Source organism: Vigna umbellata, chromosome 8 (assembly GCF_029865625.1).
Source record: "Vigna umbellata cultivar VRB3 chromosome 8, Vumbellata_1.0, whole genome shotgun sequence".
NCBI classification, from domain to species: Eukaryota; Viridiplantae; Streptophyta; class Magnoliopsida; order Fabales; family Fabaceae; genus Vigna; species Vigna umbellata.
In genome coordinates this window covers 25,205,444-25,349,622 of record NC_142172.1, presented here as the reverse complement: position 1 = coordinate 25,349,622, position 144,179 = coordinate 25,205,444, and the positions used below count along the sequence as shown (strand labels likewise).

At 33.9% G+C, this 144,179-nt stretch overlaps 5 protein-coding genes, 3 non-coding genes and 1 pseudogene across 9 annotated transcripts; 2 read left to right on the top strand and 7 right to left on the bottom strand.

Moving 5' to 3' along the window:
• Positions 1-57,222: 57,222 nt before the first annotated feature.
• On the bottom strand, positions 57,223-61,264 carry LOC148194342 (zinc finger CCCH domain-containing protein 32-like). The gene is made up of 7 exons (XM_047314848.2): positions 60,843-61,264; positions 60,589-60,731; positions 60,120-60,182; positions 59,880-59,999; positions 59,507-59,797; positions 59,110-59,421; positions 57,223-57,878 (listed from the first exon to the last, which is right to left on the bottom strand). The coding sequence occupies exons 1-7, from the start codon at positions 60,934-60,936 to the stop codon at positions 57,498-57,500; spliced, it is 1,404 nt and encodes a 467-aa protein (XP_047170804.1). The 5' UTR covers positions 60,937-61,264; the 3' UTR covers positions 57,223-57,497.
• A 1,922-nt stretch (positions 61,265-63,186) lies between these two features.
• Positions 63,187-68,036, bottom strand: LOC124839113 (Zinc finger C-x8-C-x5-C-x3-H type family protein). The gene is made up of 7 exons (XM_047314847.2): positions 67,631-68,036; positions 67,375-67,517; positions 66,980-67,042; positions 66,749-66,868; positions 66,371-66,661; positions 65,964-66,275; positions 63,187-63,821 (listed from the first exon to the last, which is right to left on the bottom strand). Exons 1-7 carry the CDS (start codon positions 67,722-67,724, stop codon positions 63,432-63,434), a joined length of 1,413 nt encoding a protein of 470 aa, XP_047170803.1. The 5' UTR covers positions 67,725-68,036; the 3' UTR covers positions 63,187-63,431.
• Positions 68,037-70,868: 2,832 nt separating this feature from the next.
• On the bottom strand, positions 70,869-71,738 carry LOC124839108 (rhomboid-like protein 14, mitochondrial pseudogene; annotated as a pseudogene).
• Positions 71,739-77,533: 5,795 nt separating this feature from the next.
• On the top strand, positions 77,534-85,262 carry LOC124839107 (Cation efflux family protein). 2 transcript variants are annotated; one of them, XM_088097284.1, is made up of 13 exons: positions 77,536-78,050; positions 78,139-78,208; positions 78,481-78,578; positions 78,737-78,891; positions 79,350-79,465; positions 80,622-80,718; positions 81,983-82,067; positions 82,315-82,377; positions 82,486-82,591; positions 83,936-84,081; positions 84,420-84,508; positions 84,593-84,750; positions 84,859-85,262. In XM_088097284.1, exons 1-12 carry the CDS (start codon positions 77,718-77,720, stop codon positions 84,711-84,713), a joined length of 1,479 nt encoding a protein of 492 aa, XP_087953410.1. In that variant the 5' UTR covers positions 77,536-77,717; the 3' UTR covers positions 84,714-84,750; positions 84,859-85,262. The 2 variants fall into 2 exon arrangements, with proteins under 2 accessions (XP_047170799.1, XP_087953410.1); XM_047314843.2 differs by having other exon boundaries at positions 77,534-78,050; positions 84,593-85,262.
• Positions 85,263-88,444: 3,182 nt separating this feature from the next.
• LOC124839117 (small nucleolar RNA Z155) lies at positions 88,445-88,520 on the bottom strand. The gene has a single exon (XR_007028906.1). It is a non-coding gene; the product is annotated as a small nucleolar RNA Z155 (small nucleolar RNA).
• Positions 88,521-88,642: 122 nt separating this feature from the next.
• LOC124839116 (small nucleolar RNA R41) lies at positions 88,643-88,739 on the bottom strand. The gene has a single exon (XR_007028905.1). It is a non-coding gene; the product is annotated as a small nucleolar RNA R41 (small nucleolar RNA).
• A 7,416-nt stretch (positions 88,740-96,155) lies between these two features.
• Positions 96,156-97,088, top strand: LOC124839109 (uncharacterized). The gene has a single exon (XM_047314844.2). It carries the CDS (start codon positions 96,171-96,173, stop codon positions 97,086-97,088), a length of 918 nt encoding a protein of 305 aa, XP_047170800.2. The 5' UTR covers positions 96,156-96,170.
• Positions 97,089-107,659: 10,571 nt separating this feature from the next.
• Positions 107,660-107,766, bottom strand: LOC148194341 (small nucleolar RNA R71). The gene has a single exon (XR_015781816.1). It is a non-coding gene; the product is annotated as a small nucleolar RNA R71 (small nucleolar RNA).
• Positions 107,767-113,017: 5,251 nt separating this feature from the next.
• Positions 113,018-116,376, bottom strand: LOC124839112 (zinc finger protein JACKDAW-like). Its single transcript, XM_088097527.1, has 3 exons — positions 116,035-116,376; positions 115,020-115,416; positions 113,018-114,212 (listed from the first exon to the last, which is right to left on the bottom strand). Exons 1-3 carry the CDS (start codon positions 116,237-116,239, stop codon positions 113,162-113,164), a joined length of 1,653 nt encoding a protein of 550 aa, XP_087953653.1. The 5' UTR covers positions 116,240-116,376; the 3' UTR covers positions 113,018-113,161.
• Positions 116,377-144,179: the final 27,803 nt, after the last annotated feature.

Below are 144,179 nucleotides of genomic sequence, written 5' to 3'. Positions count from 1 at the left end.
AACTTTTTATTCTTTTCTCCTTCATGGCATGCCATTTTCTGCTCCCTTGTTATGAGCACTCTGACTTCAATGTGGACCAGTGTGTCAAAACTAAAAGAGTCAGATCCCATAGCCAACCATGATTTAATTAGGCCAAACCTTTATTTTAGGCTGTTCTACTAAAGTGTTTCTTTGTTTCATGGCATATTTGTTACTCTAAATTTTTTTGCAGGTTAAGGCACAGCAGATTCTTGTATCTAGTATGGAGACATGGGAATCAATTTGCATTAATTAATCTTAATTGGTTTAGACTGAAACCAAAAATGATATTCAAGATACAGCATTTCCTTTCACTTTGCCTTCCATTAATGATAACTTTCCATGGCAACACATAATGACCAAGCTTACATTTTTACTTTATTTTTAAAAGTAGCTTTTGTTGCAAAAGCTAAAGTAGATGAAACTAATAGGCTAGTAGCTTGTTGCAAGCTCTGTTGATAAAGAAATATAATAAAGCTTTGGGTGTGAATTATGAAACGGTTGTGTGAAGAATCAATTATGGAGCTTCTTTGATATAAAAATGCATAATAAATGGTTAGCTAAATTACTATACTAAAGAGCAGTGTTTCACTATGGCTGCCATATAATGGGAAGAGGACAAATGGGACAGCCACAGGAAAAGAGGTTTCTATCTTTTTCACAGAGAGAGAGAGAGATGTGATAGAGACTTAATATGATTAGTGCAGGTGGGACGGATGGTGGCCACAATCATGAATGCAGAAAACATGTCACCCCACCTGTTCAAGCCTTGTGGGGGCAATGGATGGATACCTGTATAAAATAGTTTGTGTAAAATGATTTTTTTATACGTTTAAATTTTTTACATTCATTTTGATATTATTTTTACTTTTCTTTTTAAACTACAAACATTTATATTTTTATTACTATTTTACATTTTTATTATATTATATATCAAATAAATATAAAAATGTATCATCATACCATTATTCAATAATTTTAAAATAATTATATATATATATATATATATATTCTGATTTTGTCACACTGGCAACTTGATTTTTTATCACATCATATCATCTATAAATTTATCATTTATATCTTCCCTTTTATATATAAATAAAGTGTTAATATAATTTTGTGCCCACGAATATTTTTCATAATTTAATACCACTTTCGTATCTTCTCCGAATATTGCAAATATTTAACCAATACACATATATTACAATATTTTAGCTAGTATGTTGTGTAAGTTAAAATATTTATTTTATACAACTAAAATTTAAACTGAAAAGGTATTTGTTTTTCTTATTTAACTGTGATATAGTTAGATTTAAACTAATATTTTTCAACATATACTTTAAATCTATCTACTTGTATGAAAAATTAATTTGTAATACTAGGTTACTTTTCTTGAGTCATTTTTAAAAATAATAATAATTAAAATTCAATTTAAAGATAAAGGTAAAGGCATATTGAAATGTACAGATAGTCATCATGAAATAAAAAAATATACAAATAATAATAAATGGGTTAGTCTAGTTGGGATAATATCTCAAATAATATGTGAAATGCAGGAGAAACGATTGAAGAGAAAAAAAAAGTCCAGAATATTCAGATAATGAAAGTTTTCTCAAGCTTTATATTTTAATTTATTATATAAAATGTATTGTATCATTTTACAGTCACACACATGGATCGTATCATCATACTTGATCAATCAATTAGTTTAATCTGAGATTAACACAAATAATTATTAGCTTATGAAAAAACAGAATTATCAACAATTAAATCGAGATTAGGTTTTCACTGATTGGAAGCTTATTTCAAAAATAAATATATATTTGAGATATAGAGATAGATGATTTATATTTATTGTGTATTAATTAATGTAACCATCAAATACCGATTTTGATACAGGAATATCTTCTTCCTGTAACCTTTCAAATTGACCAAAGAGAACAAGGAAGAGAAAAACAAATACTTGAACTCACAAGGTTTAGAAGGCTGATAACTTCGATTCTACACACCGAAACATAAAGTAATATAAATAAATAAAAAAATATGTCTGAAAATTATAAAGAATTTAAAATTAATGAAACTTTAGAAGAAAAATTAATGAAACTTTTGGAAGAAATTTTTTACTTTAAATGAATTGAAAGTGTAAAGTTTGAGGCGACAACTTGAAATGAAACCTTTTATTGAAAATTATAAGAAATTTCTGTCTTCATTTCAAGAAATATAATTTGAAATCTTTTAATATTTTATTTGATCATTTTTAAATTTATGTAAATTTGTATCTCTGAACAAATTATTTTGATATTAAATATTTTAAGTTTATTTAAAAATTAGAGTTTAATATTATATATATATATATATATATATATATATATATATATATATATATATAAGATAAAACTAATAACGTGTTTCTATACGAGGATTTATGCATGAGTGTGGATGATGATTTCTGGGATGACTGAGATATTTTATTCTTGCTATGGAGAGAATATCTACGAGTGAAGACGGTAGATAATAGATGGTTTTACGAAATTAGTCCATACAATTATGTATAATTTCATATTATATAGGGTGCATTTTGGACTGCATGGGAGAATCAATTCCTGTGTTTTGTTCTTTACATATTCGTGGTTAGCAAGAAAGGGGAAGGAGAAAGGTTTTCCGTGAGAGGGAAAGGTTGTGGTAGGTTGGAATCGATTCTATAACTTGTAGAATCGATTTTGGGTTGGTTCATTATATAGGGGAATCAGTTCTCCTTTTGAAGTTCGCGTGTTTTACATTTGATCACTTATTTTGACATTCCAATGATAAGTTTTGCTTTGAAATTCAATAATATATATATATATACATATATATATATATATATATATATATATATATATATATATATATATATATATATATATATATATATATATATATATATATATACCTATTGAAAGATGTCCGAAATGAACCCAGTCACTTCCTTGTCTCCCCAGTGTTTCTTTCTACGAAAACATCTTTGACATTACTTTATTTATTTTGTATTAAGTTAAATCTGCAAAATACATTTATATTAATATATTAAAAAAATACCAGAAGTGGAAGAAGATAAAGCAACATTTGATTTTAATCTTTAATTTATAATAGAGTCTTCTATTACTCAAAATGACACCACTTTGGAATGCTCAGAGTCAGCTTATGCTAATAAATAATGTTAATTAATGTAGCATGATTTAACAACATTGACAAGAAAGAAAATACTGAATTTAGAAATTAAGTTTGACGTGGAGATATAAAGAATAAAAGTAAAATTTTGCCAACTAAATCCACAACTGTATCAAATTATTATAGAAATGATGTATAATATTTAGATAATATAACATCCAGTTTATAGTTTAAAATACTATTTTAAATCTAATATAATAAAACAGTTAACAAAAAATAATATAAAATATAAATATAACTATAAATTTAATTTTATATATAAAATTATAATCTCAAAACTATGTATAAACAAAATCTTCAAATACAACTAAAAAAAGAACACAAGTATTATACTATCTAAACATTAATACTATTTTCACCAAAAACTTGTTTCACTGGGACATCTTCACCCAAGGTTTACTTCAATGACACATTTCATTCTCTATTCACATCCACCAGATGATTATCACCACATAAAATCAACGCATCCAATTAAACAACAAACAATATAAAAAAAGGGTGAGCTAATAGAAAAAACAATTATGGCACATTAAAATTCAAATTATATATTCCATTTCATTCAAAACTGTTAAAAAAGAAAGGCTTAGTTAAATGGTATGTAATGCACAAAATGGTAGTTAAATGGTGAAGCGTAAAAATATAAGCTTTCAAAATCTTTTTCACAAAATAGGATGTTTTTACGCTTTTCTTGAATCGCAAGTTAAATGGTATGTAATGCAGCAATTCACTTAATCGAATACAGAAACAAATTAATCAACTGTAATGAAAAGTGTAGGGATCAAAAAATTCAAACATTGGTTTTTATACTGGTTCGACTAAGCCTACATTCAGTGTTCTTCCAACCACAGGAAGCAAATGCACTATAGAGATCAAGGTTTTTACACCAAGGTTTTTACAGCGACCTCACCTAAAAAATGTAAAACACCTCTCTAACCCTCTAATCTAATATAGGCAATACAGCAAACAAGACACGCAACAAGAACACCCTCTTTTGCTGTCAAATCCTTTGACCCACCCTCAAAGTCAAGAACACAGTTCTTCTTCCTGCAAACACCACAGGGAAACCAACCAATCTTCACGATTGCAGAAGTTCCTGATCGAGCAATATACACCTTGTCGTGCAGAGTGATCAGACGTTCAAATCCAATAAACCTTGCAACTCAAGAATCCATCAAGATTGCGATGACCATGGTCGTTCCTGGTCTTGGAGCTTTTTCCTCTTCTGTAAGATATTTCACAATATACTGAAAGATATGAAAGTGTTAGAATCAATTGTTCTTCTTCTTACAGAAATCAATTCATGTGTTAATATATAGTTTTTCACCAAACAGATGCGTTTTAATCGATTTAGCTATTAATGTAATCGAATACATTTCTCAGTTATATCAGAATAATAGCAGTCAAATGCATTAATTGAAAGCACATTTAATGTAATCGATTTATAATAAATGTTTGGTCAACATATTAAAAAATATTATCGTTGTGACAAATATGTCAAGCATTTAACCAGTTTTCAAAACAACAACTAACTTAGTCGAATACAAGTTGTATGCATTTGATTAAGTAAAAACACTTAACACATTTTTGAAAACTTTTCTTCATAAATTCATCACAGCACACTGATGAGTCAATATTTTATCGATTTCACTTAGCTTATTGTGCTAGATTTAATCAGGGAATTATGCTTAAATGTCCAGTATTTTCCCATTTTTGCTAATTGTGCTTAATTTGATCAGAAATTCTTATTTTAATTAATTTGAATTATCTGAGGCTAATTATTTGCATTATTAATTATAGGGAAATTGTTGGATAATATTTTCGGACTTAAAGAAAAATGCCACATAAATTATATTTTAAACTAAAATGAAAAAGGAGGTGCAGATTTCATTTTTGGGGGTGCACATGGAGATGGACTTTCTAAAAAGAAAACACACGTGGACAGCAGGATTCATTTGGGCTTGGAGAGGGTGTGCTGGATGGAATGAAGGGGTTGACGTCCAGCAAAGAAGAGTGCTCACGTCCAAGTGGTGCTGCCACGGCTGCAGCGTCTAGGAGGTGTGCTTGGAGAATGCGCTGGCATCAAGAACCCATGGGAATCAACTTTGCACGTCCAGAAGCAACACGTTGGCAGCGGCGGAGAGTCCAACACGGCCCATGATTAAGCTGACGCAACCAGCAGCTTGGAGAAAAAAAACGCATCCAGTAAGCAGCAGGCCCAGCAAAATGGAAGCATCAGCGTCCAGCAATTTGAAATGGGAAGCAGTCCAGAAGGTGGACACGACCACGCGGGAGGCTCAACTTTCCTTTTGGCTTGAGACGGACCAGAGGTGGCATGTCCAGCAACAAGGGGTGTCCGAGAGAAGAAGCAGCGTCCAGCTTGCACACAGGAGGCAGCAACACTCACGCTTCCAGCAGCCTCCACGGCCCAACAGCAGAAGAAGGGGATTCACTTCTTCATTCATTAGGGCAGTAACACGTGGGATTTGGGGGGGTGGTTTTTATCTTTGATTTTAATGGAAGCACATAGCTGAGAGGTCTAGGTGGAGGGGGGACACACGTCCAGCCGCCAACTTGGAGGGAGCAGCCACCCACGTGGGGTTCTCTCTCGGTTTTCCTATTCCAGCAGCTTGGGAAGCACGGTCACGTCCAGCATTGAATGAGGCTCTGATTTCATTTGAAAAGAAAGAATCCAAGCCGCTAAGGTTATGTCCAAGGGGCTGGAGAAGCACACGGTTTTTTTTTTATTTTGCTGGAATGAGTTGAGATGATATGACGACTTGCTTGGGAGAGTGGTAGCTGGAAGCACAAGCCGTGTGATGCCCACGTGAAGATGTGACATTGATTTTGCATTAGAATAGAATGTTTATTTTGGTTTCATGCGGAGAATGAATTGAAGGTAAGTGGTTGAATGTAGTAGGTGAAGTGGTGTGCACGGTTACGGCTGAAAGCAGAGAGGAGAAAAGGTTGATTTGTTTTGGAGGTGCAGCGGGTTACATCCAGCAGCGTGACACAGTGTGCTACAGGGTTTCCTTTTTCTTTTCACTTTATTCACGTTGGAACCAAATGCCATTTTCTCATATTTTACATTTGGAATACATTCAGCTTTAAATACATCTAATGTTTTAAGTCATTTTAACTGATTTTTTTTCATTGCGTTCCTTTTTATTATTTTAATGTTCATTATCACTTGTATGTAAATCCGGTGCTTCCTATGTCATGCTACCACTTATGCTTATATTCACCATGTTGTTTCTATACCTCAATTGCCTTAGTTGGAATGCGGGTATATTTAAATGCTGTTAGTTTCTTTTCTTTAGTGACTTATTTTTTTGTTTGTATTTAATTTTAATCTTCACTTTAATTTTGTCTATTTTGGTCGGTTGTGATATTTTAGTTGAAATGTTAATTTAAGTTAGTTGGGTGATTCGTCTTAGATTTGGATCAGAGTAGTGTGTAATTGTCATTAATTTGTGATTGGAAGTATGTAATTGAATTAGTGACCAACCATTTTAATTCTTCGGTTCCTTCCATGTTTACATTCGCATTTTAATTTAGTTCAATTGCATTCACAAACTTTTCAAACCCCCCCCCCCCCACTACGTGTTTGACCCGAGACTCGAACCACATTTGGTCCTTGAGAGACGACCTAGGAGTCACTTCCTAGTTTATACTGCATTAATTTTGCAATCAATTTTTGTGTGAGGTGCGACCCTCTCAACACACACTTGAAAAATATTTATTCAAACACACGAGTTTTAATCGATTTCACAAATAATGTGATCGACTTAAAACTGTTGTTTTGCCATACTTTAAAGTTCAACTTAAGTGCTTGTGGTTTTTCATTTCCGAAACCTTATGTTATACATACACAAATAAAATCACATACCAATCATAGTGTTATGCATTGATCAACATAATATGTTCACATACACGCTTTAACAAATACAACACAGTAAGCATATAAGCATGTAACATGTAACATAGTACAACCACATGAGTTTTTATTAACTATGTGTTGTCATCATCAAGAACACAGATATCACTAAGATTGTGGGTTCAGCTAAACCTTTGCTCCCCTATCAACAATCTCAATGAAAACAAACCAAACATCATAATCATGTTATTGACCTAGGTAAACTCATTCGGATAGATGGAAAATCTAGTACTTGTAATGGTGGAACCACTGCCCCCTCCTCTCCTCTCAACCTACCATACAAGGTTAATCCGTCTACCATATATGGACAAAGAACACCAAATCATAGACTATTGCTACTCCTCACCATATAATCCCCTTCACTATTGGAGATGACGTGATTATTTGAGCGTTAGGATTCCAAGACTGAGTCCCTACATCAATACATCACTTATTTGAAACCACCACTAAAAATTTCACCCTATAAATTCTTTCCAAACCAAATGAAGTTCAATCACACTATTCATACCATCCTATCATTTAAAAATCACGTTACTGAACAATTGACATAACATTCCATCATTTAAAAACCAAGCATGAAAGAAAATAGAAATCAAAACATCTATAACAACTCGAACTCACTAGCCCAACGAACACAAACTCTTCGTCGGGCGAAAGCCCAAACAGAGGGCTTCCCAAGCCCAAGGAGAGAACTCGGCAAGCCCCTGAAACTCATTGTCCAAGACCCCCAAAACTCGTCCAACGAGCTGAACTACTCACCCAGCGATAGCAAAAATAGTGAGCTCCCTAGGCCTATCGACCTGGCTCACCTAGCCTATGAAACCCACTGTTAAAACTCCTTACAACTCGCCTAGCTCGCCCTACCGACTCTGCAAAATTCTGCAGAATATTAATTATGTAGAATTTGCACCCTTACTACCTACCATTTCCTATTTCAAGCCATTCTACCAATTTCTATCAATTCCATTTGAGGTTCTACTTCTTTATTGACCTGTCCAAGTGTTTGTATCTCAACAATAACTAATTTCAAACCAAAATATCAAGAATTTCCAACTCAAAAAAACAAAAGTTCTACTCTATAGACAATTATTCAATTTTTACAAGTTTTGGCTCATAACTAAACCACTTAGGGGTTTGAACAAGTCACATGACTCAAAAATAGACCTCAAACACTTGAACCTGCCTAAAGCCTTACAAGTCAAAATGTCACCATCCAAAACCTCTACAATGCACCAAAAATCCATTTGAAAACACCCTTTATTGCTTACTTAACATTTCTAAACAAACTCTTTGCACATTTATCACCCAACAAAGTTTCAACTAACAACAAAATAACTCCTAAATCACCTCATCTTCATTTAGACCATTATTTCAAATTGACAACGAGTAAAACCCCATTTTTAGACCAAAATTTGACTTACCATCTAACTTAACCTTCTCTTCCTCAACTTCTTAATCCAATACCATAACTAACTTCAAAAAGCACATTCAAATCAAAATTAAAATTCATTCCAACCATATTCATCGCAAAAATCAAATAATCAATTAGCCAATTTAAACCATTCCAATCACAATATACATATTAGCATGAAGAAAATATAGTTTAACCAAATTCAACAAAATCTAACCAAACTCATGAATTGAAATAACAATAAGTAAGGTTACTAGCTCTAAGAGATCCCAGAAGTCGCTTCAAACGCAAGGAACTTCTAGAATAACCTATAACCCGTAGAATTTAAATCAAAGTGAGTTCTTAGGACCACAAACCAATAAGGAACAAGAAAAGGAAGGTATATGAGACATGCGTACATCTATTAAGATCTCGGCAAGCCCGAATATCGTATCTCAAGAGACTCGTTTAACACTAAACGATCATATAATTTCTAACTAACTTAGACTAAAAATTGATTCCATAATTCTGGTTTTAATTAAATTAAGGTAAATATAAGACAAGAATAGTAAAAGTGAACTTCGGTAACTTAAACACTTAGGAATGGAAAGATTAGAAATGATATGAAATGGTATTGTTGGGGGTATGATTTCACCTACTACACTCTCATGCCAATGCACATTACATCTTCTTCATTAAAATGCTAATGTTAACCTACTAAGTTACTCAAACCCAATTCCTTGGTAGAGAGAGCCTAGACTTACTCATTAAACTCCAATCTCTTGGAAAACCTAACAACTTCATCCGCTTTAAGAAATGAGATTTAAGACAACCAAAGGTCCAAGTTCTATTCCTAGATATAATTTTCTTTAGGTGTTTAGTCGAGTTCAAGGTTCACAAAATATTTTCCAACATTAAGCAAACCAAAGAATCATGTTATGGTTGATCAAATCATAACAAGCTTTAAGAGAAGGAAATAAACACTAACAATCAATGAAAGAAGCGTATATTCATTGAAAACAAGTGCATTTACATAAGAGTTTCGTAGTTACATCATTCCCCAACAATAAATGAAACTAGCTCTCCATGAATGGAGAGCTTAAGCTTACAACAATGGTGGAAATTGAAGAAGGGAGAGAACCCAAGGGAGAAGAAGGATTGTTCCCACAGCTCCTAGCTCGCCACCAAGTGCTCCAGCGGAGAGAAGTCGTGTATAGGTGCCCAAAGATACCAAGCCCTACGCGTTTTAGACCTAAATAGAGCTATTTTTGCCACAACAGATTCATTGCCGCTCAGCGGTAGCCTAGTGGCAGCATTCCAGAGAGCAAACTGCTCAATTGCCACCCAGCGGCATCCAACGCCAGAAATTCTTGTAACATAGGGCCCAAAGGTAGCCTAGCGGTAGCTAAGTGGCAACATTCTAGAATTCTCCCTTTTGTTGTTTTACTTGCTTTCTTTAGGTTCTAGTGCCTTCATTTGATGCATAGACTTCTTCCAACTACATTAAGCACATAAAAGCAGAGATTAGTGATCAAAATATCTCATTAAAGCTTAAGATGCAACCAATTAACAAACTAAGAGGAAACTAGGATTTACAAGGCAAAAAGCTAAGAGTTGACATTTCTCTTAATTCAATAATGAAATCTTGGTAAAATATGTCCTTATCAACTCCCCCAAACTTAGAAACTTGCTTGTCCTCAAACAAAAGGTATTTGGCTCTAACACAAAAACAATATTTTCACAAACACAACAGAATCCACAACACTTGCTTAACTTCAAACGAGTTGAAATGTATAACGGATTATTAGCCTTCCATTGTGGTGCTCACAACACAACTAATCAATTAAATGCCACAGTTTATAAGAGATCAACAGTCATGACAAAATGCTTTACTGAATTATGTATAACCAATCCTTACCCAAGATAGGGGTTCACTCTAATGCACTAGTGTATAAGGATGTGTATTTATCACTCTACTATCACAATGTCACACAAATCAACTTTGCCATTTGTTTCAACCAAATTAAACACATTCAAAAGCAAGTCAGCATCACAAGGACTTTCATTGGTTTGTGTTGTGGCTGGCTAAGAAAGAAACATGGTTTTTCTGGATAACAAAACTTCTTAAGCTAAGAGATTAAACAATTCACATCATGACAAATAAGTTTCTCTTTTTCTTCACTTAAATTACTACCAATTTTGAACTTATATCCCAACTTTCTTTCATTCAATTCTTTTTCTTTATCTTCTTCTTTCTTCTTTTTCCTCATTTTTCTATCTTTCCACTTTTCATCAATACCCGCTTACGGAATGAACTCCCCCAAACTTTAAAACATTCTCTTGCAGCAAACATGATTGTTCTATTAAGCTCAAGGTAGGGAAATCAGGGAATTTTCATTAGTCTTGAGGTTTAAAGAGGGAAGACATCTTTCATTAAGGTTCAAGAGGTTTGTATTGGCTTATTTGGCTTAAGCATATGTAGAAGAGGTAGAAGAACTATATGGCCTTGATCATATGTAACAAGCAAGTAAACGATTCAATTCAAAGAAACTCAGGCAACGTCAACTGTGATCTAACATGATAGCATTCACAAGAAAAATCTAAGGGACAACATCTCACAAGGTTAACTCAAGGTTCCACAAACATCATCAAGCAACTGCCATAAATATTGATCGCAATTAAACAAAAAGCATTCTCAGACTTTTCATGAAGAAAGCAACCACAATTTGAACTAAATTGACCCATCTCAAGCATCATTTCATATTCAAGCATAAGCATCATGAATCATCATAGTCTACTAAGCCAAATGACTCAAATAACTTAAAAAAAAAACTAAAAATTAAAACTCTCACTCAAATTTAAAAACAATCAAACAAAACATAAAGGCAAAATAAAAGGTCCTGTATATGAGTAGAGAAGCCTCTAGCTCTAACTCATGAAATGATATCATCGCTCTCCTTGGGATCGTCATCATCATCCTCTGCACCAGCTGTTGCTCCACCTCCCTAGTAGAATGGGCCTGGTCTCTAGGCCAAATGACAAATTCATCAAACTTAGCAGCAAGATTCAGAAACTAAAGCAAAGGAACATTCTTATTAAAAACTAGAGAAAGCTTTTAACCAACCACTGTACAGGCACATTTACATGAGTACAAAACCTAGAAAGACTCAAAACAAGGATTAGAAACATATAAGTGCACAAGGACACACCATAAAAAGGTAATTGAGGTAAAATGCTCCTGGCCGCTGGCGCTGAGCGACACAGTTTGTGCCGCTGACCGGTGTATCAGAAAAATGCAGAAATTGGTCTCTGTTGGTATGCCGCCTAGGTACCGCCCAGTGGTAGTCTGCCAGTTTGCATTTTTGCAGCATTTTGGCTTTTAAATCTTGGACTTTTGACAATTGTCATTCATTCAAACTCATTCAAACTAAATGCTCATGTTTCTAATCATTAAAAACACCAATAATTCACCATGAAATAAGTCAAATGCATGAATCTAAAACATGAATGCAATAGGCAATGCACTTACTATAAATGTCAAGACCAAATTTTTACAAACAAAACACACTTAAACATATCATAACATACCAAAGCATACTCAATCACACCATAACACATCAAAACAAGCTAAAGCACTCCAATACACACCAATTCACAACAAAACTTAACAACTACATCAATGTAACTGGTCACACCCTAATAACTACCAACCAAACTCAAACACTCCAAAATCACCAAATCAAACTAAAACATATTAAAACATATCCAATCAATCAAAACATACTCAAACAACAAAATCACACATAAGAAAAGGTTAGAAAGCTGGGTTGCCTCCCAGTAAGCGCTTTTTTAACGTCTCTAGCTTGACACCATTGAGCTCAAGTTTGATTTTTGATGTTGGTGTGCTTTTTCCTTTCATGCACCAACAACCTTTCAGCAGCTTTCTAGACCAATTTAACTCTTCTAGAATAAGGAGCATCAATTTCAAGTACTCTGTTTGCCTTGATAGCCTTTATGACCCATAACCTGTTCCTCATTCTTACTAGTTTGCCAAGTTTGGGTTCATAGCTTTCCATCACAGGGTTTTGGTGAACTAGTTTCTCTTCCTTATCTTCACCCTGTTCCTTCACTTTTGGAGAGAAATAATTAATCCTCTTCTTGACCGACTTGGCAGCTTGCCCTGTTAGACTAATCACTGATAAAACTTCATCCTTAGCTTTAGGACTAGTCTGTTTTCCTTGGTTTTGCTGCCCAGCTTCGAAGACATTGAAAGTTACCTCTCTATCTTGGTCTTTTAATTTCAATATTCCCTCTTCCATATGAATGGCAACCTTAGTTGTTTTCATTAAAGGTCTTCCAAGAATGAGAGGTATCTCTACATCTTCCCCCATTTCCATCACTATAAAATCAACCGAGAATTTGAGTTTATCAATTTGGAGCACAACATCTTCCACTACACCATAGGGATGCTTGATGGATCTATCTGCCATTTGCAAAATCATTCTTGTGGGTTTGACCTCAAGACCACCAATCTTCTTGAGCATAGATAGGGGCATCAGATTAATGCTAGCCCTTAAGTCGACGAGAGCCTTCCCTATATCATGGTTCCCAATGGAGCAAGGGATGATGAAACTTCCCGGATATTTGAATTTAGGAGGGAGAGTCTTCTACATAATGGCACTAAAGTTCCCATGTACTTCAATTGTTCCCTCATCTAAATACTTCTTCTTTTTATTGAGAAACTACTTTAAGCATTTTGCATAAGGAGGAATTTGTTGCAGTGCTTCGGTCAAGGGCAAAGTAATCTCCAATTTCTTGAAGATATCCATGAAGCGCCGAAATTGCTTCTCTTTTCCCTTCCTTGAGTAAACTTTAGGGTAAGGAAGGGGCTTCTCATGAGCCTCAATCTTTCTGTTCCCTTTTTCCTCTTTCTTCTTATCTTCTCCCTCATCATTTTCATTTTCTTTTCTCTCAGCCTCTTCTTTTCTCTCTTCATTCTCATTCGTCTCATTTTTCTCTCCACTTGTTTGTTCCTTCTCACCAGCTCTTTTTTCTTTAATCTTCCTCTCTCTCTCTCAACTAACATCTTGCCACTTCTAGTAGTAATGGCCTTGCACTACTCCTTAAGGTTCGCTTCAGTATTGGCTCCAAAGTTTTTCTCAGATTTCTCCTCCAACTTCTTAGCCAGTTGACCAACTTGTATCTCCAAATTCCTAATGGAAGCTTCAATGCTTTTATGGTTGGAGATAGACACTTGCATGAATTGTTGGAGTGTGTCCTCCAACTTTGAGGTTCTCTTTGACAAGGAGGGATTTGGTTGATATTGCTGCTGTGGTGGTATATTTAATGGCCCAACTTGTCCTTGGCCCATGCTTGGGTGAGGTCTCCACCCTTGGTTGTAGTTACCTTGTCGACCTTGATTACCCATATAATTCACATCTTCTTGGGAATTGGTTTGCATGGCACACTGACCATTTACATGTTCTCCACCACATAACTCACACCCTTGATGCTGAGCTTGCGAAACATTTTGGAGCTCCTTAGGCAGTTGAGAGAGTTTCCTCATTAAGGCCTCAAGTTGTGGAGTCATTATTTTGTTCTAAGCTAATAAGGCATCTTGAGACTGCAGTTAAAGAACACCTTTTTGTTGGAATTGGGCTCTTTCATTTTGTAATTCATTATCATTAGCAACCATGTTCTCTATCAACTCATGTGCTTCTTTTGGTGTCTTTCATCTGATGTTGCCTCCAACTGAGACATCTAACATCAATTTAGTCTGATATTTATGTCCTCCAAGAAAGAGAATGATCACCGTAGGTTCATCAAATCCATGAGTGGGAGTTTTCCGCAGTAGGCCTTTGAATCTATCCCATGCTTGGCCTAAAGTTTCATCCATGCCCTATTGAAAAGAAGAAACTTCCTGCTTCCCTTTGTTTATCCTGGAATGAGGGAAGTACTTGTTCAAAAACTTGGCCATCACATTTTACCACACCGTGAAGCTATTTTCAGGAAATGAATTTAGTCACATCTTAGCATTCCCTCCCAATGAGAAAGGAAACAAGCTAAGTCTGATAGCCTCATCTGGAACATCATGAATCTTCACGGTATTACAAATCTCCAGGAAGGTAGCCAGATGATCGTACGAATTCTCATGAGCTAGGTCATTAAATTGATTGTTCTGCACCAAATGGATGAGAGCAGGTTTCGTCTTCATTTTGGTGGCATTAACCCTCGACCTACCAATACTGTTGAAGTGGAGAGGTCCGGAGACTGTAGAGTAATCCTCCAAGGTGCGTCTAGCTTGACCATCACCTCTATCATTCAAATTATTAGCCATGTCCTCCACTTCTTGATCACAAACAAGGATGAAAGGTTGCTCAGGAATCTCAGGAATGGGAGAAGTTTCTCTAGAAGCCCTGTTTTGCCTTCTTCTACTGTTATTTCTTCAAGCAGTCTTCTCAACTTCAAGGTCTGCAAGGAGAGGTTCAGATGATAGTGTGCTTCTTGTACGGATTTTGCAATGCATACACTAGAGAACAACAATACTAGAGCACCAAGTTAGCCTAAAAGAATTAACACAAACTTATACACAGTAAAAAGAATATAAGAATAAACCCTAAATTAGTTAAAAATCACACGAAAGTAGTGTTAACACCGAGCCCTGACAATGGCGCCAAAAACATGTTAAGACATCGGCAAGTGTACCGAATCGTATCAAGTAATAAATCGGTAAGATCGGATATCGTATCCCAAGAGACTCGTTTAACACTAAACGATCATATAATTTCTAACTAACATAAACTAAAAATTGATTCCACAATTCTGGTTTTAATGCAATTAAGGTAAATATAAGACAAGAATAGTAAAAGTGAACTTTGGTAACTCAAACACTTAGGAATATAAAGATTAGAAATGATATGAAATTGTGTTGTTGGGGGTATGATTTCACCTACTACACTCTCATGCAAATACACATTACATCTTCTTCATTAAAATGCTATACTCAAACCCGATTCCTTGGTAGAGAGAGCCTAGACTTACTCATTAGACTCTAATCTCTTGGAAAACCTAACAAGTTCATCCGCTTTAAGAAATGAGATTTATGACAACCACAGGTCCAAGTTTTATTCCTAGATACAATTTCCTTTAGGTGTTTAGTCCAGTTCAAGGTTCACAAAATATTTTCCAACATTAAGCAAACCAAAGAATCATGTTATGGTTGATCAAATCATAACAAGCTTTAAGAGAAGGAAATAAACACTAACAATCAATGAAAGAAGCGTATATTCAATGAAAACAAGTGCATTTACATAAGAGTTTCGTAGTTACATCATTCCCCAACAATAAATGAAACTAGCTCTCCATGAACGAAGAGCTTAAGCTTACAACAATGGTGGAAATGGAAGAAGGGAGAGAACCCAAGGGAGAAGAAGGATTGTTCCCACAACTCCTAGCTCGCCTCCAAGTGCTTCAGCGGAGAGAAGTCGCATTTGGGTGCCCAAAGATACCAAGCCCTATGCGTTTTAGATCTAAATAGACCTATTTTTGCCACATCAGCGTCGTCACCGCTCAGCGGTAGCCCAACGGCAGCATTTCAAAGAGCAAACCGCTCAGCTGCCGCCAAGCGCCAGAAATTCCAGTGACAGACGGCCCAGCAGTAGCCTAGTAGTAGCTCAGCGGCAGCATTCTAGAATTCTCCCTTTTTGTTGTTTTACTTGCTTTCTTTAGTTCTAGTGCCTTCATTTGATGCATAGACTTCTTCCAACTACTTTAAGCACATAAAAGTAGGGATTAGTGATCAAAATATCTCATTAAAGCTTAAGATGAAACCAGTTAACAAACTAAAAGAAATTTAGGATTTACAAGGCAAAAAGCTAAGAAAGAGTTGACATTTTCTCTTAATTCAATACTGAAATGATGGTAAAATATGTCCTTATCAATGTCACCCCTAACCTAGAGACTTTTAGGAATGGAACATCAAAAGGAAAAACGAGTAGAAACTTATTTGCTCTATAGAAGAAATTGGCCGGGTAAAAACGTAGACCTTGTTGTTTGTGTCGCTTAGGCATCTCCTGATCGTCAAAGAGATAACTCAGAAGTTAGAAAAGGTAGAGAGAAGCTAGAGAACTCAAGAGAAGAGGTTTTGGAAACATTGTTTCTGTTTTAAGTAATAAGATGTGTTTAAGAATTCTATTTATATTATTGAATTATTTCAAAACTAAAATATTCGGTCGCATTATTTTAAACCACCTACTAATTCTAATACTCAAATGTTCAGGTTCTTTTAGGTAACTTTGTCAATACTATTTAAATCAACAGATAGTGCAAATGTACTTTGAAAAAGTCACATAAAATGTGTTCCCTTGTGAGGGAGTGTGGTTCAGTATTTAGAACACTTTCCTATCTCCTCCTACCTAATAAAGTCTTTAATTAAAAATGTAATCAAATAAATTTAAGGATACATAATAATGTAATACTTTTAGGTAAAATCTTATTTTTATTTTTTAATTTTATTTTTGAGAAATTCAATTAGATTTCTAATTTTTATTTAGTTTAATTTAATTTTTTAAAATTTAAAAATGATCCAATTAAGTGTTGTTTTTCGTTAGATTGACATTAGATTTATATTAGTACTAGTATGTTGACTAATTTTTTAATTCTTCTTTTGCAATATTGAGTAATGATGGCAAAAAGGACAAAGTTTGGTGGGTCAGCGTGACGATGCTGGTCATCCTGTCCATCCTAGTCAACCCGTTTAGTCAGGTTATCGTGCTAGATTGGCCAGTCTGTTCATCTCGACCAACCTGTTAACACGTCCAATGCAGCAAACTAGGTCGTCCTATTCATCCCAGCCAACTTAGCAAGATTGAATGGCTCGTCCATCCCAACAATCCCGTCAAGAAGTCAACACAGTCGTCACATCAGCCCAACAACCCCACAAACCTGTCAACCCGACCATTCAATCCATCTCCGCTAAAAAAAGCAGATAACCCAACTTGTCAATGTTGGGCATCTCGTCAACCCGTACATCCCAACCATTCAGTCAACCTAGTATATCTCATCCAGCTCGTCCATCACGCTAGATTGTCCAACCCGTTCATCCCGACCAACCCGTCAGCACATCTAACATAGTAAACTAGGTCATCTACTCCATCCTAGCTAACCTGGCAAGATTGGATAGCCTGCCCATCCCATCAAAAAGTCAATATGCCCATCACGCCAGCCCATTGGCCCATCCATCCCATCAGCCCGACCATCTAGTTCATCCCGACTAGCAAAAGTAGATAGCCCTACTTGTCAATGTCGGGCATTATGTCAACCCATACATCCCGACCATCCAGTCAACTTGGTCCATTCCGTTCACCCTGGTCATCTCATCCATCTCATTAGTTAGTCCCTCCGATCCAGCCTGATCATCCCATCAGTTAGTCCATCCAGTCAACCTCAGTCATCTCGTCAAGATCGGCCAGTGCGTCCATCCTAGGGATGGCAACAGGTCGGGTCGGGCACAGATAGTGCCTACCCGCAACCCGACCCGCATTTAAAAAACCTTACCTGTACCCGCCTCGTTACCCGTCGGATACTCGCATAAAAAAAACCCGCGGATTTTTTGTAACCCGCGGATACCCGTTGGATGTTCGTTTTCCACCAAACCCAAATTCTGGCCCAAGAGTCCATTCTCCTTTCTTATCCAGAATCATGACTAACAAACCCTAGTTTTTCATTTCAAAACAGTAGTAGTCTCCTCCTCCATCAGTTTTCTCCTTCATTCCTGTTCGTACGGCTGCTCTAGACAACTTCTTCCACCATGATTCGGGATCTATGTCTAATGTTTCATTGAAGCACTTCCCTAGAACGAAAGAAAGAAAAATTAGATTTTGATCAGTGGGTCGTAAGTCATCATCATAACCATGTCAATGGCAACTTCTCCTCACAGCGCACTACCCCTTTTTGCCTCTACTCCCCTTGCCCCACCTCTTTCAGACCAACATCGGTCAAATGCGCCACCCAGCTCCACACCCAATCGCCACCCCTCACGGACGTCCAAGATCCCGTCTTCACCTTTGCCGCCGGCCTTGCCACCCTCCCGGAAAAGGTCCTCCTCCGTGCCCAATCTAAGCTCTACAACTGGGGCGAAAACTAGTGAGGAAGGTGTCGCGGAAGCGGAACCTGGTGAGGAAGGTGTCACGGAACTCTCGAAGCGGCAGAAGCGGCAGAAGCGGCAAACTTTGTGAGGAATGGGGGCAACTTCCTATTCCTTGTTCAAATTTGAAAAAGAAACCCTAAAAAAATTTGGGCTTTGGCCCAATTTTATTGCAGATCGTCAAAAGAAAATCTAATTGAAAAGTTAAAAAAAAACTAATGATTAAAATTATAATTTTATTTTTCAAAAGGGTAACGGGTATTCGCGGGTACAGATAGGATGATACCCGAACCCGACCCGTTAACAAGCGAATACCCGCTTCCCGCGGGTACCTCTTACCCGCAGGTATTAAATACCCGAAGCAGATTTTACTCGCGCATACCCATGGGTACGGGTTTTTTTGCCAATCCTAGTCCATCCCAACCATCCGATTAACCTAATCCATCTACTTCCTTTCTTCCATCTCGCTCATCCCCATCAATTAGGCCATCACATCATCTAAGCCATCAAGGCATGGCTTGTCAAATCGAACATCTCACCCATCATAGTCATCTCGTTAACTGGTCCATCTCTTAAATTCTAGCCATTGTGCCAGCCCTTCCATCCCGGCCATCTGCATAAACCCAACCAGTTTGTCCATCTCGGTCACTCTAGTCATCCCGTCAACCCATTCATCCTGTACATCTCGGTCATTTAATCAGCCTGTACATCTTGGCCAGGTTGTCCATATCGTTCATCCTATTAGGTCCTCCATATCGTTCATCCTGTTAGCTTGTCTATCCTATCCAAGTTGGCTATACCGTTCATCTCGTCCATCCCCTCAATCCCAACCAGCATGTCCATCACTACTTTACTTCTTTTTCCTACGCTAAAATCTAGGAGGGTATGAGCTCTACTTACTAACATACCTTTTACCATAAATTCCAAGCTCGTATCAATGACAAGAATATTATCACACCTTTTAAGCAAGCATTATGGAGATAACGAGTAGTGTTAGCCCAACCATCCATATTGCAAGAGCTTTGGGTCGATGTTCTTTCCATTGAAGTTTACTAGCCACCTCCCTGGTTCGGTCACTAAAGAAGAGGAAGTGAGAAATTTATGTGGAAGGGAGTAAGAAATTTAAGTGAGAAAATGACAAAGAACTAAAATACCAAAAGAGTGTACTAGTATCATGATATTAGGTTGTACAATTTTGTCCAACCGACCAACTTGCCCAGTTCGCCCAAACCAGCTAGCCTGCCCAGACCGACTCGCCGTACAGTCGGACTTATGCATTCAATGTAATGTTGGGTTGTAGGGAGAGGATTGATGTTGAGGTTAAATGAGAAGTGAAGTTGTGCGTTCCAGGTTTTTAACGCTTTGTTCTTTTGGGTGTATTTGGGGGAGATGATTTGGGGGAGATGATTTGAATGTATTTGAGGGTAATTTTTTAGTTGTTTTTTTGAGTGGATTTGTGGGTAATTGAGAGTGGATTTGGAAGTAAAGTTTGTGAGAATTAGTGTATGATTTGATTGATGTGATAGATTTTAAAAATTAGTTTAATTGGTAGAAATTAAAGATTACCAAAATGCCCCTAGTCATGCAGTTGTAACCGGTTACACCACTCTTGTAACCGATTACTCCTCTACTTTATATTTGTTCATGCAGTTGTAACCGGTTACACCACTCTTGTAACCGATTACTCCTCTACTTTATATTTGTTCATGCAGCTGTAACCGGTTACAGCACTCTTGTAACCGATTACGGCTTCTCCAGATCAATTGTAGGTGTATTCAATTGTAATAAAATTATTAGAACAGGGGCAATTCAGACTATTTCATCATCATCCCTCCAAATCTCTTCAGATGTGCGGGTGAATGAACAGTGGATGAATCCCACAAATCACTTCATTTCCATCCGAGCTAATCAACTGAAGCGAACACAAAAATTTTTTGATTCATCGCTCGCAAATTGGCGCAAACAATGCCATCCGCGGAAGCGAACACAGCCTAAAAAGAAGTGAACTCGTCAAATCACAATACAAATGCAAATGACTAAAAAAACTATTGTTTGGAACATGTATGAATAAAGTATAATAAGTATTTATGATAATTCCCGAGGATATTGATTTATACATTAAATCACTTTACCTAACAAGTAAAATAAATTTGAATATTTAGGTCTTTTTGATAAACTGACGTTGATGTATAAATGTTGACAAAATTTAAAGTCAATCTATCGACCTAATAAGATATTTTTAAAAATTAAATCAAATAAAATTTGAGATCTATTAAATTTTTATAAAAATTAGATGACCAAAATAAAATTATGAACTATTTTTTAATACAATTATTACTAATTAGTATAGACTAATTATAATTTTATTGTTTTATTTATTTTCACCTATACTTAATTTGGATTAGTGTATTTTAATTTTTATGTATAAAAAGTAAATAAAAACGATATTTCTATCAATTTAAAATCAACTTTACTAACAATCTAAATATATTAATAGTTTAAAATTATCATAAATAAAGCATATTTTTAAAATAACTCTCTTTATGTGATAATTGTATAATATATATATATATATATATATATATATATATATATATATATATATATTATAACGTATTTTTTAGTTTTTATCTACAACTCCAAATTTCATAAGTTATATATTAAATCATAAAACATTAAGTTGGTTATGCTGAATGTTTAGTGCTCTTACTTTATTGCATACAATCATTTTTCGTATCTGTCCAAATATCATTAAGGTTTATAATTTTCACAGAACATTGGGCTCGTGTCGGAATAAAATTATTTAATTTCCTTTTTTAATAAGATGTTTACAATTTAAACATAATTATGCAAGGGGTTCGAATAGACAAACGAAAAAAAATGTACAACAATTTTAAGATAATTGAACTTTTTTTATATATTTCACAATTTGGATATAAAATAATTTTGTACACAACTTGAAATAAAAAATTTAAATAAGAAAACTGATAATATAAAAGAATTTATTGCATCGTTAAATTATAAATTTTTATTTAAATTTTTTTTATAATAAATATAGTTTATATATATATATATATATATATATATATATATATATATATATATTGCAAAGTATAATTTTTATCGTGAATTTAATATGATTTCGTATTTTTTATTTTTTATTTTATTTTATTTTATAAATTTTTATAATAATGACTTTATTTTGAAAAATTACAGATACATAATTAGTGAGATTTAAGAAGGTCTAATAGATTAAAAAAAGCAAATCTAATCAATTATGTTGTTTTTGTGTATTCCAAACCATGATGATAGTTGATTTTATTAATTAAATGGACTAAAAAATTTACTTGAGTTAAACTTTTCTTTCAAAATATTACACGTGTTTTGATTGATTCATTAAAAGCTGTTAATTATTTTTTTTCAGACCAGCACCCTTTTATAAAGCTATAGTTCTAACATTATTATGATACATTGATTCAAAAGCTGTGGAAGATATAAATAGTTATTTTGTCTTCAACCAAATATTTGTGTTGTCTTGTAATTGCTTTTATATTATTTGAATTTGAGTGAGTCCCAAAATTCTGAACCACAAGTTTCCTGAAATCATGCATGCATTGGCTTCACTGTCTCCACCACAGCAAGAACAATCATGGTATTCAGGAACCTGTCTTGTCTTCACCCACCACCCTCTCCATTAAACTAATTCTAACATTTTTTTCTTATATTATTAAACCCATCAATTAATTATACAATTATTATCCAATTTCATAACAAATCATGCTAACCAAATGACCCTTATTTACGAAAATGGTGAAAATTTCATTCCATTTCATTACAATGTGTAGATTTTAAAAATATTATGAGAATGGATACATTGTACAGGAGAAAATTTTAATATAAATAATCATGTTCATTAACTTTAGTTTCATAAATATTTTTTTTATATATTAAGTCGTGTTAGTAAAGACAAATTTATCATAAATGATTTTTTTTGTGCGAAATTGTATTAGGGAATATTTTTTTTAATGAAGTCATATTTATAAATACATTTTCAGTTTTTTAAATATTTTTTAAGTCATTCTTAGTTGTACGATTAGAATTCTTTTAAAGTTTTTTTTGTTAAAATCTTACCTCGTGGTACTTTTTTGTTTTTTTGTTTGTTATAAAATTTATTGTTTTTAATTTTTAATGGAAAACTGGTTTTAAGAGTTGTGGTAATTTATATTTAATGTTTTAAAAATGAAATTTAATTTGTAGTAGTATTTTCTTCGTTTAAACCCTTTAGTTGTTCCTATTTATATGAGATTTTTCCATTTTGATCCCCTTCTTATTAGAATCCCAATTGAGTCCTTATAAGTGGTAATTTGAATCAATTGAGCCCCTACCGTTAAATTTAGTTAACGGGGTTAAGTTTTTGCACATCTAGTATGAGTTGTCTATAGTAGAAATACTCATTACCTCAACCAGGATTGCGACGGGGAAGACGGTGAGACTCTTAAAAAATAAAAAGAGTTTGAAAATCAGAGTTTGGTATTTTGATATAGGGTTAAATATGTTTTTCGTCGCTTAAGTATCACTGATTTTTTGTTTTAGTCCCTACTCAAAACTTTGATGACTTTTAGTCCTTGTAGTATTGAAACATGTAATATTAGTCCTTAAAAATGGACGGCGTCAACTTTTTGTTGATCTGGCAAACGGCAAGGCCACGTCTTCTGCCAGCTTCCGTCTTAAGTATCTGCCACGTTGCTTGTTTAATTTGTAGAATGAGATTAAGTGATTGGCACGTGTGTGGGTGATTGAAATCAGATTACGAATTAGGGCTCGAAACCTTCCAATTGGGGAAAACTAGTTTCTGGAAGCATTGTACTCGAAACCTTCCACTTGAAGCATTGTATCAAGGTGGTCGTTGCGGTGGTCGTTGTGGTGGTCCTCGCGTTGGTTCTTGCGATGCTCCTTGCGGTGCTCCTTGTAGTGTTCGTGAAAGAAATTGTGGGTGTGAAAGACAAGCGCATTGTATCAAGGTAAGTTTTTGTTTTTCAGTTATCATTGGTTGGTCAAAATTTGTGAGTAAAGTGTTAATGTTTGAATGTAGGTCTAGAAATGGTTTTCGAAGTTTGTTTGCATCACATGGGGAAGTTTATTAGTAATAAGGGGCTACAATATGTTGGAGGAGAGGTACACGTGATGAAAGGACTTGATCCAGATCGTTGGTCTTATTTTGAAGCAGTTGGAATTGTTAAAGAATTTAAGTATGATGCAGACTTCAAACTATGGTGGAAGGGTTCCAAGGAAAGGCTGATGAATAATCTGAGATTACTGAGTGATGACAGGGAAGCACTGAACTTGGCTAACTATGCAGAGGAGAATAAGGAAGAGGTGAAAATCTATGTTCAACATGTTCCCAGTGAGGCAATGGAAGTTCACTTTCTTAGTTGTGGTGAAGAGGCAGATGAAGGAAACATAGAGGACATGGAGGAAGTGGTTGAGATTGTAGAAGACGGTGGAATGGGTCTGGAAGAGGGTGATGGTGCTGAGGAACATGAAGAGGTTGAAATGGGTGAGGAAGACAAACAAGAAGGTTATAGTGGTGAGGAACATGAAGAGGTTGAAATTGGTGAGGAAGACGTTGACTGTGATGGTGGTGAGGAACAGGAAGATGTTAATTTCAAAGAGGGTGATGGTGGTGATGAACATGATTATCTTCATGAAGAAGAGGAAGGGGGGAATGTGGTTGAGGGGGAAGTAGAAGCTTCAACTAAAGATTGTCTGGATGAGAGTGAAGAAGAAAGAATGGCTAATGATGATGATGATGGGTTTAGTGTTGAGAATGATAGGGTGGACCATGTTCGTAGAAACATTAATCCAGTTTTGGATAGGTGGAATGCAATGAAAAAAAAGAAGAAACGTGTGACTAGAAGAGGCAATGTTGGGGAAGGTTCATTTATAATGAATGAAGAAGTTGGAGACCAATACATCAATGAGGAATACAATAGTGATGAATTGGATTCAGATGTACAAAGTGATGAGGATGTGAGCTTGAAAAGGGCCAACTTTAAAAAGTTTAGAGAAGATGATATGAACAAGAACTTTAGATTCGAATTGGGGATGGAGTTTTGTTCATTAAAGGAGTTTTAAAATACACTAATAGAGCATAGTGTATTAAATGGAAAAGAGGTTAAGTTTGTGAAGAATGATCTGAACAGAGTAAGGGCAGTTTGTAAAAACAAATGTGGCTTTCTTATTATGGCTAGCAAGGTAGGAGGCAAGCAACATTTAGGGTCAAAACCTTGGTTGGATGACACAGATGTGGAAGAGTTTTTGGAAACAAAAGTGCAAGTGTAAATTAGATTGCACTAGTATTAGTAGACAAGTTTCTAAATGTGGCTAACATGACAGTCAATCAAATCATTGATGACATTAAGAAGTCATTCAGTGTTGGTATAACTGCTTGGAAAGCTGGAAAGGCCAAGCAAATTGCTTTGGATTCTTTGGTTGGTGATGGAGAACGACAATATGGTCGTCTATATGATTATGTGGGGGAATTGCTAAGGGTAAAGTCTGGAACCTTTAAAATTAAAGTCAATCAACCCCAACCAAGTTTGCCACCAAGATTTGGCTCTTTTTATATGTGTTTAGAGGGCTGTAAGCAAGGTTTTTTAGGAAGTTGTTGGCCCTTCATAGGGGTAGATGGTTGTCATCTGAAGACAACATATGGTGGTCAATTATTGGTGGCAGTTGCTAGAGACCCCAATGACAAATATTTCCTACTAGCTTTTGCAGTGGTTGAAAATGAATGCAAAGAAAGTTGGAGATGGTTTTTTACACTACTTTTGGATGATATTGGTGGCACTAATTGTCAACGTTGGGTGTTCATTTTTGATCAACAAAAGGTATTTTAATTTTGGTTTAATACCTATTTTGGTCCCTACTTTTATGGGTTTGGTTCAAAATGATTCTACCTTTCAAAAAAGTTCAGTAAGACCCCGTAATTTGTTAAAAAATGTTCAGTCTAGTCCTTTTCGCTCACACCGTTAAAACTCTAACGATGCAAATGCCACCATAGCGCAACCTTATTGAGTTGTCAAGTTTGATGAATACGTGGATGTTACACTGTGTAAATATAAAAAAAAATTTAAAACTTCATCTTCCACCTTTACTATGAATTTAGGTTTTTTCCCACGTGATATTAGAGGTCATCGTCTCCTTCTTCCTCCCCCTCTCCCTCTCCTCCCCACAATAAAAAGCAAGGGTTACATAATTGTTGCTTACAAGTCCTACTAACATGGAATTAGCATGCAAGTCCTACTAACATGGAATTAAACCGTCGCTTGCTCTTTCTACCTTTTTCTTGGTTTTAAGCTGTTACAGCTTTTTTGTTAAAGCTTGAATTTGTGAACAGGTAGCTTTGGCAATTTTGAGTTCACCTGCACATTGTTATTTTTGCAATTTTGAGTTCACTTGTACATTTGGGTTTATTAAAGTACATTCCATGAATGAGTCCACACATCAAAAGAAACTGCACTAATTACTGAGACATTAAAAGCACGATGAAAAATGTTAAGAAATCGAAACCCTAGAAATCGAATCAGCGACGCATCTTCTTCGGTGAGGTTTCGGTTCAAATAAAGCTTATTCTCCAGCGAAGACTGAGTTTCTGGGATTTGGGGTTCACAAAGTTTCTGAGTTTTTAGGATTTGGGGTTTCCAGAGAATCTATGCACAAAGAGATTAGGACGTGTGAGAGTGAAAAATAAGACGGTTTTGCTCTGATATTTGTATCCCTCTTCATCGGAGTCGGAGTGGAACTGGAGGTGGGAGCCGGCGGAATCAGAGTGGGAGGGAGAGGCGTGCTTGGGAAGCTGGTGGAGGTGGAAGCTGATGTGTCATTTTAATTTTTTTTTAATATTTACACAGTGTAACATCCACGTATTCATCAAACTTGACAACTCAATAAGGTTGCGCCACGGTGGCATTTGCACCGTTAGATTTTTAACGGTGTGAGCGAAAAGGACCAAACTGAACATTTTTTAACAAATTACGGGGTCTTACTGAACTTTTTTGAAAGGTAGGATCATTTTGAATCAACCCCATAAAAGTAGGGACCAACATAGGTATTAAACCTTTAATTTTACTGTTATCCTATTTTTATTTTGTAACAGTCACATTATTTACTATTGACCAACACATTTTTGTGTTTTGCAGGGACTAATGACAGTTTTTGATGACATCTTGGATGGAGTGTGTAAGACCCTAGAACCTCATGAACTTACCTAGTTGTAAAAAGTTTAAGTTATAATGTAAAAATAAAGTGCTGTCAGACTTGACATGGTTTACTATTTTAATTATAACTTTTTGTAGAAAATATCAATTTAGCTGATTCTTCTTTTATTGGATAGTAGACTCAAAGAGCTTCAATTTGAGTACTCATACGCGTATTTTCGACTTCGGTAAGGGGGTCAACCGGACTGTCAAAGTTGCGGTAAATTTTGCTGCTGGGGATTTGCGTGAGCAGTAAATTTTTTTGGATTGTAGGCAATGTGAGCTGGCTTGGCTGCGGTTCCTTTTGTGAGAATATTTTGGGGACCCTTTCAGACATTCCCTCCATGTTTTGGGGCTGGAAAGGAGTATGGGGCATTGTTTTATTGAATTATCTTTGCTAAATAACAATTCCATGGGTCCTTGTGTGTCTAGGAATCATTTCCTTTAATTCCAAAGCTGAATGAGTGTTTTGGACAGCAGAGAAAGGCCCTTAGTTAGAGTATTTCGAAATTTCTAAGTGTGCTAAGTGTGGAGATTGTCTTGGCCTGTGAAAGAAGAGAGGGATTCCAAGAAACTAGAGTTCTACCAAGGTTGTGGAAGAGATCAAGTTAAAGTGTTCAAGGCAAAAAGGTAAGGGGGTTTAACTTGGGATATAACATAGTGTATGATGGGTAGAAGGTAACCATACAAATTGTTTCATGCTTTCTTCCTTGTGTGTTGAGATTAAATTTAACATGTTGAAGCATGTGCTTTTCTTCTTGGTTGTGAGTTTTATGAGTTTGAGTATAACATGAGTTTTGGATATAAAACGCAGAATCTAAAACTGAACTGTTGCGATTGTTCCCAGATTTATTTGAGACCCTTTCCGATATCCAAATCAGTCTTGTGAGTAGTCAAATTAAAGATAATTGAGTCTAGTTTCCATAAAAGCAAGAATCAACTCAATTGGAGTTTGGTAGAGAGAGTAATGAGCAAAAGAGTCATCAAAGGTCAAAGCTGAAAATACCTGAGCGTGATTAACGTTTCCGAGTTTTAATGACTTTACTGCAGCTAGCCCTGTAGTCCAAAAATTTAGATTTATATGTGCAAGGAAAGATATTTGAGTCTAGTTTCCAACAAAGCAAGAATCAACTTAATTGGAGTTTGGTAGAGAGATTTATGAGTAAAACAGTCAGCAAAGGTTAAAACTGAGAAGACCAGAGCGTGGTGAAAGTTTCAGCTTTTTAATAATTTTACTGCAGCTAGATCTGTAGTCCAAAAATTTAGATTTATATGTCCAAAGAAAGATATTTGAGTCTAGTTTCCATAAAAGCAAGAATCAACTCAATTGGAGTTTGGTAGAGAGAGTAATGAGCAAAAGAGTCATCAAAAGTCAAAGCTGAAAATACCTGAGCGTGATTAATGTTTCCGAGTTTTAATGATTTTACTGCAGTTAGCCCTGTAGTCCAAAAATTTAGATTTATATGTCCAAAGAAAGATATTTGAGTCTAGTTTCCAACAAAGCAAGAATCAACTTAATTGGAGTTTGGTAGAGAGATTTATGAGTAAAACAGTCAGCAAAGGTTAAAACTGAGAAGACCAGAGCGTGGTGAAAGTTTCAGCTTTTTAATAATTTTACTGCAGCTAGATCTGTAGTCCAAAAATTTAGATTTATATGTCCAAAGAAAGATATTTGAGTCTAGTTTCCAATAAAAAAGAAATGAACTCATTTGAAGTTATGTACAGAGAATTATGAGTAAAATAACAAGAAAAGGTCAGTGTAGACATCACTCAATTTTAATCGTTGGGAATACTTATCTACACTCTTTGGCCAAGAGTGTGGGTAAGAGGGTATTGAGAATTCTCTTCCATTGTTGGAAGAGGAAAGAACGAATTATGAGAATGAGAGGACTGAAAGAGATTGATATTTGAGTGTGATGGTGAAACTGTGAGAGCAAGCGTTCTGTCATTTCCTTAGAATTCTTGTCGAATCGATGGTGTTCGTATTGCGATACGATAGTGTGTTGAGTCTCTGCGGAGACTGAGATTCGAGTGTCACCCTTTCCTCGTGCGCGGGGACTAGAGGGGGTTGAATGTCTCGCCCAATGACTTCGGCTCGTGTGAGTATAGTGCTCGGTGGGTGCGCCTAACCGAAGTTTTTACTCGTAATTCCTTGAGAGGTCGGGGAGATAGGTCTGAAGTTGCGATGGAGGACGGCTCGAATCGCCCTGTTTTGCGAAACAGGTTTGATACGACAAAATTCAAGGAAACAACAGAAGCTTGAGTAAATGATTGAGTTGTGAACTTAATATTGTGATGTATTGTAATATTATGATCTTGATAGTCTGAGTGGTGATGGTCTGAGTTACGAGTTGGATATTGTGTTGTATTGTAAGGTTGTAACTAGGATAATCTAAGTTATGATATTTTGATATTTAAATTATATGCTATGTTAGGTTCCTCGTTACTCACCCTGAAATGTTGTGGTTGTGGTTTCCACCTACGATGATCGTACTTGTACGGGAGTAGATGGCGTTACAGATGAGGCAGAGATGAAGTAGCATGACGAGAGTTATGGGAATGACTATGGGGGACTTATCATGTTTTAAGTAATTTTATGTTTTTGAATATTGAATTTGATATTTGTAAGGTTTTAACTTTATGTTGTAAAACGCTTAAACTTTATGTTGTAAGACGCTTAAACTTTTGATGGTTTATTTCCGCGATGTTAATTGAAGAAAAAAAAAAAAATTGGCGTAAAAGTTTTGATTTCGTTATTTTCTAGTGGCATCCTGATAAGGGGTGTTACATTTGGTATCAGAGCCAGGTTTGAAAAAAAAAAAAAAAAAAAAAAAAATCTTTGGGGCTTTTGGGGAGTGAGCTCGACTAGTACGTTGATGTAATCTTGATATTGCTCGTGTGGTTATTTTTCCCTGCTTATCTTTTGCATTATAAATAAAAAGGATGTCGGGACGACCAAGAAATCCTACTCCAATAGATGTTACTACGGAGCTGGCGCAAGCAATGCGGCAAATTGCTCAGGTTTTGCAAGCACAACAGGCACAACAAGCTGAGCAGGCACCAAGGCCGAGAGTGGGTATGAACGACTTTTTACGTCACAGTCCTACAAAGTTCAATGGCAAGGCAACTCCAGATGAAGCAGATGACTGGATTTGTAACCTTGAGAAGATATTTGAAGCAATCGAGTGCACTGAGGGGCAGAAGTTAGTGTTTGCTACATATATGTTGGCAGGAGAAGCTGAGTACTGGTGGCGTGGGATGCGGAGGAGCATGGATACCCGAGGGGAAGTTGCTACTTGGGAAGACTTCAGAGCTAGATTCTTGGAGCGTTACTTTCCGGCTAGCGCTAAGCAGCAACGAGAGTCGCAGTTTCTGGCTCTTCAGCAGGGAAGTATGTCTGTTCAAGACTACAAGGAGAGATTTGAGTATTTGGCTCGTTTCTATACTCAGAATATGAGCGAGGATTGGAAGTGCAGAAGGTTTGAGCAAGGATTGCGCCACCATCTTTTGAAGGCACTTGTTCACTTGAAGATCAATGAATTTCCAGAGTTAGTGGAGCAGGCCACGATAGCTGAGAGGTTGGATGAGTCTGGGCGTGTGATGAGGAACCAGAAGGGAAGCTTTTCTTTGGGCAGGCCACAGAGGAAACCGTACGAGAGGCCACAACAATTTAGGCCGGGGTTGTTGAAGTGCTTTGAGTGTGGTGGAGATCACCTCCGAAGAAATTGTCCAAAGTTGAGTGACGTCAAGAAGGAGGCGCGAACGTGTTTCACATGTAATAAGCCTGGGCATATCTCTCTTTATTGCCCTCAGAAGAGGTCAACTGGTGGAACGCCTCAGAAGTCAGCTAATGGTGAAAAGCCGCAGGTTGCTGGCAGAGTGTTTGCCATGTCTGGAGTAGAAGCCGAGAAGTCAGGTGACCTCATACTTGATACTTGTTCCTTGTTTGGTAGAAATGTGCATGTTCTGTTCGATTCGGGTGCGACGCACTCGTTTATATCATTGTCGTGTGTTGAGAATCTTGGACTCTCCATGTTTGACTTGGGGTGCGAGCTTGTTGTCTCCACTCCAACATCCGGACAAGTTTCAACCAGTTCAATCTGCGTTGGGTGTCCGATTGAGGTGACGGGTCACAAGTCCAGAGTCAATTTAGTGTGCTTACCGCTTGAAGGTCTGGATGTGATCTTGGGGATGGATTGGTTAGCTGATAACCATGTTATGATTGACTGTGGACGTCAGAGAGTAGTCTTCCAAGAACCAGAGGGCATTAAAATGTCAACGTCAAAGGAAGTTGTTCAAGATCTCAAGAGTGGAGCTGTTTGCTTTATGTTGATAGTGAAAGAACAGAAGAAGAGCATAGACGAGCAGATCAGTGGAATACCAGTAGTCGAGGAATATGCTGATGTTTTCCCTGAGGAGGTACCGGGTTTGCCACCGAGTCGTGAAGTGGACTTTGCAATAGATCTAATGCCGGGTACAGGGCCAATATCTGTAGCTCCATATCGCATGGCTCCAGCAGAGTTAGCAGAGTTGAAAAAGCAGATTGAAGATCTGTTAGAGAAGAAGTTCATCAGACCAAGTGTGTCTCCATGGGGTGCGCCGGTGTTGCTAGTGAAAAAGAAAGACGGAAGCTCAAGGTTATGTGTGGATTACCGGCAACTTAATAAAGTCACTATCAAGAACAAGTACCCGTTGCCAAGAATTGATGATTTGTTAGACCAGTTGAAAGGAGCTGGAGTGTTTTCAAAGATTGATCTACGGTCAGGATATCATCAAATTCTTGTCAAGCCTGATGATGTGCAGAAGACAACGTTTCGTTCACGTTATGGGCACTATGAGTATGTTGTAATGCCTTTCGGTGTAACGAATGCTCCAGCTATATTCATGGATTACATGAATCGTATCTTTCGTTCTTGTTTGGATAAGTTTGTCATTGTATTCATTGACGATATTCTTATATACTCAAAGAACCGAGAGGAACATGCTGAACATCTACGGGTAGCGTTGGAGATTTTGAGGGAGCACCAGTTGTATGGAAAGCTGTCGAAATGTGAGTTTTGGTTGGATGAAGTTCAATTCCTTGGTCATGTGATATCTGCTCAAGGAATATCAATCGATCCAGCCAAGGTTGAAGCTGTGTTGAACTGGGAGCGGCCTACATCGGTGACGGAGGTAAGGAGTTTTGTTGGACTAGCAGGTTACTATCGGAAATTTGTAGAGGGTTTCTCCAAGATAGTAGGTCCTCTGACTCAGTTGACGAGGAAGGACCAACCGTTTGTCTGGACTGATGAATGTGAAGCAAGCTTTGAAGATATGAAGAAAAGATTGACAACCGCACCAGTGCTAATTATTCCAGATATAGACAAGGCATTTGAGTTATATTGTGATGCATCATATCAAGGACTGGGATGCGTATTAATGCAAAATAGAAGACCAGTGGCATATGCTTCTCGCCAGTTGAGGATACACGAGCGGAATTATCCGACACATGACATTGAGTTAGCAGCTGTAGTGTTTGCATTGAAGACTTGGCGTCATTATTTGTTTGGAGCGAAGTTTCAGGTTTTTAGTGACCACAAAAGTTTGAAATACCTGTTTGATCAAAAAGAGTTGAACATGAGGCAGCGGAGGTGGATGGAATATCTGAAGGACTACGACTTTGAGTTGCTTTATCATCCGGGAAAGGCAAATGTCGTGGCGGATGCTCTAAGTAGAAAACGGATTCAGATGTCAGCTCTGATGATCAAAGAGTTAGAGCTGATAGAGAAGTTAAGGGACATGAATCTCGGTGTTATTTTGGGTCGGGATCACATGTGGTGTAGTCATCTCACAATTACGAGTAGTTTCTTGGAACAAGTGAAGTCAGAACAAGAAACTGATCCGGAGCTGCAACAAATTGTGGGGTTGTTAGGAACTGATCAAGCCAAAGATTTTGCTTTATGCCAGAATGGTATTCTTCGATTTCGAGGAAGAGTGTGTGTGCCGGCAACAGCAGAGTTGCGAAAGTTGATATTGGAGGAAGGGCATAAGAGTAGTCTCAGTATACATCCAGGAATGACTAAGATGTATAAAGACCTAAAAGAATCTTTTTGGTGGAGCGGAATGAAGAAGGATGTTGCAGAGTTTGTAGCTTCCTGTTTGGTATGTCAGAAGGCAAAGATCGAACATCAAAGACCAGGTGGAATGTTAAAGCAGCTGAATATTCCCCAGTGGAAATGGGACAGTATCTCGATGGACTTCGTAACTCACTTACCGAGGTCATCGAAGGGTCACGACTCCATATGGGTAATAGTTGATCGATTGACGAAGAGCGCCCACTTTATATCCATCAATCAGAAGATGTCAATGGAGAAGTTAGTAGAGTTGTACATAAGAGAAATTGTAAGATTGCATGGTGTGCCAGATAACATTGTATCTGACCGGGATCCAAGGTTTACCTCGAGGTTCTGGCAACAGTTACAGGATGCTTTGGGTTCTCGGTTGAGGATGAGTTCAGCATATCACCCTCAAACAGATGGACAGACTGAAAGAACTATTCAGACATTAGAGGACTTGTTGAGGACTTGTGTTTTGGACCATCTTGGAGGTTGGAGTGAGATCTTACCGTTAGTGGAGTTCACATATAACAACAGCTATCATTCTAGCATTGGGATGGCGCCTTTCGAAGCTTTGTATGGGCGAAGATGTCGAACTCCTCTTTGTTGGTTTCAAGATGGGGAAGCAATATCAGTAGGACCTGAGTTGTTGCAACAAACTACTGAAAATGTGAAATTGATTCAAGAAAGAATGAGAGCAACACAAAGTAGGCAAAAGTCGTACGCTGATCGGAGAAGGAGGCCGCTTGAGTTCAATGAAGGTGATCATGTGTTTTTACGCGTCACGCCGATGGCTGGTGTGGGTAGGGCTATCAAGGCGAGGAAGTTGTCTCCTAAGTTTCTTGGTCCTTATGATATTCTTAGGCGGATTGGACCCGTAGCGTATGAGATAGCGTTACCACCGCAGTTGGCAAACCTGCATAACGTGTTTCACGTGTCTCAATTGAGGAAATACATTCCAGATCCTACTCATGTACTAGAAGTTGATGATATACAAGTTAATGAAGATCTTACAATCAAAGCTGGACCAATCAGAGTGTTGGAGGTGCAGACGAAAAATCTGAGGGGAAAGGAAATTCACACAGTAAAGGTGTTGTGGAACGAGGAAACCCAAGAGATGACATGGGAGCTTGAAGAGTTTATGAGGAATGAGTACCCATTTCTGTTTGCGTAGTAGCCTTAATTTTCGAGGACGAAAATTTTTGGAGTAGGGGAGAATGTAAGACCCTAGAACCTCATGAACTTACCTAGTTGTAAAAAGTTTAAGTTATAATGTAAAAATAAAGTGCTGTCAGACTTGACATGGTTTACTATTTTAATTATAACTTTTTGTAGAAAATATCAATTTAGCTGATTCTTCTTTTATTGGATAGTAGACTCAAAGAGCTTCAATTTGAGTACTCATACGCGTATTTTCGACTTCGGTAAGGGGGTCAACCGGACTGTCAAAGTTGCGGTAAATTTTGCTGCTGGGGATTTGCGTGAGCAGTAAATTTTTTTGGATTGTAGGCAATGTGAGCTGGCTTGGCTGCGGTTCCTTTTGTGAGAATATTTTGGGGACCCTTTCAGACATTCCCTCCATGTTTTGGGGCTGGAAAGGAGTATGGGGCATTGTTTTATTGAATTATCTTTGCTAAATAACAATTCCATGGGTCCTTGTGTGTCTAGGAATCATTTCCTTTAATTCCAAAGCTGAATGAGTGTTTTGGACAGCAGAGAAAGGCCCTTAGTTAGAGTATTTCGAAATTTCTAAGTGTGCTAAGTGTGGAGATTGTCTTGGCCTGTGAAAGAAGAGAGGGATTCCAAGAAACTAGAGTTCTACCAAGGTTGTGGAAGAGATCAAGTTAAAGTGTTCAAGGCAAAAAGGTAAGGGGGTTTAACTTGGGATATAACATAGTGTATGATGGGTAGAAGGTAACCATACAAATTGTTTCATGCTTTCTTCCTTGTGTGTTGAGATTAAATTTAACATGTTGAAGCATGTGCTTTTCTTCTTGGTTGTGAGTTTTATGAGTTTGAGTATAACATGAGTTTTGGATATAAAACGCAGAATCTAAAACTGAACTGTTGCGATTGTTCCCAGATTTATTTGAGACCCTTTCCGATATCCAAATCAGTCTTGTGAGTAGTCAAATTAAAGATAATTGAGTCTAGTTTCCATAAAAGCAAGAATCAACTCAATTGGAGTTTGGTAGAGAGAGTAATGAGCAAAAGAGTCATCAAAGGTCAAAGCTGAAAATACCTGAGCGTGATTAACGTTTCCGAGTTTTAATGACTTTACTGCAGCTAGCCCTGTAGTCCAAAAATTTAGATTTATATGTGCAAGGAAAGATATTTGAGTCTAGTTTCCAACAAAGCAAGAATCAACTTAATTGGAGTTTGGTAGAGAGATTTATGAGTAAAACAGTCAGCAAAGGTTAAAACTGAGAAGACCAGAGCGTGGTGAAAGTTTCAGCTTTTTAATAATTTTACTGCAGCTAGATCTGTAGTCCAAAAATTTAGATTTATATGTCCAAAGAAAGATATTTGAGTCTAGTTTCCATAAAAGCAAGAATCAACTCAATTGGAGTTTGGTAGAGAGAGTAATGAGCAAAAGAGTCATCAAAAGTCAAAGCTGAAAATACCTGAGCGTGATTAATGTTTCCGAGTTTTAATGATTTTACTGCAGTTAGCCCTGTAGTCCAAAAATTTAGATTTATATGTCCAAAGAAAGATATTTGAGTCTAGTTTCCAACAAAGCAAGAATCAACTTAATTGGAGTTTGGTAGAGAGATTTATGAGTAAAACAGTCAGCAAAGGTTAAAACTGAGAAGACCAGAGCGTGGTGAAAGTTTCAGCTTTTTAATAATTTTACTGCAGCTAGATCTGTAGTCCAAAAATTTAGATTTATATGTCCAAAGAAAGATATTTGAGTCTAGTTTCCAATAAAAAAGAAATGAACTCATTTGAAGTTATGTACAGAGAATTATGAGTAAAATAACAAGAAAAGGTCAGTGTAGACATCACTCAATTTTAATCGTTGGGAATACTTATCTACACTCTTTGGCCAAGAGTGTGGGTAAGAGGGTATTGAGAATTCTCTTCCATTGTTGGAAGAGGAAAGAACGAATTATGAGAATGAGAGGACTGAAAGAGATTGATATTTGAGTGTGATGGTGAAACTGTGAGAGCAAGCGTTCTGTCATTTCCTTAGAATTCTTGTCGAATCGATGGTGTTCGTATTGCGATACGATAGTGTGTTGAGTCTCTGCGGAGACTGAGATTCGAGTGTCACCCTTTCCTCGTGCGCGGGGACTAGAGGGGGTTGAATGTCTCGCCCAATGACTTCGGCTCGTGTGAGTATAGTGCTCGGTGGGTGCGCCTAACCGAAGTTTTTACTCGTAATTCCTTGAGAGGTCGGGGAGATAGGTCTGAAGTTGCGATGGAGGACGGCTCGAATCGCCCTGTTTTGCGAAACAGGTTTGATACGACAAAATTCAAGGAAACAACAGAAGCTTGAGTAAATGATTGAGTTGTGAACTTAATATTGTGATGTATTGTAATATTATGATCTTGATAGTCTGAGTGGTGATGGTCTGAGTTACGAGTTGGATATTGTGTTGTATTGTAAGGTTGTAACTAGGATAATCTAAGTTATGATATTTTGATATTTAAATTATATGCTATGTTAGGTTCCTCGTTACTCACCCTGAAATGTTGTGGTTGTGGTTTCCACCTACGATGATCGTACTTGTACGGGAGTAGATGGCGTTACAGATGAGGCAGAGATGAAGTAGCATGACGAGAGTTATGGGAATGACTATGGGGGACTTATCATGTTTTAAGTAATTTTATGTTTTTGAATATTGAATTTGATATTTGTAAGGTTTTAACTTTATGTTGTAAAACGCTTAAACTTTATGTTGTAAGACGCTTAAACTTTTGATGGTTTATTTCCGCGATGTTAATTGAAGAAAAAAAAAAAAATTGGCGTAAAAGTTTTGATTTCGTTATTTTCTAGTGGCATCCTGATAAGGGGTGTTACAGAGTGGAACATATATTGTGCTTAAGGCACTTGTATAACAATTACAAGAAGAGATTTGGTGGAGGAGTGCTGATTAGAGATCTTATGATGGGGGCTGCCAAGACCACATTTCAACAGGACTGGGAAAAGAAAATGGGTGAGTTGAAAACTGTTAACATTGATGCTTACAATTGGTTGCTAGGTATTCCAACTATGTATTGGTGTAAACATGCATTCAGTACTTATCCCAGATGCGATGTCTTGATAAATAATTTGTCTGAGTCATTTAATAGTACAATTTTACTAGCTATAGACAAACCTATCATAACTATGATGGAATGGATTAGAACTTACATTATGAGTAGGTTTCCAACACTTAGAGAAAAAAGCAATGACATATCCAGGAGTTGTAATGCCTAAACCACGAAAATGGCTTAATAGGGAAGTACAGAAGAGTGGAAATTGGATTCCAACTTGGGCAAGGGCTGCAAAATTTGAAGTCACTCACGGGTTTACAATGGACAAGTTTGTAGTTGACCTAAGTAACCACACATGTAGTTGTTACTTTTGGGATTTAATAGGAATACCTTATAGGCATGCTATTGCTGCCATAAATTACAAAATAGAAAACCCTGAAGACTATGTACATCCTTATTACAAGAAAGAAGCTTATGTCACTTGTTATGGCCCTAAAATTGTTTTAATAAATGGCCAACAAATGTGGTCTACTTCTGGTCTGGTGCACTACTGTCTCCAATTTATAAAACACCCCCTGGGAGGCCTAAAAAACTAAGAAGAAGGGAGGCAGATGAATATGTGAGTCATACAAAATTGTCAAAGAATCTTATTATGTAAAAGGAGAAAGAACAACAATAAGGTACAAAATCACTCTTTTACAACTTCACTTAATTACACATTGATAATTATTTTCACAACATGGATTCTAATGTCACTTAATCTATTTACAGAAGAAAAGGGGCACTTCAAGTGCAGCAGGATCTGGTAGCAGGACGACAACTTCCACTGCAAGAGGTTCTCAAGCAGAAGCACCTCCATCAACATCACAACGCGGGGGACTTCTCAACTAGGAGGACCTCCAACAACATTACAACCTGGAACATCATTCAGTGGATCAGAACATGCGTCATGTCACCAAGCTGGAAGAAGAACATCTAAAGTCCCAAGCTAGTACCAGTTGAATACTTACTGTAGCCACACATTTATTTTATTGTATTTTGTTTTTGACACTCACCCACTTAGGGAACAATAATAGTGGTACAGTGGCTGCTTTAGTTGCTAGAGACCACTTTAATTACTTTAGTACTGCTTGCAATATATTTTTTGTCAGTGGTAAGGGACCACTTCAATTACTTAATAGTATGGGACCACTTCAATTGCTTTTAATGACTTTGAATTATTTTAAAACAATACTAATATCACTGTTAGCACTGTCTCTCGAATTTGAGTTGTAACTGGCCCATATTCTATGGGGATAAGTCACTCTCAAATGGGCAGTACTATAATAGTTATTTGCCAAGTCCTGCAACAGATGCATGTTCTGGATATCAGTATTGGCTTAGTCAATTAGTATTTGGTACGTCACAAGCAGCTTCAATGACTATGAAAATCAGCAGGCTGCTTAGTCAATTTTAGCAGGCAAATTACAGACCTTAATTTGGAGAATTTACTCAAGCAGAATTTGGAGACAAACTAAAGTCCCTCATTATATTCAACCATAATTCTTAATTACAATTCATCTTCAACAAAAACATAATACAAAAGAAAATTGTTAACGCCCATGACAAAACAAACAACAACAACATCACTTTTCGAACTTTCTTCTCTGGTTCTAATTTCCTTTTTAGCTTCTCATTCTTCTTCTTTAGATCTAGTACAAGTTTTTCATTTTCCAAACACATTTCAAGTTCTTCACGTTTTCTTTCAAAGCTTCCTTCAATTTCAGAAACTCCTTCATCATGTCATTCAAAGTAATTACAACTTGAATTACTCTGCAATCAAAATAACACACCATTAATAGAAAATTCAACACATGAACTGAAAGATTTAGTCACTTACTGTCCAATTTCTACATCTATAAAATAGTCTTCCTTTGTTCTTTAGAGTAGTTGCCTTCAAAAGCAACAATGTCTCACCACAACCACACATTTTAGATGGTAACCGTGAAGATGATCCACAGCTTTGTGACTTTCCCGAACCAATGGTCCTTCGTGTCCAACCATTTCCTCCACTGTCACCTTTCATTTCACTACAACAAAGAAATCCCTTCATCACCTTTCGTGCCCACCCAAACCCTAAATCCCCAATACTTATATTCACACGTAGAAGAGCAAAACAATACGTATCATCTTACCTCCTCAACAAACGAACTCCAACCTTCAACTGAGATGACGAAGAAGAACCCAGCTTTGCCCCCAACTGAGATGACGAAGAAGAACCCAGCTTTGCAACATACTGAGATGACGAAGAAGAACCCAACTTTCGTAATTTGATTGCAATCACCCACACACGTGCCAATCACTTAATCCTGTTCCACAAATTAAACAAGCAACGTGGCAGATACTTAAGACGGAAGCTGGCACAAGACATGGCCTCGCCGTTTGCCAAATCAACAAAAAGATGACGTCGTCCATTTTTAAGGACTAATATTACATGTTTCAATACTATGAGGACTAAAAGCCATCAAAGTTTTGAGTAGGGACTAAAACCAAAAATCAGGGATACTTAAGGGACGAAAAGCATATTTAGCCCTTTTGATATAATATTTAGATTTTGCGTAATGAGCATTACGCTGATGTGTACGATCACACGAGTACTCACACGGTTTTTTGTTTATTTTTTATTGTTTTGCGTAATAAGCACTAGGCTGATGCGTACGATCGCACGAGTACTCATACGGCTTTTTTTATTTAATTTATTGTTTTGGGTAGTGAGCACTAAGCTTATACGTACGATCGCACGAGTACTCATACGGCTTTTTTTGTGGCTTAATTTATTGTTTTGCATAGTGAGCACTAGGCTGACGCGTACGATCGCACGAGTACTCATACTGTTATTTATATTATTATATATTTTTTAAAGTTTTATATATTTTTTTTATTTGTTATTATTTTTTTAAAAAAAGATGAGTTGAAAGATTTATGACACACAAATGTAAGAAAAGCATAAAATAAAATAAATATGGTAGAAAACAAGATAAATTTATAAAGTAAAAAAATTGATCAAAATGTATAGATAAATATAATATGAAGAATATGTGTACCTTGTTGAAGATTTGAATTATGGAGGAAAATCTTGCTTGTAATAAGATGTGAGAAGAGGTAGATGGAAGGTGAAGAACCTTGGAGTAGAAATGTGGTGTGAGAGAAGAATGGAGTAGAGTTTTGGGATGAAACGAAGAAGTTTGGTGTGAGAGAGAAGAGATGAATATTGAGTAATTGTGTGTAAAAATAAAGTGAAGAGAATGTAGGTATTTATAGAATTAAGGATAAAGAAAGTTGATGAATAAAAATAATATAATAATTAGTTGGAAAATTTAGATTAAATAAAATATAATAAAAAAAGTAAAAAGTAAAAGTTAATGTGGAAAATAAGTGAAAGAAATAATATTAAAAGTTGGTGGAGAAAGTAGGTGAAATAAAATATAGTAAATAGTAAAATTTAATGTGGAAATTAAGTGAAAGAAATAATATAAAAAGTGAGTGGAGAAAGTAGGTGAAATATAATAAAAAAAGGTAAGTGAAAAAATTAGAAAAGTTAAAAAAAATTAAAAATTAAGTAAAAAATAAATATATAAAAATTGTAATAGTAAATGAAAAAGTTAGGTGATGTGGAAGGATGCGGAGGGTGATGTGGAGAATGAGGTGTGATAAGAAAAATAGGTGGTGAATAAGTAAAAAAGTGTTGAATTATTTTTGGCCATTGGGTTAAGGGTTAAAAATTTAATTTGGGGTGCCAATAGTAAAATAAATAGAACTTTTTGTATTTATTATTTTTTTATTTTTTGTGATAAATTTTATTTATCTGGACAAAATTGGATGTTGACAGCTACCCCTCTTTACTTAGATTTTACTAGATGATATGAAAATTTACTGTTTACATATTATTGTAGTAAAAGATAAGTAAAGATGGAAACACTAATTTTGTTCGGGTTTCAAAATGAACAAGAAGAAGAGAAACAACAATAAATTTTCAACAAAGTATATACAAGATGAGATAATTGAGGTGTGCAAACGTTGGGGAGGGTGTCCTAATCCTATGGATGAATTTTTTGAGGTGTTGCAACCTTGTGGAGGGTGTACCAACCCTATAGATGAATTTGTTGAGGTGTCGCAACCTCGTTGAGGGCATACCAACCCTATGGATGAAGTGAAATGAGGTGTCACAACCTTGTGGAGGGTGTCCTAACCCTATGGATAAATTTGTTAAGGTGTCGCAACCTCGTAGAGGGTGAACCAACCCTATGGATGAAGGGAAGTGAGGTGTCGCAACCTCGTGGAAAGGGTGTACCAACCCTGTGAGGTGTACCAACCTCGTGAAAATGGTGTACCAACCCAATGGATGAATGATGTGAGGTGTACCAACCTCGTGAAAAGGGTGTACCAACCCTATAAATGAATGATGTGAATTTTGAATTTGAAGGAAAAAACTTTGATCTACATTGATCTTTTTTTGAAGGAAAGATATTTGATAGCCAAAAGTTCATCATTTTTTTTACATTTATGAAAATATATACATATTGTTGTTTTTGTTTTAATTTTGTACCTGATGGAAGATTGTGAAGGAAACCTTTGTGCACAGATCAAGACGTTGGAACCACAATTTGCAAGAAAAACAAAATTGATGTAAATTTTGTGTTTGAATGAGAAAACTTCAATGCTTATTGATTTTTGATTTCTTTTTTTTTCTTTTTGAAGGAAGGAGATTTGTTAACAATTCATGAAAAACAAATTCAAAGTTTATGAAGATATATACATGATACTGACTTGTGATTTTTTATACATGATGAAAGATTATGAAACTATGACACATTTTTTTTTTACTGAGTCAATTTGTTTTCTTTAAAATCATTAAATTTAGGGTTAAATATGTTTTTCATCCCTTAAGTATACTGATTTTTGGTTTTAGTCCCTACTCAAAACTTTGATGGCTTTTAGTCCTCATAGTATTGAAACATGTAATATTAATCCTTAAAAATGGACGGCGTCAACTTTTTATTGATCTAGCAAACGGCGAGGTCACGTCTTCTTCTTAAGTATCTGCAACGTTGCTTCTTCTTCATCATCTCAGTTGGGGGCAAAGCTGGGTTCTTCTTCTGGCTAGCAGGGTGCAACCTTGTAGGCCTCATTCCTCCTTCTCTAGGAAACTTGACGAAGCTCACAAACCTCGACTTGTCCATGAACGAACCTCGACATTACTTTGCTTGATGAGTCTCCGACATTTTCTGCGGAGTTTCTCATACTGCTTTCTGTGTATAAAGATATGGAATAAAATTAAAATGATGTTAACACCCCTCCCAGGAAGGAAAAAAATCCAAACAATATACATTTTAAGTCTAACAGTACATGATGGATTGAGCACAAGCAATAAAATGAATCAAACATTTGGAGATAAAACTTGCATTCCCACTTATTTTGAGTTCTTATAACATCTCTTTCACCCTTGGTGCTGCCTAAGTCATACCTGCATGTTTAAAGTATAATCAGTAGTTGTATAAATTTTATCTGAATAAATTTAAAATATATACATGATGAAAAAGTATAATCAAGGAACTTATTTCCACCATCACAGAATTTACCATCTTCTGTAAACAAGGATTTCCATTGATGAGATGACAGAGCATGTTTTCTTCTCCTTTGTGACCATGGTGATTTAAGCTGGCCCCTAAAACATGGGGTAATTAATTACTACTTGCAGGTTAGAGAATAAAGGATAAGGAGCCAATTAATCATGAAAATAACGAAAGTTGCAGAAAAATGCACATACAACTGTATCCCAAAAAATAAAAAGCACAGAGAGACATTCTTCCACAAGTAAACAACAGTACACTAGCATGAAAGACAACTTCTACAAGTAGTTGTGTCGGTGCATGGGCGCTTGCGAGGTGAAGGCGCGGCGGAGAGGCTTAGGCGATTTAGGGTTCGTCGCAGCACTCGCGATTTGGGATTTCGCTTGGCCGTGGTTCTCGATTGGTCGGAGCGAACTCAGTGTTCCCGCATGGTGCTATTTGGGATTGGGGTTGCTCGCGTTTTCTGGATTTGTTTGAGTTTCAGGTGATTCTAGGAATGCCATGGATGACTCGCGACGAAGAAAAATGGGCTCGGCTGTTTGATTCTTTGCAGGTGAAGAATGGAGATGCTTGCTTGATCTACGGCTTGGGCTGTTGCGCGATTGGGGTGATGGTGCAGGAGAAGCAAAACTGTGATTGCTCTGCCGGAGAAGATGAATGAAGTTCAAGCACAAGCAACGTGGCAGAGAGTGAAGAGGCAAGCTCGCATAAGACGTGGCCTTGTCGTTTGCCAGATCAATAAAAAGTTGACGTCGTCCATTTTTAAGGATTAATATTACATGTTTCAATACTATGAGGACTAAAAGCCATCAAAGTTTTGATTAGGGACTAAAACCAAAAATCAGTGATACTTAAGGGACGAAAAACATATTTAACCCTTAAATTTATGAAGATTTAGAATTCTTACTTCATTTTTTTTTGCAATTTATTTTATTATTGTTTTTTCTTTACAATGGACGTCATAAATTCTTAAAGTCAAATGTTCCAAATAAAGCTTATGTACTTGAAATTTTCTATTGCAATACTAGTGTGTGCATGCTTGATATCAAAGGCTGGTTAAAATGGTGAGAAAGATGTTTAGAAAGGTTTGAAGGAGACTGGGATGGCGACTTTGGCACATCATTCCTCATAATATCATCAATGGATATGTAATATATGAATGTCAATGCGAAATATGAGATACCCAAAATTGCCTCAATTTGGTGTTTGGGAAAATAAATATGACAGTCTGAGTCATGAATGTGAGAGTGAAAAATTCGTTTAAGCCTCACAAAATTGCCCCAATTTTTGTGGTATGGGTTTATGAAAGCTAGGGCAAACCAAGATCTTGCAAGGCCCAACAGGGTGCCCCAGTTTTGTTGAATGAGCGAAAGTTGCCCCAATTTTGTTGAATGTGCGAAAGCCTATGAAACTCACAAAGTTGCCCCAGTTTTGGAGTATGGACGAAATGGTCATGTAAAACCCACAAGGTTGTCCCTAGTTTGGGGATGGGGGAAGAGTTTGAATGAGTTTCAAAAATTGCAGAAGGATATGGAAATGATTGGCTAAAAGGATTGCCCTTGTTTGCTTGGTTTTCTTTTCCATGATCTCAATTAGTAGGAAGTTCCATTCTTCCGAGGACATTTTTTTTTTCATTTTTTTTAAAACAACCACATTGTTAGTCATTTTGTCTTGTCTCGAAATTAAGTTTTACGAAAATTTGAGCAACCACTATTCAATCTATGTGGACTTTTATGGGGCTTGTAATGTGGTTTAGGCTGAAGGGTATTGAAAGAAAGGATATAAAGGCTCAAATGAATTTTTTTGGTTTATTTAAAACAAAAGTTACCATATACACCTTGTATCAATTATTCATCAGATCCTTTCACTATTTTGCTCTTTCTTTCATTCTTTGCTTTTTTATCACTTTGTGATTCTTCTTCCTTCTTTCTTGGCACATTCTTTTCTTTCATCACTCAGTGCCTTTGTGGGCTGATGATCTGACTTATAGTGTGATGATAACTCTTGTTTGGGTAGATTTGAAAAGATTTTTTTAGGGCTCAATGTGGGTACCAATGGATATATATTTTTTCTTTTACCTTCTTTTTTGGATGAAGAAAAAATGGCCATACATTATGTCAATTTCTGATTGCTTTATTTTCGCAAGATTAATTATGAGACAAAACTAGATGACGTCAACATGAGTCATTTTCACTTTTTTTTTACAGATTCAAGGATCTCTCAAATAATACTCGTGAAGGTAATCATGACAATCAAAATTTGCCCCAATGTAAAACTTATGTTCATTATTTGGGCTCACATAACATGATTAGGGACAATCCTTTGTTTAGTAAAGGCTTAAGGATATATGTTTTCAAGCAATGCATACATAGATGATTCATGAGAAAATATGATTTTATTATTCATCAGAAAATATGATTTTATTCATTTAACCATAAAACATTATGACATCCATTATATTTTCTTTTGCTTCTTGTTTTTCTTAATTTTTTTTAAATGTCATAAAATTGATGATTTGCAATGAAAGCATGTGATACATTATGTCCCTTCCTTTTTTTTCACAAAAACAACTTTATTATCACACTAAGCATAAAAGAAAAGGTGTTACCCTATAAATCATGAATCCTAACGTTCCAGGTAAAGCAATAGGGTTAAGTATTACATTTTATTCAAATCAAGCATCACGGGTAAATTCATTGTCTCCCAATTGTTGAGTTGTGCACTTGGGAAACAAACCTATACAAAATCAAAGCTTTCAGGTCTATCTTCATCTCCAATAACTATTATCTAGCCAATGTTCATTCATCCAGCACTATGAAAATTCTCCTTGATGTCGCAGTTGTGAATCTGTCCTACTTTTCGTTCTCTCCTTTCCATGCGAGCCAAGTTGTGCTCCTTCCTTTCTTCTATTGACTTCTTTTTTTCGTCATGACATACTTGCATGAAGTTTATGTCAATCAGGTCTTGTAACACATTTTCAAACACGGTGCACTCATCGATGGAATGTCTTTCACCTGGATGGAACCCACATTCTTCAATCGGGTCATATTCATTTCTTATCAAACCTTGCTTCAGTAAAGCCTCAAAAATGAATCTTCTTGAGCTTTTGAATTTCCCTCACATTTCTTACCATCTTGTGTTCATCAGCCTCAATAGCATTTGTTGAAGTATTCCCATGCCTAGAAGGGGAATTTACCTCAACACTCGGTTTATCCTCTTGAAAAGCAGCCACCCAGAATCAATTAAATCTTGTCTTTGTATTTAAGAGCCATACACCTTTCGGTTGAATGACCAACGCCTACCCCATGATAACTAGATTTGGCATTTGCATCGTAATTTTTGGGATACGGGGGTTCAATGGGCTTCCTCGGACAAATAGCGACAAGATTCTTCATGATGAGATGAGGCAATAACTCCGTATAAGTCATAGGGATCGGAGTAAAATGAACAAAGCTTTTTTCTTGATTTCTCTTGAAAATGTTAGGACTTGAATCCTTATTAGGACTCATGTTAGCACCAGTCTTCCAAGCCTCATTGGATGTATGTTGTGGTTGATAAAACCCTTGTTGTTGTGACCTTGTTTGGTGAACAGGTATTGTATTAGTCACATAAGGAGATTGGCTAGGGTATGATTGATAAGAAGGGGCTCGACTTCTCCACATGGGCAATACCGATGTTGCATTTACTTCCATTTCTTTATTCATTCCCAAATTAAAACTAGACTTCTTGGAAATTGTTTCTACAGACAAGCCTTGTGCAATTTTTCCATTTTTGATCCCGATTTCTATTCTTTCTCCTATAATGATGATATCAGCGAAATTGGAAGACACGTTACCCAACATATGTTCATAAAATGGTGGCTGCAATGTGTTTACAAACATAGCCACCATCTCTTTGACATATAGAGGTGGATCAACCTGAGCAGCTAACTCTCTCTCTACCGTTGTGCATATTCCTTAAAAGATTCAACATCATTCTTTGCATTTTCTACAATTGCAACCTATCTGGAGCTATATGCATGTTATATTGATATTGCTTTACAAATGCATCTGCGAAGTTCATAAAAGAACGAATGCGAGATGACTCCAAGTGTGTATACCAATTCAATGCTACTCCAGCCAGACTATCTTGAAAACAATGGATAAACAGTTTGTCATCATAAGCATAAGCAGCCATTTTTCTGCAATACATGGTCAGATGGCTTTTAGTACATGTACTGCCCTTGTACTTTTTGAATTCTGACACTTTAAATTTGTGCGGTATTGTCACACCAGGAGCTAGGCTTAATCTCGCAACATCTCCAAACCCATAACTCTTCACCCCTTCTATGGCTCGCAATCTTTCTTCTAGGCTTTCAAGCTTATTTTTGGCCTCATCAATACCCGCGATTACAATATGTGTGGTAGCATGCGGTATAGCCTTTGTTGAAGAATCTTCTACAATAATTGTGTGTAGAGGCTTGGACGTTACAGCTGCATGTGATCCTGCGAATATGTTGCACTTGCCATGGGTGTTGAAACTAATACAGGCCCTTGAGTATCGATTGATAGTGCATTACTGGTTTCGGGAAATAAAAACGAAGCATTTCCTCTCTAGATATTCTCCAATGGGCGGAGTGTAACCCAGAGGCAAACCATACATTGGGAAAGTAGTTGGTGTGCCTCAAGTGTTTTGCATTAGAGGATAAGGATGAACATTTTCTTCGATCCTTACAAATGATGTTTCTCCTGTAGCCTTTATAGACTTCAAGGCTTCTAGAACTTGATTGATTTGTTCCTTTCATTGGTTGATGTCAGATTTTACCGCTTCATGGGTTTCTTCCCAGTTTTTCATATTTTTGCAATTTGCTCGAGTCCTATAAGGATGTCGTGGAAATCTTGCCGTTATTTTTTATCTGGATGAGACTTTAATCACTACTAATTAAAAAAAAATGAATTACGCAGAAAATATATGACACATTTTTTTTTAAATCTCACAAAATTAATGATTTGCATTGAAAACAATTGACTCAAAATGTTATGTATTATTTTTTGTGAGGAAATGATAAAAACTTGTTGAAATAAAATTTTTAACCAAAGAAAATTGGGTTTAATGAATGAGACAAAATTGGGCTTAGAAATCATGCAAAATTGAGTTTTTTGGACCAATGTGAAAATTGGATTTGGAAACAGTGCAGAAACTTATCTAAGCAAGCCTAACTTAGAAAAACTAAAAGAACAAATGTTTTTTTTATTAACAATGTGATATGATGTGAAAATTATGAAACATATAAATGTTTTTTGTTTCCTTTTTTTATAAAAAAACGTGACACATTTATTGTGAAATAGAAAGAAAAAGTGAAAGAAAAATAATCTCCCTTTTGTGCCTTATCAAAGGTTGAGTGACTAAAGTTCTAAGGTAAAATATATGCACTCACGAGGATAGCGCCCTAATACCTAAAGATCAAGGCCACCAGAACTATGCCTCTATTCACCGCATCTCTACAATAGTCAGAGTAATCAACTAGGTGTGAAGACACAAATGTAAAGAACAAACTCTAGCTGAAGTTCTCACGACAGCCAAACAAGAAGTACATCCCAGAGTGACACCGCTACACAACCCCTCTAATTCTAAGTAGCACTCAAACCCAGGTATAGGGCCCTACTCATTATATGCATAATATATGTGTGGAGGGAGAATGTAAAACATACCTAAAGCAACACCAGCAAAATAAACAGAATGTCCCAGGCAGAGATATATATAATGTGTCATCTACCCTAGGGCTCAAAATCCAGTCATACAATTCTTAACAAATAAGCAAAAATATTCACATGCAAGCATTTCAAATATCAAAATAAAATAAAGACACACATGCAATTATTTCAAACATAATATACATACCCAAAAAGAAAGGGGAAAAAACATAATGAAAAACCTCATCAATTTTGCACATATAATTAAATGACTTGACTCTCTTAAAAATGGGTCTCTAGTGGAGTCGTCATTTGTTGCAACCGGGATCGCGACGGGGAAGACGGCGAGACTCTTAAAAAGTAAAAAGAGTTTGAAAATCATAGTTTGGAGTTGCCACCATAGTTTATTCTAGAAAACTACGGAAAAACCATAAATAAGACTTGGTCTATGAAAATAAGATTTTTTGAGTTCGGGAGTCGGTTACGTATAGATAGGGGAGGTATTAGCACTCTACAACGCCTGCCTGAAGGCAGTACCTTTAATTAAATGTGCAAAAATGATGTGGTTTTAAAAATGACTATTTTCCCCAAAAATAACAATGCAAGACAAAACAAATAAAAGAAAAATATTTTTTTTATTTTTAGGAAGCCCGACAAGGATTGACCTTGCTCCTACGTATTCTCATGTGAGAAATCAGGGGTACGTAATTCTTTTGAAAATAAGTTTGGAAAGATGTTTGAGAAATTGATTTGGGAAATTGTTTGGAAAATATGTTTGAGAGTGTTTATTGAAAATTTTGGACTTTTAGGGAAGTGAACCTGACAAGGCTTACCTTGCTCCTCCGTATCTCCACTTTTGATGGAGAATCAAGGATCACGTAGTTCTGACTCAGATTAAATACATGAGAATTTGATATTTTTAGCTTTTTGGAGATTTTACATTTTTTTTGGTATTTTGATATAATATTTAGATTTTGTGTAATGAGCACTAGGCTGATGCGTACGATCGCACGAGTACTCACACGATTTTTTGTTTATTTTTTATTGTTTTGCGTAATGAGCACTAGGCTGATGCATACGATCGCACAAGTACTCATACGACTTTTTTTGTGGTTTAATTTATTGTTTTGCGTAGTGAGCACTAGGCTGATGCGTACGATCGCACGAGTACTCTTACTGCTTTTTTTGTTTATTTTTATATTTTGGGTAACGTACGATCGCACGAGTACTCATACCGTTATTTATATTATTATATATTTTTTAAAGTTTTATATATATTGTTTTATTTGTTATTATTTTTTAAGAAAGATGAGTTGAAGGATTTATGACACATAAATGTAAGAAAAGCATAAAATAAAATAAATATGGTAGAAAACAAGATAAATTTATAAACTAAAAAAATTGATCAAAATGTATAGATAAATATAATAAGAATATGTGCACCTTGTTGAAGATTTGAATGATGGAGGAAAATCTTACTTGTACTAAGATGTGAGAAGAGGTAGATGGAAGGTGAAGAACCTTGGAGTAGAAATGTGGTGTGAGAGAAGAATGGAGTAGAGTTTTGTATTTATGATTTTTTTTATTTTTTGTGATGAATTTTATTTACCCGGACAAAATTGGATGTTGACACTCATTATTTTGGCTAATGAAAATGTAACATCTGCCCAATGAAACCAAATAGGACAAACCTACAAAAGTTGAAGTGATATTGTGGGAAACATTAAGCGTAGATTAAGGGAGAGTGGTCTCTTTGTGGTAGGAACCATCCAACACTAAGGTTGCTAGTTTTTAAGGATAAATACATTGGTTCTTTCCTTAATAAAACTTAAGAAAACAAATTAAAACTTAAGAGAGAAGTGAGGTTGGTCTGAGAAAGGAAGAAAAGGGTACCTAGAGTAGAGAAGTTGGACAAACTCAGTCTAGATATAGACGTTTGGAGTTACTAAACTTGAGGTAGGAGAACTAATCCTTTCTTATATATGATATTTATAAATGTTATGATCATGAATATGAGCTATGAACATGTTAAAATTTTGGTAAAGGTAGCTATCTATTCACTTGTGTAACTTTAGTTTTCATGATTATAATTTTATTATTTTCGAGTTACTGTGGTAAAACCTTCCTTTTAATTTTTTTTACCGTTGAATTTAGCTAAATAATATATGAATCCTAAGACCTATTTATTCACTTTGACCATTTGGATCATTAATTAGAAGTTTGTACTTGGAGAAATAAATCCTACATGTTTGAGTAAATTAATTACCCCTATAATTCGGTTACCGAGTCCTCTCGGTAAAATATAGATTCTGACCTATTTGATCGTTAGATCAACCTGAAAATGTGATATATGCTTCCTAACATATATTACTACACTTTGACCGATCAGATTTGTAATTGAAAGTCTATGTTTTGAGAAATTAATTTCGAAATTGTGAAAAATCTTATGAACATTGTATTTTTGTTCTTAAGTTATCATGGTAAAAACTTCAAATTTGTAATTAGATATCTGTGCTTAGAGGAATTCATTCCACATTTTGAGTATAATCGAAAACCACTTAAATTCATGTTCTTATGTTACCTCCGTAAAACCTCAATATATACCTGGTTAACCGTTAGATTAATCTGAAATTTTAATATGTAGTTCCTAACACATAGTGAATTACTTTGACCGTTCAGATTTTAAATCGGAGGCACAAATTTAGAGATATTAGTTTTTGTATCTTCTCAGGGATCTCAATATTGCTTAATTTCTGTTTTTGGATCATCTATACAAAAATTAAGATTTCCGCCTTATTAACCGTTGGATCGGACTGAAAATTTTACCATATGATCTAAACATGATTTTAATTAGTTTGATTGGTTCAGATCTTTAATTAATGATATGTGTAAAGAGTAATCTTTCCACGAAATAGTAAATTTATTTGTATTGGGTAAAATCTCGAGTAATTATATTCTTAAATTGTATGTGTAGTTGTATTTTGAGGATTGGAAGATGAGTAATATGATATATTCTATATTAGAAATTAAATTATATTGAACATTACTGAGTTTGTAATCATTATTTGAGTTAAATCATGGACTGTAAATCATTTGATGGTAAATTTGGATGGGTTGTATAGGTATTCTTGCCATAATTGTAAATCCGAATTTTATTTATTTTCTACGACTTTGGTAAGTCGAGAGGAGAGAGGTTCGAAGCCGGACACACTTTGGTAAGTAGGTGGGAGGATGAGAGGTCAGTTTGACATAAACCGTAATGCTTTGGTAAGAAGGCGGAATATCCCATGCTATGCTACTTTGGTAAGTAGATAATATCACTTGTTTGTGCTACTTTGGTAAGTAGACAATATTACCTTGTTGTCCTACTTTGGTAAGTAGACAATATCACCTTGTTGTACTACTTTGGTAAGTAGATAAAAAAAATCACCTTGTTAGATAACTTTGGTAAATAGTCAGTATCACATGGTTATGCTACTTTGGTAAGTAGACAGAAAGATTGTTAACTGTTTTGCTTTGGTAAGTAGGTAAGTTGATAATATGTTGTATTGACTCTAGTAAATGGACTAATGATTTTGACTTGAAAAATATTATATAGTATTAATGTAATAGTTTGTTGTTGAGTATGTTTGAGATGCATGAATTGGACCGATTGCCACACTTATGATATTAGTAAGATTGCGGATGATGTATATTTCTTGATTCGGTTAGCTCACCCTACTGTTTGTGTTTGTGTTTGTGTATGTGAATGCAATGATCGTATAATGTGTGATATTATACAGGAGCAGAAACTATTTCAGATGAATTAGCAAATGGTTCTAGACTTGCTTAAAAGATGAGAGATCTGCGGGGGAAAGAGACATAGGGAATTTCTAAATAATTATAGTTTGAATTTCTGAACTGTGTGGAATTTTAAATTTCATAATTTTCTGAATTGTGTGGAATTTTATTTTCAAAAGACTTGTGTTGTCAGAACTTAATATTTTGTTGGTGTTGAAATTTGTCAAAAAAAATTTATATATATATATATATATATATATATATATATATATATATATATATATATATATATTGTGGAACATAAATCGTAACGCCTAATTCGGGGTGTTACAATTTGTGTAATCGATTAAAGTACGTCAATATTTAAAAATCCTATACATAATTGTCTTGCGTGTAACACCCAAATAATTTAAAGGGTATTACTGGTAGTAGAGACTAAATTAACTTTATTTCAATTCCTCCAAAGTATAATTCCAAACTTACAAACTTTAAACAATATAGTCTTCACCACTTAACATAAATTCGAAATTAAACTTATAAGTCTTACACAACATATTTTTCCAATACAAATTTATTCTTTTTACAAAAACCCCTTAAAGTTTTTCCCCACATCTCTCTCATCATATCTAACCTTTTTCAACCGCATTTGCAACATTATCTGTTCACATATAACATGAGTTATATGATCACAGCACAAACAAATAAGGGTAAGTCAACCATATCATACAATCATTAAACTTACTTATAATATAAATGTTTCAATCATGTATTTCTGACATTTATAAATACCATTATCCCGATATCATTAATTCATCATCTTTCTCATTTTCATAAACCTTCCAAGTATACCATGCTTACTCACGAAGCCTTATGGTCAGACTGCTCTCTGCCTGCTTCCTTAAGCCTTACCTGTATACTATGTCTTACTTTCTGAAGCCTTATATTCACACCTCTCTCTGCTTGCTTCCTTAAGCCTTACCTGTATACTATGTCTTACTTTCTGAAGCCTTATAGTCAGACCTCTCTCTGCCTGCTTCTATAAAACTTACGAATCATATGTTTATGTCAAAGCCTTATGGTCAGACCACTTTCTGCCTGCTTTCATAAAACTTACGAATCATATGTTTATGTCAAAGCCTTATGGTCAGACCACTTTCTGCCTGCTTTCATAAAACTTGGGTGTTACTTTGCTCATATCAAGCTCTCATGGTATAAACCGAACATACTACTCCCAGTAGCAAACATCATTTCATAAGTAATGATTTCTTATATCCACTCCAACATTTCATAAAAATCAACAAATCATACCCTCTTATCCACCTAACTCAATCATGTTCATTCTTTAATCATAAATTGACAATAACCCGTTTTGGTGTCAATACCCAAAATAAAGTAAACATATTGCCAGATATCATACTTCATATTATAAACTCATTTTTTTTTCATAACGAGTATAACTCAACATATTTTCACCAATCAAAGGTCATAGATCAGCCAAAATACATCAACATGTCTTAGGAACTACATATTAAAAGTTTGGGCTCAATGTAACGGTAAATGAAATATATATGAAGTTTTTACCATGATAACTTAAGAACAAAAATATAGTGTTCATCATACTTTTCAAAATTTCGAAATTTATTTCTCAACACATAGACTTCTAATTACAAATCCGAACGGTCAAATTATAGTAATATATCTTAGGAATCATATATCAAATTTTCAGGTTGATCTAACGGTCAAATAGAACATAATCTATATTTTACCGAGAGGACTTAGTAACACAATAACAGGGGCAATTAATTTACTCAAACATGCAGAACTTATTTCTCCAAGTATAGACTCTTAATTAATCATCTGAACGGTCAAAGTGAAGAAATAGGTCTTAGGATTCATATATTAAAATTTTAGATAAATTCAACGGTAAAAATAATTAAAAGGAATGTTTTACTACAGTAACTCGAAAATAAGAAAAAATATAATCATGAAAACTAAATTTACACAAGTGAATAGATAATTACCATTACCAAAATTTTAACATGTTCATAACTCATATTCATGATCATAACATGTATAAATATCATATGTAAGAAAGGATTAGCTCCCCTACTATCAAAATAATCTTAATATGAAAATTCAGGGGAAACAAGAAGTTGAATCTGGCAGAGCCGGTTAGACAACTTTCCATCCTTCCAGAAAGATGCAATAAAAAAATAGATAAAACAATAAAATTTCTAGGGAAACAAGAAGTTGAATCTGGCAGAGCCGGTTAGACAACTTCTCATCCTTCCAAAAATACAATATAAATAAATAAGAAATAAAAGGTTTGGGGAAATAAGAAGTTGAATCTGGCAGAGCCGGTTAAACAACTTCTCGTCCTTCCAAAAATACAATATAAAGAGATAAGAAACAATAAAAGGTCTGGGAAACAAGAAGTTGAATCTGGCAGAGCCGATTAGACAACTTCTCGTCCTTCCAAAAATACAAAAGAAACAAATAAATGTTCTAAGTAACAATAACGTACAATTAGCAAAACATAATCAATATCACGTTTTACAACTATCAAACTTGGGTCTCATCACAGAAACATGTTCTCATTCAAAATTCAAGATCATCCAGAAATAAAACACTCCATATTCAAGATTTAGGATTAGACAAAAGCAAAGTATTGTATACTCAAGATTCAAGAGTAGCTTCCCTTACCTCTATTACAGACTTAATCTCCTCGTTCCCTGAAAACTTCCAGAATGTCTCCTTTGCAACTAGAAATTCTTCCAACTCTCTTCTCTCAAAAAAATTTCTAAGTTTTTTTGGTGTAAATTTTGAGCCTTCCCCCCTTGGCTATTTATAGCAAAAAAATTTACTATTCATTTTTACTATTCATTTTAACTATTCATTTTGACTATTCATTTTTCTATTCATTTTACTACTACAAAAATAATTTTTTATTCACAATTTGATGAATTCTGATCTCTTATGACTCAAGACAATGTGGAATACTTATCCCTTCCACAGATTAAATTTTTTTTTTTTTACTATTCACTTTTTATTATTTTTTTTTTAAATCTAGTATCTGAATTACAATATTTTCAAGGATCTTACATTGCGCACTATTTCAATACAATTGTATGATTTTTCAATTTCATAACCAACTTGTTGATTAAGTATTGATTGCAAGAGTCTCTAAGAACATATTGGAGAATTATGATTACAATTTGGGTTAAATCGTCAAGATTCTTACAAGAAAGCTGAGCAGAAAGATTTCTGATCATATCTGCACTGCTAGTGTATTCCTTGATATCAGTTTATATATTTGCAATCAAGAGGATTGTGATCCTGTGCAAGTTAGCCAGGAGGAAAGAACCATGGTACTCTTCATTTAGAGTTGGGATTGCTCTCAAGGTGTTTAGGGAGTTAGGATTTCTCTCAAGGTGTTTAAGGAATTAGGATTTCTCTCAAGGTGTTTAAGGAGTTAGGATTGCTCTTTGTTTTGTTAAGATTGTGAGGTGTTCACATCTTGGGTAAGAGTGCATTGAAAGGGGATATATTTGTATTCTTGCTTGTATACTCTATCATTATAGTGGAATCCCTTCAACTAAGTTTGTTGAAGGAAGATTGGATGTAGACTTAGCCGAACTGGTATAAATCACTGTGTTGATCTTTCTCTCCTTTCTCTTTTATTGTTGATTCATAGACTTGTGTCAATGATTTCAAGAAAACTCAAAGATTTTACAAAGCTTTTTGAAAGAATAATTTTTAAAGCAAAATCTAATTCACCCCGCTCCTTCTTGGTTGAGATATAAGACTTCATTTTTCTGACAATTGGTATCAAAGAAAGAAATTCGTAAATTACTCGAATTTTAATCAGTTAGATTTTAAGTATAATCGAATAAAGAAGTTCCTAATGGCCAATATATCTCACACTAAGAGCAAAGGTGTAATTGATAATGAGAATAATGGTTTCTTGAATTCAATAGGCAAATATGTATGGGATTTTATGATTAACAGTTCTCATGAGCCTATCAAGACAGAAATATCAAGGAGATCAAATCAAATAGAGAAAATATTCATCAACATCCTGAAACCTGCAAAAAGTTTTAGAGAATGAAGAAACAAATTTAATGGCAAAAAGGTTCTCAAAGTTCTTGACAAAAACATAGTAGTAATGACAATAGAATTCCTAATCCTCTAACATAAACTAATCAATCATAGTGAATTACTTGATCCTCGATCCTTGAACTTCGATCACAATCCTTGATCTCTAACCTTTAATGTCATCACTAACATCTCACACATAAACTCTTGATCTATCTACTCATTATCAATTTCTCTTAATTTTGATGTTCAAAAATTAATTTTCACTCCTTAAAATTCTGACAATACTCAAATTCTTTCAATAAAATAAACTTCAATTTCAAACATTTCTGATTTATGTTATATTAAACTGCTAAAAGCTCTCTTTATTAATAATATAATCTAGATTTACAAATATTCATCGAATGCATACAATATTAGCATTAAATATTTAACATGGATAAAACAATCACAATATTTTTCTGTCCATCATTAGAACATAAATTATGTTCTAAAGAGAATTACGGTAAAAATACTCTAATGCAAAATGTTTAGCAAAATGTATTACATAATGTGCATTATAAAGGCATGACAACTTTTTAACATAGTAATCGCGTTGTCCGAGAAAATTTCCATAGCAGATTTCAAAGAGTATATACATCTCCGGGAACGAGAATGCATGCGGCAAATACTAAAAAGGTAAACAAAAAAAAAAAAAAAAACAGTAGCTTAAATGGAACTTCAGTCATCTCTTCAACTTCATCTTTGTACGGGGCAGGAACTAGGCTTTGTCTCACATGCATGCAGAAATGTAACAAAACAATCATCACACAAACGCTTTAAGTAAAGGATGAATAATAACAATCAGAAGAGATGAATGATAGACAATATTGAGTTTTCAATTGATGCTTATTGGAGATAATAATATAATCAGATGAGAATCACCTAGTATATGCTCTAAACAGGATTGGATAATGAATTCTCAACAAAGACAGTGAAAATTTGAACAGTTGCCATCAAAATACTGAGGACTATAAACAGAAGCAATGGAGGCTTGTGTAGTCACTTCCAATAGCTAATGAGGAGTCATTTTCAGGTTTTCCACTAGCCTGATCAACGTATCTCACCGCTTTGTCTGTTGCTTCTGCTACTGCCAAGAGGGGCAGAACTCTGACTCGAGAGTTGCACATCAGATAACGAGATAGAACCACCTTGTGAGAAAATTAGACCGACAGAAGTACCAGAAGAAGGTATTCTGGCTGAAAGGGATTCCTTTTTGGACCCAGACATCAGTTCAGGCCGAAGCTCTGAAGATGTTGTAGAAGGAGCCAGTTGAGACAGCAAAGACCCCACCGGGTATGGAGTAACTGGCACATCAATGAAAGAAGATACCGATGGACTGTAGCTCAAAGATCCCAAAGGATGGTCAAATTTGCATGTGGAGCCAAACTTGCAATGCCCGTTTTGCAAATAAAAAACGCAAGGTTGTACGCCCTGTTTTCTAGAAAACAAATTAATTAAGAAAAATCCCAAAAAAAAATATAAAAAGCAAATTGTAATGCTGCAATGAAACATGAGAATGTGCTTAAGAACAATTAAATCTTCCACATAAAATTAATGCATTCAAACCACTAACAACTCTAAACACTAGTGTAAATGAGATGAAAAACAAATATACGAATGGATGACCCTATAAACACTAATTCTACAAGTGCGTAACTCCATTGTAAATAATTTTATTTGCACATGCATTTCGGTCACAAATGAAGATTATTTTGCATGAGATCTATGCAAGGGGCATCCTGAATCCAAAACGAGTAACTTGTTCTATTGTGATGTCCAATAGCTCAGTAAATAGCATGTTTCCTCAATAAGGAAGAAACATAGTTTACCACAACCAAAATTTACTTCCAACGGAACTATAAATCCAAATCCTTTCTGCCATAACCCCCAGTTCAGATCCTATGTTTCCATCACATATCCCTCCAAACATAATGAAACTTTAATCACGCAACTAAAGATAGAACAGCAACTAACCGTGTCACAATTTGGCATCATGGACATCACTACATTGGCCATTTCAGTGGAAGCAGGAAAGGCAGAATTTTTATATTTTTATATTTCAGACATATGAGCAAGTCACTTTTATGCCATATGAATTTAAAAAGGAAACTAGAGTGAATAGAAGCTTTTAAAATATATGATCAAGAGTACAATCTTAGCTATCCCCATTCTTGTAAATAAGAAGTTACATTCCACATCTCGGGCCTAAAAGGCTCGTGCAGACAGCTTTATACATACATATTTATATTATGTTCTGTCAAGGACCAACTCTAATCGTGCAAAGCAAAAGTTTAATATTGTCTCTTACTCCAGGTCAATTGCTGTCCATGTTGTTCCTAGTGCAACTGAAGCCACACTATGAGTTAATTGCTATGCAGGGATACTTTAATACTATAAGGGCCAAGGTACAAAAAGAGCAGCTTGTCTAGACTACCTACAAATTTTTTATTTCTAATGAGTAGGAAATAATAGTGATCCCTGAGCAGAATAGATGTGTTATTCATACATTTGTCATGTGTAGATATGTACATTTTATATGGATAACATCATAAATTATAACTGTAACTCTGTAAAGTACCATACCACTTAAATTTAAATAAATCTAAGAATGTTAACCAGACAATAAGACAAATAATCAAATCAAGTGAGTAACCATACATACCGGTCGTAAAGGAAGTCCAATTGAGCTAAGAAATGGCCGTGCAACAATATGGTCCCGAGGATGATGATATCGACAAGCTAATCCAAATTTACAGTCCCCCGTTCTCAGAAAGTATTGGCATTCGGGTTCACCGGGTCTTTCAGGAAATAATTGATCCTTAAGTATGTTTCCTGAAGGTCCAGTAGTAGAGGACAGCGGAGTATATGGTCTAGCAAAAGCTGATGTTGGTGATGACAATTGGGTCACTCCATATAAAGAAGTGGCCCCAACAGCAGGTTGAGCACCAGGAGATAGCACAGGACTTACAGGTGCCTACACAAATTAAAATTTGTCAGAAGAAAGCAACTTCCAAATGAAGAAAAATTGACTTTTCACTTTGCACACATGTCCCTCTCACCGAATAAGGACTCCATCCAGGAAATTGCACAACCCCTGGAGAAAGAAGTACAGGACCATAAGCCCCTTGTACATAGGAACCAGACAATACAGGGGGCCTGGCCACTCTCAAGTTTGCCGAAGCTCCTGCATACTGTTCAGGCACAGGAACGGTAGGAGACTGCACCTGTTGATAAAATTGAGGTGCAGATGCTGGCAATGGTGTGCCAGCAGGTTGAGGATGATGGAATTTACAGGTAACACCAAATTTGCACTGCCCCGTTTTTAAATAATAGGAGCACTCTTTCTCACCCTGTTCAAACAAAAGACAGTTAACAATTGCATTGTTTGCTGCGAGCTACAGGTGGGGAGAAGAACAAAAAGAAGAGTCATACCGGTCTTAATGGGTATCCGTAAGTATTTAGTGGAGCTTGACTTAAATATCCACCTCCATTTTTTGGATGGTGGAATTTACAGGATGCTCCAAATTTACAGGTTCCAGTCTTTAAATAGTACTGTTAACCAGAATGACCAAGAAGAATAAGTATAACCATTTTAAATTGGAAAGATACGAGTTAAAAATTTGCAGATTTAACATAAAAAATCATTTATGGAAATAAAACAAAAACCAAGACCTGACATGGAGGTTCCCCCACCCGTTCAGGGTACTCCCCTGTAGCTCTTACCGCCGCAACAACCTAAGCAGCATTTGACTCAACTGAGTCAATTCATATTCATACACTTTAGCAATAAGATGAAATAAAATACTCGCTATCTACATAAACATTCTTCTAACTCTCTTTTTTTTCTAACTAAAATAGACTTATGCAACACAACAAGACTATCCTTCAAACCGGATTCCCACTTTCAAGTGGCATTTCACATTAAGAAAGTAAAAATTAAATACAACTCTCCTCGCTAAAAAGGAAAAGAATTAACTAAACAGTAAATGAACATTCCTACACAACATCGACCTTCAGAAATAAGCAATAAAACCGACACAGAGCCAAAAAAGGCACGAAAACAATGCCTACTACAAAAACAAAAAACACTTGCATGAAACTCTAACCTAATGCAGAATCTCAAAGTGATGGAAAGGGTTACCGCAGCACGATCACGAGGGTGATTGTAACGACACCTGCTACCGTATCCGCACACACCGGTTCGCATATAATACACACAATTGGGCACGCCGGGCCGCTCCGGGTAAGATTCGCCACCACCGAGGGTTAAATGCCACATGGATTCTACAGAAAAACCAAAACCCTAATTAGAAGCCACTGAAAACCCCCCAAAATAACACAGCACAGGTTGGAGATTAATAAAAGCTAACAGACGAGAAGAGAAGAGAGAAAGACCTTCGAGAGCAGCGTCGATGCCCGGTGAAGGCCATTCGGGTTGGTTGACCGGGTTGGATCCGTTCCTGACGGGGGCCCGACCGTACAAGTCCATGGAAACGGGTTTGTGTTGGAGTGTCTGAAGTGAAGAAGGTGGTTGGTAGTAGAGAGGCGTTAAAGGATGTGGAAGATCGGAGAGCTGGTGTTGTTGGGTGGCTTGGAAGCGGAGAGACAGAAAAGGGATTTTCACAGCTTCACTGTACAGGGCGTGCGTTGGAGCGTGCGTGTGTGCGTGTGAGTGTGAGAGTGAAAGAGTGTGTGTTTTGTTTTGCTTCTTCTCTCTGACTAGGACTGTACGGTCTCTTGTTGTGATGGGCTTTTCAGCTCCATTTTCTTTCGCTGTTTTTCTTGTATTAATTCCGGTTTTTTGTTCTCTTCATCTCTGTCTACCCGCCACAGTTTAAAATCAGAAAACGGGGTTCACACTTAACCAGTAACCGACACTCATCCTTTTGTAAAGTGACGTAACTCTCCTTCCACTTTTCACACACTTATATTATTCCATTCCAATATAATATAATATTACATTCTTAACATAAAGTTCTATTTTAATTCATTAAAATAATAATAGATAAAATTCAAGTTAGCTAAATGAATATAACAAGTTTAGCTCAAATTAAATTCAAATTCCAAGGTGATTTGATTTCACTCATTTTCACCCGTTAGAAGTATAGTTTTGTGGACAGATTTCTGATTGAACTGTTTAAATTCTAAGCTGTTTTTCTTTGTGTGGGGACAAGAGAAGGGTTCCCAAATGCCGTCTGAGAGCGTGCCTCTTTATTTTTTCATAACTAAGTTTTGTTTATTACTATAATAATTCAGAAAGCTGGACTCATCTTCTTGTATTTATGCTGAATCACATCTACATCTTACTAGTTTTAGAATAATATACAATTCTTGTGCATTTTTAATAAAGGTTTTTAATCAATTGCATCACAGCTCTCTTTTTGTATTTTATTTAAAAGTAACATCTACTAAAAATTACATAACTTTTACAATTAAAATTTTTAAATATAAATATACAGATTACTATATAAAAGAAAATTTAATAGTTTAATGATAAGAAAGTTACTCTAATCTTGTATAAATTCTCCTTAAATAAATTTTTATTTTAATAAATAAACAGTTCCACCTTTTGTCTTGGTTACATATATATTTTTATAAAAAAAAACACACATAAATTCTAAAATGAGTTAATAATAGATTTAATCATATTGTGAATGGGTATTTACTTATTTTAATACTAGAATATATTTTCTAAAAATGTAACTTTTATGATATTTTCTAAGTAAATCATTCATTTTTTTTGTTGATAATACTTGTTATTTTTATATTTAAAATTTTCATTTTTATTTTTGCATAATTTTTATTTACGTTTTACATAATATGGTATTTTTAAATAAAACTAAGAAAGTGAGTGTTATTTAAAAAACAATCTAAGAATTAAAAAGACACTAATGTCATGTGTTAACAACATAAAATGTTTGTCATGGGTTAACAGAAAATATGTAGGTTGCTATTCTGATTAAAACTAGAAGATTCTTAAGTTATTTAGTAACGAACGAAAGATTAGTTTTCCTTCCAAACTATTTTAACATATGAACTTAACAAGGTTCAACTTTCAACCACTAGAAGTGTTTGAAAACTAATTTAATACCTCCCAATGATAAAACATTCATTGAATTTGAAAAGATATTAAGAGTTTAAACACAGCTACTCCTCTTCACACATCTTCATTTCATAACAAGCATTTTTCTTTTTTTTCACAGAAAATCAGACTTTATTTATTAAATCTTTATTATTTAAAAAGAAATATTTTCTTAAATTCTGACACTGATTAAATATTTCAGTAAAATTACCACATATATTATTAATACTTAAATTTTTATTTTTATTTCATTAACTAACGTTTTAAAATACTGACTTAGAATATTTCTCAGATTCAAAAATAGTTATAGAATGCATAATATATCTGCCAATACGCAAGACATGCATGAATGCAATAGTGCAAAGCAGAAAAAAAAATGCAAAAGAGATGTATTGAATAAAAGTAGTACCAAAACACTACCAACCTCCACCTCCAAGAGCAAGGTCAAATTGCCATTAGATATAGAAAAGTAAATATAACTCGGTTAAATTTTGCAAAAGAAATATTCTTTAAACCTGTTATGTGTGGAGATTGAGGGTAATAGCAGTAGCAAAACTGCAAGCAAACCATATTTACCTTCGTAAAATGTAACCACAATAATCACACAAGAGCAATAAATTAGGTAAAATAATAAACATTCCGAAGGGGCGAAGAATAGACAGTGTTAAGTTTTCTATTAAAGCTTATTTGAGATAATAATAATATAATCAGATGAGAGCATAAATGTGAATGACCTAGTATAGGCTCTTAAAACCGAATTGGATGATGGATTTCTAAACAGCGAAAGTGAATCTTTGAACAGTTTTAATTAAAGCACAGAGGAGTATAGACAGAGCAATGGAGGCCTGTGAAATCAATCCAATGGATAATGAGGACACATTTTCAAGTTTGCACTAGCCATGTCAACGTATCTCACCACTTTGTCTGGTGCTTCTGCTACTGCTAGCAGAGGCAGAACTCTGACTTGAGAGTTGCACATCAGATAGGGAAACAGACCCACCTTGTGAAAATATTAAACCCACAGTGGTACCGGAACTGTTTCCAGAAGGTATTCTGGCCGAAAAGGATTCCTTTTTGGACCCTGACATCAGTTCAGGCCGAAGCTCTGAAGAGGTTGTTGAAGGGGCCAGCTGAGACAGCAAAGAACCAACTGGATATGGAGTAACTGGCACATCAATGAGAGAAGATGCCGATGGACTGTATCTCATGGATCCCAAAGGATGGTCAAATTTGCACGTCGAGCCAAACTTGCAATGTCCATTTTGCAAATAAAATGCGCAAGGTTGTACACCCTGTTTTCTAGAAAACAAATCAATTAAGAAAAAAAATCTCAAAATAAAAAAACAAACAATAGCAATGTCACAACACATGAGGTTGTGCTTGAGAACAATCAATTATTTCAATAAAACTCATGCTTCAATCAAATAATATAAATACTTATCCGGTCACTAAACTCTATACACCACTGACACAGTTATAAATAAGAGGAAAAACAAATATATGAATTCATAAGTTATAACCACTACTGCATAATGCAGCCAAATTCATCAACGATAATTTTCTTTGCAGATGCATAGTAATCACAATCACAAGTGCACACAACTGCGTAGATTATTGCATCTGAAATATATGCACCTATGCATATTTAAAAGGAGTAACTTGACCTGTCATGTATCAAATTGGTGTATAAGTAACATTTTTCCCCAACAAGGTAAAAAGTAGCTAACTACAAGCCCACAACCAAAATGAACATACAATGTAATGATGAAATCATATCCTGTCCACTGTAGTCCCCAATACAGATCCTATGTTTCCATATGACATCCCCCCAAAGATGATGCAACAGCAAACATGCAAATCTCAATTCAAGATAGAAATCAACCACATCATCACTATATTGGAAGTTGTAGTTGGAAACTGAAATGCGTTAACCATCACATCCAAATTAGATTTCACCAACAGCAGGGTTTTCCTAAGCTGGAGAATCCTTCAAAAATGATAACCAAATTTAACAGTCCAAGATAGTAGCTTTTGTTGTCAAAACCTTGAACTGTTAAATTTTAGATGTGTCCATACAGAAAGCCACATTAATATCATAATCAACTTAAAAGAAAAATAGAATGAGTGTGTAACACAGACTTCTGTTGAACGGCTTAATCTTTTAGGAAGGTTGATTCTTGACCTAACCTGAAATGAGGATTTCAAAGTCCAAATACTTTTTGAGTGGAGGGCCCTGTGTGTGCATAAAATCATCCATGGTTATCAAACTCACGGATCAACTCACAAACTCAAAAGGTTCATGCATTGGCCACAAGTAAACTTCTCTCCAAATTAATTTCTTGGTGGACAAGCATACTCGACCAAACTGAGTTCACACATGATAGACTTACAAGTTCACCGAATCCATTGTTTGGCAAAAAAACTGACATAAAATCATGTCATTTGACTATTTCAAACACATTTTGAGAACCCATATCACAATGAAGGATATGGGTTTGGCTTGCAACTTCTCCAAACAAAAAGAGTGTGCCCCTCATCAGCTAGTACTCATGATCTGATTCTGCCCTCTATCTCCAACCGCCTCAGCATCACATCACGTTGCAAAAATTGAAAAATGTAGGGAAGCGGGAATGGTTCAAACAATATAGAAGTTTCCTCACCCTCTAGACATAGGAGGAGCAAGTTCAGCTGACCCAACTCTAGATGCACTCTGTTGATAATTTAGTTTTTATGCCAATATTGATGATGCCCACTTTTCTATCAGGGAAAGAGCTTGATGGCAATGAAGATAATGATCTTGGAGATGATGTTGTTAGAGGATTGGAGACACAAACTTAAACAATTTTCCATTCTTAGTTATTTAATTGTTTTCACCTTAAGAACTTATGTTTTGTAATTGTATGAACGTATCTATTTATTGTAGTTTAAACTTATAATAGTCATACACCACTAAACTTAGTTATTATAGAATTTATGGGATTGAAAAGTTGAATTGGAATGGTATTATATTTACTTTTTCATATGACGTAGACTCTCCAGTTTGATAATCTTGTGCCACCAACGACCAACACTATCATTGTGCAAAGCAAAAGTCTAATATTATCTGTTACTCCAAAGAAAAAGTTTAATATTATCTGTTACTCCAGATCAACCGTTGCCCATGTTGACCCTAGTGCAACAGAAGTCGGGTTATTGAGTACCTAATGCTATTAGGGCCCAAGTCAAATAAAAGGACAGGTTGTCTAGACCACATGCAGATTTTAATGTCTAATACGTAGGAAATGCAAGTACTGTGCCCTAAGCAAAATAAACATCATTTTCACACTCTTGTATATGTACATCTATAACTATAAAGTGACATATAAAAACATTTAATTAAATCCTAGAAATTAAACAGACAATTGAATAATCAAATCAAGTGAATAACCACATACCGGACGTAAAGGAAGTCCAACAGGGTTAAGAAGTGGCCGTGCCACAATATGATCTCGAGGATGATGATATCGACAAGCTAATCCAAATTTACAGTCCCCTGTTCTCAGATAGTATTGGCATTCAGGTTCACCAGGTCTTTCAGGAAATAATTGTTCCTTCAGGCTGCTTCCTAAAGGGCCAGAAGTAGAGGGAAGGGGAGTATATGGTCTTGCAAAAGCTGATGTTGGTGATGATAACTGGGTCATTCCATATAAAGATGTACCCCCAACGGCAGGTTGAGCACCAGGAGATGGCACAGGACTTACAGGTGCCTACACCAATTTAAAAATTTCAGAATAATGCAACTCCTAAAAGTTAACACAAAAAAGATGACTTTCCACAAGACGCGCACACATGTCCCTCTCACCGAATAAGGACTCCATCCGGGAAATGGGACAACCCCTGGAGAAAGAAGTACAGGACCATAGGCCCCTTGAACATATGAACCAGGCAACATAGGAGGCCTAGCCACTCTCAAGCTTGAAGAAGCTCCTCCATACTGTTCAGGCAGAGGAACTGTAGGAGACTGCACCTGTTGATAAAATTGAGGTGCAGATGCTGGCAATGACGTACCAGCAGGTTGAGGATGATGGAATTTACAAGATATACCAAATTTGCACTGCCCCGTTTTCAAATAGTAGGAGCATTCTTTCTCACCCTGTTAAACAAAAGGCATGGTTCAACATGGCATTATTTATACTACTGTCAATTACATGACGGACAAGAGGAACAAGAAGTGTCATACAGGCCTTAATGGGTATCCGTAGACATTTAGTGGAGCTTGGCTTAAATATCCACCTCCATTTTTAGGATGGTGGAATTTACAGGATGCACCAAATTTACAGGTTCCCGTTTTTAAATAATACTGCTCATCAGAAACACCAAGTATTAATAACCACATTAAATTAGAAATATAAGAAGAAATTGGTAGATTTTATTTGAGAAAAAACATTTAAAGAGGCCAAAAATAGCATACCTGACACGGAGGTTCCCCCACCCTTTCTGGGTACTCCCCTGTAGCTCTTACTGCCGCAGCAACCTAACGCATTGATATTTATACACTTTAGCAATAAGATGTAATAAAGAAAAAACTTCGTCATCCACATTCTCCAATTCTCACTTTGGAAGTACATTTCATATTGAGAAAGTCAAAATGCAATCCCCCCTTCCTCGCTAAAAAGGAAAGAAAAAAAAACAAACTACACAGTAAACGAACATTCATACACAACATCGACCTTCGGAAATAAGTAATAACACCAACACAGAGCCAAAAGAGACACGAAAACAATGCCTACCAAAAAGCAACAGCAACTAGACACTTGCATGAAACTCTAACCTAATGCAGAATCTCAAAGTGATGGAAAGTGTTACCGCAGCACGGTCACGAGGATGATTGTAACGACACCTGCCTCCATATCCACACACACCAGTTCGCATGTAATACACACAATTGGGCACACCGAGCCGCTCCGGGTAAGATTCCCCACCACCCAACGTTAAATGCCACATGGATTCTGCAGAAACCGAAAAACCCTAATCAGAAGCCACAGAGAAACCCCTAAACTAACACAAGTCAGCTTCCACATCAAGCAAACCCTAAGATAGGGAGCAGAGAAGAGAGAAAGACCTTCGAGAGCAGTGTCGGTGCCCGGTGAGCGCCATTCGGGTTGGTTAACCGGGTTGGATCCATTCCTGGCGGGGGTCCGACCGTACAAGTCCATGGAAAAGGTGTGAGAGTCTGGGTGTTTGAAGTGAAGAAGCAGTTTCCAGCTAGAACGGTCTAGAATGTTCTGGAAGATGAGAGAGGTGTGGTGTTGTTTGGAACCCACTAGATAGAGACTGGTTTGAGCGGTGTTAGTGAGTGAATATGTATGTGTTTTTGTTTCCCTTTTTCTCTATGACTGTACGATGTCTGATGTGGTGTGTTCACTGTGTTGCGCTTTTCAGCCCGATTTTCTTTCTCTGTTTTTCCTATTAATTTTCGTTTTTCTTTTTTTGTGATTTGGGTGTCTGCGTACCCGCCAAATAGCGCAAAATGTTATGTTCCTTCCAACATCATCTTATCCTGTCATGTTTTAATTAAACTGAAAAAGCAAGACCTAAGCTAACTTAACAGGTAACCGACACTCTTCCTTCTGTGAAATTACCTGGATGACCTTCTCTCTATGTTTTTTCATTCTTTTTTTCTTATTTGGGATTAGAGTTACCGATCAATTCTAGAATTGTTTGATATTCAATGTGATACTTTTCATTTTAAACTTTTTAAGTGAGTTTTTTTTTTTATGTATAGCCTAAGGAAGAGATTAAATGTAACGAGGAATTATTTAATGTCAGTTTAAAAAATTGGGATTATTAAATTTTGCTGCTTAAATTTAATTTTTAAAATAGATACTCTGGTTTGAAAATATGGTGATTCCTCTTTTTAGTTAGAGCATTTAATGTTTATGTCTTGTTTTTCTTTGGCCTTCATGTCTTCATTTATAATGGTATATAATGAAGCTTTTTAAAAAAAATTATTTTTTATTTTATTTTATCAATTAAATTGTTAATTTTATTAATTATGACCAGGATCCAACTCTATATCCGGTCTAATTTTTACCGTCACATAATTTGACATAACATTTACTTACATATAGTTTTTATAAAATGATCAAGATTGATAAAAAAAATGAAAATGGGATACATCCCTCTCAACTCTTAAGAATAAGATTATTTAGAAAAATTGAAATAGCATACATCTTAAATTTAAACCTGCATTATTATATCAGTTTTATTTTCATAATTATCACTATTATTTGTAATGCCAACCATCAATCACAATCATCTCTCCTCTTTTTAGTTTATAATGATTAAAGGAGGGTGATAATACAATTACATTTTAAAAAATAAGGGTATGATAATGATTGCATTGCTTTTTAACTGTGAAATGTAGAAGAAAAGCATAAGTAACTTCATTAAGAATTCATCAATAACCAACTTTTTTATATTATTCATTCGTGTATTTTGATAGTATTTTTTAAGTAACAAAAGAAAATCATTTGACACCTACACACCAATTTTATATCTCAAAAATAAAACAAAGACAAACATTTATATAGATTAAAATAAAATTGGTTCTTTTTAGATATATTAAAATTATGTTAACCCATATTAAAGAAAAATTTTAAAAAACATTGAATGCATTTCATTTCATGTGACACTTTACTTATGGAATTTCTATATAGTACTCCTCTGCACAAGTATAGGGTCCCATTAATATGATACCAAACCACTAATTTATACCAATCAATCTATTATTATTTTAAAAGAAGTAAATAATATTTATTATTGCATGTTTTTCTCATTGTTTTTCCTAATATTATATCTCTTGTTTATAGTCTCTCTCCAACTTTTTATAATAAATGATAAACAACAGAAATAACACCACCTACCATGAATCATGAACATTAATCATACTTGTGTTTCTCTCATCCTAAACTCTAAAAAAAATTAATCGACATGCGAAAGAAGAAATGTTCTGGACAATGACTTGAGTTTCATTCTTTCCATAAGACAATTCAAATGAAAAAAACAAAACATTCATAATATAAAGTCCAAATCCAATATAAGATTTTTAGATAAAATATTGAATTTAAATTTTGTTCTGTGTTGAATTCCTTTTTCTTCTTCCTTTCCTTATGTGGACGAAATATGATTCATTTTGTTTTTACACAGAAAGATGAAACAGGATTACACGTATTGAAAGTACTAAATTTTTGAATTAGAATATTTAGGTATTTGTTTGATCACTTGTTTATGTTCAATTTTAGCAATCAAAAGACAATATTGTTTGAATACCAACCTATTATCTTAAACTAATATATTTAATTTTATAATTCATCCCTATAAAAATATGTTATAGATTTAAGTATTGTGGAGTGAGTATATCCGGCTATTATTTCAACTAGTCATAATATTATAGTTTTTTTTAGAGAAATGCAACATTTTATTTATTTTTTAATTTCTTTTTATGTTTATTTGTTTTTGAGATTTCATCTTATTCTTGAAGTTAAAAAATTCAATAAAATAAAGATCATACATTCACCATTATTATTGAAAAGATTCATAACAATAAATTCTATCCTTAAAACAATAAGTGGTTTATGATATTAATTGTGGTGTAATAAAATGTTTGATACCTAACTAGAGTATACAACCGATATTCATGGAAAGAATACAGTTAATAAAGGTCAACAAAGAAAAACTTAAAAGCCCAAACTTTTACCGTTACAAAGTGTTTAATTCGTATGAAAATAAAACATGTAGAAATCAAATTACACGTGTGCTTTTTCAAATTCTTTGTCAATATTTTTCAAATTACAAATTATAGAAAAAAATTAAAATATCAAATGAATTCTAAATTTAAAATAAACTATATCTTTTTGGAAATTCTATTGAATCGAATTTTAAAATGCTTAATTAGATTATAATAAATGTCTGATAAAAAAAATTAACAAATTAAAATTATGTTGTCTAAAAGTTTTAGAATAGGAATTTCAACTCAGTATGTATAACTTCTTTCTTCTAAAAGCTTATTAAATGATTCCAATTTCTAACTAGAACATTTGTGTATTTTCTTTCAAATTTGAGTAATTAAAACCTAAAAATATAATCAAAATGAAGTAAAGGTCGAAATTATTTCTATTTTCTCTTACAAATTTTAAAAGATATTAAAAGAAAAAGATATTGAAATTATTTTATGTGAAATTCACTAATGCAACAAAGGTTGGTTTTTTATTTTTATGTTGGTTAAAAAAAAGTTTTCTATACTGATTTTAGAACTTACATAAATACAGTTGGTATAGAGAGTCTACATTCTATGTCGATTATGACGACGACTGACATAGAAAGTTGCATATGCCTATGCTTAAACTCCACTTAATAGAAGAAAGCCCATCATAATAGGAAATTCGTTGAAAAGAAGATAGCACATTGACACCCGTACTTGTCCAAAATATCTCATGTGCACTGTGTAACTTTGAATCAGTTATTGCTTTGTCGAGCAATGTTATGGGATTAGATCTCAAATAAGCGTTCATCAACTTCACATAAAGAAGCCCTATGAGAATGCCATCGAGATATGCCTAATAAACGAGACCTAACATAAGAAGCTGAACAAGAATCAACTTGGCTCAAAAGGCATAACAAAATGAAACAATAACTCCATGGACATAAGAGTAATCACTAGAGAAATCAATGGCATATTCATTGTAGTAAGATTTGTCATAGTTGGATATGAGAAGTAAGGATTTATCTAAAAGTATGGTAATGCCCTAGGAGAGGAGAAGCAATGAAGCAACCATGGAAGCGAAATTAACGCTTTGTATTGATGTTTCCAACTGAAACCCTTTCAAGAGAAGCAATAACATGTTGTACACAAGGTGTGGCTCGTCAATGCGGTAAAACAACAACAATAGGAAGCATTTCAAGTCCTTGTGTTTCTAATAGAATCATAATTAGAATGAAGAAGCTTTGAATGAAATGTTTATAGTTATAAGAAGATGAATTGAGAAAGTTACCTTAAGAATGAGAGAAGGGTTGAATTGGACTTGTTGGATGTGAGGAATGAGTGGATAGAAAAGGAAGGAGAGGAGATAAATGAGAGTGTTGGTGGCAATGAGGGCAACGATCACTTACAACTTATGCTTTGACCAGTAATACTTGTTGAAGGTGTGGAGTGTAAGGAAAGGAAGCATTCCATGAGGAGTGATGAGGGCAAGAACGACAGAAATGAATGTAGCAATGCAAAGAACAAAAGTTGCAACAATGAGGAATGACGATGAGCGAGGACCACGAGAGGGAGGTGCAAATGCAAGAGCGAATAGACTTCAATAGTGTAACAAGGAGACTTTGATGGGAGAGAAATAGTGCGACCGACATAAAGGGAGAAGAAGTGTTGAGGAGGAGCAAATGGAAGAAACTGAAATGAAGCGCTTCACTTTCTATGTCGGTTATAGGCATAACCGGCTTAAAAAGTCTTATATTTTTTATTAAATTGTCACTATTTCCAATTTCTATGCTAGTTATAAGTATAACCAACATAGAAAATCTTTTACTTTATTACGAAATTTTCATCGTACCAACTTTTTATGCTAGTTATAGTGAGAATTGACATTAAAAGTCTTATTATATTTACAATTATGTCACCATGTCACTTATTACTGTATGTGAATTATAACCAACATAATAAGTTGTCATAAACAATATTTTTGCACTAATGATTATCATGACTCCTTCAAATTTTTGGATAAAGAGTTGTTTGAGTCTATATTTCAAATTTTTGTATAAAAATTAAATCTATTCATATACTTTTTACAGAATATCCCTTTAATTTGGAGTAATTTCTATATCTCATTAAAAAGATAATTCTAGTGTCAAGGTCTCTTAACACCAATTAAATGATTCATCTTTGTATCATGACATATTAGTAATCTTTATTTACGTACTATTCTTAACAATTGTTATGCAAGTAGAGTCATAATCGTCATTATAAAACATTTATAGAAAAATTATTATATATTATTCTCATGTAGATTAATGAAAATTCAAAATAATGAATTTAAATAAGAAATTTATTAGTATTTAAATCATTTGGATGTTCAAAACTTACATTTCATAAAATTTTGAAGAAAAAGGAAGAAATTTTAAAAACCAAAAATATAATTTATTTCTTTTTAATTTATTTGGAAATAATATTTCGTTAAAGTCAATCTAGATTATTAAAACCACAAATAATATGGTGATATACTATTTAAATTTTCCTATATAAACTATATCAATGTAAAAAATTTAAGTTTATTTTTTTATATAAACTATATTGTTACTATGGGCTCACAGACTACCTATCGGTCTTAGGGCTCACAGGCTACCGATCGGTCTTAGGCTATCGATCAGTCTCGACAAGCTTCTCAGCGGTTTAATCCCGACAACCATTTAGCGGAGTTAAGGCGCAATAAATGTAGTAACGGCTACCGTTAGACAGTTAATGTTTGCATTAATGACCATTAAGAGGTAAATTAATTGGTCAGATTCCTTTAAACTCTATAAATAAGGGTTTAGGCTTGAGGTAAAAGAAGGATCAACTCATACTCCACTACGCCTTACTTACGTCCGATCAGGACACAAATATACAGTTGTGATATATCGTTCATTAAACCGCTTCTAACTTGAGCGTCAGAGTGCCTTTTGTAGGTACCACCCCCTCCTGTCCAAAGCGACAACCGAGAGGTCAGGAGCATTGCCGATCGGAACAAGTGACAATCGAACGGTAGACTGGGAGTATACGAGCGGAGCACACAAGTTAAAGGTTAGTGTCTCGGTCTCACAAAATCCCTACCGAAACATATATCAATGCAAAGATATGTTAGAAATCCAAGTATAAGTCTAACTAAGTGGATAAAGATGAAAATAATTGAACACTCATAAAAAAGAAGACTCACTACTTTAAGATCTTAGGTTATAGGTGGTTGTCATTCTTAGGGATTTAATTCAGGTATCATCAATGTTATATCTTATATGTGAATCTCTTTGAAAGACCCATCAGTGGTATAGAACAAAAAGGTTCATCTAGGTGACTGACTCAGATGAGTACAATTTGACCCCTATATGTATGTAAGTTCAAACAAATATGTCTTATTAACAATACAAGTAAAGGGGTATTAGCTCGAGGGGATGTACCAATGTGTAAGGACAAACACTTGAATAGAAGATTGTTGTACATTCAAGAATAAATCTAAGTCCCACATTGAGTAGAAAAGAAAAAGTTGAGTACATTATTTAATTCTTATAACCATGAAATATAAAATTAAAATTTAACTTGTCCAGTGTGCAAAATGTCAATTTTTTTTGTTATTTGATTCTAAAAATGATGTGTGGTTTGAAAATATTGCTAAATATAAGACAATTAATAATAAAAAATCTTATTATATTATAATAAATTATAAAAAATTCTATTAATATGATTTAATGATATCTAGCAAAATGTTAGTATATCCTTTGTTACTAATGTAAAGACCTATGAAATGACATTTTAGAAGTGGTAGTTGTTTAAAAATATAAGACTAAATTATTTCATTAGTACAAAAAATCGTATAACATCGGTGTTTTTTGGCATTTCACGTCGAATTCAAGGCCGATGTCATACCGGAAGACCTTAAATTCACGTCGAATTTAAAAAATTCAACGTTACGTTAATTAACATCGAATTTTGTTAATGTAAGAAGTTAATCAGTTTTTTTAATTAATTGTGATCCTTTATGATCTTTTTTACAACTTTACGAAGACCTGAAAAACAGAAAAATAACAAATTTTAATTTTTGATATTTAATAAAGTACGAACTATGAACGTGCAATGTAGTATCAACAACAAACAACAACAAACAACAACAAACAAATTAAACCAAACAACATCAAACAAGTTCAACCAAACAACAACAACAAACAAGTTCAATCAAACAACAATAACAAACAAGTTCAACCAAACAACAACAACAAACAAATTCAATCAAACAACAATAACAAACAAGTTCAATCAAACAACAACAACAAACAAGTTTAACAAAGAAGTTCTTCAAAACGAAAACGAAAACTAACCATCGAAAGGTGAGTTCGTCGGAATAAAGTGTTGTCACCCGTGAGAGAAAAAGCAGAATGCGCCTATGAAGGACAAAAACACGGAAATAATTAGTCAAAATAAACGAAAATATACCTAAAGTAGTTAATTAACATGCATTTGTATCAAATGAAAGAAAGATTACATGTGATGGCCGTCAAACTTCGTTCGAGAAAAGTTGAGCAGAGAAAAGGGTCTCGCGCACTAAGATAAAGTGAATGAATTTTCAATCTCCCGCTCAAAATTTTATTAAACTCACTAACTTTTTGACGTCTAACGCTAGGGCATTCGACGTGTTATAACCTTTTGACTTCTAATTCTAGGGCATTTGACGTCATACACAAGTATATTTTCACCTTCGGGCCAAACACTTTACAAAATTTATCCAATAGGACGTCGGACTTCTAAGTATTCAACATCTTATAACAAATTGACGTCGAATTATAGTTCTATATAACATCTAATAATTGCATTTATTTACAAAAATGTCATCGGTCATTTTTAATGTTGGCTATTCAATGTTTGGACGTTGAACGCATGACGTTATACGTTGTTTTTGTACTAGTGTTTTAATATTAAAGTTTTAATATAAATAGTTTTGTTATGAACGATTTCATAATTTTAAAACACATAATCTTTATAAAAATCACTTTTCTACAAATCTTTGACTTCTCTCTAGGATTTCTCGTCATATGTTCATCTATTAAAACATCAAGATCGTAAGATTGATCCTTGCGGCGAGTTTTGTAATTTGGACCAATCAATTTCTTAGATAGAGTAAGTTTGTTTTCTCCTAATCTATTTAGTCTGTTTTGTCTTTTTTTTTGCATGCGAACCAGATGTGGATGCATGTGACATTTGAGAATTCTATAGGACTCTCTACTGACCAGTGATTCTAACGGTGTACCTTAATTGTGTTTTTGTTGTTCGTAAAAAAAGATAGAGCTTTTTATGCATTTGGTACTGTTTTAGGCCTTTTAGATCAATTTGGTCATTTAAAAGGTAAGGGAAGCTAAATACCATTGTACTCAATTTCTCATATAACTTGATGTTTGTGTGCAATGGTCGTGATTGATTGTAATGACTATTTTAAATTGATTAAGTTACTCTTGAAATATTGTTATAACTACTTGATGAATGTTATTGGTTTTGGATGAAGAAGTATAAGGGTTAGGAATTGTTGTTTAGTTAACTGGAATTGTTGCTGAAATGTTGTGTGTTGGTAATTTTTTTTGGTGTTTGGATTTAGAATCTTATAGTTTGGTAGTTTAATCTATTATTCCAGAGGCAGTTCAAGTTTTTAGCTTTTACTGTGTTTAATCGATTAATACTAGATATAATCAATTAATTCAGCGTATTTTTGACTCTGAACATAAATATTATAATTCTAAGATACATGGAATCAAAACCACTAAGAACCTAAGTCCTAAACACTAAATTACACTTATTACAAAAATTTTTCATTTCAATACAAATCTTTAAAAGATCTTCTTGAATCTTGATTTCTTGATTTGGGCATCATCAAAACTTCGTCTTTATCAATTCGCTAACACTCTTATTTAACAAAATTCTTTTTTTGGGCAATATGTTAAACCAAAACCAGCTTAAAAAGACTTTCATTGTACCTTTTTTTTATTCGTGGCAAACAATTTTACGTAGACTAAATTAATACATTTATCTCAGACATAGTTCAACATAAATTTACATTGTATTTTTCATGCAATATAAATTTAAGTGTCTTATAATAACATCGAACCCAAAAGTAATATAAAAAAATCCAAAATAACTTATTAGTTGAGTTAATCCTTTAATAAAATTAAGAAATAAAAATTCTATGAAGTTAAGAATAACAAAACAACTAGCATAAACTTTTCACAGTATTATGTGTTAATCTAAATTTTGAGCCCATTTTGGTGTGCTGCAAAGTCAAAATTGCAGTGTGTCTTTGGTTGATGTTCTTGCACAACAATGACTACTATACTTGCACAATGGTGGTGGCTATTGAATTTGCATAATCCGAATATAAGGGTTTGAAGTTGAAGTACATCACAAAAAATAAAAGATATATCCAAGTATATTGTAAGTGATGTAATTATTTAAAGATTTATAAAAATGATAAAGACCTTAATAAATCATTATCACTATGATAAGATTACAAAAAATTTTTCTCATCAAGAAGTTATTTCATTCTTTAGATTAATCCAACTAATTGGTTATTTAATATTTAATAGACTTAATAGCAACAACTCTCGTAAATTAACTTTTAATTGCTTTCTTTACTAAAATGTTTAATCATACTAATCCTCACAAATAAAATTAAGCACTTCATTAATAACTTTTTTATCAGTACCAATTAATTTAAAAGATTTAAAAGGAGCAAATGAGATTTGCATATTCATCCTTCAACCTGAATTTTATATTAAGTTTAATTAAATTTGTTATTAACAAGAAGACATGATTATTTTTTTTTCTTTTTATCTTTAACTGGTTTATTATTTTGCATCTTCCCTCTTCAATTTTCTGTATACCTGTTCTTGAATGGAGAAAACCCATATTCCCTGATGTATATGAGATCATTAAAAGAAAAAAAGTCGATCAACGAATTAAAAATAAAAAACATAAATAACAGTCACGACATTATAAGCTTTCTAATGAATATTCAATTACATTTTTTTAAACTCCTTAAAACTTAATTAAGTTTATGATTAAACTTAATCCCATACTCGAGCAACTTAATTTTTGCCATTCAAATTTAAGGCGGGCAGATCCGTAGGGAGGGGGTGTAGAATTGATTTTTATCCTTGTCCATGAGTCATGTTAAATGTTATATAGCGTTAAGATTCGTTGGGCACGTGGCAGAGCGGTTACGACTTCTTTTCCTTTCGACACGTGTCACACCTCGCATATTGCGTCAGATCGACGTGATTGTGAAGATGAAGTTGAACCACTTGACGCTGAAAGGATTCGGCGGTCGCTTCAGCAACTATCATCTAATTGAAAGGGGAAAAAAACATTACAAGTTAAGAAAACCCTAGTTTAGATCTTAGAATCGGAAGAAAAAAGCATGGGGTTTAGATTGAGAAATCTGAATCCCTTATACCGAACATGCATTACACGCCTTTCCTCTTCGAATTTCCCCCCTCCGGTCTTGGAATCGCTTAATTGCCATCCATTACAGCCCTTTTTGACTGAAAATCCCGCATTCAAAATCCCAAAGAGATGGCATTTGGGTCATTCCCACCACGATGAACACGATCGCCGCCACAAGGAGGGAGAGAATATTTTCCGCTTGGGTCTCGCCGCCGACATCTGTTTAGCCACTGGAAAAGCCTTCACCGGGTATCTTTCCGGGAGCACCGCCATTATCGCCGATGCTGCTCATTCCATATCCGATGTGGTAAGTGCTAACTCTCACACTCACATACACTCGGTTTGTGCAACTTGTCTCCGGACAACGTTCATCCTCGTCATTGTTGGTTTCGCAGGTTCTTAGTGGCATAGCTTTGGTTTCTTTCAAGGTTGCCAAGGCGCCTAGAGATAAAGAACATCCATATGGTCGCTTGATTTGTACCTACACGCTACTCCATTTATCTCTCATGCATCGTGTTAAACATATTAGATATTCTGAATGAGTTGTTTGAATATAATTGGTTTGCTTATCTGACAGTTACATATAATTATAGAAATACTAATAACAATTGCATAATGTTCTTTTACTCTGTTATTTGTTGCGATTACTCATTAGGCTAATGATCGCCATTCATCTGTTCTTTACTGAAAGTTTTCTGTGTCATTAATGGTTATATTTCTCTGGTTTCTTATCTCAGGACATGGCAAATTTGAGACTATAGGAGCTCTTGGAATCTCTTGCATGCTTTTGGCTACTGGAGGTGGCATTGCTTGGCATGCTGCAGACCTTTTAATGGTATTGAAATTCAAACTTTGATCTATTTGTTGCTTCATTTATTCCCATGAAATACACGATATAAAGAAATTTTGATTTAGCATTTTGTTAGGCTAATTATTGAAAGTGGATATTTTGTCATCTATTCAATACTTGAAGCCATTGATATACACATGCAGGGATTGTTCTCACCTGGTCCTGAAATGGTTAGCCAGGCATTAGCACATGGACATGGGCATAGCCACGAGCATGGTGGACATCGTCATGGAATTGACATGGATCATCCCATACTTGCTTTGAATATGACTATAGTGTCAATATGCGTTAAAGAAGGGTATTACTATTACTTAATATTAACTTTGACTAATCCTTCATTGGATGGTATCTGATACTTTTGAACCATGAGTGTAAGTTGAAAATCAACAAAGTTTGATGCAATCTCAAGTCAATGGGGGTGATACCAAAGTATAATGACCGAGTAGGAAACCTTTAGACAAAAACGTTTGGTTGAATGAATCACTGGAAAAATTAATTAAGCTATTGCTGTGTTATGTTAGCTCAGCATTGTACTTCCCAGGGAATGTGTCCATGGTCACAGCTCCTTTACTTTTCCTCTCCTAGAAAAGGTCTAAATTGAGTTTCTTAACTTTTGGTTGGGATTCTGACATCATAACCTTGTAACTTAAATTCCCCTCATAGTTTCTTTTTCTTTTCATTGATGCCCTCATATGGTTTAATTAAAAAATGCATTACCAAGACTTGAGTGTCTATATCTGCTTTGCGAATTTGTAGGCTTTACTGGGTAACAAAACAAGCTGGTGAGAAGCAAGGTAGTGGACTAATGAAAGCAAATGCATGGCACCATCGTGCAGATGCAATTTCATCAGTTGTTGCTCTCATTGGAGTTGGTATATAACTTAAAACTTGTTTCTTTGAAAGGTTACTGTTATTCAGGAGAAAGTCCTATAATACTGGCTCCTAGTTCAATATATGTTGTCAGTCAGGTTTTCTTGCTTACAAGCCAGTGACAGTTGTGTTTATTTGATGGGTTATTATTATTAATCATATGGTATGATATTAATCATATAAGCACATATAAGTCAACAGTTTTTTATGGACATCTCTTAAAAATAAAAAGTGATTATATTCATTGAACTCCAGTTATATACTTTATCCTGTTTTGACATGTGAATTCATGAGCTGCTTTTGTCCATCTAGTTTTACTGGTACACTTGTAATGGATTTTCTGTTTTTTCTGCTACCAAAATTGACATAACTACATGTGGTCACTCACATTTTAGAGTCTCTGAAGTCTGAATAGGAGCTTAAGTTGTTATATGTGGACAACTCGTTTGAATTAATTGAATTGATCAGATGCTGTGGTTTTGTTTAACATTATAACATCAAAAAGTGAACTAGTGCTTTGTTTACTGTCTACAGAGTAGAATTTTCATTGATTTTTGGTTATTTAATTTACTGAATGAGTCTTTGTTTATGTAAATTGTCAAAGTATCATAATTGTTGAACTAGAAAAACCCTCTGATATTTCATTATATTTTATCATCCAAGACCTTGTATTTATATTTTTGGTAGAGTCCAAATTTAGTCCAAAAAGACTTATAGTTCAATTAGTTCTTCAAGGTTACTTTCGTAATTTGATCTCTCAAGTAAATTCAAACGTCTAACACCTAATAATTGATTTCCTCCGCCCATTTTGAGCTTAATATGGTTTACATGAAATGCTAGCCTGTGACAGCATCGTAGTACTTGATTATTATAGACTACTAATCAAACCATGAAATGCAAACTCGAAGATTTTTGTCAGAAGTATTAGACTAAAATGAAAGGATAGACAAAATTATTAAGGGTTTAAGTGATTAAATTAAATCAATGTCTATGGGGGTAAAGGATGATTGAATGTTTCATTCAGGACTAAAGTTGACCCTAAACCTCTAAATAAGTATTTCCTTTTCCATTCCTAGGCGTTGATTTTGGACACTTGATCCATTTATGCCTTAGGTCTTGCTTACATTTACTTATTATCGATTTTCTTTTCTATATTAGGAGGATCTATTCTTGGAATGAAGTTTCTAGATCCCCTTGCTGGACTTCTCGTCTCAGGCATGATTTTGAAAGCTGGAGCTGAAAGTGGTTACCAAAGGTACCTTTATCCGCTCTTCTGCAATTTATCTTTCACTTTGCCTACGTACGATGTCAGGCACATTTTTGAACCTGAGTTAAACAACTTAAGGGAACTAAGTGTATCCAGTACAAGGATACAACAAAATATTGAACAAACCTATGCTAGACATAGACATGTTCTGGATACCTGTAAATTATATTACATTTATGTTGTTGGATATGACATCTAATTAAATTTAACATGTATATTTGAATTTCTCAGAGGGATTTTATGTGTTAAACATACTTGTTTGATGGATGGTTGTCATGTTGAGCTGATCTTTTAATGATGCAAGTGTTACGATCTAAGGTAGGGGTAATAATAAGGGTTGGAAAGTATATGAGCAGAGAGAATATTTAGTATAAGTTAATTAGAGTAAATAAATATAGTATAAGTTAATTAGAGTAAATAAATATATATTTAGGGAAATATTCAATATAAGATATTTATAATTAAGGATATATGCTAGGATAATATACGGAGAGATATTTATATTAAATATAGGGATATTTATATTAAATATTAAATATAGGGATATTTATATTAAATATTAAATATAGGAATATTTATATTAAATATTAAATATAGGGATATTTATATTAAATATATTCTAGAGAAATATTTAATAAAAGATGGGCGGGAAATAATTAGTATAAATAAAGTTAGAGTCTAGGGTTAAAGACAGGCTTTTGATTATTGAGTTTTGTAACAGACATTATTGTCTTGTGAGGGAGGTTATGCTCTCAAAGTAATTGAAGGAGGTTATGCTCCCAATTATTGTTTACCCTTGTTTATTCAGATATTACCATCAATAAAAGAGATCCATTCATCCATTGTTATTCGTTTATTGTTCTATTACGTGTGAGAGAGAGGGAAAGGTTGTATTTGGCTAGTTTACGTATCAGCAAGTTTGACATATAAATTGATATGCTGTTTCTCTTCTATGTACTAATCGGTCCAGTTTATTGGCTAATGCAATTCATTTATTTAATAATTTCAGGCATATAGTTTACTACCTCTTTGTCCGTGTTTAATGGAAATTTGAATTGGGAAACTACTAGTATAACATAGAATACAAATGGGTGTAAAGTGACTCAAGATGTGTAACGACTTGGGAACTGGTTCTTCCTAAACTAAGGGGGATAGAAAAAAGTTTATAGACTACTAGAATTATCTGCAGGCAATTTTGGTTATGTCCAAACTTCTAGCTCTAATTTAATTTCTGCATTTGATCAATTATCAGTGTCTTGGAATTGGTTGATGCTGCAATCCCGGCACAGCAGTTGGATCCTATTAAACAAACAATATTGCAAGTTGATGGTGTCAAGGTTTACTTTTTTTCTTCAAATATTCTTTTTAAACTGTTATTTTTGCAACCTTGAGAAACTTGCATATGATTTATTTTCCGGTGTCATCTTTTACTTGAAGAAATGTGTAAAATTCTAGTTTAATTTTTGTATGCACTTTAAGCAGGTGTACATTAATACAGTGTTGGTGTTCTGTATAAAAATTTATCAGTTTAGATTACATTTTTTTGTTCATTTCTTTGAATTTTCTTTTTTAATTTGTATGCAGGGGTGCCATCGTTTAAGAGGTAGAAGAGCTGGTTCATATCTGTATCTTGATGTACATATTGAGGTCAGTTCTCCTGTATTTTATATTCATGTCACATGCAGTGTGTTATGTACTCATGATTGAACTGCATGTGTCAGTTTTTAGGGTTTAGTTTGTAGTTTTACCTTGCAGGTTGATCCTTTTTCTAGTGTCACTGCTGCACATGATATTGGGGAAAACGTTCGTCACCAAATTCACAAGTCTCACCCTACTGTGGTTGAAATTTTTATACACATAGGTGTGTCTTTTAGCTTTATAAATTTCTTGTTATTTGTTTTCACAATTCTTTTTAATAATTGACATAGTTGTTACCCAAAGTTACTGTGAACCCCTATAATCGAATTTTAAATTGCAAATTGAATTGAATTAAATTTAGATGTACGATGAAAAATAACTTGAAATATATATAAATTATGTATAGTTCTATAAGGTTGGCTAGTTGGTACAAGTAGAAGAGGAGTCATAAGTCGTGGGTTCGAGTCCTTCTACAATTAACAACCAACATTTACCAATAAAAACAAACTAGGAATTGACCAAAGGGCCAGATCAGAAGTAAGTTTTATATCAAGTCTGAACAAAAGTGTAAGCAATGAAATGTCAGGATAGGATGCAGTTTAACGGGGGACATAAGTCCCTGCTTTAGAAGAATGGAAGCTAAGCCATGGAATAATCTGACTGGTACTGAATTAAGATTTGAATGAGATTATTATTGTTGAAAATTATAAAATGGTAATTGTTCCATTTAATAAAAGTATAATTAATTATTTTTGTCTTTCAAAGTGTGTTATGTATTAGCATGTGTATTTAAATCTCGAGTTGAGCGAATTTCTCACTCATTAACTGTCACTAAAGTATTATCTCCTTCGATTTTAAGTTGACCCATCTCTGCTATGCACCCTTATTTTAGCCGTTGTCCAAAGCTGAAAAACAGTATCTTGGGTTCTTATGAACCACAACACAGTTGTCTCTCTTTCAGCACTTTCATGCATTTAATAAAAGTATAATTAATTATTTTTGTCTTTCAAAGTGTGTTATGTATTAGCAAGTGTATTTAAATCTCGAGTTGAGTGAATTTCTCACTCATTAACTGGCACTAAATTATTATCTCCTTCGATTTTAAGTTGACCCATCTCTGCTATGCACCCTTATTTTAGCCGTTGTTCAAAGCTGAAAAACAGTATCTTGGGTTCTTATGAACCAACACAGTTGTCTCTCTTTCAGCACTTTCATGCAAACTGTTTGGCACTGGTACTGGACCATTGTATGGATAGAAAATGCTTCAGCCTGTTATGAATGTCATAATGAAGATTAAGTCTGTCACCGTTGGTCCATTTCATTCTATATTATTTCACCCACCATAGTTCGGTGCATGACAAAATATGCCTAATTTTCTATTCATGCGGGCTATATTTTAAAATTGCAGCCTTAGAGCAACTTAAATTCAGTTATTTCCAGTGACGTATTGTAACGGGGTTTCTTAAATTTAAAAATCTAAACGACTTTTCTTTTTCGGTAGTGAAGGTGTTCTGCTATTTTGCATCTTTTAACTCTAAATTTGTCTATTCTTATTTGTCTTTTGTAGATCCTGCAATGTCATATGCTTCTCCCTGCACAATAGATCAGCAAGATAGTTGGAGCGCAGACATGGACCAGCAGAGTATTGTTCCTGCTGAGGATGATAACATTAAAGAAATTGTTTCTGACATCATCTCATCCAAATTCCCTCAGGTAACATTTTGTATGCGAAAAGCAGAAGACAATCAAAGTAGGTTTTAGTTGTAATTTTATGTGAGTCTTTCCTCTATTTTGGGATTCTTTGATTTTATTGGTTCAATGTAAACGGATTATTCTGCAATTATTCATGTTCTCTTAGCCATAAAATTTAGGGAATTAGGTGGTTGCGGTTCTCTTAGTAGTATGAGTGTCTTGTCAAGTTTTTCTGTTTCAATATTTATTGAAGGTGGCTGAAAGACGCTTTCGTTTTTAATGGAAGTACTGTTGAATTTTAAAGACAGGTTTAAAATTACTTGTGTATTCAATATTTAATTGTCTCTCGCGGGTTTCAGATGCTAGTTGAGCGCATAACTCGCCACACGTTTCAAAGCAAGTTAGTTCTTCAAATTGAGGTTTCCATGCCACATGATATCCTAATTCGGTAATTTCTCTCGTCTCACTTTTAGTCAGTTTGGTTGTGAATTTGTTCAGTCTCTTGTGGGGACTTATGTTTATTTATCCACAGGCATGCAATGGAAATGGCACAGCAAGCAGAGAAAGAGATTTTGAAGGCCGTCTCGAATACAATTCATGTTTGCATTCAGCTGCGTTTGGGGCAACCATTCCCACAGATCAGTCATACTTAGGACCATCTCCATTGGTTATGGAAAGCCAATTTTTTTGGTACTCCACGCCTCTTTTTACTATGACTTAAGTTAAATAGATTATTGCAATATAGCTCTGGTATCTAGTCTGATAACATACCAGCCAATGACTTCGAGAATTTCTCAGGAGGTGGAAAGGTGAAGAGACCTCATAGCCCTGCAAAATTACTGAATGTGGCTAAATAACGAACCTCTTGGAGTACAGTTGTTTAATGGCAGATTTGTTCCTTTATTAGCACCGTGTAAGTCCAAAGTTTCATCAAAACCTAAAACTTTTCCGTCTGCAGTGTTGATCAGCATTAGATATTTTTTGCAATACCTCCTGCTTTTTAGCTTTGGATTTATTGGGTTCCTAACATCTATTGACCAATTTCATCCATTTTATGATGCCTATGCAGTGGTTTAGGCAAAGACGAAAATGATATATCGCATTTTGTGTAATTTCTTTTGGACATTTTATTATATATACACAAAAGAAGTATAGACATTTTATGAAATGTGGGAATAATGAGAAAAAGACAATGTTATGAATTGCGTTGTTCACGTTATACAAGCCACTAATGGCATGGTCTGCCCTTAATCCAAACCCAGTCTTTTAATCAAGTTGATTGTAAATTAATGTTTGAATATGTTAAGTCACTATTATATTATCTATTTTTTTTCTATAGTTTTCTCAATTAAATACTGTCAGTTTGGCCTGAATAATTTTAGATTTTCTCTAGTTTTATAAAATCGTAATTTTGTTATATAGGTTCTTTCTAAAATTGGAAGCATTATTTTACTTTTATTACTGCTATTATTTTACTTTTATTACCGCTATTATTTTAGACTATATTACCTCAAGAAACATGAAATCTGTTATTCAATTACTAAAATTGACATTTTTTCGTAGGATCTAAATCTATAACGTCGTAAAAGAGTATTATTATTTTATGTTATAATACCTATTTTGGTTGGGAATGTTCGAAATGGTCTCAATTTTTTTTTCTGTTTAATGTTGTCCTAAAGAATGTAATTTGTGTTCAATTTGGTTCTTTTTGTAAATGTCGTTTAAATCGTTAACGGCCAGATGTCCAGATGTGCAATTACAGAGTGAAATCGTTGACACATCATCTTCTCCACAGAAACCCTAGTTCCCTAACCTAGCCAATGCCACCGTCAGTCACGTTGTGTCGTCACCATGAAACTGTGTCGTCACTAGACGACCACCAAACCCCAACATCGGACCACCACCCATCATCCTCACCAACATCGTCGTCGGTAGCCACCACTGTCACCAATACAAAACGTGAACGCCAAAGTCGCGAGTCCTCCATCATCATCTTCAGCGTCTTCCTCGACTTCCATCTCCACCATGAAACCCTTAGCAGGCTGCCATTCTCCACCACCATCAAACTCACCGTCAGTCGCGAGGTCCTCCACCAAATAGCGATTTCATTAGAGCTGTTAAAACGGGTAACTCGGCTCGACCCAACTTGACCCACCAGGGATTGGTGGGTTAAACGAGTTGGCTCCTTGGCTCACTTAATTAACTTCTTTTTCACTCTCTTCTTCTGAGATTCTTATAACATGTTACTTTGATCGATCAAATTGAAACAATTATAATTGGATCAATTGATATAAAAGAAAATAAAACAAAAGAAAAATATTGTTATATATATTTTAAACTATGAAGCATAAAATTTTACCAATTTAGTTTAATGAGACATACATAACCGTTTGACCAATAAACTACATATAGTCGTTAACAAAAATATATAGCACAAGATAAAACTGTCATGCTTGTAGATAGGTCTAAAAACAAGATAAAACAAATGATATATTCCTGAATTATACAATCTATAATATTATCCATCTATTAAATTGGAGTCCTGAATGAATAAATCCATAGTATTATGCTCTCTTGAAGCATCTTCTTCTTTATTTTTATCTACAATACAATAAAAAATAGTGTTAACTAATAATATTGAAACACAAAGTAATAAATAATTAAAGACATATGAGAATAACAATAATGTTACCTGTTAGTTCAAAACCATGCAACCAGTTTTGAGTTAAAATAAGTGCCTCAACATTCTTTGGAAGAATGGATGAACGATATTTGGTTAACACATGAGAACTAAGAGTAAAGGCAGACTCACTAGCAACTATAGTGATTGGAATGCTAAGAACATCACAAGCCATCTTAGACAAGTTTGGATAACGATCTTGACGATCCCTCCAATAACTTAATACATCCAACTTATAAAAACACTTTGTATCAAGATTCCCTTCATCTAAATAAAGATTTAAGTAAAACTTTTGGAAAGACTTTGTTGCTAAGTAAAGGTTGTGCGTTTTGAATAATTAATTTAATTAATTTGATTTCAATAAAAAAAATAGAATTTGAATAATTAATTTAATTAATTTGATTTAATTAAAAAAAATAGGTGGGTTGGTAAGCCAACCCGACCCACCACAGGTTTAACCCATGTGAGCCGGGTCAAAATTGACTCGCATAAAAAATTTTACATTTTTTTCCAACCCAACCTGGCTCAAACCCGTGGTGAGCCAGGTTGGCTCACGGGTTTCAACCCATTTTGACGGCACTAGATTTCATCTTCTCCATCCACAATCACTGAACCTGTAATCAGAAAAACAACAAACCTAACAACCACCGCGAATCCTCCATTGACTCACAAACCCAGAACGCAAAAACGTGAAACAGAATCGCGTGTTCTCCATCAGTCTCCTCCACTCGCGCGCACTGTCTCCATTCACCCCCTGCAAATCATTCCCAGAAATCAGATTGAAGTGGTCATTCTTGCAAGCACCATCGCGCCGCCACGAGCCGCCGCGAATAAAAGGGGCAAGATCCTATCTTCGTTTCTTCTCGCTGCGCATAAGCAAGCTTTCCCTTACACCTCATTTGCATCAGAAATCCTGCAATCACAAGCACAGATCTACAACATTCATAACCAACAGTGGAATCTCCATGGCCGCCGCTACTACTACCACTCTCCCTTCTTCAACACGCCGTCGCGGCATACACCTCCATCATCCTCGCAAACCCCAAATCTGCAAACCACAAGAATTAACTATTTAAACGACGTCTGCAAAAAGAACTAAATTAAACAAAAATTACATTCTTTAGAACAACATTAAATAACAAAAAAAAAATTGGGACCATTTCGAACATTCCCAACCAAAATTGGGACCAATGATTATACCTTATTTGATCTATGGATGAGATGTACTTAATGGTCTTGTGGTTTTAAAAGTTTATATTTTGGCAGTGACTTATTAAATAAGTGGGCTTTCTTTTGGATTGCAACATTGAAAACCATAATTATGATAGACATAGAATTTTGTAATTTTATGTTAATTCTAACCAAAAAGAGTTTTCGGTGACTTGAGCGTCTCTTCACACCACTTAAATCCTCTTAACTAAGAGATAAAAGATTCAGCTCATACTTTGTATGAATGTTGTTAGATAGATTATCAGATTTGACTTATCCAAAATGCGAACTCAATTCATTATTCTATATTGAATAGATTAAACAAGGAGTATGAAATACGAACTTAGAAATATTATATCTAATAAATTGGTCAATTAAAACTTCCTTTGTTTTTAAAGAAACATAAAAGAAAAATTTCCTTCCTTATTCGAGAATCATGATTCACGAAAAACAATGTATTTTTTCTCCATTCCTATAGAGTAACGGAAAAAGAGCCATTGATCAGATAATTGTAGTCTGATTGAATAAATCCACATTCATTAAATTCAGAAAAAGTATCATCACTTCAATGGCGCTCTAATCAGTCACCTCACACCATCACACTCAATCCTCTCATCTGTAATACCAGTTAACTATCCCAAATAAATCTTGAAAAAAAAAAGAAAAACATCAAAAGAAAAACATCAAAAGTGCTGAAGGCTCAGAAGGATCCATTGGTAGATTTATAATCACAAGGGAAAATTCTCAATTCCCTCATAAAATAGGTAGTTCTTACCATCATCGCCTTCCAAAAACCATTAAATCATAATTTAGATCAAGAAAATGAAAAAAGATTGAAGAAGATAGAAAGAAAAGAGGCAAAAGAAGTAAGCAATAATTGAAAATCAAATAGAGAACAGATATTTCGACAAAGAACAGAGGAAGATCACTGGATATGCTGTTTATATTTGGTTTAATAGCCAATTTAATCCTCACTTTGGTTGAAAAATCTCAATTTAGTCCTCGTTATAAAAGTGTTTTGAATTAGTCCTAACTTTTAAAATAGTGGGTCAGATTGGTCCTTTCTATTAAATATAAGTTAACAAAATTAATGGATGATGATGTGACACAACTTAAAGCTAATGAGGGACCAATCTAACACATCAGCTTTAAGCTGTGTCACATCATCATCCATTAATTTCATTAACTTATATTTAACGAAAGGGACCAATCTGACCCACTATTTTAAAAGTTAGGACTAATGTAAAACACTTTTATAACGAGGGACTAAATTGAGATTTTTCAACCAAAGTGGGGACTAAATTGGCTATTAAACCTTTATATTTATATATAAAATACGTGATGTAACTAGGGTTACCTTTTTGCGCCTATTTCAACTTATGGCCTTCCAATGTGGCCCGTTTTGTTACTTTAGGAGTTTTACTATTACACTTCCCATATTTCTAATTTCACCACCTTTTCCCTTATTCTGTATTGAAATTATTTTGGCTTCAATTTTTTTCTCTCTCTAAAATATCCAATTAACTCATCCTTTAAAACATTTTTTTCCCTTTTACTGAAAAAGAAAACGAAATTATTAATTGAAACAATTCTCACCTTTTGGAACTATCTAAAATTTACTTACTTTTCCGAAAATACTTTTTAGAATGAAAAACAGAAATAAAATATAACTAGCACACGAAAATAAATTTTGATAAAAGTATTTTATATGAACAATTGAACTAAAATTTAATTGGAATGCAATAAAATTCAGGTAAAATTTACATATCTCAAATAGAAAAATTATAAAAGTATGGGGAAAAAGGATTAAGAGGGAAATCGAAGTGGAGTGTGAAATATATATATATATATATATATATATATATATATATATATATATATATATATATATATATATATATATATATATATATATATATATATATATATATATATGGGGTTTGCTAACGCGCGTACGCCTGTTTTTCAGTTTGTACATTTTAGGAATGTGTACCGCATTTTAGTAGACAAAAATACCCTTATATATCATGGATTCTAAGTTTTAAGGTTAAGGATATTTTAATAATTTTCATTCTCAAAACTTAAAAAAAAAAAGAAACCCCCAAAACCCTTACTCACCTCTCTCATTCCTCTCAATCCTTTGTCTTTCATCTCTCTCACTCCAATTTTTTCTCTGTCATCTTTACTGTAGCCCCAATTGAAAAAATCAGAAACACTTGCCGTTAAACAATCTTACAAAAAAATGATTTTATAATGAGTTTTCATCTTATAATTTTTGTCTTATCTAATTTTATCTCATTTTCACAAGCATAAAGGAATTGGTAATTGACCTGGAAAAAATCAGAAATACTCGTTGTTAAACAATTTCTTACAAAAAATGATTTTATAATGAGTTTTTATTTTATAATTTTTGTCTTATCTAATTTTATCTAATTTTCACAAGCATAATGACATCAAAGGAATTGGTAATTGGCCTGGAAAAAAAATCAGAAACACTCGTTGTTAAACAATTTCTTACAAAAAAAATGATTTTATAATGAGTTAATTTTTGTCGTATATAATTTTATCTAATTTTCACAAGATAATGACATCCGAAAGAATTGGTAATTGGCCTGAAGGGTTTTTTTAGAGATGATGATTCAACACATGCAGATGATGAAATTAGAGAGGTTAGTGAAGATGGTGAAATTGAAGAGATCTTGAATGAACCTTTGCCTGAAGGTGAATATGTCAATGACTCAACTCTTTACAAAGGCAAGTGTTTCTGATTTTTTCAATTGGGGCTACAGTAGGGATGACAGAGAAAAGGTTGGAGTGAGAGAGATGAAAGACAAAAATGATTGAGAGGAATGAGAGAGGTGAGTAAGGGTTTGGGGGGTTTCTTTTTTTTTTTTAAGTTTTGAGAATGAAAATTATTAAAATACCCTTAATCTTAAAACTTAGAATCCATGATATATAAGGGTATTTTTGTCTACTAAAATCCGGTACACATTGCTAAAATGTACCAATTGAAAAACAGGCGTACGCGCGTTAGCAAACCCCTATATATATATATATATATATATATATATATATATATATATATATATTATTTCTATATATTAATATAAATATATTAACTAATTCATATACACATCAATTATTTTTATTTAGAAGTTTAAATAATATTGTTTAATTTATTTTTAATATAATATTTTAAAGTTTTATTGTAAAAATAATTGTACATTCTGTTGTTTTAAATAAATATTAGAATATTATTTATTTTTTACTAATTTTTCTTTTATAATGTCACTCTTATTATTTAAAAATTGTGAGAATCCTAAATGGCTTTTTTTTTTTTCTAAAACTCTTTTTCTTCTTTCTAAAACTTAAGGTTATTCTTTTCATTCCCTTTTTTTTTTCTCAAAATTTGATCTCATTCTATTTTTTCTTGAAGATCTAAGATCATTGATCAATTTCATATATAAGTAATTTCATCTAATAAGTAAGTTCACATTTCTTTAAGGTAATGGAAGTTAAATATTTAAAGTTTTAACTCTTGAGTAAATTTATTTGATATGATAATTTTCTTGAACTGTCCAGAGATAGTTTTTGACTTTTAGGGTTAATTTTGATGGGATATGTGGAGATTGATAGCCGAAAGATATGATTTGAAAATTGCTAGGTTATTTAATGTGTGAATTTGTGAAAGAAATATTATAATGTTGATATCTCTAGTGCATAATTAGTCTTTAACGTCATCCCGTAATGTCGGTCCACCAAACAACTAACGTAATTATTGACTAGTGGCATTTTCGTAAATAAGTGGGCATATAGACGTTCGTTAGGAGGGACCCCGACGTCTATAATATTATAGACATTGGGCCCCTCCTAACGGACGTCTATATGGTTGACAGGGTAGGTGAGAAGTTATTTTTTCAGCCATCTAGACGCCCGTTAGGAGGGCCCCGACGTCTATAATATTGTAGACGTCGGGGCCCCTCCTAATGGACGTCTATATGGCTGACAGAGGGTAGGTGAGAAGTTATTTTTTCAGCCATATAGACGTCCATTAGGAGGGGCCCCGACGTCTACAATATTATAGACGTCAGGGCCCCTCCTAACGAACGTCTAGATGGCTGATAGGGTAGGTGAAACGTTCACCTAGACGTCGGGGCCCCTCTAAACCGACGCCCATAATCCCCGTGAATATGAATTTTTAAATCAGAAAGACGTCATATTAGTTAGGGTCCCGACGTCTATACTATTATAGACGTCAGACCCCCCAAGCACCCAACGTCTAGAGCCTAATATACTGCAACGCGAACCCGTGAGGAGTTACGCTCACTGTTCATCGTCTTCCTCGCGTTTTCTCTCTAAGACATTGCATTTCCAGGTGCGTTTCCTCTCTTTTGGACCATTTAAATTTATTTTTACTCTGATTAAATTACTCTTTGATGAAATATCTTCCATTTGAACCGATTAAAATTCGTTTTTGTTACGTTTTGATGCAGTTTCTGGCTTGTCCTTGGGCGACGCTTTTGACTCTTTTTGGCTTACATTTTTGGGCCTGCATTACTCCATTTCCCTGCATTGCTTTTTTAATCTGCTAAAAAGGTTAGTTTCTTTGTTGATAACTTTTTTGTATGCATGTTATTGGTTTTTGTGTATGCATGTTATTGGCTTTTGCGTATGCATGTTTTTTACTTTTAGGTATGCATGTGTTATTGGTTTATGCATGTGATAATTGTGTTATTATAATTGGCATGTTAGATTATAGGTATCAAATCATGGAGTGAAACTTAGTTCCCGTTTGAAATTTAACACAAACGATTAATCTTTTAATCGTTTGTATTAAATTTTGAATTGTCCGATTGGACAGTTTGGGAAAATTATTTTTCATCATTTGCTATAACATGTACGTTGGAGTTTATGGATAAGATTGATAAAATTTCGGTTCAATATTTGTGTTGTTCTCCGGATGCATATTTGATTGTGGTCATCATTGACTACTCTCATTTCGTGTATTTTGGAGACCAATGCGAAATGCTGCCGAAATCTTATCAAATTTATGATGTAGACTTCTTTGCATGTGTCTTATCAAATTTTGAAAAATAATTTTTTTAAATGGGTAGGGCCTAACCTTATGATAGTTAAAAAACTGAAACTGATGAATGATTTTACAAGCATAGTATGGATCGAAGCTGGATGAATGAACGTCTTAGTGAAGAATATGAGAAGGGTGTTTCAGAGTTCTTGCAATAAAAATACAAACCACAAATCAACTAAAACTAACTATACAAAATCTATATTATTATTTAAATTGAACAAAACAGAATAACTACAAAAATAATTTCATAACAACATACAAATACATATATTATTTATCTTTAATAAATAAGTAGACACGTAAATAAAAGAAACAACAACCGTATTTGCTAAAATAACTTTAGCTTTGTCCCATCCCAACATGAATATAAAAGAATATCACCTAGAAAATAATAAACATTATCCAACAAAACACAAATATATAATTTAATCTAAATAAAACTACTAAAAAAATGGGCATAAGATAAAAACTAAAATAGTCCCTCTCACATTTCTGCCTCCCTCTCAACTCCACGTGGTTAGTCAAATTAGGCTTCCAAAATGTTTTAAAAATAATTTCTCGTAAAATACCTGACATAAATATTCTCTTTTTGAATCTATGACTTTCCTATAATGACAAGTTCCTACAATCAGAGCTAATACATCTCTTTGTCTAACCATTTTATAAGATTTAGTATTGTAGGTAAGACTTCAGCCGAAGATCTCATCATCAAACACAATTCTTCTAACCAAGGAGGCTATCATAGCTAGGCATGACAATGGATCGGGTCGGATATGAATAATGTCTTTCCGTTACTCAACTTACAACAAAAAATCCATCTGCTACCCGGCCGCTACCCGTGCGGACACCCGTCTAAAAAATATATGTGACTATTTTAAAACATGCGTATACCCATGGATACCCGCGAATATTTAATAATATATATATTTTATAAATTTTTAAAATAAAATTTTAATAAAATTACAAAAAATATATAAAATATAATATAAATTAAATTAAATATAAATTAAAATTTAATTTAATAAAATTTAACTTGATAAAATATAAATTAATTTTAATTTTAATTAAATATAACTTAATAAAATATAAATTAAATTTTTATTTTTTGTGGGTAGTAGATACCCACAGACACAAATAGTATAATATCCACATCTGACCCGTTTATAAGTGGGTACTAAAATATCTGTTACTCGCTATCCGTGAGTAATAAATACCTATCGGTACTAATTATCCGTCATGAATTTTATCTGCGAATACCCGTGGACACGAGTGTTTTGCCATCCATAATCAAAATATTTTAATATAATACTAATAATTTAAATACATATAACTATCTATTATTTATTTTATTTCCTTTAAATATTTTCTTGTGTCTTACATTATGAAGGGTGGATTTTTGTGTTCTCTGTGCATTTGCAACTGCATATATTTGAATGCACTTTGTCCAAACTTAACCAAAACCTCAATGTTTATGTTTGCAACCAAAGTTGGACATAATGGTGTGCCAAATTCCTGTCACTGATAGTGTATGACATGTATCAATTATGAGTCCAATGTGAAGAAAACGTTATTATGAAATTGTGATAATAGAGCAAAATTATGTTTACTATAGAGCAAATTAACATATAACATGTTCATTAAGCTTAATAAAACTCCTCTGCAGTATCAGAAGGGTTCAACTTGACAAAAAACTGAACTACTTATAAAAATCACATTTGTGTTGCTATAAGATTGGTAACATTGTATAACCTAAGAGCATGACTAATGTTAGCCTTGCTTGCATTAGTAGGACTCGTTAAAGCACACCAATCAACAATAGCATTACCCTTCTCCAAGATCATAACCAACATTGGTCCACTAATAATTGTTTTAAAGAAGCAAAACAGAAGATTAAAAGATGAACTTGTAGGTATGGTCATTGTCATGGGTGTTGTTGTCGATGAGGAAAATTGTTGGAGTTGCATCTAAGGGAGACATCGTTGAGGAGAGTCGCTTGTGGGTTTCGTTCTTTTCTGTCTTGCGTTTTGTTCTCTCTATGTCAAGTCGCATGTGGTGTAGGTTTGTGTTGTGTGGTTGAATGAAGAAAGAAAGGGAACAAACTTGTGAAAGTGAAAAATCAAAAGGTTACGGGTTATGATGCATTGGCTGATCTTGTGGCCCGATAGGCTGGTGGGCAAGGTAGGGCGAGTTGATAGGGGTTAATGGATTAAAAAATGTAATATGATTATCTTATTTTTGTGGGTCAGTCTGTAAGGCTTGACCTGTTTTAACACTTCTAATTTCATAAGTCTATTCACTACATTAGTTGGATAATTGTTCTTTTTTTTATGAATATGATTATCTTATTTTGTGTTTTTAGGCTGATTTTTTTTATTAAGAATGTTTATTGAATGAAATAGCTTGAGATTTTGTTTAAGCTTTAAGGGCTATAGTGAGATGGTTTGAATTGGAATAAGAACATAATAATGTTGATTTTGATAGAGATTGTACGCTTTTCACGTAGTGTATTGATAATAAAGAAAAACTAAGAAAGACTAAACTAATAATTGATTTTATATCAGAAATATATTTTGATAGTCTTTATAATAAGTTATTATTGTTTTTACATTGAGTTTCTTCTTTTGAATGCATTAGTTTATTTTTGCCATTTTTTTCTTTGAGTTTGTTTAATGTCTTTTCTACAATGATGCAATGATAGGAACAAACAACAATGTTAGTACAAGAGAATAACCAATAAAGACTTATAGTAGTAGTAGAATAAATAATGAAGTCTATTATATTTTTGTAAAACTTTAGGTTTAAACCCTCCCTTGATCCTCAAGTTTGTATGAAAATCTCATTTGGGTCCTCAAGTTTTTTTCTGTCTCAATTGGGTCATATTTTTTGTAAAAGTGAGCACATTGTACCATAACCGTTAAGTGGTGTGAGACGGCGTTAAATTCATGTGAGCTGGATTTTTTCATTTACGGACGTGGCATTGTGCATTAAAATTGACTGTTTGTTGTGTTTTATCCAAATGAAACTTGCGCATTCCCGTTTTACCCTTCAAACCAGGCTCAAATTTCAAATCCTACCCCTTTCTCTCATAGTATTCTTTTCTTCTTCTTCCTTGAGGTTACACCGAACCAGTCCATGGAGCCACCCGCAGCGAAACACGGCTCCTTGCGGAACATTCTGGTTCGTCTATTCTCCTTCGCCGTTCTCATCCTCGCCACGCGATTCGCCATCATCGTCACCGTCCGCGGCGGGTCCTGCGAATCCGCCGATTTCTGCTTCTTCTCCGAAAACCTCACTCTGTCCTCCCCCTCCCCCTCCTCTGACGCCGGAGATCCGTTTACCGGCAAGAACTGGCGCCGTTCCGTCGAGTACTACGCCGCCATTTTCCAGGACCTCATTGCAGACGGCTTCCTGTCCCCTAACTCCCGCGCCCTCTACATCGACACGCCCGTGGGCGAGGACGTCCTCGCTCTAAAAGAGGTCGGCATCGTTGACTCCGTCGGAATCTTTAAGAAACCGTCGCCGCCGCTGATCCTCCACGGTGACGGCCGTTGGCATCCGTTCTCCGGTGACTCATTCGACTTCGAGTTCTCCGGCAATGGCGGCTTGGAACGTTCGCGCCCGACGGAGTTCGCCGCGGAGATCTGCCGCACGCTCCGTCCCGGCGGTTTCACGGCAGTGCACGCGGCAGTGAGAGACGCTTACAGCTTCGATTCTTTGCTTGAATTGTTTAAATGCTGTGAATTGATCAGAACTCGAGAAATCAACGGTGTTGAATCCTCTCTGGTTCTTGAAATCTTGTTGAAGAAGAAAAAGGAAAACCTTAATTTCGAAATGGAAAGTGTAGATAGTAGCAATTTCGGGAATAAGTGCTCTATTCCTGGGTATAAACGTGAAATGGTTAAAAATGCAGAGGCATTGATTGAGGAAGAGCCATTGAAACCTTGGACTTTATTAAAGAAAAATGTGAAGAACGTAAAGTACTTAACTTCTTTGTTGAAGGCATGCAACGATCCTCTCCAACACGAAGGGCTTCGTAGCCTACGTGGATAAAACACAACAAACAGTCAATTTTAATGCACAATGCCACGTCCGTAAATGGAAAAATCCAGCTCACATGAATTTAACGCCGTCTCACACCACTTAACGGTTATGGTACAATGTGCTCACTTTTACAAAAAATATGACCCAATTGAGACATAAAAAAACTTGAGGACCCAAATGAGATTTTCATACAAACTTGAGGACTAAGGGAGGGTTTAAACCAAAACTTTATTAACCCGTCCTTATTTTTTTGAAGTATTTTTGTTCTTTTCATGATTGTGTTTTTTAAAATAAAATATTAAGAAAATGTAATGCTATATATATATATATATATATATATATATATATATATATATATATTAAGATTTTACTATAAAAAAACAAGATTTATCGACAAACAAAATTCGTCGAAAACAACCAAATTCTATCAGTAATATACAATTTTTGATGGATTACCAACGATCAATATTCCGTCTGTAATTTAACTATCGATAACTATATTTTGACAAATATCCAACGCACAATGAGACAATCAAATCTGTAATAATAAAAAATATCCAAATATAAAATATAAGTTCAATGTTCTTGTTCAATATTAAGAACAATAACAAACAATCCAACCAAACATGTTCAAACAAATTATATATTTATAAAACATAAGAATCATGTAGGGTAGCCTGGGATGGAATGTGATGGGGAGGGTCATAGTTGGACCGGAGAGACAATGAAGTGAGGTTGTGAAGACTCAGACAACAATCTCAAGACCAGTTGTTTGAAATTGGCAAACTTTTGCCTCAAATCATTGTATTTTTGGTCACGTCTTTCTAGTCATTACATGAGTTGGAAAACATTGTCGTCAACACTGGTGGAAGAAGATGGTTGGTGCTTGAGACTACTTCTTCCCACCGTATAATTTGTAGCAAGTTGTCTTGTCCAGTAGATTCGTTCTTTTTTCTTCCTACCAACGAAATTGACCCAACACTGTGTCCTAAACTTATCATTGCTATCATTATTCTCTTCTTATGCATTAGGACATGACCTATGCTTGGATCTGACTTGTGAAAGTCTACTTGAAAATTCTTTGTGTTTAACATTATGCATAAAGTTAGTAAATGTTATAATAACTTTAAAGTTTAAAGCAATTAATATTAAAAGTGTTTGCTTACATGGATCCTTAGAGACCTTTTATCAATGAACTGACCAAATCCCTTCTAAAGATTTTGTTTAAAAACCTCATCAACATGGACAACCCATCCAAGTTATTGTTCTTGTAACAAAATATGCAGTTATATATGTACATAAAATTAAAAATACATAACTTATATGTAATGGATACTAAAGGATAAAAGGTTTACCATACGAATGACATGTTTATGAACAATCATTGATCCACTTGTATGTAGGGTCCCATCCTTTTCTGAAGCTCTATTTCTCTGGGCAGTAGCATATTTATTGCGATAAATTGGAGAATTCCAATGTTTCATCAATGAGTTCTAGATGTGCTTTCCAATCTAGTAAAGGTGTTCTCTATCATTGCGTGCATCTCTAAGCATATCTGATAGCCTATAAGATGCTTTAGTGTGGAAATTTCTATGAATCTGACTTTCATGTTTACGGATCCACTGAACCTTCATATGTGACAATAAATCATACATAAATGATGTTGATGTACTATATTTTGCATTTGAATTAACATACATTAATAGGAAATGAAAATTAGTTTGGACTTTCACCTTATATCACTACCAAAATGGGTCTTTGTCTTTTGGAGGTATTGCTGCCCATGTTGGCCAAGGCTTCAAAAATTGTTGCTTAATTGAACTTGTGATCGCTTGAGAAGCAACTCTAGATGAAAAAAAAATATAAAGAAATCAAAGTCATTTGGATTAAGGCAAACTTAAACAAGTCATGTCATAGAAATTAGTTAGAAAAGTTATTGGTTATTACCCTCATGGAGAGGGGGGTTAACACCATCACCAACTGAATCAGGATCAGCAGATGGTGTCGGAATATCAGTAGACGGTATGGACGATGCATCTATAAAGTTAGGAATTTCTTATTTACTGCACATTCTATCCAATTTTTAATTTTAGCATCCAATTACAATCATATTAAACATTTAAAAATCATAAAATCTTCCAAAGATAACCTCTATTGCATCAAAATTTAAATTTAGGAGAAAACTCATTTGATGTTAACACTATTTTTGACTAGTTTATTCTCAACTTTGGTATCACCAATGATTTTGAGTTTCTCTCATTCGAATACTGCGTTGAGCATTTTATGATCTTATTTTAATGATGTCAATCATGTCTAAACCCCAATTATCCTACTCCATGCATTTTACAAGTTTTGTCTCATTAAACACATTTTAGGCTACCTAGAGTAGGTAGAATTAGGAATTTTATTCTTCATTAGTTTTTTTGATATATTCTTTGTTTTAGTCTTTGATTAGGATCATATTAAACATGTTTAGCTATTTGGATCATGCATTTATTCATTGATAATCCAAAAAGGAAAACTGGAACAATTCAATGTTGTCTAAGACTAAATTGTCAAGAAAGGCTTCATGATCAACAAGCCTGGAGAAAAGAAATATATTTTTTTTTTGTGTTTGTCTACCAGTAAGCATATCCATAACATTGTCTTCTCTAACTTCATAATATTATAAGAAGAATATATAATGCTACAACTATGATAAGTTTGGCCACTATGCATATGAGTGTTGACAAGGAAATAACAACAAGAAAGTGAACAAAGATGAAGAAGTCAACTTGGTGCAAGATGAGGATGCATTTGATTTTGATTAGGTTCTGTTAATGGTGACCACCAACAAAAATGATGATAGCAGCACAACTTAGTATCTTCATACAGGGTGTTCCAACCATATGATAGGAAACCGTGATTGGCTGATTCATATAAATCCACATTTAAAGAACAATGTGCGGTTCACAAACAACAACATAATTGTCATAGAAGGTGTTAAAATAGAATAGCTCAAGTTCTCACACCAAGAGGGGGGGGGGGTGTGAATCGGTGACGTGTAAAAACAAAAGCTTTTGAAATCTTTTTCACAAAATGTGATGCCTTTACACTTTTCTTGAATCATAAGATAAATGATTAGCAATGCAGTTAAAACTTAATCAAATATGCAAAGAACTTAATCAGATGAATAAAAGAGAGTAGGGATCAGAAAATTCAAACACTGTGTTTTTATACTGGTTCGACCAAGCCTACATCCAGTGCCCTTCAAACCACAGGAAGCAAATGCACTATAAAGATGGGGTTTTTACAACAAAGTTTTTATAGAGACCTCACGTCAAAAATATAAAACACCTCTCTAACCCTCTAATCTAATATAGGCAGTAAACGACAAGACCAACAACAAGAACACCCTCTTCTGTTGTCTAACCCTTTGAGGCACCCTCAAAGTCAAGAATACAACCATTCTTCTTCCTATAATCACAACAAGGAAACGAAGCCAATCTTCAAAAGATTGCAAATCTTGATCACACAGTAAACACCCAAAAGGTGCAAATTGATCAGACGTTTGAAAGGCACCAAGTCTTGCTCCTCAACAAATCTCAGAATCCTTGATCACTATGGTCAATCTTGATTCTTGGTGCTTTTCCCTTCTCTGTAAGATCAAACATAGTTCTGTAAAGAATATGAAAGTGTTAGAATCACAAAAGTTCTTACAGAATTCAAATCAGCGTCAATTTATAGTTAAACACATATCAGACATATTTTAATCGACTTTTCTACTAACGTAATCGAATACACCATTCAATTATAACAGTTTAATGTACAATTAATTGAATGTACAATTAATACAATCGACTATCATTTAATGCTTGGTCAACATAATTAAAAATATGACCAGTATGTTAGTTGTGACAAGCATTTAACAGTTTTTCAAAACATCAACCAACTTAGTCGAATATAAATCACATGAAATCAATTAAGCAACACTACTTAACACAATTTTGAAAACTTTTCTTCTTGAAAAATCTCACAGCACACTTGAAAAGATTATGTACAAACGCACGAGTTTTAATCGATTCACCCCATAATAAAACTGTTGTTTTGCCACATATTTAAAGTTCAACTAAAGTGCATGTGGTTTTCCTTTTTCAAAAACATATGTCATGCATACACATATAAAATCACATATTTAACACAGTGATATGTGTCGTAACTGGGGTCGTGATGGGACAACGAACCGAAAACAAACTGGTTTTAGAAAAGATTTTGGGAGTCGCCACCATAATTTATTCTGGAAAAACTATGGAAAACCATAAAATAAGGCATTGTCCACGAAAACTAGATTTTAGGTTTGGGAATCGGTTATGCATAAGGAAGATATTAGCACCCTATCGTGCCTGCCCAAAAAGCAGTACCTTTAATTAAATGTATAAAGTTGATGTGGTTTTTCAAAATATTTAATTTTCCCTAAAAAAAATAATATCAAGACTCTATTAAAAAAAACTATTTTAAAAAAAAACAAAAATATATTTTTTGTTTTATGAACCCGACAAGGATTGACCTTGATCCTACGTATATCCATTTATGATGGACAATCAGGGATCACGTAGTTCTTTATCTAGAAAAATGTTTGTGACTTTGTTTGAAAATTATTATGGATTGTTTAGATTTTTGAAACAGTAAACCCGACAAGGATTTGGTTTAACAAGATTGACATTTTTGTTGGTTTTAAAGATTTTGTATTTTTTTTAATACGTTATTCGTGTGTAGTAAAAAAAATAATACTTTAAAAAAAAGCTTCAAAGTACAATAAAAAGAGAAAAAGAAGGGTGTAGAGGTGACATATCTTTTGCAGATTTTAGTACTCCCCTAGTTCTTACTTGGTAGTCTCTGTTGGCAGAGTCTCTATAACGTGAGAACTTATTTTCCTCCCACTCTTTCTATCTCTATTATTTTAAAGTATCCCTCTCTATTTTTTTCTTTTCTTCCCCTTTCTTTCTATCGCAGGGTGTGTATTTATATACACACATTGTAATATTATGATAATCTTGCCATAATTGTGAATTAATTGACAATGAACAAAATAAGAAAAGAAAATGTCTTGGTTCCAAGAAAAAGAAATCAAATAATATTCAAGACATTGATTATAATTATTCTGAGAAAATTTGTCCATTTCTAAAATCATATTTTCCTCTTTAAAAGCAACTGACACAACAAGTTATATTAATATACTATTTTAATTACTGCTTATAATTATTGGCATAATATTGATTCAAATTATTACTATATCAAACTAAAATTTCAAAAATATTTTTCCAGTGATGTGTCCTGCATTAAGGAAATTTATTTTATTATTTTCTTTTTTCTATTTTTTCCTTTACCCACCATTAATTATTATTCTTTTATTCTTTATTTTTATTTATTTACTTACTCGGACGAAATTGGGTGTTGACAATATGCAATGAACAACACAATCATGTTTTCATGTATGTTCATACAAATTTAACACAATAAAGAATAGCATATAATATGTAAACACATAACATGTAACACAAAATATACATGTGTTATTAATTATGTGTTGTCATTATAGAAACATTCTGAGATTGGGTTAAGCAACAACTGTGCTCCCCGTATCAACAATCTCAACAGAAGGGATTATAAAGGTTATAATCACAAGGAAGGATAGAAAAATAACATATATGAGTGATGTGCTATATGTTCCGAACATGAAAAATAATTTGCGTAGTTTAGGGTAGTTATTGGGGAAGGGATATACTATGAAAATGCAGAAGAATGTTATAAAGATCTATGCACCAAGTAAAGATTAGTGATAAAAACACCATTGTCTAAAAATAGAACATTTACGGTGAATTTGGATGCTACGAAAATCTAGTGTTTGTCTGCCTTAAATATTGAAGGAGGGAGTTGGTCGTGGCTTTATCGATATGGCCACTTGAATATCAAAAGTTTGAATCAACTCAGTAGCAAGTAGATGGTGCAAGGTCTACCTTCAATCTATATGCCTTTGAACACCTGTGAAGGTTGTGTCATTGGAAAAGAACCTAGAAAGAATTTCAAGACTATTGTAGTACATAGAGCAAAGCAACCTTTGAGGGTTGTATACTTTGATGTATCTGGGCCTCTTGATACTCCATCTTTTGGTGGAAATAGGTACTTTCTTACCTTTGTGGATGTATTCACAAGAAAAATATTAATATATTTGATAAAAGAAACGAGTAATGTATTCTCTTGTTTTGTCAAATTTTGTTCATTGATAGATAACCAATCTGAGTTGAAATTTAAAATACTAAGGACAAATGGTGGAGGACTGATAAGTGCAAAAAAGCCAGTAATTTTTCATTTGGAATTTGGCACTTGTGTTTTAAATTGTGTACATTTGTATCAATTTTCCCTAATCTAAGAAAGATGCAATTTAATCATATGTTTCCGAGTCTTTTATTAAAAGGAAATCATTTGATCCTTACTTTTTATATGTTTCAGGTAAATTAAGCAAGAAGAGTAAATCCTGCAACCATTTGCCCAAGCTAAAATGATCTCGCAGAGAAATACCTTCTACAAGCCACTCTTGCCTAAGCGAAAATAATCTCGCTTGAGCGAGATTTGAAGGAGCCATTAATTTAAAAGTCATTCTCGCTTAAGAGAAAATAATTTAGCTTAAGCGAGAATGACCTTTCTTCACATGGTGTACCTTCTCGCTTAAGCGATAATCAACTAGCTTAAGCGAGAATTCATGCAGCATATATACTCATGATTCAGGAAGAAAGGGGGGAGAGAGATGTGAATCAAATCATAGAGTTATTGAAAGAGTTGTTCTTCAACTTTAGCTGTAGGATCTTCTTCTTCATCTCTTAGAATGCCAATGGCTACCATGAGTAGCTAATCCTTTCTCTTGGGATTGAATGTAGTCGATTTGAACTCGGATGTAATATGGTGATATTTATATATAGCATTTCTGTTTTTATTCAATATTAGTATTTTTGTTCTACTCTCAGTGCTTGATTCTATCTGATCAATAGTTTCATGAATGAGAATTTTAGATGTGACTGGAAAGTATTTCTAAAAATCTAATCTGAACAAAAATAATTGATATACTATGATGCTAGGAATAGATTTCAGTATATCAATTGCTTATAACACCTGAATATAATGTTGGACAGTTTTTGGATATGTGAGGAATCAATATTCAAGGAACTGATCTTATGAATTTTATACGCGAGGAATTGGTATAAATGACTTTTGTGTGTTGCATCAATATTGGTAATTTCAGATGCTATATGTTTATATTCATTTAGATTGCAGACGAGTGAGATAGATGAATTCAATCTCAACTTCTCTTATTAAATTTTCTCTGACTTATTTGCTGTTATTATTTGACTTTAACACAACGCAGTATAAATTATCAAAATCCATTATGAATCAGATTGAATATCCTTGTATATATGTTGTTTGAGATAAAACTATCTATTGAATTGAAGTTGTTCCTCGTGGGATCGACACTTTCACTTAAAAATCATTATATTACAGTTGACTATTGGTACACTTGCCAAAAGATTCAACAAGGAGAATATAATCCAAGGAAATTTGCTGCTTTTGTATTGCACGAGGAGTTGAGCATGAAGTAATGCACCTTACACACCACAACATATTGCCTTGGCTGAAATGAGGAATAAAACCTTGCTGAATATGACAAGATGCATGCTGAAAGGCAAGGGTTTTCCACATTGTTATTAGAGTGAGGGAGTCACTACTACTGCTTATATCCTAAATAAGTATCCAACGAAGAAATTGAAGTTAGTGACATATACTAGATGAGAGGAGAAAGAAATTGGATGAAAAAAGTGAAGCACTCATACTGTTTGGTAACCACCCTACTAGTGCCTACAGACTGGATGACAAATTTTGATGACGCACTCACTTACCAGTTTACTTAATGTAATGAGTTCACTCTCATGGATAAAGTGTAATACTTCTACACTTGTATGTGGTTCCCTACCATGCAACCAAGAAAATCTAACAACCTCAAACATCTTTTCCTTATGTTTTTAACCACCTTTTTCAAGGGGGTAAAAGTTCTGGTGTACAAGTTAATTTTAACTTGTGAAACAATTTTTATTCTTCTTTGTTCTTTATTATCTTCTTATATAAGGGGCTTTAATTCATTTTTTGTTCTTTATGAAATCAAAACACACAAACAAATACTAATGCCTATCATTGCATACATTTAACATCGTTGCAACATAGAGACATCAGTTTCTAAAGTTCATCGTTCTAAAAGACAGAACACACGACAAGACCCCTCGATAGCCGCCCTCAATAATGGCAATCTTCGTAGATCACAATAGCGGCACCAGGCACCCTCACATCAGGCAACACCTTGCTCACGACACCGTCAATGCAACACGACTAAAATAAATGGAGGTTGTCAAAGTGAAGCGCAATATAGGTATTGGAAGAGAAGAGGGCAATTGGGGACTAAAAGAAACTGAGGTTAGGGAAGAGCAGAGTTGAAGGGAAATGAAGGTTAGGGAATATCAAATGAAAATGGAGGTTGGGGCAGAGCAATAGACGTGTAAACAACAGAGAAGACAACTTTTTTTCAAAGTCAAATTGGGGGAGGAAAATGCCAAATTCTGATTTGATTTCCTTGAAACACATACCAACGGTCACAATCCATCGATAATGACTCATGTGTTTTATCGAGGGTCATAATTGATAAGTGTGAAAAAGAGTTGTTTTTACACTTATAAATGATCTTAATCTTATAATTATTCATGTTATTACTCAATGAAAAGTTGTAATAGGAAGTTGATTGTTATGTAAATTATTGTACAGGAAAGGGTGTATAATTTGGAGTCTGTCCGCAAATTCTCGTATAGTGCAAGCCAAAGTTCGCACAGCTAGAAAAAGGAAATTCGCATAGCGCACCAGTACCTGTGCGCTAAGCGAATAACAACAGTTGAAGTGCAGCAGTTAAAGAAAATTCGCACAGCGCACACACACATGTGCGCTGAGCGAATTAATTAAATTAAGTGGCTTAAAAAGACGTGATAGAAAAGCAGAAATCATCTTTTGACACACGAAAAAAGCTAGAGAAAATACTGGAGAATTCAGGAGACGATCAGGAGACCTTTCCAGACATCAGGACTTCACTTTCTGCAAGGAATTGCTGTAAAGAGTACATTTGAGATGTCTAGGATAGGCTAAATTTTCTGTTCATTGGAATTGGTTGTATGACGACACATTAATGTAAATTTCCTGTGCAATATATGTTTTTGTTCTTGTTCTTTTCTTGACTTGCTTTTGATTATACGGAAGTATTATTCTCTTTAAAAGTTCTTTTGTATTGGGAAGTATTTTTAGAACCAGAAACGTAAGAAAAGAAATTAAAAGTAACTATAATAGGAATAGCTTCTGTGCTTTTGGTCATTCTCAACATCTGAATTTAATGCAAAAATTATCTGATGAATTAATTAAGGAATTAATAATTCAATAGATAATTTTAGACCTTGTTTTAAGGATACTCTTATGTGAATGCTTGAACAGAGAATATATGTTGTCCAGGATTTTACTGTAATGTTAGTTAAAGACCAATTCCAGTGATCTTTTATCGCATTTTTCAATCTTAATTTCTTACGTAGTTAATTTCATGCTAAATTCCAAATTAAAATTACCAATGTTATCATCAGTAATTGATCTTGATAAATAATTTTAATTGAATAACACAACTCAAATTCCCTTGGGAGAGCGATACTCTTAACTTAATTCACTGTATTACTTGAATGATTTGGTATACTTGCCAAAAAGTTATCAAGTTTTTGGCGTCGTTACCGGGGATTTTGATTGTTATTGTTATTTCAATTATTCATCGTTTATCAATTTCAATTCTGTTCCATTATCTGTAAATCCATTGTTTTTAATTTTTGTATATTTGTATATATACGTTGTGTTTTGTTTCTGTTGTTATTTCTTTGGGTTGATATCTTGAGATTGTTGTTCTGCATGAGAAGGAGAACGAAATCTGAAAATTTATTGTTTGATTCTGAGATTGAGAGAACAACCCGTAGGAATAACAGTAGACGCAGGAGAGAAAATAGAAAAAAAAAGCTAGAGAAGTTAGCTTGTCTGCTACTTCCAGCACTATTTCTTCTTCTGATAAAAAGGATAAGGATATGGAGGGAAATAATGAGGATGAACAACCAAGAGTTAGGCGTACGTTGGAAGATTATGCTTCTGTGTCTATACCTTCATCTTTCAACAGTATAGCCCGACCTAAGGTGAATGCTGCTCATATGGAAATGAAGCCAACACTGATTCACCTTGTTCAAAGTAACCAGTTTACAGGACTGTCACACGAAAATCCCTACGATCATCTGACAACGTCTAATGATATTTGTAATACTGTAAAAATGTTACATGTGCTAGATGAAGAAATCAGACTGAGTCTCTTTCCGTTCTCATTAGCTGGAAATGCCAAGCTTTGGCTAAATTCTTTTCCTGAGGGAAGTCTGATTGTTTGGGATGACGTTGTGGCAAAGTTTTTGCATAAATATTTCCCCCAATCCAAGATAAATAAAGGCAAACAAGAAATATCCTCCTTTCAACAAGAGCCTGAAGAGTCGTTGAGTCAAACATGGGATAGGTTCAAGGGGTTGTTGAGAAAAACTCCAATTCATGGGTTTGACGTTCCCACTCAATTAAACCTTTTCTTAGGAGGTTTAAAATCTCACACAAAGCTTATGCTAGATGCCTCAACTGGAGGTAACATTAGGTGGAAGACACCTGATGAGGCACATGAAATAATTGAAAATATGGCATCTAGTGATAATGATGTCCAAAGTTAGAGAGTGCAAACGCAAAAGAAAGGCATGTTTGAATTGGAATCCCAAGATGCATTGTTAGCCCAAAATAAAATCATGAATCAACAGCTTGAGTCTTTGATGAAAAAGTTGTCACAACTACCAAAGGAACTCCAAACTGTATCACAGACACAACATCATTAAACTGTGCAAGGTTGTGAACTATGTGGTGGAGAGCATCAAAATGGACAGTGTGCTATTCAGTCCAATGCTAAGGAAGAGGTAAATTATATGGGTAATCAAGGTCGTCCAGGCAATTATGGAAATTATAATCAAGGATGGAGATCTCATCCTAGCATGAGTTAGGTTAGTTCTAGTAGACCACCACAACAACAGTTTCAACAACAACCTACTCTTTCTAATAGGACATCCAAACTGGAAGAAACTCTTCAACAATTCATGCAAATATCCATATCAAATCAAAAGAGCACAGACGCTTCTATAAGGAATTTAGAAGTTCAAATGGCGCGATTGGCAAAGAAATTAGAAGATAAGCCTGTAAATACATTTGGAGCTAACACTGAACCAAATCCAAAAGAGCATTGCAAAGCTATAACTACAAGGAGTGATAAAGTGTTAGAAAGTGTAGTTGTAAAGAAGGAGGATGAAAAGAAAAAATCAAGTGAAGAGCAGGATGAGAAAGAAGAGAAAGTTGAGGAAGAAGAAGATAAAAAGAAGGAAGTGGAAGAGTGTCATAAAGGAAAGCAAGTTTTGAATCTTTTACCGTATCCAAAGACTTATTCTAGAAAGGAAAAGGAAAGTCAATTTTCTAGATTCATGGCTCTCTTCAAAAAGCTGGAAATCACAATTCCCTTTTTAGAAGCACTTCAACAAATACCCTCTTATGCTAGATTTATGAAAGATTTGTTGACAAAGAAGAGAAAATATATTGAGGAAGAAACAATTGAGGTGTAAGGGAATTGTAGTCCCAACATCCAAAAACTTCTACCACCAAAATTTAAAGATCCTGGAAGTTTTACTATTCCATGCACAATTGGAAAACTCCCCATTGGAAAAGCATTGATAGACTTAGGTGCAAGTATCAATTTAATGCCTTTGTCTATGTTAAAGAAAATTGGGGACATGGAAGTAAAACCAACAAGGATGACACTCCAACTAGCAGACAGGTCTGTCAAGTATCCATATGGAGTTATTGAAGATGTTTCAGTGAAAGTTGACAAATTCACTTTTCCAGTGGATTTTGTTATTCTAGATATGGAGGAGGATACTGAAGTCCCCCTTATACTTGGAAGACCTTTTATGAAAACTGCTAGGGTGATAATTGATGTTGATGATTGTCATCTAAAGGTGAGGTTACATGATTAAACAGTTACCTTTAATGTAGTGGAAGCTATGCAACACCCCAAAGATAGAGGAAACTGTTTCAGAGCTGAAGTTTTGGATGATGTGGTTGAGAAAGTGAGAAGTCAAATGTATGTGAAATCTCCCTTAGAGCGTGTCTTGATAAATTCATGTGAGGAACTTACTTTAGAAGAAGAATCTGAACTAGAGGAGATTTCACAACATTTGGAAAGATTGAAAGAAGAGAAATCCACTGATGTGAAAGTGGAAAAATTAGAAAAGGCTAACTTAGATGATCAGGAAAAGATGGAATTAAAAATGCTTCTTGATCATCTTAAGTATGTGTTTTTAAAGGAAAATTCCAAGAAACCTGTGATCATAAGCAATTCTCTATCAAGGAGTGATGAAGCAAAATTGGTTGAAATCTTAAAAGAGAATAAAAAGGCAATAGGTTGGCATATTTCTTATTTGAAAGGTATAAGTCCAACGTATTGCATGCATAAGATTATGATGGAAGAGGACTATAAACCCATAGCACAACCACAGAGGAGATTGAATCCAACTTTGAAAGAGGTGGTGAGAAAGGAAGTACTTAAATTGCTTGAAGCAGGAATGATATATCCTATCTCTGATAGTGCTTGGGTAAGTCTTGTGCATGTTGTTCCTAAGAAAGGGGGTATGACTGTTGTTCAAAATGATAAGAATGAATTAATTCCTACAAGAACAGTCACAGGGTGGAGAATGTGTATTAATTATAGAAAATTAAATCAAGCCACCAGGAAGGACCATTTTTCTCTCCCTTTTATGGATCAAATGTTGGAAAGGCTGGCAGGACAAGCCTACTATTGTTTCCTGGATGGGTATTCCAGGTACAATCAAATAGTAGTAAATCTTGAAGACCAAGAAAAAACTGCTTTCACTTGTCCCTTTGGTGTGTTTGCATACCGAAGGATGCCATTTGGTCTATGTAATGCTCCTACTACATTTCAACGTTGCATGCTAGCCATTTTTGTTGATCTTGTTGAGAATTGCATAGAAGTTTTCATGGACGATTTCTTAGTCTTTGGCAAATCATATGATTTATGCTTGCAGAACCTGGATGTAGTCTTGAAAAGATACATTGCCACGAACCTTGTGTTGAATTGGGAAAAATGTCATTTTATGGTTCGTGAGGGGATTGTCTTAGGACATAAGATCTCATCCAGGGGGATAAGTTTAGATCAAGCTAAGGTTGATGTGATTGAAAAGCTACCACCTCCTACAAATGTGAAAGGGGTAAAAAGCTTTCTTGGACATGTTGGATTCTACAGAAGATTTATAAAAGATTTTTCTAAGATTGCTAAACCCCTTTGCAATTTGCTTGTGAAAGACACTCAGTTTGAGTTTGATGAGGAGTGTTTGAAAGCTTTTGAGATTTTGAAAGAGAAGCTAGTCACAACCCCTGTTGTAGTCGCACCAAATTGGACTCATGATTTTGAGTTAATGTGCGATGCTAGTGACTATGCCATTGGGGCTGTGTTGGGACAAAGACGTGGCAAAGTTTTTCATGTTATTCATTATGCCAGTAAAGTTCTGAATGGTGCACAATTGAATTATGCCACAACTGAAAAAGAATTTTTGGCAATTGTGTATGCTCTTGAAAAGTTTATACCTTATTTGATAGGGTCTAAAGTTATCATTTACACTGACCATTCAGCCATAAAATACTTACTGGCAAAGTCTGATTCAAAGCCACGTCTCATAAGATGAGTTTTAATGTTACAAGAGTTTGATCTTGAAATTAAAGACAAAAAGGGGAGCGAGAATGCATTGCTGATCATTTGTCTCGCCTCCTTAACACTGAGGTTACTGATAAAGAAGGAGAAATTAAAGGAGAATTTATTGATGAGCATCTGATGCTCATTCAACAGAGGCCATGGTTTGCAGATATGATAAATTTAAAGCTACAGGAATTCTCCCTGATGATTTGACTTGGCAGCAAAAGAAGAAGTTTCTACATGATTCCAAAGAATATCTTTGGGATGATCCTTATCTCTTCAAGTTGGGTGGTGACCACTTACTGAGGCGGTGTATCACAGTAGAGGAAGTTGCTGATATCCTATGGCATTGTCATAATTCGCCATATGGAGGACACTATAATGGAGAAAGGACAACCGCCAAAGTGCTTCAATCTGGTTTCTTTTGGCCAACCTTATTTAAAGATGCACATGCTCATGCAAAAGGTTGTGACAAATGCCAAAGAACTGGAAGCATTTCAAAAAGACATGAGATGCCACTGCAGGCTATTTTAGAGGTTGAAGTGTTTGATTGTTGGGGAATGGATTTTATGGGACCATTACCCTCTTCCTACAACAATGAATACATTTTAGTGACAGTGGATTATGTCAGTAAGTGGGTGGAAGCTACAACATGCCAAAAGAATGATGCTAAGACAATTGTTAAATTTCTCAAAAGACAAATCTTCTCAAGATTTGGTGTGCCTAGGATCCTCATAAGTGATGGAGGATCACATTTCTGTAACACTCAATTGGCTAAAGTTATCAATAATCCCTAGGTAATGATCATATCCTCCATCGAGGACATTAACAACAGATGTATTTGTCAGTAACTAACCATCCATATTCCATTAATAAATCCATCATTAAATGTATATTATCGAAAAACTGACATTCGTCGATAATTATATGTTGAAAATATATATTTTTACTTTAATATTTGAATGATATTAAATAGTAATTATGGTTTTGATTAGAAATTTTGGGATGTTAAGAAAAGCATAAGAAATTAATCAAATATATACTCTTGATTTGAAAAATAAATATTTATTAACATAAGGGATCAAATTTATAATAAGTTAAATTTGAAAAAAAAATATTTTGATTTTCTATCATAACTTTTTTATTTTCATTATCTTTTTTTCTTTTATCATACTTTCGGTAGCGGGTGCACATAAAGAAAAAATAATTAATGTTTTAGGCCAATTTTAGGAACACAAATGAGATATTGAACAATTAATTAGCGTAATTTGTTTTTAAAGTTATAGACTTTATTGGTACAACATCTGTTTTCTTTTTATAATAAAATATAATAAAATTATTATTATTGTTATTATTATAATTATAAAATTAAATATAAATCATTTTTATAATTTTATTAAAAATAATTTTGTTTATTTTGTAGATAGGTTTTTTAAAACATGGTCAGATAAAAAATAACGGTAAAATAAAAAAAAACGGTTATTTAAAATATAAAATTGACAAAAATAGTTAGTTTAATTTAGAAAACTTTTATTTAAAAAATAAAATTAAAAAAATGTTTACACCAAAAGAAAATCTCCTTTATATTCAGATATATTTTTTTCTACTTTTCAACAATCTTGAAAAAAGTATTCTTTAATGGGTATTTAGTTCTAAAAAAACAAGTTAAAGAGCAATATAATTTGTTCAATTTTCTTTCTAGGAATTTAAAATAAATTTACGGAGAATCTTATTGACAAATGAAATTGGTGAATATTATTTTAAGTTTAAATATTTAAAATAAATGTTCAATATCTTCTACAGAAGAATAATTTTTATAACATTGTTTTCGGTTTAAAAAATAAAAAAATTTCGTGTAAATTTTAATGCTTATATATTTATTAAAATTCAGCCCATCCTTTACAACAGGTACATCCTGTTACCTTCCCTGGTTCGGCTTGGTTCGATTTCCTCGCATGGAAATCATCAGTTTGAACTTATCCGTTTTTCTTTTCTTCAGATTTTGAACTCATAATTGATTTAAGATAAGCTAATATTTGAGAATAATTGGCTGAGGAACTGTTATCAGATAATGCTACAAACTTTGAAGAAATCTTTGAAGGAAACCTTCTCTTCTCTATAGTCTAAATTAAACCAGAAAGCACGTTTGTATCAGTTGTTAAATGTCCCAAACGGACTTCTCCATAGCAGAATCTCCATGTGGAAGGTGGTGGTGAAAGTGATTAATCATCTGTAACCTCTGATGGGTTAATGCTTCTAACTCCAAACTTTGCTGTTGTTCATGCAAACTCCCTGCTCTTGAAGTTGCACCCCCAACGCCCAAGAAATCATGGATCATTGTCATGTCAGCACCTCCAAACCTTGAAGCCCCCGTTGGATTTCCTTCTGATACATCTCTTCTACGAATGAAACTTGAACTACTAGCCCCAACCTCTTGTTCCACGTTCTTCATCACGCCTTGGTTGTGGTCACTTCCCATGAACATTGCACCGAAGATTCCCATATCACTGGTGTTGGAATCAAGCATTGCTGACATTTCTTGCTGCCCCTTGTGGACAAATTGGTTTGTGAATGCTCCAGCATCCCTAATCCCAGTCATGTGAGATTGATCATCAGGGTGCTGATCCGGATGATGGAAGGGGTCATAGGAAGAAGGACTATGATTGGGGTGAGGACCAATGATGCCACTAACAAAGCTTTTCTGCATCATGGTGGGAGAAGAGTTAATGGTATTATTGCTTGCAGCGGCACCCATTTGGGCTGCTTTCTGTAATAAAGCTGTGGCAGACATGTGAGCAGATGCAGCAGAGTTCTTGCTGTCTTGGAAGTAATTGAAAGTATGAGAGTTGTTGGAGCTGAGTTGAAGGGTGGAAGATAAGGGGAGTGACATGTTTTTTGGACCACCAAAGAGTGTACCTGAAGTGGTAGAGGACATGCAACCCCTCATGCTCATGGACTTAAATGGCATTGGGACAAGATGTTCTTGGGATAGGCTTTTGAGTGGGCTATTACTAGACTCGTAGCTGTTGTTGAATTCTGGTACTGCGTTGTTTGAACTAGTGCTTAGAGGCATTGTGGCCATGAGCTCCTGCAATTCATTTTGCAAGCTTGGTGTCATGCCAGTGCCACTCGTTAATGAAGGGTTTACTCGGTTGTTTTCTTCGGTTAATGCGTCACAAAAGGCCCTGTGTGTGATAAAGCTGTCTCTTCTGCAAGATTCAGATTAATAATGCATTGATGTACGAATTAGGTACTTTAAAAATGCTAGCCAACACTAAAAAGAAAGAATCTTACCATTTAGATGGGATCATTTTTTCTCTGTTGTTCTTTTATAGACAGCTAAAACAGACAAAATATCTTAAATTTAACTCCATGTGTTGCCATTTTGTATTTTGTAATTACAAAACAGTGTTGTGTTTTGACAAATTACTCAAAATTCAACTTTATTAAGAGTATACCTTTTTGAGTTGCATAAAGAGTTCTCGAACTTATATAGCAATCACTTTACGTAGTAAATATTTTATCAGGTCTAGTTTATATATATACAATTGACCTGAGATAGTTTAATACAAGAATTCTAAGAGTCTCTTTAAAGGATCATTAGAATATATTAAGAACTCGATATTAAAGTTAAAATTAGTCAAAAAAAATTTAAATCTTACTTGACACCACAGCTAAATAACTTCACAGTTGTTGCACCATCGGAAACAGTGCATGCAAAAAAAAAAGTGATGAGACATAGAAGAAAGAAAGAATGGACCACACCAAACGAATAGTAATGGAGAGTAAATGTTATCTGTCAAATCCAGTATGTGTTTTTATTTATGAGCACAAACTACCACGAAGCATAATGAAATGAAAAATATACGGAGCATAACAACACTTAGCTGTTTATATGCAACAATCAATGTCAACATGAACGTGATGGTCTCTTTAACCTCAAAAATGATGCAAAGGTTTGTAATTAAAATTAAAAATTGAAGGTTTGGTAATAATATATGTAAATGTAATGATACCTGGCAAATATGGTCCCACAATCACATTTGTATTCCCTGGTGCCACAGGTTTTGTGGTGGGCCTTCCAATCAGATTGGACTGCATATCTTTTAGAGCACTTGTCACATTTCCACTTTTTTTCACCATGTTTTCTGCTGTAATGTTTTTTTATGCCGGTGAGGTCTCCTAATGCTCGAGCTGGGTTGTGGTGGACGCATGAGGGCTCAGGGCACACATAAACCCTTTTCTTCACCTCGTTGCTTGCTCTTTGCCTCAGTTTCCATGGAAGATTGTGACCTCTGCGGTGCAACTGAAGGTTTTGGTCCCTCTGAAACCCTTTGTTGCAGATCTCACAAACGAATCTATTTGTTGCCATTAATGTGGTTGGTGATAAAGCAATAACTTCAGCATTCGGATCTGTTTCATAAACTTCATCACTTTAATTTCCCCACTAATATTCATAGACCTCTTACATGTTACTACTTTTGTTTTATGTTCTTTTGCTTTAGCCAACTAATTGTCATAATCTTTTGGATTACTCCAACTACTAAAATCGTGAAAAGACTGAGCAAGTCAAAGAAGAATGAAAATGAATTCGAATAAGGAAATTTTCATGTTGGTTATTAATAGGTTGTTGCAGTAGTATTGAAATAAAAAATATATTAAGTTCAATAGTTTTTCATACTTGTAAAATTCTCACTAATAATGCACACCAAACCTTCTGTTCAACCATAATTCAACGTATTTACAAGGACTGCCTAGTAACTAGAGTTTGACCAGTAGAGTACAGCTAGCAATGCACCATTACAACTTCAAATTAAGCAAATTGAACAAGTCAAAAACACTTGGACTTCTTTAGTTTTAATTTTAGTTTCCTTAATCACACCATCAGTTAACTAATGAAGAATTTGGTGTTTGTCATCAGTAAGTTTTCCTATATTGACTCTAATTTAAACATGATTAAAATCCAAATATTTGGGAGGAGTTAAATTTGATGTGCAACGGAAAAAGTGAAGCTGAGGTTTGAATATTTGCCTGGGGTTCCAGGTAGGTTTCTTTTCTTCTTGGTTGCTTGCTGCTGCTGCTGCTGCTGCTGTTGATTAGTTGATCTATTGGTGTTGCAAGCCCCAGAACTTGAGCCATGCCGCTTTTGTGGCTGTTGTTGCTCGCTTTCTTCATGAACTTCTTCCACAGTGTTTGCTGAGGAGAAACTTCCTTCGTCACCTGAAATTTTTGACATTTTTGAAAAAGACTGTAAAAGTTGATAGAATCTTTCCACTGCTCTTTCTTTTATCTCTTGATATACTGCAAGGAGATTATTTGGTTTGGTTTATCCACTCTAAGCATAGAAATTGATGTGCTCTCCACAGACAAGAGGAGTAGATAGAGCCAGCAGGAATTAGAAAAGCATTGCCATGGTAATACTAATATCGGAACCTGTTTATATATATATATATATATATATATATATATATATATATATATATATATATATATATATATATATATATATATATATATATATATATATATATATATATATATATATATATATATATATATATCTGCGTGTGTGTGTGTGTGAAAAAAAAAACTTCACAAATATTGAAGAAAGCAGTTGCATTAATTTTACTATAATCTTTTAAAGTAATACTCCAATTTTCCAAAAATGCACATTTCGTAAAATAAAGGGTACAGATTATTATTGTGTATTTAAAGTATTAAATTATAGTATTTTAAAAATATTAATGAATTAAATAAAAATATTTAAAAATTATTTATATTTGATAATATAACACAGTGTAATTTTTTTTTCTATAAGTGAAAGCGAATATAGTATCTATCGCATTTTTCATGTTAAAATTGAATGGATTTTTGGGAAAAATGTAAATACTCGTAAATAATTGTTAGTATAAATTATATATATATATATATATATATATATATATATATATATATGTATGTATATATGAGAACTATAGAGTTGTTTTGATAAATTTCATTATTACATAATAATTAATGTGGGAGAGATAGAGAAAAAAATGTTATTGTACATATTATATGGATTTTTATACAATTACACACTTTTTTCCATTTATATGTGAAAAATTAAATTCATGTAATACATTAAATTTTATTTAAAAGAAAGAATATATGACAGTATAACCGAAAGTCAAATATTAATTAAAGTTTATTTAAAAAAAGAGACGTGGTATTTTGATTACTCCGTTTTCACATATACTATTAATAGAATAATAATAATATCTATTTGAACTAATGGTATATTTTAAATAATAATTAAGTAATTGTTAATGTGTTTATCAATATATCACTAATTTTTTTAAAAGTATATAATTAATTAAAGTAACATAGTTCAAATTTAAAAAAATGCAATTTTTTTATAAGTAAAAACGAACTGTATGGTTGTTTGTTCCTTTATATATATATATATATATATATATATATATATATATATATATATATATATATATTTTGTAGAATGATATGACAGTATATACCTTGAGCTTCCTGAAATGAGGTTAACTGAAGCAATTATTTTATTATTAATTAATGAGAAAAGATTTGTTTGTATTAATATAAGTGATGAGAAATTGGCATCATCATAGCCGACTCTATATATGCTTCTCAAAAACAAGCCAAATAAGTGATCTTAAAACAAAAAAACGCATAAAGAAGTTAGTAAAGACAAAAAGGAGGGTTGCTGACGAGTTAACCTATAGCTACATTAATTTTGCTTTAATGGCGTATTGGCATTAACTAAGAGCGTCCTATGATCTCCTCAATTAATATTCCACATTTTGAACTAGACATAAATATTACACTTTTCTACCAATTTTAACTAGACATATATATATGTGGGTTGAGATACCCTATATATAAAATGTCACAAAATGGAAGCTCAACATAGTAATAATTTCCCAAGCACATGAATGAGCATATACAGAGATACTTAAGCTTATAACCCTAAAGTCTATTCACAAAGTTAAACAGGTAAATTAAATTTTTCACTTCACTATAATTTATATATGATCTAGTTTACAAAGTTGTGGCAAACATACATCTCCTGAAAGAATGTCTTTCAAAGAATTTTTCGTTTTAATATCAGTTCCGTATAAGAAAATAAAGTTGGTTTATGCGGAAAATTGAACTAATGGTCTAATTAAGTAACTTTTCATATAAATATGGCTTAATAGCTTACTTGGTTTTAAATGATTTTTTTTTTCATTTAGTATGTACCTAGTTTTAAAAGTGCATACATTGGATTTTAAAGTTGTCAAAATTGTATAAATCAAGTTCCTTAATTGTCAAAAAGTGCATACATTCGTTAAATTGACAGAAACGAAGTTAACTCTCAACGGATGTGACAAAGGAATCTGCACATCTTTTCTCTCCTCTGCTTTTCCTGTAATATTCCAACTTTTTCTCTCTTTTCTATATCTTTATTAAATACTTTTTTTTCTCTCTCTCCTTCCTCCACAACCTCTACCTCCAGAATTATTAGAAAGGTAGAGAAGAGAAATTAAATGAACCGTCAACAACACTCACACCGTTCGGTCATTGGAAACCTCAAATATTCACTCACACCGTTCGGTCATTGGCTTACACCATTCTCAATAACACTAATAAAATATTGGAACCCTCACATATTCATTCACACCGTTATGTCATTGGCTTACACCATTCGGTAACTAATACCATTCGGTCACTCACACCATTCTGTCACTCACATCATTCGGTCACTAATACCATTCGGTCACTAACACCGTTCACTCAATTGCTTTCTCTACCTTTCTAATAATTCTGGAGGTAGAGGTTGTGGAAGAAGGAGAGAGAAAAAGAAAAGTATTTAATAAAGATATAGAAAAGAGAGAAAAAGTTTCTTTCAATTTAACGGAAGCGACTTGATTCATACAATTTTGACAACTTTGGGACCCAATGTATACAATTTTAAAACTGGGTACTAAACTGAAAAAAATCACTTAACATATGTATATATATATATACTTTGGATTATATCTATATATATATATATATATGGTAGTTTTTCATGAATATGTTTTCTGTGGCTAAGTTTAACTATTTTAAGGGAATGTATATAGGTTTAGTTTTTTTTTTTTTTGAATTAGACCATTTGTTGTTGTGTTTATTCCTTGATTTCACTAACCTTTTACTTATTTAATTTGGTATTGGGAGGTTTTGATGTTATTTGTAATTAGGATCGGTAGAGTATAGTTTTTTGCTTTTAGTAACTTTTCTCGTTTTTTTTTCTATTGCATGGACGTGAGAACCTTTATAGTATATATTCCTTATGCTAATACCAAAAATGATATTTTAGCAACAATAAGATATAATTTATTGTGAATTTATTTTGATTGAAACAAAAACAACCCAATGTTCAAACACTCCATATGTTTGACTAAACACACATATTTACAATAAACTTGTCATTTTTTTTTCAAGTTCTATTATACTATCTTGTAAAAATAATATACTAAGAGATGCGATCCAATAAGACTCATTCAATTTTACAGTCTTAAATAAGTTGAAAGATAATTTGAAATATATTTGTTTATGCAAATATTCATATATTAACAATATATGTGACTAAATCTCAGTAGTTTAATTGCGTTGTGATATTCCTTAATACCATATAATTATAGAATTAATGATATTTCAGGTAAGATATCACATTAGCATGATTGTTTAATTAATTATCTTATATACATTATCTTATATACGGCAAGTCGTTATATTTGTTAATATTATTTTCTATTATCTTGATATTACCAATTTTATCACATGAGTCTCAAAGTTCAAAAACTTTATAAATACATACGATATTCCACAGAAAATACACAGTCTCTCGTACTCAATCCCTTTTACTCGAAAGATTCAATGATAGGAACGACAAGAAAGTTTAATGTACAGGGCTTATTTTGAAAAATTAAAGCCATGTCTACTTTTTAATATTTTGCATAACGAATCATAATTAATAAACTGGCAACATGATTTACAAAATAAGGATATAAAGGTAGGAAGTAAAAAGTTAACGAGAAAATTGCTAATTATTTATTCTTTAGATATATGATTGTTGCCTATAATTACTCATTAGGAATACTTTCTATACACTGTACATATCATATAAACACAATTTGAACCTTTATTAAATAAAAAATTGTAACAAAGTGGGACAATATATGTGTGATACCTAAGATTGAATAAAAAATGTGTTTGGAACCATACAATGTTATCCTTCAAATATAAAATAATCGATTTTGAAAAAGTGTTTACTAGAACACTAAAGTACCTAAAAAACACTAGAAGAGGGAGAATGGGTTAAATAATGTCAATGAAAAACTTCTTTTTGCAACCCTTCTAATATAGCACGTTGTAGAGTTTTATGATTTTCTTTTAAATGCTTAGACACTCTACCTAATAAAAGATTATATCAAGAAGTGTTTTTGTCATGCTATTCAAAATGTACACTATGGAGTTTATAAGACCTTCCTTTGTTTAATAGTAATCGTTTAACTTGGAAGGTTCATGCTTTTAGAAATAAAAACTCAACTATAGGTTTTGTAAGAGAAGCGTTTAGGCAAGAGAGAACGTAATTTGCACAAAAAATTATACTGGTTCACTCCAACTAAGCTACATCCAGTTTCCTTTGCAAAGGGTTCCACTATAATCTTCAAAAGATTAAACTAAGTATTCGCACCACTCATGATTTCCACAGTCAACGAGTAACCTCCCGTTACCTTAGACTTGGATGAATATTCTCACCACTCCTCATCTCCACAATTAGCGAGTAATTACCTGTTACCCTAGACTTGGAGGAGTATTCGTACCACTCCTGATACTAAGCAACCTTGCCTAGATTTCCTTTAACTCAAATGAGTTCAACAAGTGTTTTAATTCTCTTTAGAATTGCAATCAAAGATTGCTTACAAGTCGTTCAAACTATTACTCTCGCAGAAAGGATGTAATTACAATAAAATGCAGTCTAAACACTCGTAGGTGTTTCTCTCCTTTTCTCTTTCTCTCTTTCGTACAAATAGTAAGCAATATGACAATGAAGCTCGAGAGTATTTATTTTCTCTTTTCTCTTCTTCTCTTTTTCTACTCAGATGTATTGATTTTCTTGAGCTCTTTCTTTTCTTTTCTTTTTAGTGCTTCTTAGGATGAATGTTATTACCAATAAGGAACATTGATGTCTTGAAGATATTATGGTTTTGATGATGCTACAAGATGAAGAACGTGAAGACTTTTGTTGTATTTATTTAAAAGCATTTTTAGAATTAATTGTATAGGAATTACTTGTTGATGTAAGAACACTTAGAAGTTTTCCTGTTTAGAGAGTCTTTGCGCAGATAATCGATTATTTGGTATAATAATCGATTATCACAAGCCTATTTGGAAAAGAGTTGCTCGCATAAATAATCGATTATTGCTCAGAATAATCAATTATCATTGTCTGATTTAATATTGCCCAGGTTGCGCAAATAATCAATTATCACTTTTTGAAAACCCCATAACGGACACAAATAATCGATTATCACTTATGATAATAGATTATATTTGGCAGTTGAGAGTTATCTTTTCATTTACTGAACCTCGGGTTATAAATAGTGTTTTCCACAACTCTTAGAGTGTAACTTTTCATTTGAGAGTATTAGAGTTGTGTGACTAAGGGAAGCTCGTTGTGATTGAAAAGGGATCTATGCCATTTGAGAGTATAGAGAGTTTCTAAGGAAGTTCTCAAGTGATAGTGTGCTCTTGTCAAGTCTTGTGAATAGGAGAAGCTCGCGCTTAGTGTGTCTAAGGTCGGAGCGGTTCTCTTCAAGTTGGCAGAGCAGTTTTCTTCCGGTTCGTTTGTCGAAGGAAGGTTCTTCCATTCGTTTGTCGAAGGAAGGTGTTTTCTATTCTTACTCTATATTCATATTATTGTAATATGTGAAACAATATTTTAGTGAAAAGGTTAATCACAATTTATAGTGATTCATAACTAGACGTAAAATCTTTTGATTCGAATCAGGATAAAATTTGTGTTGATTTTCTCCTTCATACAGTCTTTAAACTTTTAGCACACCAACTGTTTGATAAAAATTTTCAAAGAAAATTAGGATTTTAAAACAGACAATTTTATCTTGTTTATTGATCGCTATACGCTTTCAGCTCATATAAAGCTTTTTATTTGGCTACGTGACTCGCTAATACCTACAATTGGTATCAGAGCTTGCTTTGATAGTTTTTCAAATTTTTCGAAAATGGACAGTCATAACCAAATGTATGCTGAGGGTGCTTCTATTGATAGACCTCCTTTGTTTACGGGGGAAAATTATGTGTTTTGGAAAATAAGAATGCAAATATTTTTAGAGTCAGTTGATAGGGGTATATGGGAAGTTGTTTTAAATAGACTAATTGTTCCCTTTATTACTGTAAATGATTTGTAGGTAGAAAAACCATTTTTACAATGGACTTTGGATGAAAACATAATGGCACAATATGATGTTAGGGCTACAAATTTTATTTTATTTGCACTAACCCTTGATGAATTATGCAAAGTTTTTGTCTATGAAAGTGCTCAGGAAATGTGGGAATTCTTAAGAGTCACTCATGATAAAGTCACAGATGTGGTTAAGTTGACGTTGTTTGATTCAATCTCTACATCAAACTCCTCAAGCTCAAACGATTTAAATGAGCAAGAAAATCTATGCTTAATGGCCAAAAGTGAATAATCTAAAAGCCAACACTTGAAGAAAAAAAAGGACAATCAAGGCTCATCATCAAGCTACAAATGTTATAGATGTGGTGAAACAGGCCATGTGAAAGCCAATTGTCCAAACAGCAAGAAAAGTGAAGAAAAGAAAGAAAATAAATTTCACAAGAAGAAGGCGGCTTATATAGCTTAAGATGAAAATGAGTCAAGCTCAATTAGTTCAAGTGATTCCAATGAAGAAGCCAACTTGTGTTTGATGACTAATATTGATGGCACTGCAAGCCAAGTAAGTTGCTTTAGCCTTGACACTAGTGAATTTGATGTACAAAAGGCTTTTCTTGAATTACTTGATGAATATGAGAAATTCAATACTGCTCATAAAAAATCGAAAAATGAGTTTAAGGATTTGAAAATTAAATATGAGAAGGCATTGGATGAAGAAGTTATTTTAAGGAATAAAATCTGCAAATTAGAAATGAAAGATTCTTTAAATGTTGAACATCCTATTGAATATCTTTCATGTAAGAGTCATATGCTTGATATTGATATTCTTGAAAATCTTCTTGAAGTGGCAACTACAAATAATAATGTTGAAACACCTATATTTGTTAAAAAGGTTTATAAAAACAAGAGTATGCATAAAAAAAAACAATCAAATTAGAAGAACACGTAGGGTATGTATGGGTTGAAAAAGGAACAACTTATTATAGGAACCCAAATGTTGTCACATGTTTTTACTGTATGAAAAAGCGGCACACTTATAACAAATGTAGAATTAAACATTTTGATGTTCCAAATGAAAAATATGCTTGGATTCCTCTTATAAAGTAATTTGCCTCTAACCTCAAAGGACCCAAATGAGATTATGGGAACCAAAACTCTATTGTTTTGTTTTGCAAGTTGAATTCTCAAAAGGAAAAGAAAGCTCTATGGTATTCTAGTAATTTTTACGAGCTTTGAAAATAATTTATGAATGCTAAATGTGTCTTAGGTTGAAAATTTGGCCTAAATTTGCATTTTTCGAAAATTAACGTAAATAATCGATTACCAAGGGTAATAATCGATTATCTCGGTCTCAAAATATGAATTTTGAAAATTTGGCTAGCAAATAATTGATTATTTAAAGTGATAATCAATTATCTTAAGTTAAAACGTAAAAAAAATTAATTGGTTTTTTGGAATCTGTTTTTGATTTTAAGGGGAATATTACTTTTAGGGGAGTAATTTTTAGTGAATTAAAATGACCTAAATTCTTTTTGATTTAACTAATTTAGGGAGAGCATCAAGATTAGATGATTTTTTTTATTATGATCAAAATGGGAGAATTTTTTATTTTATTTTATGTGATAATCTTGTGATAATTGTTACTTATTTGAGGGGGGGGGGGGGGGAGATATATGAGTTTGTTTGGTATCTTATTATTTATCTATGTTCTAGATCAATTACTCTATTCCCCTTATAATATTAGAATTGCATCTTTTCTTTTGTTGAGGGGGAGCAACACTTAAGGAGGATATTTTATTTACTTTTTTGCTTACAATAAAAAAGGGGAGAAAAACTTCTAAACTAGTGCAGTTATTACTAACATGTTTATATGTTTGTAAGTCTGAAATTTATGCAGGAAATTAGAAATGCTTTTAAACAAGAGATATTTTATCATCATCAGAAAGGGGGAGATTGTTACCAATGAGGAGCATTGATGTCTTGAAGATATTATGGTTTTGATGATGCTATAAGATGAAGAACGTGAAGAATTTTGTTGTATTTATTTAAAAGCATTTTGTAGAATTAATTGTATAGGAATTACTTTGTTGATGTAAGAACACTTAGAAGTTTTCCTGTTTAGAGAGTCTTAGCGCAGATAATCGATTATTTGGTATAATAATCAATTATCACGAGCCTATTTGGAAAAGAGTTGCTCGTGCAAATAATTGATTGTTGCTCAGAATAATCGATTATCACTGTCTAATTGATTATCACTTTTTGAAAACCCCATAACGGACACAAATAATCGATTATCACTTATGATAATAGATTATATTTGGCAGTTGGGAGTTGTCTTTCCATTTTTTGAACCTTGGGTTATAAATAGTGTCTTTCACAACTCTTAGATAGGTAACTTTTCATTTGAGAGTATTAGAGCTGTATGATTAAGGAAAGCTCTCTGTGAGTGAAAAGGGATCTATGCCATTTGAGAATACAAAGACTTTATGAGGAAGTTCTCAAGTGATAGTGTGCTCTTGTCAAGTCTTGTGAATAGGAGAAGCTTGTGCTTAGTGTGTCTAAGGTCAGAGCGATTCTCTTCAAGTTGGCTGATCAATTTTCTTCTGGTTTGTTTGTCAAATTAAGGTTCTTCCATTCTTTTGTTGAAGGAAGTTGTTTTCTATTCTTACTATTTATTCCATATTATTGTAATCTGTGAAACAATATTTTAGTGAAAAGGTTAATCACTATTTATAGTGATTAACAACTGCACGTAGAATCTTTTGATTCGAAACAGGATAAAATTTCTGTGTTGATTTTCTCCTCCCTACAACTCTTTAAACTTTTAGCACACCAACTGTTTGATAAAAGTTTTCAAAGAAGATTAGGAATTTAAAACAGACAATTTTATCTTATTTATTGACTGCTACACGCTTTCCGCTCTTATAATCGCTTTTTATTCCACTGCGCAAGTTGCTGATACCTATAAATATTTTATTGTATGTTATCCTGTTGAATCTTCATTTGAAAGCTCTTGTATCTATAGGTTTTTGGATAAATGTCCATTAGACTAAGCTTTTGGCCTTGATTCTTGTGCTTTCTCTTTCTTCGTGTACAATAGTTGTTGGATAAAGTCAACTTGTCAAAGTAGACATCCTTTTTCATTCCTTTGCTTGAATTAGGTTGTACATTCTTTTAGACATGACTTCAAGTGAAGAACATTATGTCAATATCTCTTTTGTCTCTCACGTCCACTTCTGATATTTTGAATTGAAGTTTTGTAGATGCATGTAGAATAACTCATCTCCAGAGAATAGAGCAGACTGTGCATGCATCAAATATGTCTTTTCTTATCACTTTTGTTGTTTTTGAACGTTGAACATTTAATGTCATTTAATGCTTGCTGAAAATAACAAAGTTTTTTTTATTTCCTACCATTGAGGTAGCGTTTGACAATTAAGCTTTTCTTCCAATGACACCAAACATTGATCAAGGACTTCATTGTCTGATGAAGTAACATTTTAGTTCATGGTATCGTTTAGGCAGAGTAAACGCTTGTGTTATTTTGCCTTTATAGAAAGATATCGTTTAACTTTGTTTGAGTTTTAAGTTCTAGTCTTTTAGTGTGTTTTGTTAGTGACACCGTCTTGACATTATTTTGTTTTCCCGAGAGCTAAACTGAATACCCTTTAGGTACTTCGATGTCAAAGTCAAATCAACTCATACAATAAAAATGAATATTATAATTAACGTGTAACCTACCTTCTTACCTCAAAGCTTTAATTATTGATTTTGTGGTTGGATTCTGATTAAGGTTGACCTAGTTACGACCTAAATGTAAATAATCATACCTTAACCTTGAGTTAATCGACTCTGGGGTCAATATTCTTTGGTCCTGTTCACACAGTGTAGTATACTAAATGGCCGTCGGGTCTGATGAACGGTCGCCCAATATGTTAGATGATTGTCTGGGCTTTATGACTTGGCATCTAGGTATTTGGGTTGATATAATTTGGTCCTATTCAGATCATTTAGTTTGATACATGGTCGTCGGTCTGTTTAATTATCGTCCGGGATAATTGGTTGATCATCCGGGCTTATGATGCGTTGTTGGCTCGATGGTTAATCGTCCAAGTTGTGGTTGACTGATTGGTATACAGTACACAAGCTTCTTAAGCCTAAGCATTAGATATTATTTTGCGAAGGGGTTTAACTCTTCGTTCGGTATTATGCTACCTACCCTTCAAATCGTTTGTCCCAAATTATGATTGTTGGGAGAAAATGGAATGTCTTGATATTCGTGCCTGCCAGAATACGAAACATTGGGCCTCCTAGGATGGTTGGATACGAACATATATGACGGCTTAGGATGAAGAATGAGAAATTTCTTCACTTATATAAATATGGGTGGGTTTGGTTCGTCTTTCTTTGTCTGAAGAGTCTTCTAGTGGGGAAGACGGGGATAGGCAAATGATGTGTTATCTTCATCGATGTCATTGTTAGTTTCTTCTGATAATGCTAATTCTTACCATTATCTAAGCATTATTTTAGTATCAAATTCAACTCCTTTCTATCTTGTAACTTGCTTAATCCTCTTCTTTTGTCTTATTTTCTAAATAAATGTGTTTTAGGCTACATTAATGTAACTTCATCACTAATCCCATTATTTTGTAGCTAAAAATATGCTTGGAAGAATCTCCAACAATGTAGAGAATTGAACTAGCCACGAAAGTAAAAAAATTTGCAAAAAAACCAGAAAAAGAAGAAGGGTAACAAAGTCAGGCGCAAGAGCCCTTTTTCCATTGGCACTTGAGCGCTAGTGCACAACGACTGACACTCACTCGGGCACCCACTCTCTAGGGGTGCTTGAGCGCCATTTTTCCTGACATGACAAATTTGCTCTATTTAACTCAGAAACGCAAAGGGGTCTGGGTCTTTGGTTCTTTGGAGGCGCGATTTCACTTAAAGGAGCTCATGGAGGCCATGAGGAGCTTGTGGGAACATCTCCTCCTCTTCCTTTAGGTCTCTTTCTTCCTCCATCCATGTTTGTAAGCTCTAGGGTTCTCCATGGAAGTGGAGAACCAGATTCATCTTGTTAGAGTTAGATGTAGCCTCTGAACTCTTGCGTAATGGATGATTGATTTGAATATATATATGTATTTTTTTATCAATTGCTAGTATTCTTGTTTCCGATCTTAAAACTTGCATGTAATAGGAATGTTCATGACTTGATTTTGGGGTTTCATGAATTATGGGGACGTAAGATGGGACCTAGAACTGAAACAAGAGTCCTTGAGTCTAGGGATGGAAGATGATTCACATGTTGTCTTAAGATCCTAGCTCATTAATGCGAGTTTGCTTGTTATATTTTCCAAGGGATTTTAGTTTAATAGGGAAAACCTAGGCTCTTTCAACTAAGGAATTAGGGCTAGAGTATTTTTGTGGATTGACTATAGTAAATTGATGGAGAGGAGATGAAATTGGGTAAGCACAAAGTGAAAAAGGTGAAAACTAACCTTAGCAATGTCATTTCACATCATTTCTAGTCTAGTCCATATCAAAGTGTCTTCAAACACCAAAGTCCAACCTTGTATATTTGTGAATTTATCTTGCTGCATATATATGTAAATGATGTGATGTTCTATTGAGTCTAGATGAGTTGTTAATAGCACAATTCTTTAGTATTACGTGTCTCTTGGGAAAAAGATACTTGGTCTTATCATTTTATATTACTTGAAACGATGTGGTACATTTGTCGATTGTATTGTATCGTTCCAACATCTTCATCCATCTAGAGATCAACCAAGCAAAGCTTGGACTTAGTTGGCAGCGCGAGTACCAATATACATACAAAAGATAAAATTGATCATTTTGAAGGTGTCGAGGATGATTCAGTTGTTGAAATAGAAGTTGATGTTTTTTTATGAGGGAGATGAGTTAAATATCCAGATTGTTCCTGGCTATGAATGGGTGTTCCACAAAGTGCATATGTATGTAACTCACTTCCACAAGGGACGAAGATTGTGTAGATGGGTCTAGTGGTCATATATGATTGAGGAAGGTTTGAGTGGCAGCCTGATAAGCTTACGTGTTTGTAGAGGGAACGATAAAGTTTTCCATGGAAGGGAAATTTTCCCTATAGATTTATTCTACATGTATTCTTGCTTGTTTAACGACTTGGTCGTTCGGGTCCCATTTAATGAGTTACAAATGAGCATGTTATGAGAGTTAAATGAAGTGTTGTTCCAATTACACCCGAACAACTGGGAACTAGATATAACTCCTACGCCCATACTCTTTCTTCACCATTTTTTACCTGCTCGAATGCTAAGAAAGGATGAGCATCTTTGATATCTGAGAAAAGGAAGTGTTTTTTTTTTGTTTGTACACAACCTCATTTCAAGCATTTAAGACTGGATATTTCAAGGTCAGGATCCAGGAGGTTGGTTGGCGATACTTTTTTTACGTTGATGACCGACCTAAATTCTCACTTTACTAGGATGATTTCTTGGTACCTATCAATGAGGACACCTGATGAGGTGGAGACATTGAAGATCATCAATCTACTCCCATGTTGTCTTCCTCCTTGAAGACACTTCAAATGTCATGGGTGTTCGACCTTTTGTGACGATGTCTTTGGTTAGTTGACTTCTTGGTTTTTGTTTGATAATTGATCAATGTTAACTTGCTACATTTTTTGTTATTTTTCAGAGATCATGGCTTCCAAAAATCGAAAGAAGATCATTGGTTCAAGAAGTTGGCCGCTCAACAGTCAGCCCAACTTAGTAGCGTAACTGGCTTCTAATCATCAAATACTCTCATTCCTTGTCATTTAGTTACTTTAGATGTGGAGGTGACCAAGTAGCCCACAACCGAGCAGCCTATGGTCGAGCAACTTGTTCCTCCACCCGCCCCTATTACCACTCTCCTTCTAACCGTACAGAGGGAAAAGAAAAGAATAAAGGGAAGATAAAGTGTCATCGCCAAGGTGAGAAGTCCTCCTCCTCGCACAAGAGAAGTCGTCGGGGGAAGGGTGCATCTTTAAGGCCTCTGACCTCAATAATCTTTGGTACCGAGTTTCATCTAGGTACCAAAACTATCACTCTCAAACTAAAGCCTTTGAAAGCCCTCCCTCCAAGCACACTCTAATGCATAAACGGTCCCTATAAATTTGGCAAAAGTAGAAGTTTTGTACCCTTAAAAAAGCTGAAAAACTATCCATATACTTACCCCAACATCCTCTAAAAATATCAATACATGAAGCCAAACCAAGACAATCATTGGCTACATCATCAATTTATTTCAAGCCATATGAACTAATTTCTTAATTTGAAAAATCGCATAAAGAATCAAAATTTGATCCTAAATTCTATTATGGTTTCTTATCTTTTAAATCATCCAAACAACTACAATAGTGACAATCACTTTAATCAATTTAAGCAAAAGACTATAATGAGACTTCATAAACTAAACAATCAAATCCAAAGAAAAAAAAAGGCAAATCTTGAAAAGCTTCCTTCAACAAGATTACATTTGTATAACAATAAAACAATGAAAGACCAAATGATAGAAAGATTCGACATTATTACCACACAAAGAACACATGACATAAAAATACTATTTTTTTAACATCAAAATCAATAAGTAAACAACCATATAATAACTTTCAAAAAGCTAGAGTTTTAGCTGGTAACACCTCATCCAACCAAATGAAGTTTCACCAATCCATATTCCATACTAGAAGGGTAAACAAATTTTGAAACTTGTTTCAGAAAGCTCACCAATATCATGCATAGTCCAATTAGGTACATCATCATCCTCATTAACTATTAAAGAAGAAAAATCATATAAATTGACAATAAAAGAAGGAAAGTTCCAGTGAGTATATCCAGGTTGAACTAACAACAAAGTATAACCTTACTATGTTAAAATAAGAAATTCTAGCCAATTCATATATGTAAATGTCAAAACACCAACAATAATTATGAAGATTAATATAAATACCCTTACCTAGTATCCAAAAATTATTTTCAAGAACAACATTATATGCATTTTTAGTACCATGCTAAATTGACGATGATTTAAATAACATATATTTATGATACTTAGACTTAAGAAATAAAACACGAATGAGTTCAGTTCAAATCATTTTGTCATAAGCAACCTCCCAAGCCAAATGTAGCAAATAGGCTTTGTGTATTTCCAGTCCAAAAAACTTTCCAACCCATTGTTCCACTTGTAGAAGAAGTTTCATAGGTCATTTGTAAACCTAGAAGCCATAAGGTAATAACTCAACAGTTACCAAATTTACTAGTTAAATGCTTTCCATCATACTAACAACTTCCCTTTCCAAGAAAGAAACTTATTAAGAATTGTATCAACCAAAGGTTGAAAAAATTGCCTTTTAGGAGCTTCTACAAAAATTGGCACACCTAAATATGTAAAACGAAGAGATCCATAATTACAATAGAGAAGTCTCTTGAGATGTCTAACAAAAGAAGTTGAAGCATCAGGGGTGTAAAAGTGACTTTTAGTAGAACTCACCCATTGACCTGAAGAAGTTCCATATTCATTTAAGAAAGATTTCAAATGTTGTAGTGTACTAATATGTCCTCTGCAAAAAACAAATAAATCATCAACATAGGGAGTATGAGAAGGAAATTGTATCCCCCGAGAACCAACCATGGATGCATAAGCTTTTTAGAAATAATCTCTAAGATACCTTTACTCAAAACTTCCTCAGTAAAACATAAAAGCAAAGGAGAGAGAGTATCCCCTTGTTTAACCCCCCTAGCACAAGTGAAGTAACCAACTAAACCATCATTATAACCCTGATAGAAAGATGAGCTAATTGCAAAATATAAAGAATCCATATAAAAAAAGCCTTCATGAAAACCAAAACAGCGCAATACTTAAATTAAGAAATGCCAATTGATAGTATAAAAAGCTTTAGTTATATCAATCTTGATGACTACATTACCACCATTAACCCTTTTAGATGGAAGATTAATAGATTTAGAAGTAATACAAATACAATCTGTAACTCTTCTCCCTTTAATGAAACCATTTTGATTAGGAAAAACAATCCTGCTAGCAATTACCACAAGCCTATCAGCTAAAATTTTTGTAATGATTTTGAAACTAAAATTAATCATTACTATAAGATGAAAATCAATTATACGTTATGCTCCGTTAACTTTAGGAATAAGAGAAGCAATATTCAAATTCATACCAAGGAGGATCCAACCTCAGCAAAAGAATTGTTGGACAACTTTGCAAACATTAATACCAAAAATATCCCAAAATGAGTGATAAAAAAATCCACCAAAGCCATCTAGACTAGGAACGCTATCACCATTAAGAAAAAAAATCGCATGCTTCACCTCACCAAGATCATGGCATTAATCAAAAAATTATTTTCATTATCAGTAACTAGAGAATGAATATAAGAGATAAGAAAAGATTGCATGCAAGTATAAAATCATCCGGAATAGTAGGAGCAACATATAAATTAGTATAAAAAGATAAAATAATATTCAATCATATTTGGATCATCAATAACTTGATCATGATGACACAACTTAAAAATATCCCCTGCATTATGCCTATTGGGAACCACAACATGAAAAAATGTAGTATTTATATCCTTGTCTTTAAACCAATTCATTTTAATCTTTACTTCCAATAAACAACTTTACAATGTAGGGAAGAATTTAAAATTTGTCGTTGAAAAGAAAGCGTTGATTATCAACCACTAACTTATGTATGTTTCCAAAAACATTTTTATTCCACTCTTTCAAAGGAACTTTAAGACATTATAAAATCAACATAGGACAACTAGAATTAGGAGCATTGCAAAAGCTATTGATGAAGGAACGATAATCCATATAAGACTTCCACATCTTTACAGAAAAGATGATTGTTTGGAAACCCCAACCGAATAAGAAAGAAAAAGAAGTAAGAGATGAATATCTTGTTATAATATAGTATTATTATATTGCAAAATATGAAAACGTTGGCAACGTTAAGATTCTTTCATAATTGCCAACGGAAATTTTTTTAATAGCAACGTTCAAAAACTTAATTGGTGCAACGTTAACATTTAAATGTTTTAATTTCATTTTAATTTCTTTTAATTAATTGATTCTCTCCAGCTCTATAAATAGGGAGTTCCTCCTCCATTCCAAGACACACAAAAATTCAATCTTCTCATTCTTCTCTTTTCTGAATTTCATTCTTTAGCTTTTTCTCTCTTCTAAAAATATTCTGGGTTATCCTTATACTCTCTTTAGAGTTCCTTGCTAGTTCTGAGATCCTCAGACATTCTGAGAAGTTCCTGTTGTATCCTGGGGGACTTGCGCAACACACCGCGGATAAGTCCTTAAGGACAGTGACTCTACACGCCTCAGGAAATACTTTTTGTGTCAGCTTTTCCAACAATCTTAAGGACTTATGGCTGACATCAACAACATGCCTTCAGAGAGCCAAACCATTGCTTCCGGAACCCAGACGGTCTTCGCAAAATCACTTCCGGACGTGTCAAAAATCGAGATTTTCTCTGGACAAAACTTCCGACGCTGGCAAGAACGCGTTTCCACCCTTTTAGACATGTATGGAGTTGTTGCTGCTCTTTCATCTCCAAAGCCCGACTCCACTATTCCTTCAAACTCAAAACTAGTTGAAGAGTGGACTTACGCGAACAAGGTATGCCGACACACTTTGCTTAGTGCACTTTCTAATGATTTGTTCGATGTGTACTGTTCCTACAAAGAAGCAAAGGACATTTGGGACTCGTTGATTCTCAAATACACTGCCGAAGATGTCGTCAGACAAAGATTCGTCATAGGAAATTACTACCGTTGGGAAATGCTTGAAGACAAGGACATAAAAACTCAAATCAATGAATACCACAAGTTGCTCGAAGACATCAAAGCTGAAAACATTCTACTACCGGATGAATTTGTTTCAGAACTTCTGATCGAGAAATTGCCGCCATCCTGGACAGATTACAAACAACAGTTGAAACACAGGCACAAGCAAATGTCTCTACCAGAACTCATTACACACATAATAATTGAAGATACCAACAGGAAGGAGTCTGCTACTACAAGGGCCAAAGCTTTATCTGCGAAAGCAAATATGGTAGAAGTAAAACCTGCTCCAAAAAGGTACGAATACAAACCTGATCACAAAAAGAAAAATAATTTTCTTAAATCTCGTCCCCATGAATCTAAACCCACCTTTAAAAAGAAAGGAAATTGCTTCGTATGTGGGAAGCCAGGCCATCATGCACCACAGTGCAGGCGTAGAGCGAGAAACGACAATCCTCCTAGGGCCAATATAGCCGAAGGAGATGACATTATTGCTGCGGTCGTTTCTCAAGTAAATCTGATGACCAATGTGAGCAAGTGGGTGGTAGACTCTGGTGCTACCAGGCATATCTGTGCAAACAGAAGTGCTTTTACCTCTTACACTAGTGTAGGGGATGGAGAAGAACACGTCTACCTCGGTGATTCCAGGACCACTCCTGTTCTGGGAAAAGGAAAAGTTCTTCTCAAACTCACATCTGGAAAGACTCTGGCCTTGAGTGATGTGCTACATGTGCCATCAATTAGAGTTAATTTAATCTCTGTATCACTATTGGGAAAGGTGGGGGTTAAAGTGTCTTTTGAGTCTGACAAGATCATCATGACAAAAAATAATGTGTTTGTGGGGAAGGGATATTGTGATCAAGGACTCTTCATTCTAAATATTTCTGAAAGTATTAATGAATCAAGTTCTTCTGCTTATATTGTTGACTCGTATAATATATGGCATGCTAGATTAGGACATGTGAATTCTTCGTATGTTTTAAAATTACAACGACTAGGATTGATTAATATGCATGATAAACAGAGTATAAAATGTGATATATGTGTAGAATCTAAATTAACAAAGAAAACATGTTTTTCTGTAGAACGCCAAACTGAGCTATTAGGGTTAATTCATACTGATCTAGCTGATATGAAACAAACCATGTCTAGAGGAGGTAAAAATTATTTTGTGACCTTTATAGATGATTATTCTAGATATACCAAAGTTTACTTAATCAAACATAAAGATGAAGCCTTTGATGTATTTTTAACCTATAAGGCAGAAGTAGAAAATCAGTTGAATAAGAAAATTAAAAGGATTAGATCAGATAGAGGTGGTGAGTATGTACTTTTTAATGACTATTGTGTTAAAGAAGGAATTATCCATGAAGTGACCCCACCATATTCACCTGAGTCTAATGGAGTAGCTGAGAGGAAAAATAGAACCCTTAAGGAAATGATGAATGCTATGCTTGTTAGTTCTGGTGCACCTGATAACCTTTGGGGAGAAGCCTTGCTTACTGCATGTTTTTTACAAAATAGAATACCCCATAAGAAAACCGGTAAAACTCCTTATGAGTTGTGGAAAGGTTACCAACCTAACCTTAAATATTTAAGGGTGTGGGGGTGCTTAGCTAAGGTGATGTTACCTGATCCTAAGAAAAGGAAAATAGGATCTAAAACCTCTGATTGTATGTTCTTAGGTTATGCTGAACATAGTGCTGCATATAGGTTTCTAGTTGTTAAAAGTAACATACTTGAGAGAAATTCTATAATGGAGACGAAAAATGCTGAATTTTTTGAACACGTGTTTCCCTTAAAGGTTAGTGAGATGTCTCAATCTGTTGATGATAATGATAATAGTAATACTATAAATGAGGATTTGAGGAGAAGCAAAAGGCAGAGAAAGGAAACTTCCTTTGGAGATGACTTTTATACTTATCTTGTTGATAATGATCCAATAAGCTTTATAGAAGCTACTAGTGCTCCTGATGCAAAACAGTGGGATAAGGCCATTAGGACTGAAATTGAATCAATTCAGAAAAATAATACTTGGACTTTAGTAGATTTGCCTAAAGGAGCAAAACCCATTGGTTGTAAGTGGATCTTTAAGAAAAAGTATCACCCTGATGGATCCATAGAAAAATATAAGGCAAGATTAGTAGCAAAAGGTTTTACTCAAAAACCCAACATAGATTACTTTGATACTTTTGCTCCAGTGACTAGGATTTCCTCTATTCGAGTGTTGTTAGCCTTAGCTGCTATCCATAAACTAGTGATACATCAGATGGATGTTAAAACAGCCTTTTTGAATGGTGATTTAGAGGAGGAAATTTATATGACTCAACCTGAAGGGTGTGTTGTACCTGGTCAAGAAGATAAAGTATGCAAACTCTTAAAATCCTTATATGGGTTGAAACAAGCACCAAAACAATGGCATGAAAAACTTGATAATGTGTTGCTTTGTGAGGGGTTTTCACCTAATGATGCTGATAAATGTGTGTACTCTAAGTTTGAAAATGGTGATTGTGTCATTATATGCTTGTATGTGGATGACATGTTAATCTTTGGTACATGCGATGAGATTGTCACTAGAACTAAATTGTTTCTAGGATCAAAATTTGAAATGAAAGACATGGGTGAAGCCAATGTGATTTTAGGTATTAGAATCATAAGGAAGGGAGATAGTATATTACTATCTCAAGAACAATACATTGAGAAACTTCTTAAGAAGTTTGGATTTTATGACTTAAAACCAGTGAGTACCCCTTATGATGCTAACTCTAAATTAATGAAAAATAGAGGAGAATCAGTATCTCAGCCTCAGTATGCCCAGATAATTGGGAGCTTACTGCACTTGATGAGCTTTTCTAGACCTGACATTGCTTATGCAGTAGGTAGACTAAGTAGGTACACTCAATGTCCAAATCAGGAACATTGGGATGCACTTGCTAGGATTATGAGATACTTAAGAGGTTCAATGGATTATGCCATTGAATATAGTGGATTTCCCGCTGTACTAGAAGGGTACAGTGATGCTAACTGGATCTCTGATTCAGATGAGACAAAATCCACTAGTGGTTATGTATTCACACTTGGGGGTGGTACGATTACATGGAGATCAGCCAGACAAACAATTATTGCAAGATCAACAATGGAATCTGAGTTTGTCGCTCTTGAGATGGCTGGTAGTGAGGCTGAGTGGTTGAAGAACTTCTTAGCAAACATTCCACTAGGAATGAAACCAACCCCATCTGTGTCAATACACTGTGATTGCCAATCGGCAATAGCTATAGTTAAAAACAAAAATTACAATGGAAAGAATAGACATATTCAATTGAGACACAATTTGGTGAAGCAGCTGCTAAAGAGTGGAACTATTTCCATTGACTATGTGAAGTCAGAACGGAATCTAGCAGATCCTCTGACAAAACCCTTGGGAAGAAATATGATTTTAGAAACATCGAGGGGAATGGGACTTAAGCCACTAGCAAACAAACAAGTGATGGTAACCCAACCTTTGTGATTGGAGATCCCATGAATAAGGTTCATATGGGTAAAAACAAGTCATTTGTTAGTTCTGATAGCACTAAATTGATTTTAATCAATTATGTCCCTTCCTATGGTGTGTGCGAAAGTGCTAGAGACTGCAATATTGAGAGGTTAAACTTTGTCATTAATATTCTATACGGTGATAGAATTTTGTCTTAAACAAAGTTTTAATGATTTTCATATCCCTTATGGGTGGTGTATGATTTGCAGCATACACTTGATGAAATCACCTATATGAGTGTCAAGTGGGGCCGCTTGCATGAGATCTTGGCATGATCTCTAGAGCACTCATGAATACCGGGCAAGCGCATGGCCTAGTAAGCGCAACACAGCGATAACAGCAAGGATTGTGGGGGTGTATTGTGATTGATAAACCTCTAACACACGTCAAATGTCTTTGGTTCATATAGCTTGCTATACCAACTACATTGTGTGTTAAGTTTATAAATCTAAGACTGGTTCATATAGCTTGCTATACCAGCTCTGATGCATTACATCCTATGAGACCCAGAATAAAAGTTTCTTGTTTTCTGTTAGTGTTTGAACTATTTGAGTCAAAGACTATTTCTTTCAACTCTATTTTGCAATATGTGGGGGATTGTTATAATATAGTATTATTATATTGCAAAATATGAAAACGTTGGCAACGTTAAGATTCTTTCATAATTGCCAACGGAAATTTTTTTAATAGCAACGTTCAAAAACTTAATTGGTGCAACGTTAACATTTAAATGTTTTAATTTCATTTTAATTTCTTTTAATTAATTGATTCTCTCCAGCTCTATAAATAGGGAGTTCCTCCTCCATTCCAAGACACACAAAAATTCAATCTTCTCATTCTTCTCTTTTCTGAATTTCATTCTTTAGCTTTTTCTCTCTTCTAAAAATATTCTGGGTTATCCTTATACTCTCTTTAGAGTTCCTTGCTAGTTCTGAGATCCTCAGACATTCTGAGAAGTTCCTGTTGTATCCTGGGGGACTTGCGCAACACACCGCGGATAAGTCCTTAAGGACAGTGACTCTACACGCCTCAGGAAATACTTTTTGTGTCAGCTTTTCCAACATATCTTTCGGGGTAAAACATTAACATGACAAAAAGACCAATGCTCAAGATAAGAAAAATTATAAAAAGATCTATCGAGTCTTCTATTAATACGATGCATACCGTAATATGTTCATTAAAATTGATCCAATCCAAAAAACGAAGTACAAGAAATTGGACTAGGCGCAACACCACCCTTAACATCTTCATCACAAAGAATAATATTAAAATCAGTAAGGATACACAAGAATCATGAAGATTAACAAGAGAAGACCATTAAAAGCAATAAACAGTGTAAGTAGTTGCACCATAAACCCCAACAACCTGTAATTTAACATCATTACCCGTAATAAAAAATAAAATAAATTGGCCAATAATATGAATAATATCAAACGTGAAGAAACCTTTGTTAGAATCGCGTAGAGGAATATTATAGTATAAAAAAACAAAGAGGGGAGAAAATTGGTTTGTTTGATTAAATTATGCCTTTTAAAACTTTCCCCTTTTTATAAACTGATTTTATAACAAAAATCGTTCTTTATAAATAACAACAATAAAGATAAAGAGTGTAGGGAAAGAGAAATTCGCCCAAAGAATTTTATACTAGTTCGGATCAAAAGATCCTACATCCAATTGTTAATCTCTCTAAAGAAGGATTAACCAATCAGTAAAAGTAACCAACAACTTACAATCACAAAGAATAAAGTTAAGGTTAGAAAACACTTCCTTCAACACACAAAGGATGAACGACACCTTTTTCGACACACAAAGGATTAACAACACCTCCTTTGACACACAGAAGATGAACAACTTTCCTAGAAATAACAGTAGCACTTAATCACTTAGACATACTCAATGAATGTTCTTGCTCTACCCACACTAGGCTTTTCTAAGTCCTTTTTTTACAAACACTAAAAGTTTTTCTAGCACACGACTCTTAAACCTATGAGTGAAAAGTTATGTTGAAACTAGGTTTAAGTTAAATATTTATAGACTCATATTTTGAAAATTAGATAAAAAAAATGAAGAGTCCATTTCGAAACTACCATTGATATTTAATTATCATTTTCTAGTTGTGATAGTCGATTATCATAAGTGGTAATAGATTATTGCAGAGGCTTTTGGGAAATTTTGGAATTAAATGTGATAATTGATTATTACTTTTGACAATCGATTATCTTAGAGGTTTTTATGAAAATAAAACTTTCTTAAGTGTTTTATAGTTTGGATTCTACCTATTAACTCTTGATCTATAATTTTAAATAAAATACAAAAATTACAAGATTTCAACAACTAATTTATTCAGTCTTAAAGTATATGGAATCCAAACATTCTTTAAATTTTGAACACTTTTTCATGAATCATTATTATAAAAACTCTTTATTAAAGCAAGATCTCCATCTTATTCTTTTTGTTGACAACTTCTACCTGAGAAGCATAATCTATGTCCTTTGATAGAAGAATTAGAGACAACCAATAACTTAAATTTCAAACTATAAAAAAATAGCATAAAAACTAAAAGAAGTCATTGATTCAACTAAAAAAGGAAAATTGGGTTGGTTTTTTCAACAATCAAATTCCATAGAATATTAAGAATTTTATTATTAGCCAATCCCTTCAAATTCCAAAAAAAAGACCTCTAAAACTTATTATTGCTTTTTAGAATTCTATGATTTAGAGGATTGAACATTAGGATTTTTTTTAAGGTCTTTCCGTACTTGATTTTCTAGTAGTTTGAACACACCTATACAAATAATTTATTTTACTTTTTCTTCTAATTTTATAACCAAAGTGTTGATCGCTAGTTTATCTGAGTATCATTAGATTTTTTTAATAAAGGTTATTTTTATATAACTTCTTGAAGCAGTCAAAAACTGACGTAGAAAAGTTTTCTTCGCATTAAAAAACGCACGTAATTAAAGAGAGAGAGAGAGAGACGCGAACTAGAATATGATACTTCACATTTCGAGTCAATAAAATTTGAAGGTATTCCATCTCATAATAATAATATAATCAATGAGAAAGACATTGTTGAAATTATCGAAGAATGATCGATATATTTGATGAAGCATACTTACATTATATATAAAAGCATAAGCTTGCAACTTCAACTATATCCCACCCATTTCTTGATTAATGTAAACCCTAGTTACAATGACGTTTCGCAGAATTTCGAGTTTCCTGAATCTTCAGAATTATTAATTGACATGGTTACTAACTGACACAGACAATAGAGCTATGTGTATAAAACCAACCATATGGATTATTCTTTTCCACGAGTATATCTCATAGTACTTCGACGATGATGTTATGTTTTATCGAAGGACAGGAAATGCATTGAAATTGAATAGAATTACATGGAAATGTTTAGATTTCGTGAATAGTCCATTCAGTATAAAGAAATTTGACAAATTCATGACTGTGTCCTTTATTCGTAAGCATATTTCAATGGATTAAAAGACATACTGTCCCTTTATTTTTAAATTAACAAAATCATTATTAAAATAAGGGTTAAATATGTTTTTAGTTCCTAGACTATTGGTCGTTTTTGGTTTTCGTCCCTCTTCCAAAGTAAGGTACAATTTGGTCCTCATTCTTTAGAAAAACGTTCGTTTTAGTCCTCAAAATTTTGTTTTTAGTCCTCGTTTTAGTCCTCAAAACGTTCGTTTTTTCGACTAAAACAAACGTTTTTTAAAGATTGAGGACTAAATTGTATCTTACTTTAGAAGAGGGACGAAAACCAGAAACGGTAAATAGTTGAGGGACTAAAAACATATTTAACCCTTAAAATAATGGAAGAAATATTACAGCCTTTCTTTTTTTATTTTCTTTTCTTATTACAAAATCTTTCTTTCTTTCTTTCTCTCTCTCTCTATATATATATATATATATAATCCAATAAATTTTCGATAATACAAATATAATTAACCAGTAGTTAAATATATTTTAGATGATTATTTAATTTCAAATTCAAATATATATTGTACATTATGTAATCTTGTTTTACTTATTTAATTTGGTCGAGAAAGAAGAAGTACCCACTTTTTCTTTTTGTAAGAAATTCGTTTTATTCTATTTTTCCATTAGAACTGTAATACCAAAGATAAGCTTAAAAATATGATATTGTTTTTTAATTCAATATTTATTTCTTTTGACGATCAATATTTACCAATAATATATATTATTATTAGTTAATTAATTATATGGTTGGAAATACTAAAATATAATTTATGTCCTTACGACAAAATGTTTTAGAAAACTCATATCCGCCAATAAAAAATATAGATTAACTCGTACATTTGATATCAGTTTCATTACAACCGAACCATAAAATGGTGCGGTGATATTTTTTGCAATTATCGCAAATATAGATGTCTTGGTTATCAAATAATTGAAGCCTAAAAGGGATTTATGACCTCAATTATTTAGAGAACCGTGGCCATAGAGTATTTATGCTTCGGTTATGCCGTGAACCGAGGCATAAAATAATTGAAACCATAGAACCCTTATTGTCTCGGTTAATAAAATAACTGAGGTAATAACATGTTTCTAGGGTTAAATTTTGCGAACAAAGCCTCTTGCACATTTCAAACAACCATTTTTTTTGTTGCACCGCTCTCTCGTCTTCCATCTTCGCGACTATCATTTTGAACATTTCTTCCATTTTTTTCTATCATTTTACATTGATTAAGTGATTAGGTATGATTTTCTTTCGTTTTAACCGATTAATTTTGTCCACAGGTGCTCTTTGGATAAATGCTTTGTTTTGTTCATGTCATTTCGTTTTAGCACCAAACTCATCTTTAGGGTTAGTTTCATTTTAGGTTTTTTCATGTTTTTGTTTGGTTGTTTGTTCTTCATACACCATATACATCAAAACATAGGTATAGGTAAAACTGAGAGTATGCTAAAACAAACTTCAAATGACATGAAAATTTGTTGGAATGACCAAAAAATCATGCAAACCCCTTACAAAAAAATTCAGCTCAAAATTCAAGTCTAACTATTTTAAATGTTTTTGGAAAGTTCGAAAAAAAAATTCTGAAAAATAGAAAACGTTTTCTAGAAAATCTAGAAGGATTAGCTAGCTACGCGAGCTACCAAGGTATCAAAAAAAATTTTGTATCGCCAAATCCATATATAATAATGCAAAAACTGTTAACTAGAGTGAAGTTAGAGTCATTTTAAGATCTACAATCCAAATAATTTTTAAACTTCAAATTCACCCATAATAAAGACTTCTAGGATTTTTCTCATGAAATAGGAGTTTAAAAGAGTGGTCAAACTATTTTTCACTCAAAAATAATAACAATAGTTATCGAAACCAAAAATCACATTAAATATTTATATGTAGGACTATTTCTATGTGCATGTTTATTTCTATGTTTCTAGGTTTATGGGATGAAATGTTTACAAAAGAGATATGTTTTTGTTTTTAATTTCTTTTTAATTTAAAAAAATTGTTTCTGTGTCAAGTCAATATCGTGTAACATGACAGTAGAAATATCACATGTGAGTGTGAGTGTCTTATATTCAATTTAGTCTCTATATTTATTATTTTGATTTAATTTAGTATCAATATATTTTAAATAGAATAATTTGTTTCCTTTTCAAATTAAAACCAAGTTTAATTTTTATATAAATATTATAATAATATTTTTTATTAAAATTTGCACTTTTATTAAATATTTCTAAAATTACTTTTAAACTACCTAATTATATTATTATAGAGTTAATTTAAAGTTAAAAAGGAAAATTCTTCATTATTTTTATATTATAACCCTATTTTTAACAAGTATAAAAAATCAAACGTTAATAACAATTAGGATTTGATTGAAAAAAAAACTAGTACCACATTGAAAAAACTAATCCAAAAGAGGATAAAATTAACCTTTAAGCCTAAATTATATACCCATCAATTTAGTCTTCTCATATCAAAATGGATTGTGTACAAGTTCATTCTATTTTTACTCAATAAAAATATAATAAGTTAGATTTAATATATTTTAAGATTACTGAACATTTCAATCCAGTATAATAATAGTAGATGGAGGGTGAGGGTTAGATTAACTTATTAAACTAAAAAAATTACATAAAAGTATATTATTTATAGGTTGGCCTATTACATACATATAAAAAAAATACAAAAACAAACACTATAAATTAAGTTGGTGTAATTTTTTTTTTTATAAAAACATCATTAAAAGTTTAATAAATGTAACAGTGAAAAAAAATCAATAATAGATTAACTGTTCATAAATATATTTTTCCCCAGTAAAGCATATTCATTAACTCATACAAAGATTTAATACGTATAAAGATAAATAATTACAAATATTAACCAGGAACCGTGGAGATAATTCCAAAATTCTCTAAAGGATGATCCAACTTAATTAAAGAAGAAAAGTATATTTTTTTTGTTTAGGTAGACCATTATAGGTTTTAAAGAATGTAAATTTTTGCATCAAGTTTTTTTTTAAAAGAGAAATATAAAGAGACAAATGTTAGGAATTTAAGTGTAAATTTGAGCATTGAGTAAAGCTGAAAAAGTTGATTCATATATAAGAAAAAGAAAATTCAAACTTTTTTTCTTTTTTGAAATTTTGGGTTGAAAGTGATGTCATAATATTGTATATTAGTTGCTTATATGATTTATTGGTGCTAAATCTTCCTAGCATATCCCCTTTTGGAAGATTAAATAGTTGTATCAAGATTGTTGGTTTGTCTTGATATCAATTCAAATACAAGAAAAGGTCATTATTAAGGTAACTATGGTTAAACATACTTTCTCTTTAGGGGAAGTGTATTGATGTGGAATGAAGTCACACCTAAGGGAAAGTTTTTTAGGTATCTAACTATGAGTTTAAGAATCACACTAAAAAGGAAAAGGCTACACAAACACATTGTTTTAAACTTTTATATTGGAGGTGGTTTGCAATTTCTTATATCGGTATGCTTATGCATCCCATTTAGATTTGTGAAGAAAAAAGAAAATGATTTATTTTCAATTATTCCATATATTTGGTTCTCTTTATTCTTTAATTTGATAACAATTTGGATTTTCTTGTGTTATTGTTTGATCAATTATTATTGTTTATTGTTTGATATTTCCTAGAGCCTACTATTTATTATATAAGTGAGACTTGACATAGGTTTTACTTTTGTTTGTTATTTTTATGGTCTTTCAACAATTAGTATTGGCTCTTTGAGCTTTGGTTTATGCTTTGAATATGGTAGACTATGATAGTATTAGATTCATGATTAGATTGGATTATACCAATTATTCAAAATG

What these genes read in the sequence shown, in the direction of transcription:
- LOC148194342 (XM_047314848.2), bottom strand. Translation starts at nt 60,936, where the DNA reads ATGGACTTGTACGGTCGGGCCCCCGTCAGGAACGGATCCAACCCGGTC. An exon ending in CATCGACGCTGCTCTCGAAG is followed by an intron (nt 60,732 to 60,842) that starts GTCTTTCTCTCT and finishes GTTTTTCTGTAG; the next exon opens with AATCCATGTGGCATTTAACC. An exon ending in ACGGATACCCATTAAGACCG is followed by an intron (nt 59,798 to 59,879) that starts GTATGACTCTTC and finishes TTGTTTGAACAG; the next exon opens with GGTGAGAAAGAGTGCTCCTA.
- LOC124839113 (XM_047314847.2), bottom strand. Translation starts at nt 67,724, where the DNA reads ATGGACTTGTACGGTCGGACCCCCGCCAGGAATGGATCCAACCCGGTT. An exon ending in CACCGACACTGCTCTCGAAG is followed by an intron (nt 67,518 to 67,630) that starts GTCTTTCTCTCT and finishes CGGTTTCTGCAG; the next exon opens with AATCCATGTGGCATTTAACG. An exon ending in CCGGATGGAGTCCTTATTCG is followed by an intron (nt 66,276 to 66,370) that starts GTGAGAGGGACA and finishes AAATTGGTGTAG; the next exon opens with GCACCTGTAAGTCCTGTGCC.
- LOC124839107 (XM_047314843.2), top strand. Translation starts at nt 77,718, where the DNA reads ATGGGGTTTAGATTGAGAAATCTGAATCCCTTATACCGAACATGCATT. An exon ending in ATGCTGCAGACCTTTTAATG is followed by an intron (nt 78,579 to 78,736) that starts GTATTGAAATTC and finishes ATACACATGCAG; the next exon opens with GGATTGTTCTCACCTGGTCC. An exon ending in TGAAATTTTTATACACATAG is followed by an intron (nt 82,592 to 83,935) that starts GTGTGTCTTTTA and finishes TGTCTTTTGTAG; the next exon opens with ATCCTGCAATGTCATATGCT.
- LOC124839109 (XM_047314844.2), top strand. Translation starts at nt 96,171, where the DNA reads ATGGAGCCACCCGCAGCGAAACACGGCTCCTTGCGGAACATTCTGGTT.
- LOC124839112 (XM_088097527.1), bottom strand. Translation starts at nt 116,239, where the DNA reads ATGTCAAAAATTTCAGGTGACGAAGGAAGTTTCTCCTCAGCAAACACT. An exon ending in AAACCTACCTGGAACCCCAG is followed by an intron (nt 115,417 to 116,034) that starts GCAAATATTCAA and finishes TTTATGAAACAG; the next exon opens with ATCCGAATGCTGAAGTTATT. An exon ending in TGTGGGACCATATTTGCCAG is followed by an intron (nt 114,213 to 115,019) that starts GTATCATTACAT and finishes TGAATCTTGCAG; the next exon opens with AAGAGACAGCTTTATCACAC.